The sequence below is a fragment of the Epinephelus lanceolatus genome, chromosome 3 (assembly GCF_041903045.1).
Source record: "Epinephelus lanceolatus isolate andai-2023 chromosome 3, ASM4190304v1, whole genome shotgun sequence".
Lineage (NCBI taxonomy): Eukaryota > Metazoa > Chordata > Actinopteri > Perciformes > Serranidae > Epinephelus > Epinephelus lanceolatus.
In genome coordinates, this window is record NC_135736.1 from 45,549,357 (window position 1) to 45,671,252 (window position 121,896).

Genomic DNA, 121,896 nt, shown 5'->3' on the forward strand with positions numbered 1-121,896 from the left:
ACCTGTCTCCTGTCGTCCTAAATTTGTTTCAAGTGACTAGTGACATAAAAATAATAGTTAGCATGTTAGCCGTTAGCCTAGATACAGCCGGGGCGCATAGTAGCGTCAGACCTGTTAAAACGTAAGTGAACGGGCAACCTTCAAGTGCAAAGTTAGTCCACTAAACAAGCTTTTTTTCCACAAAGACCGCCTCATATCGTTAGGATAAATGTCAGAGAACATATAGAAAACGACATGTAAACGTGTTGTCTTACCTTACCGGTGTGCTGCCATGTTTGTTTACCATTTAGCTCTGCTTTCCAAAGTGCGGCCGAAATATATCTGGCGAGCTCTAGATAAAGCCCAGCTGGATACTACTCCAGGTGGAGGTGTCTCGTCCTCGGTCACATCCAGACCTTGAAAATAAGGCTGCAACCGGTCCCATTCCTTGCAACAGAGGCATTCCTCTTCTGTGGGCACTGGGGCACAGCATTCACAGGTACACCACCAATCTCCAGAGCTACGTAGCCTTGCAGCAGCCATTCCTCCTCTCTCGTCCTCTACCTGTTGCACCTCTCTCTCTCCTCCTCCTCCGTTCTTCAATTTCACGAAGCTCTTCGTCAGTGTATTCTGGCTCAAATAAATAAGGGCGGCCATCAAACTCTGCAAAGTCAAATTCCTCCTCCACAAAGTCAAAGTCTGGCAAAAAGTCAGCCATTATTCTATAAATCTTTAATAAAATAAATGAATGAACTTTTCAGGCTACTGTCCGGTTCTGCCTTCCAGCTGTTGCTGCTTGTTCTCGCAAGATTTCAGGCACGGTATGAGATCGCTGCTTTTTCTCGCGATATTTCGGCCGCACTTTGGAAAGCAGAGCTAAATGGTAAACAAACATGGCAGCACACCGGTAAGGTAAGACAACACGTTTACATGTCGTTTTCTATATGTTCTCTGACATTTATCCTAACGATATGAGGCGGTCTTTGTGGGAAAAAAAGCTTATTTAGTGGACTAACTTTGCACTTGAAAGGTTGCCCGTTCACTTAAGTTTTAACAGGTCTGACGCTACTATGCACCCCGGCTGTATCTAGGCTAACGGCTAACATGCTAACTATTATTTTTATGTCACTATAGTCACTCGAAACAAATTTAGGACGATAGGAGACAGGTTGAAATAAACCAAAATTTCCCTTTAACAGCACCAGTTCTGCAAATCAACACTCCAAACAGAAAGCCAGGGGTTTCAGGCAGTTTTGAGTGATGCCTCCTGAGAGCCGACCCTACAGGGGGGTCCAGGGGGAACTCCCCTCAGGATAAACTCAACAACTAAACCAACCTTTTAAGAGCATTTTTGAAACAAAAATCTTAAAGTTTTAAATACTAAGAGCCATTTTAGAAAGTCAACATATTTAGATCTAGAAACACAATGAGTTTTTTTGACGTATTACACTGTACCATGATAATTTAAATTAGCTTTGTTATGACATACTAACACTTTACAACAACGATATCAATCAACAGTGATGGAATCTATGTAATACTCATATTACATTCTAGTTTGCCACTTTTTAATACATTTAAGAAATAAAATAGAGACAGAACAGTGTCTGACTTTGATTGTACCCACAGCAGTTGAAGAACAGCCTCTGTTGGGGTATGGCAACACCACTCGGACAAACCACAGGCAGAACTGCATAACATATTATTAGAACCAGTAGTGATAATAGTGATAATGATAAAGATTACATTTGCTAATGGTTATTTCAGATGACGGTGCGTGGTTGCCTATTGTAGCATAGCATAACAATCCAATCAATATATTGGGGCGATCCTGATCATAATTGAGCCCCCCCACTGCCTACAACTGACCCTTTAAAATCAGATTCTGGAACACACCAGCAGGCAGTGACCAGAGGCATTGCATTGTTTGTGTGTGTATTCAGTTGGTTTGAAATCATCTTGACAGGAAGTGGATTTCTGTGTGTCTCTGCTATGCGGATGTTAACCTGTACCCATGACACTACCTTGAGTTGTGTGTGAAGGGTGTGTTATATACGTACAGTACATGTGTACCAGTGTGTGTGTGTGTACCTGTATGTGTGTGCCAGGTGTTGTGGGGTCGAGTTTCCTCTGGACTGAACTTGATGCTGTAACTCAGTCCAGTGAATCAGCTAATGAGCGTGTTGGACATGTAATTAGCTTTAGAGACGTGTAATAATGATGGCAGCCCTCCATCTGACACTTCATTAATGCAAGTGTGTGTGTGTGTGTGTCAGGTTTAACGCTATAGATACGCACAGGAAAGACGTCCTTTACTGTCCCGTCCATCCTGGGTTTTGTTTCTTTACCTTAATATTCTTAATGGGGTCACAGTAACAGTTCAGTCCCGACATTTCTTCTCACAGCTTCTTGGTTCCTCTGTGAACACTATGTAAAATAAATTGTGAAATTCAAGTCAATATTTCAATCTAATACAAGAAAAATGTGTTACTAAACAAACTTAGACCTGAGTCACTGAAACAGTTAGCTAAAGCTGCCATGTGACAAACAGGATAAAACAGTGTGTGTTATAATATTTAAGTATTTTTTGATGGGCCCTTGTGCATGCTATTGGGCACATATCGTCTTGTCACATGGTCAAACAGAGACTTAAAGCTGGGTAACATCAGCATATATATTACCCAGGAATCATCACTGCATCTGTATGACAAAAAATACCAAAGAAGATAAGAAGAGGAGGACAAAATCTGTGCAATCCTGGACAGTCCTTCTCACCCTCTGCACAACAAGCTGTGGCTGATGGGCAGCTCATTCAGCCAGTGGATTATCCCGCCCAGGAGCAGAACTGAACGATTCAGGCGCTCTTTTGTGCCCACCGCCATCAGACTGCACAACAGCGGTTTGGCTTAAGCAACATCCAGCTCTGAACTGACTTATTTTGCATCCATCCAACATGACACTTCATCTGCCACCTGTCACTTGATTTCATTCAACACTCTGCCATTTTTAGTCACTTTATTCATCTGATGTAGCAATTTTATTTTATCTTTTATTTATCTATTATTATCTTTAATTTTTACATTTTATTTCTTCTCTTTAATCTTATTCTATTTAATGTCCTTTGATTTTGTCTTGTGCTGCTGTGATACTTGAATTTCCCCCCTGGGGGATCAATAAAGTATATCTTATCTTACCGTATCTTATCTTATCTTATCTTAAGAAATTATTAATTTAATATAATCCTTTTATAGCTTATTTAACATTTATGTAGGATAAGCATATAATTTTGTACAGATGCTGCTGACTATTTTACAACAACAAAAAAACATGACAGATGGTAGCAAATTTCACCTTTTTGAATTTAATTAATGTTCTTCTTTGAATATATTTCTAAGGCAGCAATCACTGATAAGGTCCCATTCTCCCACCAATACATTGTTGGAGGGCCCACTCTCTCTCTATGGGCCCCCCCACCTCACAGGCCCCAGTCCAACCACACTGCCCACACTGTCTGTATTTACGACCCTGGATGTCACCCATTGGTTTGTGGACTCCTGTTTTGAAGCCTGAAGTTTGTCATATTGGCCTCACCACCTTGGATTTTTGGAGCTAGAAGTGACCATATGTGGACCAGAATGTCAAGCTAACCCCGATGCTAGCAGCTAGCTTGGTTGTGCATTCAGAGCTAACATTCTAATACAAATTTTTGCTTGCAAAAATAGGATAAAAACCATTAAAACAAAGTGTATTTACAGGAAAACCTGAACATTCGACTATATAGATGGTCTTATAGTACAATCAAACACTAGCAAGACTTTTTTAGGCGACCAAAATGTTACAGCTGACTTTCAGACACTGACAGCTATGCTCAGACTCTGTGAATCTGGGGTTATGTCATAGTCACGTTACCAAGCCAACATTGTCTCTGTGGTCAGTGGAGGGCACCCACCTGTCACTCAGAGCAGCCACACCCTCAATTATGCATAACTTTAAGCCTTAATGAAAATTTAAAAGGGTGAGTTATGTAACCATGACTCTTTGAGATATTGTTTTGTTTTCATTCAATCATGTGTTGACCATATCTGGATTTAGAAACTGCAGAATATTAATGTTTTAAAAACGTGCGGTATTTGAGAATTCAGTCATGAGAAATGTGATAGGTAAGAGTTTTACATGTATAAATTCACATGCTCTCCTGGAGGCATTATTAGAAGAGGTTCTTTGTGGTCATGCTCCATGTATGTTTAGCATGTTGTGTATGCCGTGTGTGCGTGTATGTGTGTTCATCTGGCGGCAGGTTGTGTATGACCTTGTTGACCTGCGCTGGATTAAGCAGCTAATATATCTGTGGAATGATTTTGCAGGTCTAATCATAGCAGAGGTAAGGTGTCTGCTACACGCACACACACACACAGGAGCTGTATAGTTTGAGGCCTTGACAGGAACCAGTAGTCTTGCAGTGCTGATAGTTTGATTGACATGTTTGCCAGTGTCGAGTGGGCGGGGCTTAATGCACACACACACACACACACACACATATATTCTCCAGTTCTTTACCCACACCCTAAAATAGTCTCTGGCCTAACGGAGAAAGAATAACACACTCACACACACCTCAGCAATGCAAGAGGACGTCATGTACAGGCCTGTCCTCGCTGCTCGCTGTGTGCTTGTGTATATATATGTGTGTGTGTGTGTGTGTGTGTGTGTTGGCTAGCAGATCAGAGAGCTGGAAACATGACATGAAGCTCTCTCTCTCGCTGCATCTGAGCGATGACAGGAATGTCAGGAAGTGTCGGCCGTGTTCTGACGCTGTGATGTGACGGTATGTAGCCGTCCTGAGTCACATTTCATTCTGCCACACAGAGCTGCGTGTCTCTGTCGAAGTTTGCCAGTCGCCTTTCTGCAGGATGGACGCAGCCAAAAATATTAAAAGCTGATGTTTCCTTATTTGCACAGCACAGTACACATGAATGATCGGTATGTCTGCCCGTCAGAGCGGAGGTAACCATGAATCACACTGTTGTCAAATATCAAACAATTCATCATGTGACTCAGCAGTGTGTACGGCCCTCACATGCCTGTATGCACCCATGACAACATGTGGGCATGCTCCTGAGGAGTCGGCGGATGGTGTCATGGGGGATCTCCTCCAAGACCTGGATCTGAGCTTCAGTGAGCCCCTGGACAGTCTGTGGTGGTACTTGATGGTGTCAGATGCACTGATATGTAACGTCCCATAGGTGCTCAATTGGATTTAGGTCAGGGGAGTAAGAGGGCCGGTCAATGGCATCAGTGTCTTCATCATCCAGGAACTGCCTGCATACTCTGGCCACATAAGGCCGGGCATTGCCCTGCACCAGGAGGAACCCAGGGCCCTCTGCACCAGCGTAAGGTCTGACAATCGCTCTGAGGATTTCATCCCGGTACCTAACAGCAGTCAGGGTACTGTTGGCTCTAACATGGAGGTCTGTACGATAGTCCAAGGATATACCTCCTCAGACCATCACTGACCCACCGTCAAACTGGTCATGCTGAATGATGGTACAGGCAGCGGAACAGTCACCACGGCGTCTCCAGACTCTTCTACCCCCGTCACCTGAACCTGCTCTTATCTGTGATGGACCTGCCATTTCTGGTGTTCGCTGGCGACTGCCAATCGAGCTGCACAGTGCTGGGCTGTGAGCATAGGTCCCACTAAAGGGTGTTGGGTCCATGCCACCAAAAACACGCACACGCACATATATATATATATATATATATATATATATATATATATATATATAAAATATTACAAAATTATCATCAGATGTGGCATGTCACATGACTGGCTCAGGCAGCACTATGAATATTTAAGATGGCGACTACCTGCCACATATCAGAAGTCTGAGGAGGAGCCATGTGGCTCGAAACTTTGCTCTGTGTTAAAATCCTTCTTAATGGGAGCTACTTGGTGTGCAGATTTATTAGTCCATTCTCTTCCAATGACAGCCCCAGACTTAAAGGCTGTGTTCAGACCAACTTTAACCCTGCCTGAAAAAATGCATCTTCCTCGTTCATTTCAATGAGGGCAATCCAGTGACAGAGGTGCCAACACATAAGGCCCCAACAAAGAAAAGCAGGGTTGTCTGCCAAAAAAAAGAGATTCAACCTGAGTGTACATGCCTGGCAGATTATTTTGTCATGTGAACATATTTCTACTGTTTACCTTGAAACTGTCGCAGTAAAAGATAAAATAAGTACTGCGTAATAACTTTGCAGGATTGTAAAATCCCATCTCATAGGATTATAAATGGTTTTGCAGTGTTTTGGTGTCTGACAAGCCTTAAAATTCACTTAGTTCATGTCTCACCTGCACCTGGAGCAGCACATCCTCACCAACACAACTGAAGTCCAGTTGGGAGAAACTCAGAAAATATCTTGTTGAGCAGTTTTTTTTCTGTAATTAATTCAGGAAAAGAAAAATGTCCACTTAAAACTCACAATGTCAAAGTGTCTGTGTAACACAGCCTGCAGCAGTGTGAGGAGGGAGGTTGTCCTTCAGCTGCCTGAGACAACATGCATCCACCCTCACTGAGCAAGACACTGAGCTTCTTCCAGCTCCTGGTTTGCTGCGCTGTACCTGACCTTGACCTTTGACCTCCACATGGAGCAAACTCCCCTCATTTGAAATCACTAAAATCTTACACTACATTAAATCAGAGCACAAATTTACATCTCAGAAAAATGTCCCGACACTTCCTGCTCCCCTGGACCGAGCTCAGGCACCTGGGAGCTCAGCTGTCGCAGGATGTGGGAAACCGCAGGACTCCCTCAGGATTTACCAGATACACACACACACACAGAGCCAGCAGGTGTGTAGCAGCCAAGAGGGCTGCAGTGTTGATAGTAGTCGGCATGTTTGTGCTGCTGCTCTTGAGATCAAGCAGGGAATCTAATTTCTGCTGAGGTGTTTTTTTATGGTGCAAAATATTTTGGAACAGAATGCATAAGGTATTGGAAACACAACAAGGGGCAAAGTGTAGGGCTACGAAAGACGTATTCTTTGATTCATCTTTATATTTTCCCTTTTTCTGTCAGTCTTTTTGGTCTTTTTATCAATGACATGTTCAGCTATTAACTGAGGTTTTACGATAATTTTGTTATCAATGCTACTGACTGTTTTACAGAAAAACCAAACAAACAAACAAGGGCATATACAGAAAATGTCACCTTTCTGATTTTAATTAGAGTTTGTTTTTGAACATATTTCTAAGGTAGCAATCACTGATAAGGACCTATTCTCCGCCCAACGCATTGTTGGACCCGCTCTCTCTATGGGCCCCCCACCTCACAGGCCTCAGTACAACCACACTACCTGCATTCAGTATGTTTACATGGACAGTTTAATTCCACTTTTAATTGGAATGAAAGGCCATTCCGATTAAAAGTGGTCATGTAAACGGTCATTCCGATTGAAACTTAAATCCAATTAAAGGGGGTGGTTTATTCCGTTTGTCATTCTGAATGAAATTTTGTGTGCATGTATACACTCATTCCTCTTTAAGTTCATTTCCGGTCTTTCTGCGCATGCTCATTTCCTTGCCCTTCTGGCGCGATGACGTCCATAGTGCGCATAGCAACGGGCTGCATAGGAATGGGCTGAGATAGAGTAGAGCAGTCGGACTCGTTGCACTCACCGGTTTCCATTCGCCACAGCACGGTCCTCTGTCTCCCTTCTTCGACCTTCTACCTCCCTTCTCCTCCTCAACAGATGAAGCATTAGCAGAACAAGGTTGTTGTCGTACTGCTGCTTCAAGAATATAAGCAAAACACGCCCGTAAAAGGCACTAAGAACGGCGTCGTCAAGCATCTTGTTATCCGGAACGAGGACTACAGTGTTTTCTTCCGGTAAATGTAAACACGTAACATCTGCCCCGCCCCCTATCCAATCAGAAACCTTCCCTGCCCCAAACCTTGCGCAGACCTGAATAAAGGCGATTAAACTGATCTCCCATGTGAACCCTCATTCGGAATGAATATTTCCCATGTAAACTACCTGGAAAAACTTTAATTCCGAATGATGTCATTCAGATTTATTTCATTCCGAATGAGAAGCCATCATGTAACCGCAGCCAATGTCTGTAATTACACCCCTGGACGTCACCCACTGGTTTGTGGACTCCTGTTTTGAAGCCTCAGGTTTGGCATTCTTGTGTCGTCACCTTGGATTTTTTGAGCTAGAAGTGATCATATTTGGACAAGAACATAGAGCTAGCCCTGATGCTAGCAGCTAGCTTGGTTGTGCAGTTAGAGCTGCTGTTCATAAGGCAGTTTCCGCTGATATTGAGACAACAGCATTGCAAAAACATAGTGCCCACTCTCAGTTGCCTGCCTTTATTAACACCGTTAGCTCTGTCAGCACTGTTGCCATTGTTAAGCACTTTTTACAGAGTAAGCACCATTAGCTGCTAGCCGCTGACACAACCACCTCCATGTTGAGATCTGTATCAAAACAACTCATACCAGTGGCATATGGTAGTTTGGATGGGCCCCAGTGCAAGATTTAACATGTATCAATCAATTCAATCAATCAATCAAGTTTATTTATAAAGCCCAATATCACAAATCACAATTTGCCTCACAGGGCTTTACAGCATACGACATCCCTCTGTCCTTTGGACCCTCACAGCGGATAAGGAAGAACGCCCCAAAAAAACCTTTAACGGGGGGAAAAAAACGGTAGAAACCTCAGGAAGAGCAACTGAGGAGGGATCCCTCTTCCAGGACGGACAGATATGCAATACATGTCATACAGAACAGATCAACATAATAAATTAACAGTAATCCGTATGACACAATGAGACAGAGAGAGATGCAGGACAGACGGTAATGACAGTAGCCTACAACAACATTAATGAAAGTAATAATATTATAGTTATAGTTCTGGCTACTGTGGTACAATATGTTGAAAGTATATATTAATATCTGGCAGTATACATGTGTGACAATAATCATATGTGTATAATAACAGTAGAAGTGTGACTAATGACTAATGATGGCAGCAGCAGCAGGAGGCATCTGGCAGGACCACGGCAGCAGCACAACCACACATGTCACGCTGTCCAGGCACCGCTGTGATATGAGTTAACCTGAGAGACAGTGGAGCACAAAGGCTCCGGAGAAGAAGCCGAGTTAGTGACATGCAGAATGGCCGAGTTAGCAAGATGCAGTAATAGAATACGAGAGAGAGAGAGAGAGAGAGAGAGAGAGAGAAGGAGAGAAGGTGCCCGGTGTATTATAGGAGGTCCTCCGGCAGACTAGGTCTAAGTCAGCCTAACTAGGGGCTGGTACAAGGCAAGCCTGAGCCAGCCCTAACTATAAGCTTTATCAAAGAGGAAAGTTTTAAGTCTAAACTAGCTACTGCTTGACACTGGACAACATCCACATACAGTACATTTTACCCAGCAATCATCAGCGCAAATCTGTATATGACAAAACTACCAAATAAAATAACAAAGTATTCATTCGGTTAAATATTTTTTATAGTTTATGTAAGGTAAATATATCACTTTATTGTAGAATAGATTGCTACTGAGTCTGCTCTCTCTATAGGCAACGAAACATAAGAACTGTTTAAAAAAACTATTTAGCACAATGCAAGAGAAGAAGACAAACACACAGAAAACTTAAAGATTATATAAAGATAAAAGTAAAACTCAGTCTGGGTGATTTCCACCTGTGGTTTCAGATCAGGCTTTTGAAGGCAGAACAGTGTTTGTGGTGAATCAAGTGTCTTTACAGAGGATGAGTTCAGTTCCCAGTTTGTCACCTTTTATTCCACAAAGAATGTTAATCCCTGATGCACCATCTCTGTCAGTGGATATCTTAATAGAAAATCCACATTGGACCGAGCATAAAGAAAAACACTAAGCTCCGAACTTTATTTACTGGCTGAATATTGTGTGGTAAGCAGAAAAGCAGTGAGGAAATCTGAGGTTTGTTTTGGGACATGATGAATAAATACCAGTGATGTTGACAGACTGAACTATTTAGTGACTTAAAACCATTTGATTTGTTTATGTAGCAACAACATGTTTAATCAGACACTCCTCTATTATATGGTTATCACAACGAAATATTAGGTTGCTTATAAATATAATAATTTATTCAACATGATGAATAAATAATCATCATTGGTCACCAAACGTCAGCTGATTGGCTCTTTATGAAAAGGTTCTGATAATCTCATATAACCATTCACTTCTCTTATTGAGAGAGACCAATAACATTCACTTCAGCAGTTATGGCTCTCCAGGTTTAAAGGTGCACTAATCAGTGTTTTTAACATTAACAGTAGATACACCGTGACCTCCAGCATGCACTGGGGCGGTTTGCAGACGAGTGCGAAATGGTTGTGATAAGAGTCAGCACCTCCAAATCTGAGGTCATGATTCTCTGCCGGAAACCGGTGGTTTGCCCTCTCTGGGTTGGGGGAGGGTTACTGCCTCAAGCAAGGGAGTTCAAGTATCTCAGGGTCTTGTTTCTGAGTGAGGGTAGAATGGAGCGTGAAATGGCTCGGCGGTTTGGTGCAGCTATTGCAGTGATGCAGGCGCTGCGCCGCACAGCCGTGGTGAAGAGGGAGCTGAGCCATAAGGCAAAGCTTTCGATTTACTGGTCCATCTACGTCCCAACCCTCTCCTATGGTCATGAGCTCTGGGTAGTGACTGAAAGAATGAGATCGTGGATACAAGCAGCCGAAATGAGTTTCCTCTGTGGGGTGGTTGGGCTCAGCCTTAGAGATAGGGTGAGGAGCTTGGACATCTGGAGGGAGCTCGGAGTAGAGCCGCTGCTCCTTCGCGTCGAAATGGGTCAGTTGAGGTGGTTCGGGCATCTGATCAGGATGCATCCTCGGCACCTCTTGTTAGAGGTATTTTCAGGCACGTCCCACTGGTAGGAGGCTCCAGGCAGACCCAGAACACACTGGAGGGATTACATATCTCATCTGGCCTGGGAACGCCTCGGGGTCCCCCAGGAGGAGCTGGAAAGCGTTGCTGAGGAGAGGGACGTCTGGGGTGCTTTGCTTGGCCTGCTGCGCAACGACCCGGCCTCGGATAAGCAGATGAAAATGGATGGATGGATGGACTCTGATTGGTTGAATTCATGTCATGCCCAAAACACATTTAGACAGGGCCCAGTAACTCTGGTTCTGTTGCATTGCTTTTCATACTTAAAAAAAAAATCTTTCCTTTAATCCTTTAATGTTGGCTTTATACTTAAGCAGGGTTTGTTGTGACTGTAAGTCATTGCATGAACATCTTCCCCACCTTTATAATGCTGAAATGTTTTTCTGGGTTATTTATCTCAGATATAAATCCCTCTTTCTTCTTTTCTTGTCCAAACAGGTGGTGTCCTGCAGCGTCTCTGCTGGACAAACTCTGTCCGGTCCGGTTTTAAACCTCCCTAATACTCCGTATGTTTACTGCCTCATTGGTATGAATGAAACCAGAAGCTATGTCAAGCGCCCCTGTGACCAGCATCGAGAGGTCAGGGAGGGGTCGCCGCTGTCATCAGCATAGAGATGGGAAACTATTATTGGAGCTATTGTGGAGTAGCTATAACTCATGTGAAAGGAAGTTGTCTTGTTGTGTATATGTGTGTGTATCTGCATGTTCTAATGACAGTACGTTTATACAAATCTATCTATAGACTCCATGTTGTTTTTGATTGATTGTGCTGCAGTGGCACTTTAAAACTCCCATGTATCCTCACTGCTGCGCACTGAAATATACAGAATAATGAGCTGAGACAACCAATGATGATTGATCATTTATATTTCCTTTCTTTTAAGCCTGGTTTACTTGATTAATTCAGAAGGTTAGAAGCTTTAAATCTGTGTTATTTAATGAGAAGCGTTCAACACAAAGCGTGGTGATGAATCTGCATATAGATAATATAAAGTTTTTATGTGAGTGTGTGTCGGTGAATTCGTGTTCGTGTGTGTCCCTGTGCTCTGATGCGGCCTTGTGACCCCGCAGGGAGTAAACAGTGTTTCAGAGGGATGGACTCAGGCTGTTGCTCTCTCCCCCTGTGGCGTCGCCGTCAAAATGACAATCTGTTATTGGGAGAGACCGTGCGGCTCCTCCATCACACGCCAACGCTGTAAATAAAGAGCCGCAGAGCCGAGCTTTGGGCCTGGACGCTGCGTTTTTTTGGACCAGAAAATGCTTTTCTCAAAAATGTTTGGGGACAGTAAACTACACATAAAAATATATGGGGCCAATGTGTCCTACATAAACACACACACATACTGATGGCACTCAGACATTTGCAGCTGCAGCCCTGCCTGCAGATGCAGCACAGCAGGCGCCAAGGTCTCTGAGGCAAAACACAACACTCACCAACAACTGTGGTAAAAAAACTCACACCAGCAGGACACCGTCACTCTCCACATACTGGAACTGGTCCCAGTTTGTGGTGCCCACTTACAGTTTGCCATCTTCATGTGGTTTCTACACAGAAAACACACACACACAGGTTAAGTTTCCCTACTCTATTAATATCACATATTGTGTATCAGCTTGCTCCAGCTCTTCATGAAGCTATTTGATATTCAGATATTCAAGTTCTTTAACCCGTTTATATCCCCCACTCTTTCCAAGGAACATGAAGTTCAATGATTACTGTCATCTGACTTCAACCAAATGCACAAACTTATTGGATCAGATGTCTATGAGCCAATCACAGTGTTCCACATCATCAAAAGTGGACTGCAGTAGAGCCACGCCCCCTTTGGAACAAGCATGGCCGACCATGAGGCAAGGAGGAAGCACATGGTTAACAGTGATGAGCTCTTTACTCTAAAAATGTAATGTACCACTCATTACTTGTTACTCTTTTCAAGAATAATAATAATATTACTTTACTTATTACTCCCTGCCAACATGATAGTACTTTTCTGTTACACCAGTAATTGCATATCTCCCCAAAATTCAGATGTGTGCCTCGATGTGAACGTCAGGGTAATCACCAGTGAGTGTAGCTAAGGCTAGATAGCTTTTTTTTTTACCTGGGGGTTTTCAGTTACCTGTGATCAGTATTTTCTCAAGGCTCTGCGGCCGCGGAGGGCTCACCTTTGGTGGGGTGTATTTCCTGGAGCTTTACATTGTCGTGCTGTCGGTTTTAATAGCCGAGGTGTTTCAGAGCAGAGGTTTGAGTGTTTTTTTTTTTGTTTGTTTTGCAGTGGAAAGAGCTTTAGCACATCTACCTGCAGCAGCAGTGTTCTTGTCATCTTTCCCCCCGGCAAAATCAAAGTAATGGGATTGATTCTAGCCGCTGAGGTAAGAGTTTCCATCTTCAAAACCTGTTTGCTGATTTGTGACATGCCTGTGCAGTGCAACGATTACAAAAATGAGTCCGCTGATGTGATGTTGTATTTTAAATCAGTAGTGATGTCATAACAAAAGTCACCTTTAACAAGTTGTTTGGTTTTGGGATAACTGTAATATTATTAGTTACACTACTTGTCACTGGAAAAAGTAATATTATTACTGTAACGTGCTACAGTAATAATATTACTTTTTACTGCCCAACACAGATGGTTAAAGTTCATTGTTTATTGTTTATTAAATAAATCCCCATTAGCTGAGGCCTTGGTGACCACTAGTCTTCCTGGGGTTCATAAAAGACATAAAACATAACAGACATAAATATAATGGACAAAAACATAATACAAAATACAAACAGACATAAAACTAATACATACAGTCACGTCAAAACCCTGCATGAGTCATGCTATTAAAATTATACATTCATGTATACCTAAACAAGAGTTATACAGTCAAGATAGCAAATTAATTTAATTATGGTATCGATACCAACAATATACATTTATATTTAATCATTTCATTGGAAAGAAGAAGAAAAGATAAAACAGAACAAAAGTCAAATCATTTTAAACTTTGTTTCATAATTTGTGTTTAAGCTGTTTTTAAAGTAAACATGAGCTGTTTTATCACTTATACATGTCAAAGAATCATTTATAGCTCATGAAATTTATAGCTTTTACCCAGGAATTTTCAAAAATATTCATTGGAATGGACGGGATAATGATAAAATGAACTTATAATACCTCCTATTGATGATGTGCACAGAATATTTGTGTCAGGAGGTTTTGAACAACTGTTTTACTGATACTGAAGAAATTAAGGATATTTTGAGTTATGATGACAAATACAATGCAATATATATATATATATATATATATATATATATGTATATATATAAATATGCAATGTGGGTTAAAGCATGACTTTATTCATTGATATGGGTTAGCAAAAAATAAATACATTCATGTTTGTTGTTTTAAAAAAGGTGTGTTAAAATCATTTATTGTCATTTTTACTATTAGGTGATTTCTGCTTTCAGATTATGGTTCCACTGGAATGGACTGAAAAAATAACATAAAATGAAGTATCATAGTTTATTTTGTGAGTAATGTCAATATAAAAGGACATTTAAAACAGTTTAAAACATGTACTGATTCATAGAGTTGTAAAACTATAAATCATAAAATCAAGTAAGATTTTAAAAGAGTTGCAGCCAAGTAGGAATAAAAAGCATAAATAGAAAGAGTTTCAGACCTGTATCGGGAGAGTCAGAGCTAGTTAAAGACTAAACTGAACAGATATGTTTTTAGCTTTCTTTTTAAAATATTTAGCGAGCTAACTTCCCCTGATATCTATCTATAGATAGTGTGTTCCATGGCTTTGGGGCGTCATTGACAAAGGCTGCATCCCCATTATGATATTGTTTTTGTGTTTGGAACATAACTGTGTTTGGAATGAGTTAAAACTGCACTTTTCCATCAAATGAACATATTCCATATTTCTTGTGCATCATTTTATTATAATTATTCCCCCAAAATCAGCTGGAGATGTTTGGTATCTTTGGATATATAGGGATCTAGTTAATCTTTTCTTTCTTATCTTCTGTTTTGAATCTTCTACGTCTTGCCATACATGTCCCCTCTTTTAACATCTGTTTCAGGAATGGTCTAAAATTATTCAGTGACTACATTTAAAAGTTATTCACAAGTTTTGCAAAGGTGATGGGACATAATGTGCAATATCATGGACGTAACTGTGAACACTTACACTCACCTGTACTTTAGATTTGATACTGGACACACATATTTGCAACTCAGCAAGATCCTTACTGTTTTTGGCTTTGCATATATTCTGTATATTTTGGATTTGCACCTTATTGTTATTTTATATTTTTATATTTACACTCTTTATATCTGTTTTAAAAAGTGCTTTATATATATATTTTTTTTTTAAATTATTATTTATATTTGCACCCATCCCTACTTTGCATTGCAACTACATCTTATCTTATGCTTGTTGGAGAGCTGCATGAATTCTTACTTTTCATTTTATTTATTTCTTCACATTTGTTTCATCTTAATTCTTTATTTGTTTATTGTATGTTTGTGTTTTTCTTTCATTGGACAACATATGTATCTCTTTTGTGCTTTAGTGTTCATTATATGCTGATTTAAATTTTACATGAAAAAAATGCTCTGACGTGTGTTATATTGATGACTTGTAATGCTCCTGTGGACTGATGCTGGAGTTGCCCTCTTCCTGCCATGATACAGACTTCACCTGCTGCAGGATTTTATCTGTATCTTCTGCATGAGTAGTGGTAGGAAGGATCATCTTCAGCTTCTGTTCTGTTCTGACTCTTTTTCATACATGTTGAAGTGTCAGAGGATTTTATAGTATGTTCCCCCATGAATGCCTTCTCCTGCTGAGTTTTAAATGGAGACGCCCTCTAGTGGACAGAATCTGCAGAATCCTGTTGACGCTGGTGTTGGATGCTTTTGCAGTGTCTCAGTGTTTCATGCCAAGTTCAGGATAAACATACGCCCACACACACACACACACACACACACACACACACGCGATCCAGTTCCCATCAGCTGCTGGCGAGGCCTTGTCAGTTCCTCCAAGAAAGTGGCCCTGAAGACCCAAAAATAGGAGCTGACTGTTCCCTGAGTCGGGCCACCTTGCAGTCCAGTAACCTTGACAGCAACCGGTTGGGATGGCAACAATGAGGCCATTATTCAGCTGAGTGTTGATGCCGCCCATTGGACAGTTCAGGGATACCAGTCGCTGTGGACGAGTTTTGGCCGTGTGTTCAGTGACTCAAAGACTGGCATCTGGTCTGGCTTCACTGCAGAGATACTGTGACTTCACAGCAAATATTTACTGTTGGCGAAGAATATCACTGTCACTTTAAAAATGCACTTTACGTACTTTAAAGTATTTTAAAGTGCTTGATATTGCTTTTGATATCTTGTTCCTGGTGTTTAAAATCTGACGAAGAACCTGATCAACACTATAGTCCTGTCCTGGTTCAGGATCTTGCTGCCCGCTGCAGAGCTGGAGAGCTTCTTCATGTTTTTGGTGGGAAGCAGGTGGACTGGAGCAGCTCTTAGACAGCAGAGAGGAAGCAGCAGGTAACCCGTACGGCTAATTAGTTAATGGAAAGTGGACAGAATGAGGATGAGAGCTTCCCTGAGCAAACATTCAAAGAGATTATTAAATATGCCTGATTTAAGTATTGTTGTCTGTCAGCAGATTCAAACTGGCATTCTTCAATTAATCACTTCTTTTGCCTCAAACCACCACCACTAGCTTCGCTCTCTGTGCTGTCTTCAAGCGCTCCTCTTCCCGTCTTGTCTCCTCTCTGCTGTCGGGGTGAGCCCTGATGACAGGACAGGCCTCTGGTCAAACAAACAGCAGACATGCTGCTGCTAAAGGCCGTCAGTCAACAGTCCCCTCCCACTTTGACTTCTGACCCTGTCCACCACCTCCTCCTCCTCCTCCTCCTCCTCCACCGCCTCCTCACAGATCCAGGTCCTGTTTGTTGATGTGTACGCAGCGGCACGGATCACTTCCTGTCAGAGATCACCCAGACTCAACACAGACAAGAAGGCAGAGAATGTACTGACACATACAGTACACACAGACACACACACACACACACACACGAGCCACAACCTAAACTTTCAGTAAGGTCTTGATCTCGGCTTAGCAGTGTAAATTACCGTGTTGACAAGTTGTTGTGCGCACACATTTGACAGAGGAGGAAATGAGGCCACTGCTCACTGACAAACCACACGCCATTAACTGTCAATGGCGGCACGTCCACAGAGACACAGAGGCAGTCCAGAGGTAACACCAATGAGGCTTCCAGGGACACTCAGAGGCCCTGTGGAGAGGCTCCCTTTAAAAATAATGTTAGGAAGAGCTTTGTCTCTTTCACTGATGTGTCAGTTAGTATTTTGACTTCAGCAGAGGCTGTTATATAGTTTTTTGTTGATGCTTTTATTGGAGAGTGGACTGTAGAGAGCTGACAGGAAATAAGGGAGGAGAGAGATGGGAAATGCAGTGTCACAGCTGGACCTCAACCAGGAAGAATAAGACTACATAGTCAGTGCTCCCAGCTTGTTTTTAAACCACAGCCAGAGCAGCTCAGATGCCTTTTCAGACTGCCAACTCATACATGGACTTCTACACCAAGTAAGCAGGACTACTTGCCCCAAACCTTTATCCATATTTAACAACGCAAATTAAGCTTGACTAAAAATCTCTTTGTGTAGAAATTGTATGTGATTTTAGCATCGTTAATATTATTTTTATGATGTTAATTTTTCTTTCATAGCAAAATAAGATAATTCTGGTGAAAATTCAGCAGCTGTCAGAGGAACATGTTGGCGTTCTACGTTTCTGCGAGTCATAAATATGTTGTAATTGAACGTTTCATACGTATCATATCAATGTTTTTAAAGTGATGCAGATCATATAACATGTATACAAGCTGAGGAAGAGGGGCAGACAAGACAGCTGCCAAGCTGCTGACCACTGTTCAAGACCAACAAATAGTAAAACCAGTTCATTCAGGAGAGAGAGAGAGAGAGAGAGAGAGAGAGAGAGAGAGAGAAGAATAAAGATAATATTTAATACAGAATATGAGTATACAATTTAATAGATGATTTGTGCTGATTAAGATTTAACAGAAGTCCTTGGTGCTTCGCCACCAGAGCAGTGGTGGAGCCAGAAAATTTTCTGTGGGGTGGCGAGGTTGGTTATGTGATCATTTTGGGGTGGCAATGTCTCACTAGAAAATATAGGGGTATTTAGGGCACCTAAACCACATACCTCCACAATATTAGGAATGCAGGTAATGGTGGAAAAGATCAAATAATATTCAGTGTATCTAACTTTTTTTCTTATTCCTGCAAGTAAAGCAACAAAGATGCTTACACTATACAAATGTAGCACAATATACAGACAACTGTACTGCGTACTGTGCTCCGAGGACTCAGAGATGTTCAGCTCAGCTTGTAGTGATCACTATGAGCTCATTCTCTCGATGTATCATCAGGAATACACAGACATAATTTGAAAAACAGTTGTTTTTATTATAGCCTGATCAAGCTATATACACACACATAAACATATGAATAATGGCCAGCAAAATGGGCCAACATAAGGATCTAACAAGGAACAAATTGAGATTTTTGCCTCATGTAGGTTACTTAACAGTTTAAGGATGACTTCACCGATGCATAAAGAAGTTAGCCAATGCTTACTTTTTGCTATCTTTTCCTGTTAGTTAACATTAGCTTGCTAGCATCGAAACGCTAATCTCCCCACTGATATTATAGCTTACCTGTTATTATCTGTTGTTCGGTCGCGTTTCGACAGCGCCGCCGGTACTCAGTGGTGACTGGCCTATGGGTGTGCTCTGGTAAGGAAAGGTTCCACACGCTAGAAACTAGCGACGGCTGCAATGCAGTGGTTGGGGTCAGGCCAGGGTGGCCAATAGGGTGGCCAGGATTCAGTGTGAGGTGGACACGGCCACCCACTGCCACCCCACACCTCCGCCATTGCACCAAAGGGAGATATTTTGTGATCGAGGCACATCTGAGCGGCAGCAGGATAAATCCCCCCATGGAGTCCAGACACTGGTGGTAGAGGTGGCTGATGACTGCTGAGTCGTATGAGGCTGATGAATCCGTAAAGACAGACAGACAAGCCGAGTGCCATCTAGTTCCATTATACTGGAGAGACAGCAGACATCTCTGCAGCCGATATCTCCAGCAACTCACACCAAAACAATCTAGACTGATAAACAGCAAGTAAAAGGGAAATGAATGTCCATGATGAAAATTGCAGGTCACATAATTACGTACTTTGCCTTGCATATTTCAAGTCTCAAATGCAGGGCTCTGAGGAGAAAATTATTTTTGTTGGATAAATATGTAAAGGGAGTTGAAAAGCTCCAAGAACTTTTTCATTGGAATGAATGGGGCACCATCTTAGTACACATATTTAGTTTGTTATAGTAGTAAAACTAGCAGTGCAGTAGTACAAGTAGTATCCGTTGAATCTGACCATCTGACAGGTGATGTCTCGCCACGCTGATCATTCTCTTCTTTGCTTGTTCGTGTCAGAGTCATTGTAACCTCTCTGTTTGTACTCTACATCTGCTGAGTGTATACATGTGTGTTTTTATGGGCATTTCTGTGTGCATTTGTTACACCGCATATGTTTATATAAAGATGTGTAAATGCATTCCTGTGTGATTCTTCATATGTGTGTCAGAGCTTGTCAGAGTGTGTGTTTGCATGTGTTTTTCTGAGCATGAGCAGGCAGAATCTCCCACTAAGCAGCTGTCAGAGTGGCGCTGGCTATCGTCTCCCCCTGGGGGTCGGCCTGTCAACTCGTCCCACTGACGGCTCTCCTCTCTCAGCCTCGCCGCGGCTGGCCCCGGGGCTGGTTAAGGTGTGTGTGTACGTGTGTGTGTATGTGTGTGACCCATTCCTGCTGGGGCCTTGGCAAATCTGATAATTACTGACCTGACAATGAATCACCCCTGACCCCCCTCTTCCCATCCACCCACTGACACCACTGTGTCCAGACCTCCCCTATAGGTGCTGAATGCTCTCTACAGGTTCAGAGCTTAATACAGACGTACAGAGACTGACGTGTATGAAAGGAAACACCAGATCCCTTCTTTACTTTTCCATATATGAGATAAATACACAAACACAGTGGTGTTTCCATCACAGTACACTGATTTACATTACACTAACCTTACCCTTAACCTAACCTTACCCTTAAGGCTCTGACACACCAAGCCGATGGTTGGCTGTTGGTCAGAGTTGGGGAGTCAGTGAGCATCTGTCGCCCTAGTTAGTGTGGTGTGTCCTGCATCGTTGTCCCTCATTGGTCCCTTAGCTTTATTTTGGCTGATTCAGCGTGTTATATTGGCAACGGCGGAGCTCGTCTGTGAATGAAATCACTCTGATTGGCAGTTGAGCTCAGCACACATGAAGAGAAACAGAAGTGAGGAAAGTAAACAAAAGCTAAAGTCAAGAAGGAGTGAGGTCTAAACAAACTTGTTATATAAGGTAAGATTATTTTTCTTTATCCTTTGAGCTCTTTAGCAGAAACCATGACGGTTTATGTTACATCGGATTGTGTTGCTAATGTGCTAACTGGCTAACTAGCATCAAGACAGTCCCCTTGTTTCCCTTTTTGAATGACGAATATAGACTACCGTCATCTGCTGGAGTGGAGAGTTTTTTCCTCTAATGCAGGCACAGAATATACATGCTAGCTGGTCGTCAGCTGTAGTCTTTGCGGTGTGTTCATGTACAACTTTGTTTGGCTGAGACACAGGCAACATGAGGCAATTCAACAAGTGCCTTTCATTGCCACCAGTTCTTTGAAGTCCATTCGGTGTGTCTGGGCCCAGTGAGTGACGACTTATGCTGTTGGAGCACCAACATACGGTGTCATGTTTTTCCATGACAAAAGGAAATCAAGGTTCCAGAAAAGAAAAGGAAGAAGATAAAAGGGAATGAAAGCAAAATTACTTTATAAAAAAGAAATTTAAAAGGTGCATGAGAGAGACATAGATCAAGATAGGAAGAGCAGGGGGGACCACAGAGAGACTGCTTTATGCATAGAGCCCAGAATTTGGAGCTACATGCCTGTCCCCACAACATGAGGAATACACATCCACACACACACACACACACAGAGTTTTCTCCCCATTCCTCAGATGGTTCACACATGAAACATGGAGAGGAATGAAAACATCTGAAGCTTGAATGTTAGTTTTGGCGGGAGGTGGTGTGTGTGTGTGTGTGTGTGTGTGTGTGTGTGCGCGCGCGTTGGTGTTGGAGGGATGGGAACAGTATGAGAGTCTCTATGCAGGTGCTTTGCCCCCTATATGTCCTTGTCACACACCCACCCACACACACACACTCACACACACACACAGAGGGCCTTGGTGCAGGATAGCAGGTGTTGACTGAGAACAAGCAGCTGTAACAACTGCTGGAGGAAATCAGATTATCTGACCGGTTGCTTTCCACTAATTATTATTATCATTGCCTCGTGTGGATGGTTTTTGGTTTTCAACAACTGCTGCATACCATGATGCATTCATGTACAGTGGGGAATTCTAATGTTCTAGTTGAGGGTAAACCAATTTTTAGTGTTAATGTATCATGTGTGTATCAAAGCTTCATCTGCGTTAACTTGCTGTGTCCACATACAGATTATAGTTAGGATGACTGCTTGAATTCAGGGTGTGATTTCTCCTGTTATAACACTGCGGCAGGTGTTTGTGCTTTGACTAAGAGGACTTCCTCTGTGGGGCTTGTACACTGGGTTGAACTTGGGAGAGAGGGAGTTCATTGAATTGCTGCACACAGGGGTGATGGTGAGTTAAAGGTCCAGTGTGTGTGTGTGATTTAGCAACACATTCTCATTCCGACCTCGTCACATATTGACATTTGGTCATGGACTTTCCACGTCCACACGTGCAAAGTACACTGGTTGTGTTGGTTGTTGACGTTCTGGGACACCGTGTCAAGTTCTGCCTCTTTCAAAATAAACATCGATACAACACTCCAAAGTGACGTTTTTTTTTTTTCCTTCAACATCAAAGACACATGGTTAGGTTTAGGAGAAAAGAACAGGGTTTGGCTTTAGAATCTTACGGGACATGAACACAGCTCTCTTGGTTGAAAGTCACTGTTTGTTGGACCCATACACCACCCATCCAGCCCGCCTCAGTCGGAATTTCACAGCCTTAACTTTCGTCCTTGTCCTGCTGTGTTTCCCTCTGATGCCACTGAGTGCCATTAAACTATAATGGCAACCAGCTGCGAATCATGCCGAGGATAAAGGACGCCTTATTTCATTGGTTTCTGACACCGCAAGTCACTGCCCAGGCGTCTAATTTCGATGACTTCGGAGTGAGACAGGACTGAGCCAGGAGTTGGGTTAATGCACAAAGCCCTTTCAAGATCTACACAGATAAAACCAAACCAAACTGCTGGTTTATTTTTTATGTGGGTGAACCAAACATTTGAAATGTATGCCCTTTGTGTTTCTGAAACAGCTAATGACTCATGGACTCATGTTAACACCATACACTTTCTCAGTAGGTGAATTGTAACTGGCAAAAACAAACTTAACTCAGACTCACATTCTTATCAAATTCACGTTTTCTTATCAATTAAGATTTGGATGTTCCCCTCCACCGCTCACTGAGCAATAACACTGCTGAAAAATATCTGACAAACCTGTCAGCCCTGTAGCCTGCAGTCAGCAGGAGAGCAGGAGCCGAGGCCACAAAACGTCCATCATGTCGACAAATTGACTCAATCAGCTTCATCCAGGAGCATTAGCCCCTCGCCCCTTTGAAATTCAACACTGTTGACGGTTCACCAGAGTGTTTCTGGAGAGGGAAAGGAAAAAGTGGAGGAGAGGAGGAGGTTTCATCATCTCTGGCAATGACAGAGTGAGAGGGGAGCAGGGGGAGAATTGTGTGATGTGTGAAGTACCGTGTGTGTGTGTGTGTGTGTGTGTGTGTGTGTGTGTGTTTCCATGCTGCTGTCCACCTGAAAATCCATTTGGCATTTTAGACAATATTGAAAGGAAAGGTGAGTGTAGTTTGGCCTCAGCTGGGAGAAAATATGTTAGGGTGCCAATTTGAGTAACTGTTTTTACTCACAGGAAATGAGTGTTACGTGTGTGTGTGTGTGTGTGCGTGTGTGTGTGTCAGACAGTCACACTTCACTGACACAAAAACATGCTACTTTAGCTACAGGAGGGCTGAAAGTGGAGGCTATACAGCAGTGAAGCTGAGGCTATTCATCAAACACTTTGGATCAAACATAGAGAGAAACAGAGAGACAGAGAGAGACAGACAGACGGAGAGAGACAGACAGATGGAGAGAGAGGGGAAAAACACACCTGGATGTTTGTACAAAGTTTCCAAACAGTAGAGACACAATAAAGAGGCATTAACCACCTATTGAGTCCACACACAGCTACCTGTATGTGTGTGCAAAGCAGTGGTGGAAAGTAAGGACTTTTATTCAAGCACAAGACCACATTGATACAATTGTTGTAGTTTTCATCAAGCCCATATACTGCTAGAATTCCTGAAATTCAGTTATGGTTTGTGTTTCTGGCGTTCCACCCCAAGATTTCAGTGGCCCTATCTGCCCAACTTTATGAAAAAATTCTGGGGGTGTGCTCGAGTATTTCTACACTGTGGCACAGTGGTGGAAAGTACCAAGTACTGAATGTAAGTATGATTTAAGGTGCATGTACATGCATGTTTTTCTTTTCTTTTTTTAAATACAATTTGTAGGCTGCTTTTACTTCTGTACATTACAAATGCATATTGTACTTTTACTCATATTGTTATTCATATGCAGTGGTGAAAGGAAGTTACAATGGGCGCCTGTGCACACTACAGTGCATATCTTGTCTTGACACTGGACAACATCAACATACATATTACCCAGCAATCATCAATGCATGTCAATGACAATAACATCAAAGAAAGTAAGAAATTTTCTATTTAATTAGGTCTTTTTTTTATAGTTTTTTTTTTATATTATTTATACGTATGTTTATGGATTTTATAGCCTATATAGAAAAACATATAATTGTGTTTTAGATATTTACTGACTATTTAAAAAGAACAACAAAAAAAAAAGAAAACCATGATGCAGATGGGTTTGCCTTTTTTGAGGACATGTATAGATATATATAGGTATGTTTCCAAAGTGTTAATCTGAATCACTTGCAAAGGCCTGGTCTCTCCACGGGCCCCTCCGCCCCAAGGGCCCCAGCGCCATTGCACTTCCTGCGCTGTCTATATTTACGCCCCTGCTTATACATATTGTTACTCTTTACTTTGTAGTATAGTGACCTGCTGAAATGGGCCATCCTGCGTTACAAGAACTTTTACCTCAAAGATTTTAGGTTTGTTCATTCATTATCCCTAACTGTTTATCCTGTTAAGGGTTGCGGGGGTTTGGGGGCACCTTGAGCCTCCTATCCTAGCTGACATTGGGTGAGAGGCAGGGTACACCCTGGACGGGTCACCAGACTAACACAGGGCTGACACATAGAGACAGACAACCATTCACACTCACATTCACACCTACGGACAATTTAGAGTCACCAATTAACCTGCATGTCTTTGGACTGTGGGAGGAAGCTGGAGCACCTGGAGGAAACCCACGCTGACACAGGTAGGTGATGGTGCTGACCCCTGCACCACGGTGACGGCCCTTTTCAATCATTTCTATGAGGCTTTTCTGCTAATATTGCAGATGAACTTAAGTGTTGAACATCTGGCTATTTTTACATTGTAACTGTAATTGTAACATTGTGAACTGGGAGAAAAAGAAAATGATGTAACCTTTTACTTTCTTTCATGCTACAGTTATTTTTAACATGCAGGCAGGGTGTTCTTCAGCACATTCGCAGTATTATATTATAACCTGAAACCTGCCCTATCAAACTGGATAAGGTTAGCTATTGCAGTGTCTTAATATGGTCATATGACTCTGTAAGAAACTGTGAAATGAGGGGGAAATTTATCTTTTTGAAAGTCATGTTGATGAAGCATGTTATCACATATAATCATTCTGACTCTGCACATTCTTCTGCTCGGTCACACTGACCTCTTGTGGCAGATCACAGGAACTGATTTTACACTTTATACCCCTCTCTGATGCTTCTGATAACACACTCACAGGCTTATCTGAAACACCTCCTGCTTATCACACAGTGTTTATGTAAAGCACAGATAAGATCATAAGACCTAAGATTATATAATAAGATCTTATAATCCTCACAGTGTGTACACTGTGTAATCTTATTTACATGTTGTGCATTTTCAGTGATGTTTGTGTTTTGTATATTGTGTATAAGCTACATCTTACCAGTCACTGGGGTTTAAGAGTGAACATGGGCTAAAATATAACTTGTAGGCAGTAATAATCATCTTTATCAAGCTGCTCAAGCATTACACATCACACTTATTGTCTTGATCTTTACGCGACTGCTCGAAATTGTGGGTTCAAGTCTCAGTTACATTTAATGGTTTTTAGCAGGAGTGAGAGGTAAGGTGCACATTTAACTCTCCAACATTTATTTGAAAGTTATATTCACGTGTTACTACTAGCCTACCACTACCACTTTTCGTCTGATACATAAAGTGCATTTTTACTGCCAATACTTTAGCAAATTATAAATGCAGGATTTTAACTTTTAATGGCGTATGTTCAGCGTGTTGCAGTGCTACTGTTACTTAAGTGAAAGTAGCATCAGCACCTAGAGGACAAGGTGAGATCGTCTGTAATGTTTCAGTCACATTCAAAAAACAATTTCCACTCAATCAGGTAAAGTTGAAACAACAGAATGTGGAGATTTTATTGAGCAGTGAAGATACTCAAAAGGTAAAAATGAGTAAAGTAAGTTACATACATACAGTGCATTTTATAGAGCTGTTACATACTTCTATATGTTGTGTAGCTGCAGACCACTGTGGACCTGCTGAGTCTTCATCAAGCTGCACAAGCATTAATAAGGTCATCAAAATCACATCTACTAGAGTCCCTTTGCTCTCCCCACTGCTATTCTCCCTCTAGTCTACACCAACCTTTGCACCGCTTAAGACCCCTCTGTTGCAATTTGCTGATGAGTCTGCGTACAGATGGGAGGTTGTGCAGCTGACCCTCCAGTGTGGTCAGAACAAACTGGAACTGAATAATCTGAAAACTGTGGAGATGACATGGGACTTCAGGAGGAGCCTCCCAAACATTGTTCCTCCTCATCATACTGAACAGCACTGTGTCTGCCATGAAAGCCCTCAGGTTTCTGGGATCCACCAGTCAGGGCCTAAAGTGTATGTTCAACATAGGCCTCAGCAGAGGATGAACTTCCTGCACCAGCTCAGGAAGTTCAACCTGCCTCAGGAGCGGCTGCCACAGCTCTTCTCTGTAATAATCCAGTCTGTTGTCTGCACATCTATCACTGTTTGGATCAGGAACACTCTACAGCAGACAGTCAGGACTGCAATAAAATCATTAATGCCCTCAAAACAGGACTTATACACTTTCAGAGTTGGGAAACATCACTGCTGAACCATCACACCCTAAAAATAACCTGTTTCCACTCCTCCCCTCTGGTAGGCGCTAAGAAACACTGTACGCCAAAACAACCAGAGACAAAGCCTATATTTTATGCTTTGAACAGAGACGACACACACATTTTGTTACATGCACATATCATTATCATTTTAAATATAATCTTAGCATAGTGTATTAACTGTATATAGATGTATACATGCATATTGTATATATCCACCCATTTCATATATAGACTAACCTATAGCATTAATCATTCCATATTCATTTCAGCCCTCTGCACCCTTCTATGATTGTATTCATGTTTAACACTTTGACTTGTATACAGACATTGATTTTCATTGTTGTTGTTTATATATATTCAAATACATATCTATTTTTTCACCTACTGTATTTACATTATAGTTTTATGTTTATGATTCTACCTATCTTTGTTCAGTTTGTTGTCCTTTTTCTGTATTTTTATCTCCCTGGAAATAGCTCTTGGACCTGTGAATCAAATTCTTTAGCCAGTGAAGCTGATTCTGATTTAATATAAGCCACATTCTTTGGTTTGTTGCTTGGTGTTTTTCATTATTCTATTTCTTACTCCCTCTTTTAGAGTGTATATGTGTTGTTTCCCTAATGATTTGTGTGATTATTCCGTGTTGATAAAACTACTTTTGAAAGCATAGCTTTTGCAAGAAAACAATTGCTTCACACTGAAAGAAGCTGAACTACAGCAAAGCAGCCCTTGTGAGAAATATAGTTTGACTGACTAAAGCTACTCAGAAAAAGTTGTTCAACCTACTTTGTAAGAAATTATCATTTCGACAATGTACATGTGATACGAAATTTTAAGGATTTACAATACAAACATGCCAGTCAAAACTGCCTTAATCGAGTTTATCACAAAAGTGCACACTTATTCACAGGTCATACATAAACCAAAACAAATAAAATATCCCACTATCAATGGGAATGTGCAGGAAATGTCAGCTTTGGTTTTGTATTCAGTGTCCACCAGTCAGACACCTGTCTTCAGAAACTAGAGTCCAGCAAATGGAACTGCATGCATTCAAGCATGCAATAACTTCTCCAATCATTTGTTTATAAAAAGCAGTAATTAGTACTTATGACTAACTGTGGTCAGTGGTGAATGAAGTGCCTGAAAGCCACACTTGAGTAAAAGTACAGATATCTTACCAGAAACTGACTTTGGTAGAAGTTAAAGTCATCTATTAGAATATTACTTGAGTGAAAGTCTTAAAGTGTCTGATATTCACTGTACTTAAGTATGAGAAGTAATTTTATGATAAAAAATACACTCAAATATTGAAAGTAAAAGTGCAATCAAAGGCTGGTAATAAAAAGCAAGCAGTTTATTTCTTCTTCACATCTATACCACCTTAAAAAATGAAGCTTGAAGAAAAACTAGGTCTTTTCACAACTCAAAATCCCTTCCTTCCCTATTTTGTAGTGAGTAACCTAGATGCTTAGCCAAAATGTATTCGAGTAAAAGTATACATTTTATTTAGGACTTGTAGTGGATTTCTTTTTTTTAAATAACAGAGAAACAATAGTAAAATTAAAAAAAAAATAATTCCTTTCATTTTATAGCCCACAATTTTGCAGTGATTTTCGGTGGTTAACTAAACAAAAAAAAGGCAAAAAAAGTTATTTAACTACTTGAATCACAATGTAAATATGAATATAGTATATATATTTTTTTAAATTTAAAAGTAAAAAAAAATACATACATATATTTAAATTTAAAAAAATACAAAGAATGATTGAATCTGAATTTATTTTAAATCAATTAAACAAAAAAACAAAAATTAACAAATAATTAATTCATTTCCACAGCTGTGCTCTCATTGGCTATCTCAGGGTAACGTCAGTGTTACGCGCCTTCCTATTGGCTGTCGGATTGACGCCTATATTCGTCTGTCCTGACAGCAGGGTGAAGGTGAACCGGGCCCATCTCGCTCTTCTCTACCCGTCAGTGGAAGCACCTTCTCCCCATCTCCTCCTTCTGCACCGGGATCACCTGCCTAGCCCCGAGCCATGTCCATATTCAGCGATGTCCCGCAGGCTCCTCCGGTGGCGGTCTTCAAACTGACCGCTGACTTCAGGGAGGACAGCCACCCGCAGAAGGTGAATCTGGGAGTTGGAGGTAAGTTGAGCTACTGCTGCTAATGCTAACGCTAAGCTAGCTTGCTGGAAGTGAGTCAGCCCACTAAACGCTGCCGCCACCGGCTGTGTTTGTTAGCTTCATTTAGCTATGTAGCTTTAAACGTCCCCTCGGTGCGGTGCTGGGGGTGCAATGCTATCAAATATTAGCAGCTCTTTGATTTGACCTTCGCTACAAGCTAGCAGCGAAGCTAACGAGCTGGAGCATAAATTAGCTTCATGTTGACAGCTCTCAGCCCAGTATGAATAGGGAAACAGAGCTGACGTTTACACCAAAAGCACGAGACTAGAGCCACGGTGCGAAATATACAGCAGGTGTATTGCTTGTTTCCCTGTCTCGCCTGAGTCCTTGGTGATATATATCTTACAGGTGATATGTGTTGTCTTTATTGATAACCAGCCTGAAAACTTTAACTCAGTGGTCTGGTAATTTCAAAGCAGCTTCATTTTGATCATCTCATCTTGCTCGTCCTGCTAGTTTTGAAGCTGTCACATCACTGTGTACTTGTTGCATTGTGACAGGTGCCAGGGACGATGTCATCTTTAATTAGGGCCTTTGCAGGATACTTGAGAAACAACTGTTATTATTGTTGTTATGGCATGACAGCTTATTTGGTTACCTTGTGAAGGCTGGAGCTGCACAACTGCAACTCAGTGCAGCACGCTGTATCCCCTGATGGGGATTGCAGGTTGCAACCAGCTGAAATGTCTCAGAGTCAGCATTCTATCAGTGTTTCTTGCTCAGGAGGTTTTTACCAGCAGTCGAGTTTCCCCCAAAACAAACAGACCAGGTGATTTTGTCCATCCATTTTCATCCGCTTATCCAGGGCCAGGTCTAGGAATGCTGCGATCCAACTTTTTCACTTTCGATCTGATACCGATACCACAGCCCTACTGCCAATCCGATACCAGCGCATATTTCTGTCTCTCTGTTCTGACCAATAGGTTCATTCTTTCTAGTACTTATTTTTTCTAATGTGGAATAATAGAAAAGGCTTGATCAAGTACTGTTACTCAAAATGAGATTAACATACTTCCCGAGATGAATAGTCCACAACAGTGGGTTATTATGACAAAACTTGAGCCATTTATTAGATATTTAAATTTTTAACATAAAATAGGCAGTAGCATTAAATAAAATAACATTTCTGTAGTGACTCTGAGACAAATTAGAAAAAGCCAATATAAAAAAATCAAACAAATTTAAAAGAAGGCTTTGTTTGACATCGGTTACATAAATAAAAAAGTCATAACTTCCAAAGTCACTTATTTCCACTGCCAGTGGCAGCCTGGTGCTGCTGCTGTGTGTGAAACATAGAACTGCAGGGACCAAAGTTCACCACCCACAGAATATAGGTCGTCCAACTGTTCAAAGTCCAGGGCTCATGACAAAACTTGGAATGGAGTGCTAGTATCGCAGTGCTAGTATCGCACTTTTCCCCTGCAGTGCGATCTGATCCCATCCACGTTTTTTGCCTGGATCGCAGCATATTTTCGATCCGCGATCCGGATCGCAGCGTCCCTAGCCGGGTCACGGGGGCAGCAGGCCAAGCAAAGCACCCCAGACATCCCTCTCCCCAGCTCCTCCTGGGAGAGCCAGCTGATTAAAACCAGTATACATAATGAATAAAAAAGATGCACGTTTCTCAGATGCTCGTTGACACCTGCTAATGTGTGCTCACTTATGATCCAGATGTTCAGGAGGTTTTTACCGTGAGCTGAATTATGTGCTAGGTCGCCTCCTCTCCAAAACAGACCTGGTGTTTTAAACTGATACAAACACTGAATAAAGCTGCTTCACTTTACAAATCAGAGTTTCACTGATGGTGTTTGGTGTATCGGAGACGGGCTGCTAGCTCAGCACCTGCCAGTGTGTGCACACCTTTTATTCTCTGTTAACAACATCCAGACGTTCAGGAGGTTTTTACCGGGAGCTAGATTATTTGCAGAGGTGTCCTTCTCTCCAAAACAAAAGGACCTGGTGATTTAAACTAGTAAAAACACAGAATAAAGCAGTTTAATGTTAAAAAAATCAGTGTTTTTCTGACACTGCTCATTACCGAGGAGCTACTAACTAAAGTGGCTGATTTGAAAATGTGAATGGCCGCATCTAGAGCCAGTGTTTAGTTCGTCCATTTTGGGCTACTGTAGAAACATGGCGGTGCAACATGGCAGACTCCCCCTAAATCCTGCACACTGAACCTTTAATACCACATGGATATTTGTTCCTGTAAGATCTGGGTAGTGAGGTAGTTATTACCTTTTGTAGATTAAACCAATAGATAACCTCACTTCTAGAAAGGAAAAGCTCAAATCATGACTTGTTGGAACCCTTAAAGTGTCTGTTAGCATAGCATAAGTTTAGTATGACTTTGGAGTGACTTGTATCAGTTAATTATTGTATGAGTTTGTTGGTAGTATGTCTCCAATCTATGCATCTGTACTCGATTTACACAAAGCACCACAATTATATTAAATTGCGTGTGCGATGTCATCATTCCCATACAGTCAGCAGAGTTCTTCTTTTACAGTTTAATGACCCCCAGTGAACTTTACAGTAACTGAAGCATTTAAGTTCAAGAAAATACAGCTGCATTTCAACATTACAGGAAACATAATCAAATCTTGATATCAATATTATATTGGTAAATATTCAAACATGAAAAACCTGAAGTTGCTGCCCCTTGCAGGGTTATTTAAGTTTAACTTGTCTTATCATGCAACATGGACTCGGGCTACGATGCACTATTGCACCTCGTTGCCAAAACATACCGGTGTGCACAAAACCAGTTTGGCCTGTAAATAATTGGCAACGGCGAAAGCCTCACCCGTGCAATCAAACCATTAGCCATGGTTTTATCTTTAATAGGACACATGAGTAGCAGTGCACTCTTATTGATTCAGATACTTGTTTGTGTGGGACTGAGAAGAAATCAGTGGGAGCAGCAGCTGACACACGTCACAGATACATCAGTGTTTCTGTCCTCTTTGCCACCCTGTCCACATTTTAAACTCACTGCCATGAGCCGTGGTCAGGTGCAGTTTTGACCCTGAACTCGCCACCGATCCAAAACCAACAAGCTACTTGTTTGACCTTGTGTCGTGAGTCTACAGCTGCGGTGAAGGCCTGATATTTGATACAGCTCTGCACAGGCCGGCATACAATCTGAGGGAACACGAGTTCTTAAGGAGTCAAATATGTGCAACAGACACACACACTTAGACTATTCTGGATATTAATGGTGACCCTCAAAGGGTGTGTGACATTGACAGTGAATCACTCACCTTACCTCTGTGTCTCTTTAGCTTTTATCTCATGTTGAAGGTTATTGCTGTTATTACATTTAGGCTGTATACTTTGAAATAAAACACATTGAAATACATCATTGCTTCAAGAAATCCGACTGTGACTAACCAGAAGGCTTTGTGGCCCGGTGATTAAGTGCTGTGTTGCTTTGTGTCTCCTCCAGCTTACCGTACTGATGACTGCCAGCCCTGGGTGCTGCCGGTGGTGAAGAAGGTGGAGCGGCTGATCGTGGAGGACAACAGCCTGAACCACGAGTACCTGCCCATCCTCGGCCTGCCTGAGTTCCGCTCCGCCTCCTCCAAGGTCGCGCTGGGAGAGGACAGCTCTGCCATCAAGGAGAACAGGGTGAGACGCACACACTGAACACTGTCGCTCTGCACACTGGGTCTGGTGCAGTTATTTTGAAATTGAGCATAACCAGGTTAACATTTTGTTCAGATGAGACTGTTGACCTGAAGCTGTATGTGGACAGCACAGTGTGTGTGTGTGTGTGTGTGTGTGTGTGTGTGTGTGTGTGTGTGTGTGTGTATACTAGGGTTGGGTACCGTTCATAATTGAACCGATACGGTACCGGTACCAAACAGTACCTTATTTCGGTACTTTTTAACCCTATGGGCCCTAGGCCTTTTTGGGGTATTTTTACTGCTTTTACTTTTAAGCTCATATCACAGTCATTATAAAGGCTACATACACATGCTATATCTTGTTTTTTTCAGGACAATCTGGGCTAACCAGATTTGCCATCATTCCATGTGCCTGTATTTTATATTAATTTGAAAAAAATGAAAAAAACAAATCCGTGTGACTAAATTCTTACATTTTTACATGTATCTCACCATAGCAAGTTGGAAAATGACATATTCTACCATATATGAAGAGGGGAGACTCTCTGGAATCTGGCAATATAAGAACCATGATGCTGGAACATTCTGTCACTTCACACCTGTCCAAAACATGTGGTTTGTGCCAGGCTGACACGATTGCCAGTATTTTTTCATTATTGCAAGAAATTCCATTGACTCATTCACAAGTCAAAAATGTGTTTTATCTGAAAGAAACATGCAATATTTACATCTAAGATCATAGAAAAATAGTCAACCAAGTGCAATGATGTCCTCCAAGATAATATTTGTTTTTCAGTTTCAGTTATATATTGGGGAGACATTTTGGGCATTGGTGGGGGGGCACGTGTCCCCCTCAATGTATATGGTGACTACAGCCCTGTCAGCATGCATAATTAGGCTACAGTTGTCTGGGTGCGCAAAGGTGAAGTGGCTGGTCTTGTCATACAAACTTTGATGGAGTGTCAACTGGACAATATGGAGATATTTGCATCTTGAAAGCCGGACTACAAATGTGGATAGACAGGGAGAAACACACGCAAGCCTAAGACGTGGTAAGATACGATATTCCTCACTATATGAAGTGACTGATAACAAGATCTGTATAATGGATTGTAAAGAAATTCGTTAAGGTTTTATTTTGTAGACAATTGATCTGTATTTAGAGCGTGATGGGATGACAGCACAATGATGTGTGTGGTCCTGCGCTTTCATGTGATATGCGTGGCATTTCTGTGCGAGCCTGCGTTCGCGAGTAATCCATCCAAGAGTAATGTGTGTGCAAAGCTGTATGAAAGCTTTGTTATACATCATTTTATTGTAATTTTTCACTGAAAGCTACAATTCTGCTGTTTCCGCTGATATGCGTGGCTTCTCGCTATGACGCATGGTTGGGGAGAAAATCCACAGAGAAGAACCGGTGTGAATTTGGACGCACTATGCGTCGTTCGGGCCCATAGTCTAAACTTCGCAGTTTCAACATTTTATTGAGAACATTTAGGAACAGTGCTGCACGTTAACTTTTGTCTGCACATTGTTTTTGTCGCCATTGTTGCTGAGTCTGAGGTGCGAGTCATGTGCCCTCGTTCCTCCTCCACCTCAACCGAAATTTGGCACCATTTCATTTTAAGTGAATCGGTACTAGGTAGTACCGACGTGAATCGGTACCAAGTACAAAAAGTACCGAGTTTCGGTACCCAACCCTAGTGTATACCCTAAATTACAGTAGTGACATTAAAAAAAATCTTAAAGTAACACTCCAAAATTTGGGAAATGTTCTTGTTTATCTTCTTAACCAGATGAAAAGATGTTGGTATCTACCCTGGAGTTTAGCCTAGTTGAAATGAAAATGTTTGTCAGTGTTTTCATCTGACTCCAGATAATATGACGAACAAGCAAACAAAACAATTTTTCTTTTAAAACAGGTTTTTAGCTTGTCTTTTAGTCTAGATCACAGGCCACACTCAGCCCAGTTTGATGGGCCAGACCAGTAAAACCATTGCATAATAACCTATAAATAACAACCCCTTAATTTTTTTGTGTGTGAAGACCTTCTGAAAACGTTCATCCATTTACAAACAAATGAACAGCCCGTGATATCATAAGACAAATGTGTCCAAATTCAACAATATGACTCAGTTTTTCCACATTCAGTCAGTCTACTACTCACGTTCATTACATGTGCTTTTTTTTTTTTCCATAATTTTCCACTCCCACTAAAGTGGACACTTTTGAAGAAGCAGGTTAGGTCATCCCCTGCCTTACAAGCCATTCACAGTCTGAAGTTTCGTCAGTGCCTCAGCAGCAGGGTTCCACCCAGATTATTTTAAGACATAAGTCTGATACAGATTCTTTTGTACTGAAGTTGCTGGTTGACAATATTTTGCACAATGTTGAATAGTATTATTTCAGAGAGTTGTTTTCTGGTCTGGGTGGTGTTTTACATTGAGTATCTACTTACTGTTTAAATTTCTCCTGAAGCCTGGCACCTCTTAGTCTTCACAAGTGCATCAATATTCCGTGTGTAAAGTCATCTAGTGGGCCGGATTGGACCCTTTCGCGGGCTGGTTCTGGCCTCCTAGTCTTATGTTTAACACCCCTGGTCTAGATAAAGATGTGATATTATTAGTATTAGTGATGCTGGTCTTTTTCATGCTACCTTTAATAATATCCTGACTTCACTGACTAATAATTTACGTCCAAGGAATGTAAGAATAGTCAATAATATTGTTTATTTGCTAGATATTTGTAGTCCGTATAAAACATTATAAGTCTTCTTTTTCTTTTTCACAGGCTTTCGCAGATGCAAAATGTTAACAGTACTATTCAAGGCACATCACTGTAGATGTGGATTCAGACATGACATTTTTTTTTTAACTTTATTGCCTTTAATGCACATTAACAGGCAATTATCATCACAAAAGAAAACAAAAAATCATCTTGAGATTGGGTCTCATCTGTCACGTAGAGCTAGCACTGTATAAAGGTAGAGCACATATACACTTATCTAGTTCTGTATCTCCAAAAAAGGGATATTTAAAACAATAAATAAAATCAATAAATGAATAAAAATAAGTCAAATGATAATAATAACAGTAGTTATTTAAATAAAATTTAAATTTGAGGCATAAGAGTCTTAGGCAAGATAGTCAATAACTGGGGTCCATCTTCTCATAAAAATAGGTACTTTTAGCTGTAACTGGGCAGTCATATATTCCATCATGTAGATATGCTTTACTTTCTGTAACCATTGAGCGATCATAGGAGGGTTAGTTTTCAACCAATTAATAGTAATCATTTTTCTTGCAATCATCAACAAAACATGTAATATATAACATTGTTCTGTGGTAAACAGGTGGTCAGGAAACACATCTAATAAAAATAACAGAGAGTCCACGGGGAGGTCCATTGCCAAATTTTTTTCCAGTTCTTCTTTGACATTTTTCCAAAATATTTGTATTTTCGGGCAGTCCCAAAATATATGAGTATGGTCGCCGACCATACCACAGTTCCTCCAGCATTTGTTGCTGGAATTGTTTTTGGAGACAAAAGTTGTTAACGGTGTCCTGAAGAACCTGATTTTGACCTTCCAGTCAAATTCTTTATAGAGTTGGCTTCCAACCCCCTTGTGGCATCTGGAACGTACGTTTTCCCAAGAGTCATCATCTATTATTGCAGTTCCCATTGTTGCTTGATGTGTAGTGTATTGTCTGACAGATCCAGCCATAGTTTTTTGTACATGTGAGATACTTGTTTTTTTGTTGAGGAACAGTGTTCAAACAGATGTATAAAGTGGCTTTCTATATTTGTAGGTTCCTTTCGTATATTTTCCCAATCTGTATTTTTTGTAACATGTCTGATTTGTAAATATCTATATAGGTCACTTGAAGGCAAGGCAAACTTGTCTCTAAGTTGTGAAAAAGATTTAAATACATTCCCATCCAGGAGTTGATTTATTATTATCAGACCAGCCTCCGCCCATCTTTTATAAGCCCTGTCAGACATGGATGGTAAAAACTCTATGTTCCCTACTATAGGCATGGCCCGTGACAGAGCTACAGCTCCCTTTAGTTGTTTTTGGACTAGATTCCAGACCTTCAATGTGCAGACATGACATTTTGTTGATAAAAAGTTTATTTCATAAATCCCATGAATGTAAATAACAGTTATTTGCAACCTTATTAAAAAGTCAGCTTTACAATCCTGAGGTTTTTTTTTGTTTGTTTTTTAAAGATTATTTTTTGTGGGCTTTTGCCTTTAATGGATAGGACAGTGTGTGAAATGGGGAGACAGAGAGAGAGAATGGGGACTGACACGCAGCAAAGGGTCGCAGGCCGGACTCAATCCCGCGACCACTGCAGCAAGACAATGCCACTGTACATGGGGCACTATCCACTACGCTACCGACGCCCCCTGAGTTTTTTAATTTAATATATGTTTGACCTGGTCTCTTTATTCTTCTCATGTTTCATCCTGTTTCCCTCCTGCTGTGTCCTCTCTCAGGTGGGAGGGGTCCAGGCTCTGGGTGGAACAGGTGCCCTGAGGATCGGGGCGGAGTTCCTGCGCCGCTGGTACAATGGCGTCAACAACACTGCCACACCCGTCTACGTCTCAGCGCCTACCTGGGGTTAGTAGACAGCTTTGAAGCAAGTAATGAGTACAACTGTGATATGGAAAAAGAGTGCTCTAAATTCCCTAAAATTTCCTTGAACTTTTGCCGCTGCACCTTAACGCTACAGTCTCCTTGAACTTTTCATCATGGTGATTGACAAACTTTCTTGATTCTGTTTTAAGGATGAAAGGGAAGTTAGTAATGAGGGTCACTGTCAGTTTGATAGATGAGTTGAGGTTTTAAACACCTGCTCTATGTTCTTGTTCCTTCCAGAGAACCACAATAGTGTGTTTGCTGATGCTGGCTTCAAAGACATCCGGCCCTACCACTACTGGGATGCTGCTAAGAGGGGCCTGGACCTCGCCGGGCTCCTGGATGATCTGGAGGTGAGATGAGTGAGCCCAAGTTGGTTCAGCTGATAAGAAATTAACGTTAGATAAAACTAGGATGGTGGAACTTTAATGTGGAATTTCTGGTAGCTGCTCAGGCTGAAAAAGAAGACAGAAGACACTGTTAAGCAAAATTAAAATGGTAGCCGACAAAGATTGAGCTGTTTGGCTGTATTTGGGCTTTAACCAAGAACAAAAGGGTTAAGTAGTAGATGAAACGGGCTCAAATGCAACTGACGTGCTGTTGTGGATCCCACTGCTTTTCTTGGCAAGTCTTGCCCCACTGTGCTGTGATTGGCTGAGCCTCGACGTGTCTTGAAGATGGTTAGGGTGAGGACAAAGAGGTCATGGTTCAGGCTAGTACCAGCCAATCAGTAGGGTTGGACTTGCTGAGATAACGTGCAGCGTGACTAGACTGTGACATGTGACTGAAATCATCTCCCTGTTGTCACTTGGTCCTGTGACTTGTTGTGTTTCTAATCATGTTTGCGTCTCACATCAAAGTGATGTCACATATTACAGATTTACAACTCTAAACATCTACATAAACACTCATATAACTATAATATAGATGCCGATAATGCACCTTTTTAATTCATGACACGAACCACTTGCAGAGCACATGAGGAAAAAAGTAACACCTGCACACTTAGTCCATGCAGCACAAGTTTAATGAAGACAACATTTCAATCCTACTTGGAACTATAATTATTCACTTTCAACTCACGAGCCACTTGCAGGCAACATCCACTACAAGAATTCAGTCTCCCTCCTGACTGTCATTCTTTGGAAACTGCATTTGGACCATCATCAAACATTAAACATTGTTTTAAATCATGATTTCAGTGCAGTCGTTTTATATGAGCTTCCTCTCTCAACAGAAAGCTCCAGAACATTCCATCTTCGTCCTCCACGCCTGTGCGCACAACCCCACCGGCACCGACCCGACCCCGGACGAGTGGAAAAAGATTGCAGAGATCATGAAGGTAAGATGATGCTGTTGCTGCGGGTTTAAATCATATGCAGATTATGGTGTCTGTCACATGGTGTCACTGTTTCAAGCTCGTTGTGATGCAGCAGGTTTTTTTTTTTACATCTACATCCCAAACTAAATCGCCAAATTATTGATGTCTGCTTAAAAGAGTTTTTAATTCAAACTGTATTCTTGGGCTGCTTTCTCATCTTTTACATCCTTCATATCTTCTTTTTCTCTCTAGAGGAGGAACTTGTTTGTGTTCTTCGACTCAGCCTACCAGGGTTTCGCCTCCGGCAGTCTGGATAAAGATGCCTGGGCCATCCGCTACTTTGTCTCTGAGGGCTTTGAGCTATTTGTGGCTCAGTCCTTCTCCAAAAACTTTGGCCTTTACAGTGAGTACACGATACTTGATTTATTTAGGGGTGATTTAAAGCATAACATACCCCAAGGGCTAGTATTTTAAAATAATCACATACCAAAAATAAGTTTAAACTAACACAGAGTATGGGTATTGTTTATAGAAACATGATCGATTCTTATCGTATGTTCTGTTATCAGATGAGAGAGTTGGCAACCTGACCATAGTTGCCAAGGACAACGAGAACCTGACCCGCATCCTGTCCCAGATGGAGAAGATTGTCAGGACAACTTGGTCCAACCCGCCGTCTCAGGGAGCACGTATCGTCAGCAAGACCCTCAACTGCCCCGAGCTCTTCGCTGAATGGTACGCTCTGAACAGTCAGCGTGTCCCAGAGCTGCTGGTGACGCTTAAGCTTGAGCCAGTTAGTGTTAGCTAGCTCACTTACCATGTTAACTGCATGTATTTGAATGTGTAGCACTAAATATTAGCATGTTAGATTGCCAAGTGTTTTTAGGGCTGCGTCTGGAGTAACTCCATCATCACTGTAGTTTCTTTAAAGTGATTAATAACTTTCGATGGCGACTAAATTGAACCATCGTCGTTTTGTTGCATCACTGACAGGTGCAGTGTTGCCTATCTGTAATTTACACGTCTAGAACACAGATATGCAAAGCGTTTTATTGTGTAAAAATGTGTCAAACATGCTCTACCCTCAGCGAAGTGCACATGAAACTTTTACAGGTTTCTTTTAAAATATTTAAGAAACTGTTGGGGGCTTTGAGAAAGTTGCAGTGAACTCAATTTATCTCAGCTAAGGAGTCGACTCCACTGTTTTTCTCATTTCTTGCCTCGTGTCTTTTTCTTTTTCCCCTCTTCTCCCTCCTCTCCGCTCCCTCCTCTAGGAAAGGTAATGTGAAGACCATGGCAGACCGCGTCCTGCTGATGAGGGATCAGTTGAAGAGCAAGCTGCAGGGTCTGGGCACCCCGGGGACCTGGGACCACATTACCCAGCAAATCGGCATGTTCAGCTTCACCGGCCTCAACCGTGAGTGGAAAAACACACACACACACACACACTCATAGAGGAGCCTCCAGCTGGTGATATCAGGGTTGTTTCGTGAGTAACGACATAATCCTCAGTTTGTGTCAGCAGTTGTCTTCATGTAAAATATTAAGGGAGAGTAATTATTCACACATCACTCAGGTGCAAGGCTATCAAAACAGTGTACATGGGGAAAAAAGTCTGCATACTAACTCCAAGCGTGCTCGGTGTAGTTAGATGACAGCGTCATGGATCACGTTCTCCAGGAAGACCTTCAACACAGCGCAGGTTTCCTCGTAGATCAGGCAGGAGGTACGCGTCACTCCACCACGCTTGAGTCCTTTTCCTCCTTTGCCTCTGCCACTCTTCTTCTCTGATAAGTCACTGTGCTGGGTGTTTCTTCATTTAGCTTATTTTCAAGTTATTTAATCGAGGTGTTTTATTGCTGCTTAAATGTAGTCCACTATATGGCTATGTAACACATACATCCGATAGTTGTTTTATATGGGCGACATTCTGGAATATTAACGGCCATATTGCCTGTCAAAATAAAGTCAGATGTAGTTGAACATTCCAGAAAAATCTAGTCAGAGAATCTTGAGTGTAGTGAAGTGTAACAAAGCATCAGTTCTTCTTCTACACCGTGTGTGACCGTCACTGTGTCGTCATGTGTCTTACAGCCAAACAGGTGGAGTACATGATCAAAGAGAAGCACGTGTATCTGATGGCCAGCGGTCGCATCAACATGTGCGGCCTGACCACCAAGAACATCGACTATGTCGCTCAGTCCATCCACGAGACCGTCACCAAGGTCCAGTAAAGGCTGCTCCTGTCCGCCCACTTCCTGCCTCCTGTACGCCACAGGAAGTAATCGTCTTGTCTGTGCCCTTGTACCCCTCCCCTGCTCATCCTCGCCTCCGATTGGTTAAACTGCAGCAGGGATTTTGCAGTTGAACCAATGAGAGGGGGGATGCTTTACTGTTCTCACATGAAGGTATAAACCTTTGGGAGGTGCAATGATTTTAGGAAGACACTTGAATGCACAAAGTCAGGTCTCACCGTCAGCAGAGCTCCACACCCAAATGTGTAAAATGTCTTTTTAACCAGGTCCCTTCATTTTTAGATTTCCTGTTTTTGTGCTATCCAAATCATTTCTGGTCACAAAAGATCACTCGCTTCCTCAGTCCTTTATAGCACATCAGGGGATTGAATAAGATGTGTCTGTAATATTGAACAAAATGCCACTCAGGTGGGTTAATGTAAATAGATGTAAGCACTGTTAGAGGTCCTAATGTGTCCCGCAGAAGCACTGGAGTCCAACTTCACTTCAGCTCGGAGCCCGTAACAAATCAGAAAGATTATGACTCCTTTTTCCAGCCATCAGATTTTACAATTTCAGAAACTAAATACATTTTTATTTTATGAATAATCATTTCATCTCAGGACTTTTCTTATGCTGAAGTTTTAGGAAGGGCATTATGAGCACAACGGTTATTGTCTCTGTCACGTGACCAGACTGAAAGGTCATTTAAAGGTAAATGCATGTGCCTGATGTTGTTGGTTTTGCCTTTTGTCAGACCTGTGCAGCTACGTAGAAGATCATAATGTTAATAGAACGTCACAAAGTGACTCTGTGCCATCAGCGAACAAAATCACCTCCTTTCTCTCCCTGCTCTTATTTTCTCTCCACCCTGCAGTGCCCTTATTGTGTTGCAGAACGCCTCTGTAAAGCCGGTTGTTGTAATGACCTCAGAGCCTGACACTTGTTGGCCACATAACCACACTCCCATGTGGTGTTGTTTGTAATGGCACACGGCAGTATGTGTGTGTTCATGCTGAAATAAATTATATACAGGAACCAAACTTTCCTTTCTGCCTGTTTTTTTGTTGTTGTTGTTTTTCAAATTTTCAGGCTGTTACAGTTTCTACAATATCTATGTGTTTGAAGTAAAATCTCATATCACAATCATTATTATATATTTTCTTATATTTAACTTTATTGTGTAGTATGGTGATAACAGAACAAGTGAAAACAGGTGAGGAAGAGACATACAATAAAAAAATAAAGACCAATAAAACCCAGCAAAACAAAATAAAACAATACAGAACAAGGTGTAGAGCACAGGCTGAAACTGGTGGGGATACAGGCACAAACTGGTATCCAGCAAAGCAAAGGTAGCAGGCTGGTAGGTCAACCTCATAACACGAGGAGATGCCACAGCAACAGAAAAGCTGGTGTCAAATCAAAGTGAGAAGAGAGACCAGAAACTTCCTCTCTGGTGAGGTGGCGGCTGGTATAAGTTGTGAGAAATCACGCTCACATCACAATTACAATGACCAACATGATCATAGTTATCAGTTTTAAGAGTTACTGTTAAAATGTACTGAAGTGTACCTCACGCTGTAAGGCTGAAATGTCTCCAGACTGCTGTCACTGCCTCCTGCCACGTTTTCACTGATGCAAAATGTCAGGGAGACTGTTGCCAACTTTGGTTGATGTTGGACTGTATTTACTGAATTTTTGAAAGTACAGTATTCATAGTTTTAATGGTAATTAAAAATTTAAATGTTGATACAGACCATCTGGAATTACATCATGAAACCAGTAACGGTTTCATCCCTAGTATAAAGGAAGTCATCCTGAAACTAATAGAAAGACAAGATTTGGACATAAACTTTGTCCCTTGTAAGCTTTCACCTCCAGCTTTTTTTTTTACTGCATCTACTGGAAATACTATTTAAATTTCAATAGTTAATGATAATCCGACAATCTCAATCCCAAACAAATTGGTTCCTACAGAAGAATTTTTTTAAAGTATGTCTCTCAAATATTTATTTTCAACTTTAAAAAAGCTGAATATTTTTTAACGGTTGTAGTTGCATGTAGTTTTAAGCAAATGTTAGCCAAACAGGAGTTAATGGTGCATTTGCTGGACTGTTGTCAGTGGCAAATTAAAACACATCAAGTGCTCGACTGTGTTTTTTTTATAGCAGCAGCTGCTGCAGCTGAGTGTGTTCTTGGTAATGAAGGAACACGTGAGCCACGTGCAACAGAGCTGTGGCTCACTGATGTGTGTTCACAGTTTTTGGACAACAATGGCAGAGTGAAATGTTGCATGCAATTTTTTTTATTAATGACGCAAACACAGTGGGTTGGGCCACATCACTAGATGCAAATCAAACACTTTACTACAGTTTCCAGCACTTGGTCTCACCTGTTCCTATTCCTCGTCAGACAGCCAGTTTAATTACTGCCAATCGTGTGACTGCACAGAAAGAAGCGTGCAGCTACTGCTAGCTCATGTAGCACCACAGAGCTAGCTAACATTACAGCTCAGCCGAGGAGGACGCCACACCTGCTGTTAGGAGCATGAGCTTCCCCTCCATTAGTAGATGCACACTTCCTTCTGTGCGGTGATGAGGTTGGCATTTGGTAGCAGAAAAATGGTTCCTCCATGACTTTTTTCAATGTATTCCTTTGGCGCTTTGAGCACCACAAGCCGAGCGCCATCTAGTTCCATTATATTGGAGAGAAGGCTGACATCTCTACGGCCAAAATCTCCAACACTCTGCAACTCAGACCAAAACAATCCAGATTTATAAACAGTACTACAAGTAAGAGGAAAAAGATGTGTTTTTGATTTTAGGGTGAACCGTCCCTTTAAGAACACATCCTGATAACCAAACATCAAATGCATGTGCAGGAGGAGAATGTGTCCGCTAAACCAACAATCTCATCAAGAAAATCCTGCAGCACAGTCAGTTATTGTCCGTCTTTGACCTCAAAGGATGATGCTGATTGGCTGTGGTCGACGCTCCAATGCAGCAAAGTGACTCAGCAGGTTTGAAATATAGCAGCCAGGAGTGATGCTCCCCCCCCTGCCTGGTACATTAGCCAATGAGCGGAGTTAGAAAGCACCACTCCTTCTTCTTCATCCTCCCCAGTCTGCGATGGATCCATCCGAGGGTTTCAAAGCCAATACTACTGGGACATGCTGCTGAGAGCTGTAGATATTGCCAGGATTTAGGGTCTTTACATTTCATGATTGTCATTTAAGAAAACATCCTGTTTCCTAAGGAAGTTTTTCCTCTTTGAATAGTTTTTGTGGGACATGAGACCTTTAAAACCTCCAGTGAAACACATACAGCTCTTTAAATGCAGGTGACTCGCCAAAATAAAACCATACAAGTGATGTAGCAGGTTAGTTCAGAGAGGAACTTAAATTATATTGATTATTCTGAGTGGCCTTTTCATTAAAAGGCCAGTAACGGCTTCTATGTCAGTGAGATCTGCGACTTCAGACCTCTGTCTGCGGCTCCCTTTTCTTCCTCCTCCTCCTCCTCCTCCTCCTCCTCCTCCTCTGTGCTGCAGTGCCACAAATCTGATCCTGCAAACTCAGTCGGACGGAGCCACGCCCGTCCATCCCGTCCCCTTACACCATGCAGACAAACACCAAATACAGAGCACTGCAGGTTCAGGGACAGAACACTGTGCACAGACAGGGAGAGAACTGAAGGATTGTGGGTTGCAAGAAGACAGCGCTCCAAGCTGCAACCAAAACCTCCACACTGTTATGTCTGAGTACATTTCCTGGGACAAAGAGCCTGATGTTATGTCATATTTGATCAGTGCGGAAAATTATTAGGCTTAAGACACCACACTATAACATCTTACAGGTATCAGTGCCAAATACATTTCCTTTTCTTTATGTTAAGAGAACTGACCATTTCAAATTTGAGCCCATGTAGAGACTGAGGCATTAAATCCACAAAAGCAAGACTTGTTCAATTCCTCTAGGTCGCCATTTCCATGCAACGAGTCCTGTAAGAATTTAAAAAGCAACACATTTTTACATAACAGCAACTGATATAACATAATCAGTTAATAATTTAATTTTCCCCCTTTTATTCCTCAAAAGGTATGTTTCCAGTGTGATTCATTTGGATAAAATAGATGCTACACATAGAAACACTAACCCTACCAGTTTAATATCTTGACATCAGTGTATCTCTGCCAAGTGAGTAAGTTTCCTTTTTCCAACAGAAGATGACAAATCATCACCCAAAGTCCAAATTTCAACAGAGCTTTAGAACAGCAGACATTTTGACTTGTCAAATGTCCCAGTAATCCATGGCGGTGTGACAATGAGCCAACATTCATCGCAGCAGGGTAGTGAAATCAAAGCAGCTAAATGGAATTCAGCCATCTATGATTTTATTCACACCTGTGCTCTTCCAACTGGCAGCCTGATTGCCAGAATAAAATGTTTGCATTGTATGTTTCTGCATATCATAGATAAGTTATGTTTTTATTTTTCCTATGCATCACATCAGCGTTTCTGAAGTGACATAGTTCAGATTACATGGATATGAGTATATGAGCTGAGTTTCTCATCAGGAGGAGGAGGAGATGGTGGATTGCATGACACCTCGGTGAGATGGCTGCTAAGCAGCAGACAGCAACAGTCCACTGTTCAATATCAACTGTTTGTAGCGGGTATTTTTTAACGAGGGATGAGACATTCCAGCAGTGTCTGTTGCGACAAAATCGAATATTTTTTATCATGAGTTTGGACATTTCCAGCCATGTTTGTAGTGGCAAAAGCAGGTATTTTTCACCAAGATGTATGACATTTCCAGCTGTGTTTGCAGTGACAGATGTGGGTATTTTTTAACATGAATTCGAACTTTTCCAGCCATGTTTATAGTGGCAAAAACGGGTATTTTTAACAAGAGTTTGGGAGATTTCCAGCTGTGGTTGTAGCAACAACAGTGAGTATTTTTAACAAGAGTTTGGGACATTTCTTGTTGTGTTTGTAGCTACATAAGTGGGTATTTTTATTACAAGAGTTTGGACTTTTTCAGCTGTGTTTGTAGCTACAAAAGCAGGTATTTTAATGCTAATTCAGGACGTTTCCAGCCGTGTTTTTTAGTGGCAAAAGTGGGTATTTCTTAACAAGAGTTTGGGACATTTCCAGCCATGTGTGAGTGTGTTTGTGGCGACTAGACCAGATATTTTAAGCCAAAACTTCGTTTTCCTAACAATAACCAAGTGGAGTTTTTTCCAAAAACCTAATCACATGTTAACCACAGCACTGCTACAACAAAATTCAAAGTTTAAATGTAAAGAATAGATGAAACCTAAAAAAGGGACATGTCCATAGTTTGGAGAAACATACAATGCCAACATTTATTCTGGTGATTGGGTTGTACTTTGACATGTCTTCAGTAAAAATGACCTGTTGGAGGTCAATTAAAAAAAAACTACCATCACTTATTTCTTTTACCTCATCACATGTGTGATCATTTGTGTAATCGACTGGTGTTTTGGGGTAAAATTTAAAAAGAAAATCCACAGACTCTTGTTCGTGGTTTCTCCTCCACAATCTGCAGAGTTGGTCACATTATGTTTGCATTAAGCATTTTCAGTGTTGCTTTTATACAAAAAGTAGGTAGCAGTTGAGAGTTGCAACAAAAAAGAAAGTGGAGACAAGCTTGGTAAAAACATTTAAACCCAAGTTGAAGCACTACTGCTTCTTTAAGTCATGCCGACGAAGCTTTGCAGTCAACACCTATTTTGCAGTCGAAATGTAAACACATCATATCATCCTTACATTCACACTCGTATCCATCCAGCAGGGAGGCAAAGAACAAATGTATTGGAAAGAATATTAAACAGTTCTGAAAACATTCTTCATCTTAAGATATACTGACATTTTTTGCAGTAGGTTTCAGACATCCTGTTTTTGTTGCCAATGTGGTGATAAAAAGAAATCTGAAATTAAACATGATTTAATCAAACAAACATGAAAAGGCAACATTTACTGGAATAAAATCATTATTGTATGAATGCAGATTAATTCAGTGATGTTAAAGTAAAGGTAGAGTTGATACAGATATTTTAGATATATGTTGATTGGTTGAGCTTGGAAATGATTCAAGACTCTGGTGAATGAAGGTGTACATCAGACTGCAATAGAGCCTTTTTTTGAGATGTGTATTTGGTTTAGATAATGCAGAAGGCGCTGACCTCATGAAATCAATAACATGTAATCTAAGCATTCTGCATAACACAAGGGCACAGAGCCCTCACATCCTGTGTTGTGGTGAACAGTGTCTGCAGCCAGAAGCTCACTTCATTTTCACCTCTCATAAAGAAACACCAGAGAGGACGTGATTCATTTATAATTGAAATGGATCTAATGAAAAGGGCTCCGCTCAAGAGATGATTATTTAAAGAGGTTCAGTGGTCACAAATCGTGTGATGAATAAAACTGCACCGAAATGAAAGGCAGATCCAAGATTTTTAAAAATCTATATGCAGACAGGCAGCTCCAATCTGTCTTTTATCCTCGACTTAGACAAAGTGTGATAGTCCTCTGAAGAAAAAAAGAGATGAAATTTTTATAAGGTATAAAACTGTGATTCAGATCACATACCTTCAAAAGGAAAGGTTCAGATAACAAAACAGAAAAACAAATGAGGAGGAGGATGGTCTCTGGGTAAGTGGAGGCATTATAGGGATGATTTTCACCACAAAGCAGAATAAGCAACCACAGACTGTATAAAGGAAGTGGAGGTAGCTGCGGGGTCGGAAATGTGAAGCCAATGCTGAAATGCCTTAAACCTGCATTCTTTCTAAAGGCCAGCAGGGGGGCGACTCCACTTGTTGGAGTACTGTACATGCCCATACTTAGACTGATTTTTTTTACCTCACTGAACATTATCCCAACTAGTTTATGGTCTCAATCTCTAGTTTCAAGTCTTCTTGAATACAGCATGACGTTCATTTTGTAAATTATGGACACATTTGGAGTAAAACGGACGATAAAGCAGGGTAAGCTTTAGGGCGCGACTACCTTGTGATTGACAAGTCACTTCCAAGGTGACCTGTCAATCAGGATAGAGCTGTAGCAATCGTATCCTCCATAGCTCCACCCTTTTGTCCAAGTATGGTCACTTCTGGCTCCAAAAACCAAGATGGTGACAGCCAAAAACATGTATCTGTAGCCCTGTTTCCACCAAACACTTTCAATATAGTACCTTTGGAACCAAAAGTAACCCATCAGAAATAGCACGTAGACCCTTGGTCCACTTAGCATTTCCACCGCAATGGTACTTTTTCACAGGGGCGGGGTTGTTGTTGTTGGACTGCTCCGTCCAGCACTCACTGGAGAATTGCTTGCTGGGTGCACATGCCACTGAATATGTGCAGTAGTGTTTCTACCACTGGCCCCGCCCGCGAGTCTCCATTTGGTTTTACAAAGATAAAACCTCCTTGAATGAAAAATGTATAAGGGTAACAATAATAACTGACCTTGTTTGCTGTTCCAGGTGTCAACAGTTTTACAGACGTCTTTTTTATAGTAGTGGTCTATCGAGAAAATGCTTTTTGGGCTACAGGGATTTAAATAACTGAGAGTGGCCCCTGGGGAAGAATTGGAAGCAAAGCTGAGCAGTGTTCCTGGAGGCCTGGCCAAAATACCAAACTCGAGGCCTCAGAACGGTAGTCCACAAGCCAAGTGTGACATCACGGTGACTACATCTACATCTTCAAGTCAAACAAATCAAGAAAAAAAAATGAAGAAAATACTTACGAAAAAAGAATGTTGAACAACCATACAAATCCAATCTGCTCATTCTTAACATATGATGAGATACGCCTTTATTAATCCCCAGTGGAAAAGTTGGGTTGTTGCAGAACAGAAATAAATACAGGTAAGTATAGACGGAAACAAATAACAAGCTCCACAAAGGCCGAATTTCCTATCTTGAGAAAATAATTTGTGTATCCACTTCATGATTCAGATCTGCTCCAAAATTTAATAGGTTCTTCCTTGGCCCATGCTGGGTGTCTGCAGGTATCAGACACTTAAATTTAATGCTTTTTAAGACCATTTCAAGATAAATATCTAAACCAAATTTAAGGCTGATTTTTGAACAAATAATCAGTTTCTTATTAAGCATTGTGGGTAAGTATAAATGTAAGTAGAATATAGGTAGTCTCGTGCAGAGGTGGGTTTTATGAAGCAATGTTGGTAACAAAAGTGACTTAGGTTAATCTACATTTTGCCAACAAGAAAGTGCAAGTATGAAATAAAAAGACAATTAAGTTCAGTGGTAGGTTTAAAGATTTAAACATCAAAAATGTGGACTTTTACTCAGAAGAGCTCGACTTATTTTTATAAAAAGGAACTAAAAGATGGATAAATTAATTTAGATAAAAGCTTTGTGGCAGTTAAGACCTCACAAATTCAAACTTCAATGACATTTAAGGCCTAATATTTTCAATTAAATTTAAAGTTCCAGTGTGTAAGATTTAGGGGGATTTAATGGCAGCTAGCTGGAGGTTTGCAGATTGCAACCAGCTGAAACATCTCCCGGTAAGAATTCCTTCAGTGTTCATTGTTCAGGAGGTTTTTACTGGGAGCCGAATTATCCACAGAGGTCTCTTCCTCTCCAAGACAAACAGACCGGGTGATTAAAACTAATAAAAACACTGAATAAAGCAGTTAAATGTCACAAATCAGTGTTTTTCCAATGTTGTTTGGCATGTCGGAGACAGGCTGCTAGCCCAGCACCTCCTAATGTGTGCTCACCCTTTGTCCTCATCTTTAGAAATTTAGAAGGTTCTTACTGCCAGCTAAGTATCCACAGAGGTCTCCTAAGAATAAAGCAGGTTTGTGTTTGAAAAAAAATCAGTGTTTTTCCTACTCTCCCATTGCGGAAGGGCTGCTAACTATGGTGGCTGATGTGAAAATGTTATGTCCCTATCTAGAGCCCATGTTTGGTTTGTCCGCTCTGGGCTACTGTAGAAGCATGGTGGTGCCACAAGGCTGTAGATGAGGACCTGCTCCCTTGGTAGATGTAAACATATGTAAAATTCTTATTTTTAGGTGATTGTACACTAAAGAAAACATGCTTATTATATTATGTTTCTGCCAATATATCCTCCTAAATCCTACACACTGGGCGTTTAAGACATTTTAAGACTTTTTAAGGACCTGCAGACACCCTGGCTACACCCTTTCACCAAGTTTAATGAAAATTGGGCCAGTATTTTTTCCATAATCCTGCTGACAAACAAACAAACAAACTGAAAACATGACCTCTTTGGCAGAGGTAATAAGAACAGATTAAAAACAGAAACTACACAAGAGAATTTGGAGAAAAATTACATGCTGAAATAACAAGGTGTACAATCAGTCAGCTTCTTCAGATCAGCTGTTTGAACATACTGTAATTGGCTGTGATGATGCAGAGCAGGTGTTTAAACCTTTGTTTTATTTCCTGACACCAACATACAAAAACTATAAATGCAAAGTTACACTAAAGTCCAAAATATTGCATGTTGGTGTCTCAACACTTCTGTTCATTGTAAGTAATGAGCCCAAACCAGGAAAAACAGGGCTGTCCATATACTTTTGGCCATATTATGTTAGATGTGTGTCTATTTAAATTTTGGGAAGCAACGAACATTTTTAAAAACTGACATCCAGACACACTCTGGATATAAAACACTTGTTCACAGATAAATAAAAGGCAAAAAGAACAATATGTTTCTACACTAACATGTTAGACTACAGATCTAATTAGCAGGTAAACAAGCGATAATCAAGCAACCTTTCAAATCAAAAGCCTTAACACAAAGCTGCCAGGTAACGTCTGTCCTGTCGAGATGTCCCCTGTGCAGTCTGGCGCAGTATGTACAACAACAGCAACATCTTTGGTGTCTTCCATCCGATTCTTGTGTCCTGTGTCATTCCTTTGAGCTCCGTTGGAGAAGTGATCACATGAGGAGGGTATACAGTGTATAAAAAACTATTATTTTTCCTACAAACATTTTACATCCGCAGTCATTCCTTTATTTACAAGCATCAGCGTGAAAAACCTGTGGCGATGACAAGCTACAGTTTGATGCATATTGCCAAAGCTGCGACCCCCGTTTGTTTTGATGGAATGGTTTCTTCCATCTGTGCGTTCAGTCCCGGTGATGGGTCCTCTTTATAATCTCCTGCAGCGGGGGTGTGTGGAGTGTTTTCAGATAAAACTCTGATAGCTGTAGTAACCACATCGTCTTTACAAACAACTTATAGAACCATCAGATGATGGAGAGTTCGGGTCCGTTTCACTCGCACTCTGCTAGGTTTTCACCAGCGGCTGCTCTGAATTGTCCTCTGGCGTCTTTTCTCCTTCGCGGGATTTTTTCCTCTTCTTGTGGCCTGAAGAGACGAGACATGTCGACAGTTTAGGAACAGTTCAATGAAAATTCTGTTTTTATTCTACGAGGAGCTTATCCATATAACTGTGTCCATTCTGACTTTGGGTCGTGCCAGCTTTACACTCCTCACCTCTGTCGTAAAGATTCGGGAAATCCAGATTCTGATGTGCAGATGAATGAGCAGCTAGTTTGGTTTGCTGGTTGCAGTTAGCTACAAAAGCTAATGCAGGGGCTATGTTTACTTTTGGTGGCCTCAGACACAAGCATCTAAAATAATTACCAGAAAACTTAAGTTTATATGGACAGCTTTATGAGGCTCTCTGGAATCTGATTTTCCCAAATCTCTATGGCCGATGCAGCAAAAGAAGTTCGTATCAACCATAATCAGGCTGACCCTGATTTTAGCCCTTTTTACATTGGACTAGTAAAACCTGGGGACCTCCAGTAATCTTACTATATAATGACGAAAACTCTGTCTGTGTGTGTGTCTGTTCCACGTTTTTCTCCTCACTGACTTGGTCAATCCATGTGAAATTTGGCACAGTGGTAGAGGGTCATGGGAGGATGTGAATGAAGCAATATTACATCAATTGGCCAAAGGGGGGTGCTATAGCCACCGATTGAAATGGCAAACTTTGAATGGGCATATCTCATGCCCCGTATGTCGTAGAGACATGAAACTTTACACAGAGGTGCCTCTTCTCATGAGGAACACATTTGCCTCAAGAACCCATAACTTCCGCTTATATAGATTTTCCGCCATTTTGAATTTTTGGAAAAACACTTCAAATGGATCTCTTCCTAGGAAGTTTGAGCGATCTGCATGAAACTGGGTGAACATAATCTAGGGACCAATATCTAAAGTTCCCTCTTGGCAAAAGTTGGAAAACTTACTAAAACTGAGCTTCTATAAGGCAATGAATATTGCGGAGGGCGTGGCTCATCACATAAAGATGTATAACATCTCAAGGGTTTCACCCATCACCACGCAACTTTGTAGGCATATGACCACACATAATCTGAGGGGACCCCTCCATTATTGACCCCATCAAACAAAATGGGGGCGCTAGAGAGCTCATTTTTTATCTAGGCCTAACCGCCATATGGATTTTTACTAAACTTGGTAGATATGTAGAACAGGACGCCTCAAGGTGACTGGAGAAATTTAACTCTAATTGGCAACTGGGTGGCGCTATAACAACAGAAAAATGCTTAAAAATGGCTAAAATGCGACTGATCGCTGTGGCTCCCCCTGTGGACCAATGTTGGTGTTTTTTCTAATGTTTGGTATGACTAAGTCATGGTATGGTATGCTGTACATAATCACAGAAACTGTCAGTCAGTCATTCTGTCTGTCCCACATTTTTCTACTCACTGACGTGGTCAATCTATGTGAAACTGCACATAGGCATTGAGGATTGGCATAGGTAGAAGGTGACAAAGCTACCGATGGGTATGGACTAGTTTGTAATAATCATGGAGATCATGTGTGATATTAATTCTGTGCAAATATGCCATGTCCCTAATTTGTCAAGTAAAATTCATTCATCGAGAGAATGCCAAGAGTGTGCAAAGCAGTAATCAGAGCAAAGGGTGGCTATTTTGAAGAAACTAGAATATAAAACATGTTTTCAGTTATTTCACCTTTTTTTGTTAAGTACATAACTCCACATGTGTTCATTCATAGTTTTGATGCCTTCAGTGAGAATCTACAATGTAAATAGTCATGAAAATAAAGAAAACGCATTGAATGAGAAGGTGTGTCCAAACTTTTGGCCTGTACTGTATATATATATATAGTATATATATATATTTATTTACGTTTATGTTTGTTAATAATTTCTGTTTATTTAACTATATATTTGTTAATACTATTGTTTAAATTTCTTATATTTTCATGTATCTTTCCTCTCTTGCAAGGAGCACCTGTAACATAAATAATTTCCCCTCGGGGATCAATAAAGTATTTCTGATTCTGATTCTGATAAGATCAAGTCACATCTGCTCCATTACCAACAGTAACATAAGTCACAGTAATAAATCAGACATGAAATCATCTGGGATTTCAAATGAGTTGTAATTCTCTGTGAGGTGTTTTCATACCCAACTGAGATGCATAAAAATGGAGGCCTTCCTGGCAAGTAGAAAATACTTTTTGAAAACTTTATAAACTATTGTTGTTTGTGTCTATTTTTTATCTCTGTATGTAGTTTATGGCTTTTAAGATATGCTTTGCAAATGTGTATGTGTACATAGAGCAACAAAAAAAAGTGTAATGTCCCTTTAAGAATCTTCATGAGAATACAAAGTAGTCCAAGTAACTAATGTATGTTTAAGTAGGAGGCAGGATCTGGAGAGGAAGCTGTCATTGTGAGTGTGTGTCGAGTTTACATGTTAATCAAAGCAGAGCAGGGAGAGAGTGTGAGAGGCATAGAAAAGGTTGGTGAATAAGTGTTCTGTGTGTGTGTGTGTGAGAGAGTGTGTGAGAGAGTGTGTGTGAGAGAGAGAGAGAGAGAGACTGACTGAGTTTGAGCAGGAGTTTCTTGCCCAGTGTGTCCTCTGAGCCGCTCAGGGACAGGCTGCTGATGAAAGGAGACGTGTCCGTTTCTATGGGAACAGAGGCCATGTCTGAGAGAGGGAGAGAGGGAGAGAGGGAGAGAGAGACATAGTTATGACCCCGTCAATGATGAACAGCTTTGGTCTCTGTTGGAGGAGACATTAAAGTCCTGCACGACTCTCAGACAGCTTTGTGTACGAGGTGAGACGAAGGACACATCAGCCGTAGAGATGTTCTCCAATATAATGGAACTAGATGGCTCTCGGCTTGTGGTGCTCAGAGCGCCAGAAACATAGATTTAAAAACCTCAGCAGCAATGTCTCTTTCCAGAAATCATGACCTGGTTACTCAAGATAATCCACAGACCTTGTTGTGAACTATTTTCTTTCTACTGAACTACAGCTACCACACTTCATCACCCTACGTCTTCTGCTACCTGAGGCTCTCTCCGAGCAGGTTATCCCAGGAGGCCATGCTCCTTGTTTCATCCTGAATGGTGGCTCTGACACTCACTAATCCTCAGCCTCCCTCTTTTCACTGCTCGTAGATTCTCAGAGTGGAGCCCTCCGTGCATTATGAGATCCATTATATTCGAGAGAAGGCCGACATCTCTACAGCCGATACCTCCAACACTCAGCAACTCACACTAAAACAATCTAGAGTGATAAACATCTCTATAGAACTCTCCCTTTAAATAATCTATTGTTATTTATGGTTATTATCACTTGACACGTGAGTGGGAAAAGTGATCCCTCAATCAGATTGCTTGTCTGTACACAGCAATGAACAGTAAGACATCATACCAGTGTGTGCCTCAGTCTCAGGCCTGTCCTCCCTGATGTAAGGGATCTCATCCATCCTAAGAAACACTGAATCGCTGGGACTCTTCTGGCCGTCAGACTTGCTGCCTGCAGCAGATACAACACACATAAACACATGCATGCATCAAAACACATGTAATCCTCTTACTATATAATGATGAAAAAAGGGGGGCGCTATAGCCACCGATAGAAATGGCAAACTTTGAATGGGCATATCTCATGCCCCGTATGTCGTAGAGACATGAAACTTTGCACAGAGATGCCTCTCCTCATGAGGAACAAATTTGCCTCAAGAACCCATAACTTCCGCTTATATAGATTTTCCGCCATTTTGAATTTTTGGAAAAACAGTTCAAATGGATCTCTTCCTAGGAAGTTTGAGCGATCTGCATGAAACTGGGTGAACATAATCTAGGGACCAATATCTAAAGTTCCCTCTTGGCAAAAGTTGGAAAACTTACTAAAACTGAGCTTCTATAAGGCAATGAATATTGCGGAGGGCGTGGCTCATCACATAAAGGTGTATAACATCTCAAGGGTTTCACCCATCACCATGCAACTTTGTAGGCATATGACCACACATAATCTGAGGAGACCCCTCCATTATTGACCCCATCAATAATGGAGGGGGCGCTAGAGAGCCTAACCGCCATATGGATTTTTACTAAACTTGGTAGATATGTAGAACAGGAAGCCTCAAGGTGACTGGAGAAATTTAACTCTAATTGGCAACTGGGTGGCGCTATAACAACAGAAAAATGCTTCAAAATGGCTAAAATGCAACCCATCACTGTGGCTCCCCCTGTGGACCAATGTTATTTTTTTTTTTTTTTTCGTTATTTTTTCTAATTTTTGGTATGACTAAGTCATGGTATGGTATGCTGTACTCAATGGGTATGGAATAGTAATATTTATATTTTATAAGGCGATGTCCATCTGTTCATTCCCATTAGTGTAGGTTTTTCATGTGAATTTTGCCATATATGCCATTAAAGTCTTCCCTTGACTGACTGTAATTTCTCTAACCAGGAAACTGTAAAGATAATCAGGTTGCCTTCTATGAGGAACATCATTTGGTGCACCACTCTGAACAAAGTAATTAAGCCGCAGTGCTGCATTAATATTCATGTTTATGATCTCCGTCCCTGCGGTGCATTCAAAGACAGATTACTGACTGAGTTCTCCCTCGCAGTAACAGAAATGCAGCTGTAAAAGTCACTGCAGCAACACATTGGTAAAGACATGAGCATCAGCATAAAGATTTTGTATTTGGGCCCCTGGGCACAGACATGTCAAAGGCCCCACCACCTCTCCTACACAGGACTGGAAACACACACAGACTTTGTGGTGATTTTTACCTCTGTTTTTGTTGTAGTCATTTTGTGTCTGCTTTTCTGACCCTTTCCACCAAAATAAGCATGTGTACGTGGGTCTTTTAAACACAGGTAAGCAGACTAAAAATAGGCAATAGACTCTTCTCCCATTGCCAGTAGACCAGAGCTGTGTACACGGCCCTGCAGCAGACGAGTATGCCTTCTTGTGTGTGTGTTACACTGAACATCATAAACAGGCTAGAATACAGGATAGTAAACAGTAGAAAGCAGCATGCAGGCCTGTGAAAATGTGACAGTGGTTACTTCTTTTTATATGTTTATATATCTCTTATTTATTCAGTCTCTCTTTCAAACTTGGTGCTGACTCATTTGGAAGGATGTTTGAGTACTGCTTGGGCAGAGTCGGACGTGTTTCTGTGGTGGCGGGTCATTGCATCTCGCCAGTTAAGGGGCTAAAATTACCGCATTGACCCAGGTTTTATGTTTCCATCAGTGCCGATCAGAGAGTCGTTAAATACCTGTGACTGTTGCAGAGTCATTTGACCCAGGTGTATATACTGATTGTAACCTTTCCCGTAACATTAAAAAGCCAGATGTTAGCGGGTTTTTTGTGCCTCTTTTTGAATTTTTTGCCCCTTTCTGGAATTGTGTGTCTTTCCGTAGTTGTTTTGTATCTCTTACAGGTAATTTTGTATGTTGTTAAGGTAGCTTTGTGTCTTTTTTGGTAATTTTGCATCTGTTTGTGATATTTTGCATTTCTTTCCCCATCATATACTAGGGTCCCGTTTATACCACAACAATTTCAACTGAAAACAGTAAACTTTAGTTGTGTTTTGGCCGATCGTTTACACGACAGCGGTGTTTTGGGTGCCTGAAAACGCAACGTTTTGAAAACAGGTTCCAGAGTGCAATTTTTTGGAAATGGCACCGTCTCCGTTGTCATGTAAACTTGCAATATGCAGTTCCTCTGAAAACGGAGACTTTTCGCACAGGCGCATTACGCTTCCAGTCACTAGGCATGCGCGAGAAAGTCGACCATCACAACAACAATGGCGGACTCCCGAGCTCTGCTTGTGCTGCTCACCCTGTTGGATTTATCAACGCTTCCCCATCATAGTGTAGATTTACTGTAGCAACTCCACCTCATCGTCCGTCCAGACAAACGTTTTTGCGGTTGCCATTTTGTTTGTTTATACATCACCGCTTTGTAGAAGGAAGCGTAAGTGTCACACTGCCAACTACTGGCCTGGCATGTATACTGCAGCGTTTTTGGTCATTTTGCGGATCCGTGTGCACAGCGATTGTTATCAAAATGTTGCCGTTTAAACGCGAACTTTTTTCAAAACGAAAATGAGAAACGAAAAAATTGATACAGCATAATATCAAGATATTTTTGTGAGGCAATATTGTATCACCAAGTATAGATTTTTTTCATTATATAAATTCTTAATATTACAAATACAAATTAAACTTTAGGTAGCTTACTAGAATAATTCATCGGTTGCTTTTCAGTCCGCTACATGCGTTTTACTGCTGCAAAAACTGCTAAAGTCAGATGAACAGACTGAGAACTTTATCTTTTTAGATAAAACAGATGTTGACAAAGTTTTCCTTTAGGGACATTATTTACAGTTGTAAAAAGATAATAAATCGCAATATATTTTATCGTGTATCCTCTGGTGATTCCATCTCTATTATATACTGTAGTTACTTTGTGTCTCTGCAGTTCCTTTGCATCTCTCTGTGGTCTTGTTGTGTCTCTTCCTGGTCGGTACTTGTTAGTTTGAGTGACATTTTGCAGGTTAAGGCCAGGGGGAGCCCTGATACTTTGGTTGACAATAAAAAGTAACTTTCATTATGTGTCTGCAAATTAGTGTATATGCAATAACAAGTGAGTTTTGGAGAAAATGCCATGTCAACACACAACCAATCGGCTTAAAAACATTTTGATGTGAATAACATCCATAAGGACTTTGTCTGTTCAGATCAGTTGTGGTTTGGAGACAGTGTATAAATCTCAATAAATCTCAGCAGTACAGTATTTATTGTGACTCCTAAAACCCAGAAAAATGTCACTTTCTCCATAATGAAACACTGACAGCTCTCAGAATTGAGGACCAGCAGACAAAAGTCTAAAACTCAAACTGCTTCTCCCTGGGATCCATTAACAGACACAAACAAGCCTCCTGTCTTTTCTTTGTTTTTTATCATCTCATTTATATTCAGTTATTCCTCTGTCCGTCTGTCAGTCTGTTTATCTCTCCTCAGCTGTGCCTCTGTCATTTTTTAAAACATCTCTTTGCAGTTTGGATGAGGTTATTGAACTCAATTCATCCTCAATATTTTGCCTTAATGAATTCCGAGAAACTCATTTGAGGGAACCAGCCTTGTTTGTCTGCCTCTGATGGCTCACGACGTCTCTCATTTATTTCAGCCTGATCTGTAATCCCGCTCCAGGACTGTTATTTCCTGTCTGTCTCTGGAGTCGAGGATACTCACGGACGATGCGGTTCTTCTCATTCAGCAGCGAGGTGCTGTGCGGGACGCTGGACTGCTGCCCTCGGGCTCGGGCCGAACTGGGCCGGCCGATCTCCCTGGGTGGGGGCATGAGGGTGGTTGTGGTGGTGTGGTCCGGGGGCATCAGCGTGGCACCGTGCTCTGCGGCCGGGGGCTCCGGGGTCGGGGAGTTGGCTTCTGCCAGACGGGCGTCAGCATCAGGTGTCTGGGGAGAGCTGTCCATCCGGGTGGCTGTTACAGCATTCTGGTAGTGGCTCCGGGTGATCTGACACACAGGAGCAGAGCATTATGGGTATTATTAAAGGGAAGATCCACCTTCTTTTAGTGTTGATAGTAAATGTAGTCAATTAAACAATACCTTTCTCAGTGCTGCTGAGTTCTCTGACTTACAAAGTCGTGCCTACATGTACCATAATGCATTGCGTGCCAGCTTCTGATACCCATAGCTATTAGTAGCCTCCTAGCCTACTAGCCAAAACATAATGTTGTGGTTAGGCTTAGATATTTTATTGGTTTTAGGTTGAACCAAAATCCAGCGTCTTCCAAATGTCTCATGTCAACGCCATCTTGACGCAGAGTAACAACATTTAGTCGTTAAGTACGGAGATAAAAACCCAACGTCTACAAACTGACACACTACCGTCCACACAATGTGAAATTCTAACGTTGTTAGACATTTAAAATATCATCAACCTGATTTTCATTCCAACCAAAATTTAGCGTCTGTCTGATGTAAGAGTCCAATATCTTTCTGATGTCATACTGACGTACGGTGGAGGTTCTCTCCACTCTTGTCAAACGTCGTCTGAGGACAAAGTCTATGATAAAAGGCAGAAACTGAAAACTCAGAGATCCCTGACGTCATGTGACATTCAGGTGTTACCTTTATGATCTGTAGATGTGTGAGCTGTCTGACAGAGTAATCCGGCAGGTAGGCGTTCCCCCCTCCGTTCAGTTGGCCCATGCTTCCTCCGTACAGCATCGACTCAGAGCGGTCCAAACCACTACTGCGAGAGGGGGATCTGTGGACTGCAGGAGAAAAAAACACAACTTAATTAAGCACTTTTACAGATATGAATAAGACCTAATTAAATCACAGGTGAGCTCAGGGATGCTGCTTCATTTTGCCCCTCTTAATGCGAGGTGGGTTCATCCACTGTGGCTGAAAGCTTCCATTCATTTGAGCCACTTCACTCGGTGACTGCTGCATTCATTTTCTGTCAGTTAAATGACTTGGAAGTGTTCGCATACTTCAAGCTGTTCATGGTGATTTAAATGCAATGAGTGAAGATTCCTGGAGAGTATGAGTGCTGCTGATCAGGTCTCTCACTCCTGATGATTTACAAAACACACGCTGTGTTCAGGCCTGCAGTAACACCACACACAGGTTTCCCTAATGAGCAGTAATTTACTGAAACAAATTGTAGATTCTTTCAGTCTTTTGTTTCTTTTCGTTCTCGTAACTTTTCAACTTTACTTTCCTTGGTAAATAAATCAAGTGTATATTTGTGTATAATACATTTAAAAAGCACTTTATAAAAGTTGAAAATAACTTGAGCTTTAACAATGAGCACATTTTGAGACATGCACTCACTTTATGTGCTAAAATAACATTACGTTTTCAGTTTAAGGTGAAGATTTAATGGACAATAGGTTTATATACTGTATTCAAAGTAAGGAGGTTTGGTCTGGGTGTTAGGGAGCAGTTTGTCACTGAAACAAAATAGAAACAAAACCGTTGTGTACCTGTTGGCATGATGGAAGGAACCCCAAAGTAAGAAAAGGCTCCATTCTCAAACTTCAGTGCTTCTTTACCGAACTCCACCTCAACTCGGCCCTGAAGAGACACACAAACACAATGTGAGCTGACCAGCGTCTGCCTGCGAGGAGAATGTATGTATTGCATTAATAAAGGGTAACTGCGGTATTTTCCATCCTAGACTCTATAGCCCCGTTTCGACAAAACACTTTCGCTATGGTAGCTTTGGAACCAACAGTAACCTTTCAGACATGGTACCTACGCCCTACCTAGCGTTTGCACCGCCAACAGTCCAGCACTCACTGTATTTCCTCCTTGATCAGTCTGCACCTGGTTTATCGTCCACAGAACGAGGCTGCATGCTGACATTTTCAGAACAAAATAGAACAGGCTGCAGTGAGAGTCTCTCTCCATGGGATATTTAAAAATAGCAGCTTTGTGCATTTAGTCCTTCTGAGGCAAGCCCAGGGGTTTAGTGTTGCTGTAGCCCATAGGCATTTCTAGTCCATTTTGGGGGGTGCTGAAGCACCCCTAAATTGAATCCCAGCGCCCCTGAAATTTGAGAAATTTTTAAAAAAAAATTTTTACTGTATGTCCCTTTTTAACAAGCTAGAAAGGTGTCAAAACCATACAGTACTTGGTTGCAACGTAATATTTTAACAACAAAAATACAGCAGCACCCCCCTTGCCTCAAAAATGGTTTGATCCACCCCATCCCTCCCACCTTTCGGCGACTCGCTCTCTGGGCGCTCTATCTGCACAGAGCAATGCGCTGCCTTCCAGAGTGGGTGATATGCAGTAGTGGTGTAAGTACCTGGCTTAAACCAGGATATGTGGCACATTTCCTAACTCCTACCACTCAATACCAACACATTATTATCATTACCAGTCCTCATTTTTGCTACATTTAATCGTAGGTCACTGTTTATGTTGTTAGGTAGGAGTTAGCTGACGTTTTTTCTAGCTAGGAAACGTTACAGGTGGTCAGTACCACTGTCCTCTGTTTGAATTGGAATGAGAGAAGCTAGCTGTTGTGTCATGTGCATGTGTTAATATTAAAGCCAAGGTGCTACTGACTAGCTAACTGACTGGATGCACATTAACATTATAACTCCTATTGTGTGTATTTATTATTATTATTTTGTAGATTTCAAGCACTTTTCTTTTTTGAAGTGTATTTTTATTTATGTATTTGTATTATATAATACAGACAAGAAGGAAAAAGGCAGAGACAAACATTGAAAAAGTCAATTACTGTTAATGTGTTAATGTTACATGTTGTGCATTGCATTTCAAATAAAAGTCCAAAAAATAATCCAAGGTCCATTTTTGGTATTTTTGATACTCACTATGGGGGGCTGGTTTACTCCAGAAACATACATGCTGTTTATGTGTATGTTGAGGAGCTGCTGTATCAAAATGAGTTATCCTTCCCCAGAAATTAGGGTTACGATATGTTTCTTTTATGATTCCAATCCATTCCTCTTTTGCTGTGGCTCAGCATTTAAATAACCTTTATCAGATTTGATGGTTTAGTCACAGACTTTCCCAAAAAGTGTTCTTCTTTCACAAATGTGGGAATGAAATTGAGTTAAAATGTACAAAACAGTGAAATTTATCTTGCCTGGCCGGGCAGCTCTCTGGGTGCTCAGCACCCCTAAACCTCTGATCCTAGAATCGCCCCTGCTGTACCCCACAGGAACGAAGCTCTGTAACGCTTTTTTTTTCGCCAAGTGAGGATTAGAATATATGCAGTTCAAATAACCCGCTAAAAATTAATGAATATTTTTAAATGCTTGAAGATCCAGTCATTACTAAAAGTGTGTGTCATCCAAGAGAGACAATAAAAACTAATTGAATGGTCAAAGTTGTCACAGTGAAACTTAAGGTGTGTTGATGGACTCATGTTGTCAACTCATACATTGAGTAACAGTACAAATAAACATTCCTCCAATAAAATCAAACAATAAAATTACTGTTTATTTAAATGGAGTCTGGTGGGTTTGATGACAACGATTTTGAGGCTGGTTCTGGTTAAAACAGAAAGGATTGTATAACAAAGAGGTTGAGATCCTTCCCATAATGTTGTTAGACACTTTACAATAATCTAAACAGGTCAGTTGACTTCAAGTTGACGTAAACTGACAGAGCGAACACGCCCCGAATGGTTACATTGCAGTCTGTTTCTCCACTGCCAGATACATCGCTCTTGCTCAATACTGGACCAGTTTCAAAAACTGCTGTTCCGATTAGTTGCTTAGACACAAAAACATAGGAATATAGGATCCAGGTTGAAAAGTTACCCTTTAAATTAATACCTGCAGGACCAGGATGAAGTAATCCACCGGTTTGTTGCGCTGGAACAGGAAGTGCTGCTGCGCTCGCTTGTTCCTCTCATCAAACTTGAGTTCCTGAACCACGCTGGGGTGTTTGATCAGCCTCAATAAGATCTTCTCTGAGATGTGAGCTGGTTTGAAAGGCTCCACCTCTGATGGAGAGGAGAGATGAGTTCTGATGGGGCCACAAACAATCAGGAGGGTTTTCCATTCCAATTTCCGTAAACATATTTTCACTCGTAAGTGCTTTATCATAGGCAACTGGACTTGCTTGTGTTTCTTGAAGACGTTTCGCCTCTCATCCAAGAAGCTTCTTCAGTTCTAAATGACTGGTACGAAGTTGCAGGCTATTAACCCTGTGTGGGTGGGAACCCTTGCAGAGTCGTTAGGGTCACATGAGCTCTTAGTTTCACAGTCGTTAAGGTCACAATGTTGTCTTGGATGAGAGGCGGAACGTCTTCAAGGAACACAAGCAAGTCCAGTTGCCTACGCTATAGCACTTATGATTACCATGACCTGGATGACTGAGAATCTTCACCGACATATTTTCACTCATACAGAAATTCATAAGAATCCATTCACTGAAAAAAGCTCATCATCACTCTAGGCTCCAGTAGGGGAGCATCTCTATATTAAAAATGGTCATGATAGAGGCTGCACAACTTTGCCAGAACATTTGACATAAAAGTGTGGACCTACATTTATCTTTAACCCCACCTTTAGCTATAGCTAAATCTTAACATAAGCCAACCCTGAAAGTTGAGGGTTTTGTGGAAAATCAGATGCAATAAAAGCCAAAAATTCAGATTTAAAATTCATGAACTAAGGTATGAATGCTTATTTTTTGGCACTCTCCTCCACACCTACACCTCCTCTCACACTCTACTCCTTTCCTCTCCTCACAGCAGGCTGCGGTCTGTTTTGGACAGAGCCTTCAGCACTCCTCTGGGGCGCCCTCCCTGTCTCAAACAGCAGTGCTGAGTCCATTTCTATGTTTAAATTTAGACTTAAGACACATCTTTTGAACTAAGCCTTTTAATTAATGTTTTTTTTTAGCTTGTTTTTATGTAAAACCTCCAAAATAGCAAGAGATATGAAGCATGAGTTTGTTTTCAGGTCTTGTTGGATGTAAATTGAACCAGCTCAAGATTTCCAGGAGAGTTGTAAGGGTCCATCAGACATGAATAGAGATGCACAGTATTCAATTTTTGCCGATATCTGATATGTCGATATATTGCAACTCATTTCGCCGATAACCGCTGACAGATACAGATTCATCCACTTTTTTCCCCACCTAAGTTTAGTGATCATCAAGTCTCTTCTGTAGTGGAATTAACATCATATTATCCATGCATACTCTTATCGTGATGGCCAACCAGCAGGTGGAGACATGAGATCAATACTTTTCAATGTATGTAATATTCATTGTGCAAATTAGGAAACCGATGATGTACTGATATTATTGTGCATCCCTAGACATGAGAGATCATCACCTCCCCTTGTAAAGATTTTAATCCTCTAACTCTATACAATGATTAAACATTAAACTTAGGCTTTATTGATAAAGAACATTTTTTTCCTTAGAGAACTGAGGCTGGAGAAAATACCCTCAGTTTGAATGATATCCCTGTGAGGAAGTTTTGATCTGCAAACATGAACAAGGACATGCAGCAGCGAGCTGATTGGCGGTTACCTGTTGACAGGAAGCGGTGCGTTGCCAGGAGAAGCTGAGGAGAAATGTTCACTTTCATCTCGTTCTCTGACAGTTTGAAGATGGAAAAGTCCTGCTGCTTCCTCTCGTGATGAGAAACACGACGCTTGGTACGATTATCAGCTGACAGAGCAGACACACACCGACACACACAGATGAAGCGTATTTAAATCACAGAGCTCTTACTGAACACTCTGAACTCCCCAAATATTCTGTCATGAGTCTGTGCGCGCGCATACATACTGTAGAGGTCGGTCTCGTCAAGGATCTCTGACTTGATGATTTCCTCGATGACGTCCTCCAGGGTGACGATGCCCATCACCTCGTAGAAAGGGTCGCCCTCGCCCTCGTTGTTCACCCGCTGCACGATGGCGAGGTGGGACTTTCCTGGATGGAGAGGTCAAGAAGGAGCCTCGAATTAGTATCACTTTGAATCCAGAATTCATTGAACAGAACATTAATAACATCATAAAACTCAGTGTGTGGAGAAACTGTGCATATTACTTGTCAACATAACATGAAACTATGCAGATCTGATTTATGCCAGTGGTGTCATGAAATATTTTTCAATCTCAGCTTCATTCCAGGTAAAACATGAAATAATAAGACAGGGAATTGCTTTTCCCTTTTCAGTTTGCCCATCTGCACTTCTCAAACAAACTTTAGAAACATAAACATTTATGTTATTTTTGCCTCTCAGAGAGCAGTTTATTTTATTTTTTTAAATGATTTTTCATCTTTTCACCTTCACCTTTACTTTGCTGTCCCCGAGAGGAAAGTTTTCTTGCAGCCAGGTGAAACACAAAACACACACAGACTTGAGCATAAAATATAAATAGAAATACATATAAATATAGAATATAAAAAGTGTGAAACAAACCAAACAAGCTCACAGAAAAACAACAGACATCGGTGACAGCATAACATAAAATCTGGTGTGTATTCAGACGTCATAATCCAACCCATAATCAGCAATGATGTACGGCATGTCAGCACTGAAACTAGCTGTGTCCCCAACTAATAATTTACATAGTTGAATCTGATTTGTTAAGGACTGACTGTCGGATCATGTTTTTGTTTTGTCGCTCATTTCTAATTTGCTACGTTAGTTTCCATTTTTACCGCACCAGGAAAAAAAGAGCTGAATCACCAAACTGAACAATTTGTCCTCCTGATTTGGCAGAATGGTTTATTTTATGACAGAATCTGTTCCATTCAGAGCTGTTTATATGTGTTGAGGGTTGTGTTTTTGTGCAGCACTGTACACACAGTACTGAAAGGGAGCTGCGAAGATCGATATACAGACAGAACATGTCACCTAGTTTGGTTTCTGTTTGCTTGTTGTAAACAGAACTTTCGACTTTCTCTTACAGGGAGCTGTAAACAGCTGTTTCTACCCACCTCCACCTCCTGATTTTGACTGAAAATTAGTTTATTTATAAAGCACAGTTTGGCAGCAAGGCAATTTAAAGTGCTTTAAATAACACATCAAAAGCATCTCCTCTCCTCTCCTCTCCTCCTTTTTTAAATAACGTGTTGATGCCAGAAGCAGCTGACCCCTGGGTATTTTCACATAATCTTACTGGCTTTCATTCAAATAAGTTTGGACACTACTGAATTATTGGGAGAAAACAATCATTTCTATGTAAACTCAGACTCTCAGCACCCACATGTAGCCCAAATGGAATGATGTTTTGTTTCATTATCACATTTTCCTGCTATTGCAACTGTTGGCCATAGAATCAGGCTCCTTAAATCAAGTTGTGTCAAATCACGATCACAAGTCATCACAAGTCGTCTATCCAATTCCGGGGTCACCTCTACTTGAAACCAAGCTAATATCCTCCTGAGAGCCTGTGTCTTCATATGAGGACGTCACATTTCGGGTTTACTTGACTTTATACTTCATTCGACTTAGCTCAGACCTGTTGTCTTCAATTGTGGACACTTTTTTGTGCTATCTAGTGGCAGTAAGAGCACAATACACTAATCCATGTAAAAACAAGATGGCAGCCATCTCTGCCAAGTCAGTCTGCAGCCAGTCCTGACACATGAGTGGACAAGATCCAAAACCTGATCACATTTTATGGTTGAAACTTGTTTATTAGTGTTAAGACTGTTTGTAGTTTGATAAGATTTGACCAATTTTAGCAACAGTAACAAGCTGAGACGCTGTTAATTAGGAAGCCGTCAGCCTGCATTAGGTGGAGTTGTGTTGCTACCCCCTCTCCCCTGGGATCTCCGCAAGTGATGTGAGGACTGTAAAACTTCACCTGAGCCTCCCTTGGTATATGGGTGAGTAGATAATGGCTGAATTTTCATTTTTGGGTGCACTATCCCTTTAACATCAATAACTGAAACTGTCTGAAATTAGTTGCTGTAAAATCTTGACAGTAGTGATTAGTTAGTTAATCATCTTAGAAAGGCTCAGACTCACTTCCAATAAATCACTAACATGTGTTTCCTCTGATTGATGAGATGAGCTGGAAAGCAGGGTGCAGTTAGTCAGTAGAATGGCTGCATATTGTCAGATAAACAAGATTTTATATTTTAAATTTCAGATTAGATTTGAGTAATGCTGTCTCCTCTCACATGTGTGCATGACTCACACTGAGTGGGAGCTCTGCAGTCTGATGCTCAGTAAGTGGAGCACCAGCAGGAGCTGAATGGAGTGGGTGTAACAGCGGGGAGGATTCAATACAAAACAAAAACACAATCCATCACAGGAATACACTCCAGAGACGGCACTGTGTTTACCTCCAGGATGATGAGTGTGTGTTTCTGGAGGTAAAATCTTGGGGCATTTCCAAGGATAAATGGAGTAATTAATAATCCGTGCACTGCTGCGTGAAAAAGTTGTTCAGGGGCAGATTTTCTTTTACACAAGGAGGAAATAAAATAAAAAGGCTGGAGGACTCTTAAATGGGATTTAATTTAAGGCGGGTAGATCTGTAAACGAAGCAGGAGGAATAACAAGGAAGGGTTGTTTATGTGTCTGTCCCGATGCCAACGTGTGTCTTAACAGCTAACGAGATACTGCACTGCAGGCAGCAGCAGTCATTTGTTGTGTCACTCGTCCTTGCATAATTCAGAACTTTACTGTCAGATAGACATGTGCACAAATATACAGAAATACACACTCCCGCTGCACACATACAGTAAATGTACACATGCAGAAAACAGAGTGAATCTTTGTTTGTAGCTCCTCCTCGACAGTCTGGCTCCAAATCAAATTCCTTACCGAGATTCTCTCCCTGCTTCTACACTCTCTGCCTGCCAAATACTACCTCTCACACACACACACACACACACACATGCAAATGCACACAATTTTGGCAGAGCTGCATTCAGCTAAATAGGTCAGCCTTACATACAAAATAGTCTGAAAGAGGGAGAAGAGAGAGTATTTGCAGCTAATGTGTTATTATGTTCTTTCTCTCTGTATTCTGCAGATGTAAGAACTTCATCTCTGTTTTCTGTTTCTCCATTAGCGTCATTTCCACACCTCTTTTTTCACTTCCCAACTTTCTTTTATTTCCTCAGTTTTTGTCTGTGCTGACTAAAAGTTATAAACAAAGATTTGGATTGAAAGACTCATTAGATAGCCTGGAACAAAATGTTAGCATTGTAGGTACCTGGAAACCATGGATATGTTACATTTGTACGTTTTAAATGTATTATATAAATGTGTCTAAAGTGAAACAGTTGTGATTATATGCATATGAGCTGACTTTGTCATCAGGAAGTGGATAGTGGATGGCGTGACACCTAGATGAGACACCTGCCAAGCTGCAGACCAGTGTTTGAGACCAGCAAATGACAAAACCAGTTGTTTTCATGGCCGCATATGAGCTTGGCCAGGTGTGTTTGGGAAGTACTGGATGAATGAGACTTTAGTTATACCGCGAGAGTTGTGTGATTTTGTGTTTTGCCCATGTATTTGGAAAGGCTGCAATCATCCAGTGCACTGATGGGACTAAAGAACGAAGCGGTAGATGGGTCACAAAACACAGGACTTTCCTCCAGGACTTTCCCCAGGAGACTGGTGTTCAGAACCGTGAACTTTGAGTTATTTTTCATCACGTTTCTTTTCCTAAACCTAACCACAGTATAACTTTACCAACCTAAACATGTCGACAACTTTACGTAGAGTACCTTACACCTACTGTCCTTGTCCCAGTATGCAAGCATGGGAGAGGCCAAAGTATTGACCAAAGTAAGACCGACTCTGCTACGATAGGTGGCAACATGCCCGCTTTCAGTTTGTCAGTATTGGACCTTTTTCTGGTTGATCTATTACGTCACAGACCAAACAATGGACAAACAAGTTAGCTACAGTTAGTTAGTGGCAACATGGTACCATGGTGGACAACTTTACAGCTCTGTACATTTCGTCTGTCCAAAAATGCACAGCTCTGGATGTAGATTTCATCAAGTTGTTACCAACTTCTTCTTCTGTTATGCATTTAATGCTATTCGAAAAAGCCCATGGTGGACACTTTGGAGCATGTGCCAAGCGCCTGGGCCACTTTGGGTCAGACTGTTTCTATACATACTGGAGTAATTCGACTACCAGTCGCATTATCTGGGTGTGTTAGTCCAATTGGGAAATGTAAATTTTAGTCTGTTTTTAGTCAGACTAACACAATAAATCGATTTTCTCTAATGTCATCTAAACATCCTGACTGATCATCTCATTACAGTGCAATGTTCTGCTGGGAGACCTTTGGTCGTGGCATTCATGTGGATGCCACTTGACATACACCACCCACCCAAACACCATTCCAAATCGAGCACACCCCTTCATGGCAGTGGGCCCCCAGCATGACAATGCCCCATGCCACAGCGCAACACTGCTCATGAATGGCCTGAGGAATGTGACAAAGAATTCAATTTAGCCTCAAATTCCCCAAATCCCAATCCAGTTGAGTATCTGGGGGATGTGCCCCAGAGGTCTTACATCCATGCCTCGACAGGTCAGAGCCAAGTCCAATCCACCATGCGTCCTCTAACCTGTTGAGACAGGACCTCTGGGAGTGTCCTGCTGTGTCTGGCACCAGGGTGTTGATGGTGGATGGGGTACCAGTACATCCCACTGATGCTCGATTGGATTGGGGAATCTTAAAGCCAGATTGATGCCTTGAATTCTTTGTCAGCCATTCCTGAGCAATTGTTTGCAGTGTGGCATGGAGCATTGTAATAATACTATTTGAAAATGGGGCCATGAAAATGGTCAATGGAGCTTTACAAGAGCTCAAAAAGGCTACTTAATACAGAACTCCCTCTAAGAAATGCAGCCTTTGTTCCTGTCCGTTCATACTGTGAGGGACCACCTTTTTCCAGTGACAAGACCTGCAAATGTGTGGACGAGTAGGGTAGACTCAGTAAATTCACTTTGTCGAGTGTCTTTACAGGGTCCTATCCGTAGCTAAACAGCAACCAGTACTAAACAAATGACCAGAGCACAATAGATTTTGATGACTTTTGAAATCATTTCAGGCCACTGAATGGGTGCTTTGAACCAGGAGGGACTTTACACAGCACATTAAAAATGCTTTAGATTACTCTGGATGACTCCAAACAAAGTCAATGACACTGTAGCTACATGCATTTGTGTTGGAGAAGCTAAAATGTGAAAAAAGTAACATGAATAGAGGGAACAGATGGCAGGGAGACGAACTGGAAATACAGCACACTGAATATTTTATGGTCTGCCTCCTGGGAAACTGTACAGCGACAGTGACAGAGAGAGAGGAATGGATTCAGGAGAATATAAAGGGTTGTGGGGTGTGAAAATGGCAGTAAAGGGCAGTGGTGTATCATAAAAATCAATCTGTGTCAATAAAGCCCTACCTCTAGTAAAACAGCTCCTCATTAATAAAGAATAATGGCAAGTTCATTTTTAAATGATCTCAGGTATTTGTCTTCTGTCGTCAATATATACCCACTAACGCTTTGTTAAGTTTGGACTCTGAGATGGAAACATATTTACTTGCTTTTCTTCTTAACTTTCTCAGACAAAAAGAAAGTTTGAGGCCTCACAGCAAATTAAAGTCAGAGCTGTTATTAGGCTACACTGAGCCCGTCCTTATCTTAAAGGGACAGTTCACCCCGATATTACAAAATACACATTTTTACTCTTACCTGTAGTGCTGCTTCTCAGTCTAGATTGTTTTGGTGTGAGATGCAGAGTGTTGGAGATATCAGCTGTAGAGATGTCTGCCTTCTCTCCAATATAATGGAACTTAATGGCACTCAGCTTGTGGTGCTCAAAGCACCAAAAAAGGACATTTGAAAACCTCAGCAGCAATGTCTCTTTCCAGAAATCATGACCTGGTTACTCAAGACAATCCACAGACCTTGTTGGAAGCAGTTTCATGTAGGAACTATTTTTTCTCTATCGAACCACACCAGCCAAAGCGTGCATCTACTACCAATGAGCTAGCTCACATGATAGCTCAGCCTAGGAGGATGCTAGGGCCGTCTCAAATATCAGTTTCTGGGCATCGAAGCTTCAGTGAGAAATATCCAGGATTCATTTCAGCTGATGCACCTAAAGTAACGTTGTAAATGTTAGCTACCTGCATGCTAACAAAGTGGCTTACCGCCACCTTTGTTAGCATGCAGGTAGCTAACATTTGCCATAATAGCTAAAAAAAGATTATCTTGCAAGATGGCTGAGCTGTCACTTACACCGGAATTCCACTGGATGCGTGTCCGTTGCGGAACGGCAGCGCTGGTTATCCGCTGCGTGCTTCGCCGTCCGTCAACACCCACCGGCTGCGTTTGCTGTGCGGGGCGGTGCAGCTCCGCGAGTCACGAGGACGCACGAGATCTCGCGAATTCACGCATAATCGCGCAATATAACAAGATGTAGTTTCTATAAACAGAACCACAAAACCAGAGGAGTAGTAGGAAGACATCTGGGTGCACCTCCATGATTAACATCTCCTCATCCATGGTGTCAACGGGGTGAAATGACGTCTCAAAACCTCTGATCTGTTGACTTCAGGCCTGCCTCCACCCATTATGACGTTTTCAAGGTGTAGTGCAGGGAAATATGATCCACCGTGAACACTGTTTATTTTATTTAGAAAATTAACCGGATGTTTTATTTTGTTTCTGTGCACGACTTCCTGCCCCGCACGATCTGCTCTGTGCTGAATTGCTGCGTTGTGCTCTGGCGTCCGGCAAAAATAGAAGTCCTGCGTATCTGTTGCAGCGGGCTCCAGAACGCCGCAGCTGTGAGGGAGCTGGAACGCAGCACAGTCGCAGCCGGTGGAAGCACACACATTGACTAGAATTGAAATGGATCGGCTCCGCTGCTGTTCTGGAGCGCAGATGCAACCAACACGCATCTGGTGGAATTTGGGGGTTATAGTTTTCAGGCGATTTTGGGGGTCATCTTGGTCAGTTTTGAAACACAAAATTGTTTGACACATTTAACATCTTGCTAGGATACAGTATCTGTAAACCTGGTACATGTGGCCTGTCCCAGTTGCAGTAGGACATATAACAATTAAGGTTAATGTATAATGACTAATGTTGGATTACTGTCTCTTAATTTATGGGCAATTTGGGATTTTTTGTAGCCTGGAAATCCAGACCCAAATCTAGAAAGATATAGGGTCTGGCTATGAGTAATGTAAATGGCCCAACTCAAGGGGTGGCACCAAGCATGCATTTGAAAATACCACTGCACGCAATTGGATAACCCTACGACCAATCAGAACAATACACGGGGAGACGTATCCAGAGCTTAGCTACCAGCGGAGCTAACTGGTAGATTAGACTCTTGCCGTATGCGTTCGGCAAAGGAAAGACTCGAGCGCCATCTTCTGTTCCTCTTTTAGAGAAAAAGCCAAGTCTAACTTGTTCATTGTAGCGGCCAAAGCTGTTTCAAACAACTGGTGTTCATCCGTAGCCATCCTGCAATATTTACTGACTGATTCCGGACTTCGTCGTCGCAGCGCTGTCGTCATCTGTCACCTGTAAAACACCCACAGCATTTGATTACTGATTTGGACGTTAATTACCAACATCCAAATTGTTGATTGGCTAGAGGACGCATTATTGTTTACATCTTACACTGTCATAAGCACAAGCCTCTCGTCCATGAGCAGATGCACTCTTCCTTCTGCCTGTGATATGTATTTTTTGGCACTTTGAGCAAAACAAGCTGAGTGCCATCTAGTTCTGTTATATTCAGGAGAAGGCAGACACCTCTATCTGTAACGCTCACACCAAAACAGTCTAGACTGTTATATGGCACTACAGGTAAGAGGAAAAATCTGTATTTTTGATTTTCACGTGAACTGTCACTTTAATTTTGAAGCTATTCTTATCCTGGACTCTGTTTTGTTCTCAAGCTCCCTCTCAAGTTTGAGTTTTCTGGCAGAGTTTGAAGACTCTCGTCCAGGATTTGTGTGTAATGTTCACCGTTCAGCTTCCCATCTGTCTAACCAAGCTTCCCCTGGCACTGGAAAGGCTCTCCGTACCAGCACGCCATTGCTGTCGTTGTTCACAGCAGGGAAAGGTGTTATTTGGCCACTTTCTTTTGTGCCAGACATACTGCTTAGCATTCAGGCCAAAGAATCCCTTTGTGGTCTCACCAGACCAGCAGGCTCTCTGCAACACCTCTGCAGTGTCTTTATATGTAGTGAGATCAGTGTTTTACTAACTCTTGGCAGGCAAAAATACGATTTGTTTTCCAGATACTGCGTCTTCCATCCAACTCTACTGGTGTCTTCTGCTGCAGCTAATGAACTCTCCCTGCGGACATGGATTTAGTGATTTGCTTCTCAGATATCTAGCTAACATATACAGTCAGTATCGACTTTTTCATCACCATTTAAACCATTTTATTTAGATTTTTGTTTCTCTTTTGTGTATGCATGTACCTTGGCTAGGAAAAAAAATAAATGGGATTAAATGTGGAGAGGGGATGACTAATTTAGGACTTGAAACACAATGTTTGGGACTTGGACTGAGTTTGGGGCTTATTGGACTTGACATAAGACTTAATGTGGAACTTGACAGCCAAATTTGGAAGTTACTGCTTCCCAATCAGAAGCAGATCAGAGAATAACTGCAGATAAACTGGTCTATCTCCAGAAACATGCTGCTGCTGGCTGAGCCTAGTCTCACGCCGAAGTCCTCAAAATGCGGCGCTTGGGCAGTGACTTGCACCGTCAGAAACCGACGAAGAAAGGCGTCCTTTAACGTCCGCATGATACGCAGCCAGTTGCCATGTAGGGTTTAACTGTGCTCAGCGGCATCAGGGGAAAACGCAGCAAGACAAGGACGACAGCAAGGTGGCAAAGTCCGATTGGAGCAGGCGGGAGGGGTGGTGGATGGGTCCAACAAACACAGAATTTCACCCAAAAGAGCGGTGTTTGCGTCCTGTAAGATTCTAAAGCCAAACCCTGTTCTTTTTTTCCTAAACCCAACCATGTGCGTTCATTGTTGAAGTAAAAACAACATCAATTTGCAGTGTTGTACCGACGTAGAACATTTATTTTCAAAGAGACTGTATGTAAACCTGAAATTTCCTTTGAAAATGTTAGTGTATTTTGAAAGAAGACAGTGTCCCAGAGCGTCAACAACCAATGCACCCAGGTACCTTGCACATCGTGTGTGGACGTGGAAAGTCCACGACCAAACATCAATATGTGACTATGTGACTATCTCAACTTTGCAGGATGCATTCAGACCCACAGCAGTGATGCGCTCAAACATCATAACGGGCTGCGTAATTGTGAATATGATGCTACAGGAAACAGGTAAAACAAAAACACACACTAAAGAGTCCAGTCTGATTTACTAAACACTAAGACACCATGCTGCTGTTTGTACTCCATGTTTTTTCCCCCTGAGCTCACTGTGGCAGCATCCACTGCAGCAGGGGTCCCACTGAAATGAATGAGTGAACCTGCATTTTTCTGCCGCAGTGAAAGTGTTGTTAAAGAGAGAGAAAGAGAAGCACAGGAGGAGAAAGAGAGCAACACAGGGGGAGAGACAGAAGGAAAGATGTCGTATTTAATCCTCTAGTCTGTGTAGATTATCTCACACAGATCCCTCTGTGGCATAGTGATACAGGAAGCATGTTTGTGTTCATCCTACAACTCTGATAGCATCTGGCTTCACACAAAATACTCCCAACACATATGGAGGTTAGAGTCAGAGGCAAATACGGGGATCATACTGGACAGCTGCATGCAACCCAAACGCCAGAATAAATGTTGGTATTGCACGTTTCTGCAAACCACGGATATAGTGCATTAAGATTTTTATATTACTATGCAGTGGATACATTGAAACGTAATATTCAAGCAACACTGTGGTTAACGTGGTCAGATTTAGGCACAAAAAACATGTGATTATGTGTAGGAAAAGGTCATGTTTTGGCTTAAAATACCTAGTTTTGGTGGCTAAAAAGCTGCTGGAAATACAGTGATTGCTGGGGGAAAACAACCACGTTTCTTGGCACTGTCCTGGCAGGAAATGCAGCAATGTCTCTATAAAAACAACCACTTTTTGTGGCACTATTCTGGGGGTAATGCTGCAATTTCTGGGTAAAAAAAAACAGCTTTTCGTGGCTCTATTCTGGCAGAAGGTGTAAGGATTCCTGGGTAAAAAGAACAACCACTTTTGTTGACACTATCCTGGCAGGAAGCACAGCAATGTCTTGATAAAAACAACCAGCTTTCTTGGCACTATCCTTACAGGAAATGCAGCAATTTCTGGGTGAAAAAAACAACTGCTTTTCATGGTGCTATCCTGGCAGAAAATGCAGTGATGTCTACATAATAACAACCACTTATCGTGGTGCTATCCTGGCAGGACATGCAGTGATGTCTCCATTAAAAACATCCATTGTTGTTGCACTAGGAAACACAGCAATGGGTTGCTGAAAAACACCTGTGCTTGGTGCTTAAAAAGCTGCTGAAAATACAGCAATGACTCACTGCAAACCAAACAGTCCCCTTCACCACATACTCTACGTCACTTTAGAAATATGATAAGTATGAAACATATAAATGTAAGGTATCTGTGGTTTGCAGAAATATACAATGCCAACGTTTTTTTCTGGAGACATGGCTGCTGGATGATTAGATCACCCTGCAGCTCAAATTTTGGAATCGCATTTTTACGTTTGTAAAACCTCTCCAAAGACATTTCAATGCATTTTCAAAATGTGCTAAGCGCAAAAACAAGATTTATTTTGATAATATGACATAGGTGACACCAGATTTCCACTCAGTGCTTACAAAATAAGCATAAATGTAAATACACGAGCCGTCGCTTGTCTCCTGTAAACAGAGGCAGCCTCGGTCAAAGTGTCCTTCTCTGTTTACCTCCGTCTCTTCCGGTCCTCAACGCAAACCCAGCAGAAAAAAAAAAAAAGAAACAGAAAACGCTGACTATGCAGGGTCTCTGAACATGCAGGAAGGCAGTGACGATCAGCAAGCCCCACGATTGGCTGGCGAGCACCCCACCCATTTTAAACTCAATAAGGGAGACCAGCTGACTTCTGACAGGAGGAACACTGCTCTGCTGCAGCAGCACTGCACACTGGGCTTTACCTCTTTTTTTTATGCAGGGGAGAGCAATGCAGGCAGCAAGCTCTCTTCTAGCTCTAGTTGAAGAGATACACATTCATAACACTTACATATTAGTAACTACTGAGCAGATTTAAAGGAACACAGTTTAAAGAGCACTACTTGAGGGGGGCTCAGCTGATTTTTTTTCAGGCCGGTCCAGGGACTCAAACCTGCAACTTTTAGGTCACATCCTCCTGTGTTCTTTACAAATTGTCTGTCACATTATAATGTCTGGATTTCAGTTAAGAGGGTACAGATGTTCTCCCCAAATTGAGCATCTATACTTAAAATCAAGGAAAATGTAGGCCTATTTCAGGTTAATACAAGAGTGGTCTGACTATAAAAATCCTAACCATGATTATTTGGTCAATACTGACATCACGATTATTTAACACAATTAATCACTGACTTTGGAAACACCATGCATCTACTCAACTTTAAAAAAAAAACCTCATCTTTTTACCAGTAGATTTACTTGAACTTTGACCTTGAATGTTTTTTGCTCTCAGATCTCGCTTGACAAATAGATCTTCATCTCAGTGAGACAGCTTGTGACCCTGTGTCATTCTGAATTTCCTTAAACTCCTTAACTCTTGACTTTCCCCTTAAATTTCGCCTGAACTTTCTTAATCCTGACCGCCTATAAGGCTCTACAAAATATGCAATTTTGAGCTGTCACAGACAGAAGTGACCATTGTAAGAAAGATGTGGTAAAATCAGGAAACTAAAGGAGTTAGACACATTCACAGACAGCCTAAGCCTGCACAATTAATCGAAGAATCGACATCACACTATGGCCAAGTGCAACAACCATATCACAGCAGCTATATAATGGTAAAATGTGTCAAAACATACCATTATAGATGAAGCACCGCGGCCTACAAATCATACTCCAGGTGTAAGGGAACATGCTTGTTTGGTATAGAACCCAGCAAAAATCACATCATCACCAAATTCATATTGTTTTCAGTGAAAATGCAATGCAAAAATGGGCATTCCCAATTAAAGCATGACTCATATCACAATCATAATATCTGTCAAAATGATCACAATAGGATTTTTGTTTGGCATATTGTGCAGCCCTACATGTCTCGAACTTATCTCACTGTATATTGGGGCCTTAGTTATGTGTGCTACCTGGGCGTCATGGTTCTGAGAAGCACACTTGGAAAACATCTACAGACCTATCAAAATGCTTGGCTTGTGTTGCCCTTTACATGAGTTTGACCTCATGCGCAGGAGTTTCATTAGGAGCTCACTTCGACTAATTATCACTGCCAGGTGACAATCTCACATCTCCAGATATATGTACATGTAAACCTTTCAAGAATAAAAAAATGCTTGTTTTATTTCTTTTTCAAATAAACACAAGAAGGTTGTGCTCTAGAGAAAGGATCAGCTTTATCACTTGGTTACTTCTACAAATTTGAAAAGACGTCTTTTTTAAATTAGTCGAAGTAACGAAATTACACTGGACAGCTGAAACAAAACAAGCCTTCCAAGACTCTAGAAAAGAAAGGCTTGTTTTGTATCATTTGGTTCTACAAATTTGAAAAGACGTCTTCTCTCTGTGGGTGGTACAGCTTTCCAAACCACCCACATGAGCATACAAGGAAATCAAACAGATGATGAAGGCGTCCACTTGTCATCTTACGGTGATTACACGTGGATTACATTCTGCTAAACAACATATAAAAAGGCATCAAATGGATCAAGGGCGTAGGTTTTGTTACAACAGTCGGGAGACGCAATTAATTTCCTGCATTCTGGTATTTTATTTAATGTTTATTTGTATAGGGACAAGTATGTAGCATACATATCAGCCACACCACAGCATTTATAGCCTAAGCTAATGTGTAATGCCTGTCTCTAGCTGGGCCTTAACATACAAAAAACTCAGCAAAAAGAACTCAAGTAACAGAGCAAAGTACAAATGATAAATGCACATGCTTTGCCCTCTGCATCCCCCCCTCAGAATCTACACCTATGAAACAGATCGAGATTAACAGGCTGGTCAGCACCATGCACCCTTGCCTAGAGGTTACCATGGTAACTAAACACAGATGCCAATCATACAGTGACACATAAATCATGAGTGTGAGAGGTAAGGAAAGACACTAGTGCACATACAATATTATTACCATGACCAAATCTCACACCTCTGCATACCTGTGTGTACAGTATGACTTGTGAGGTTTTGTATCAGTAATAATATTAATATCACATCATATATTATAATATAACTCTGATCATTTACTTTACTGTATTTATGATTTTGTACTTCTGAGACTGTACTTTCTTTGACCTCAGTGGTGCCACTTGCTGATTTGTCTACACTTCATGTTTTCAGCTATGTCCCAAATACACACACACACACACAGACACACACACACACACTTACTCCCTCTGAGCGCCCTCCTCACCTTTCTTGAACTCCTCCAGCATGGCGTCCAGCTTGGTGTCGTTGAAGACGCAGTGCAGCGGGTGTTTGTAGAACTGGGTGATGGTCTTCAGCGGGGTGCAGTCGTCCGGGTCCACGAACGCGAGGTCCTTCACAAACAGGATGTCCACAATGTTGGACCGCTCGTTCTCAAACACCGGTATCCTCGTATATCCACTCTGCATGATATCCGACATGGTGTTGAAGTCCAGCACGACGTCCGAGGCCAGCATGAAGCAGTCGGTCAGCGGCGTCAGGACGTCCTCCACGGTTTTGGTGCGCAGCTCCAGCGCTCCCTGGATGATGTTGAGCTCCTCTTTGACCAGGTCGTGGTACGGGTCGGTGACGCGCAGCATCTCTAGGAGTTTCTCTCTGGTGTAAAAGTTTGAGATCTCCTGGTTGAGGATGAGGTCCAGGAGTTTGCTGATGGGGTAGGAGATGGGGAAAGAGAGCACCATCAGCAGCCGCGTCACCCAGATGGTTTTGGAGGCGATGGCCAGACCGTGACGCGACGCCACCGAGTGCGGGAGGATCTCCCCGATGAAGAAGATGCCGAAGGCGCAGATGACCGTGGAGAGCCAGGTCATGCCCAGGATCTGGCACATCCACACGGCGAGCGAGGCGTTAATGATCGCGGTCCCCAGCAGTAAAGTGCAGAGCACGTAGTTACCGTGCCGACGCACCGATTCGATTTTCCGCGCGTAGTTCTGCTCCTTGTCGGTGCCGCTGTTCTGGAGGACCTGCAGCTCCACCGGGTCCAGCGCCAGCAGGCTCAGGTTCAGCCCGCTGAACAGAGCTGACAGCCCGAGCAGCAGCACGGACACCAACACCTGCAGCCACAGCTCCGGTACAGCGGAGCGCTCTACCACGGCCACCCAGAAATCCCGTGTCCGGTAGTGTTCCCATTTGGATCCATCAAAGGCGCACATGGAGTAGTATTTGATCGTCTCCCCCCTCCGCAGGTCCTTGGCCAGCAGCTCCACCAGCACCGAGTTCTGACTGGACGCAGACTTGAAAGAACCTAAAACCTCGATGTCGGACGTCCTGGCGTTCTTGTCCATGCACATGTTCCGCTTCGGGTGAACTTGTCCTTCTCGCCCGGGAGTTGGCTCCTCGATGAAGGCGATCCAGGGCGCGGCGTTGTTGGCGCGAGTCGCCGCGGTGCGGTTCAGCCTCTGCGGGGAGGTGGAGTAATACACCCGCAGCATGAAGCGGGTCCCCTCGGTAGCTTTCAGCACCCCGTCCGCCACGGACAGCTCCGCTCCGGTCTCCTCCGGCCGAAAGCCGAGCAAGCCGAGCGCCGGGGCTGGGAGCAGAGAGCAGGCGGACAGGGAGAGCACCAGCAGGCGGGAGGGAGAGAGCGGAGCCCCGCGGAAGAGCAGGGCTCCGGTTCGGGACCGCGCGGCCGCATCCTCCGCAGCCATGATGCGGTGTGAGATTTCTGTTCAGTCCAGAGCTCCCGGGTCACGTGGCTCTGCGTGGTTCCGGTCCATGTGGGAGAAGGAGGGCGGTGATTATGATGTTCTGTTGCACTGAGACAGAGATGCGCGCTGCACTGTGCCGTGACGTAACTTTCCAATAATAGCCTCGAGCTCACCAAGATGAAAAATGACTTCAGTAATTCTGGAGTTTGTTTATTGAGCTCAGTCACTGATTTGTAGTGAATTCTGAGGATTATTTTGTGCCTACAGTGGTGACAGGTTTACACAGTTTTACTTTGATACAATTTCTGATGTGTGTAGGCTACACAGTCATCATAGTAATAGTAATTACATCACTAAGATAATAATAGTAATAATAATATTGCACTGGTGACATTAATTGTTCTTTATATAGGCTAAGTTTTGAAATTGAATCATCAGTGTATAATTCCTCCTGTATTCCTAAAATGAACTCCACCCTCCCAGTGTTTGCATGCTCTGGACTCTGTGTACCATGGCTCATTGAGATTTATTACCAGCTATGAGCCACTAACTCATCACTGTATCCTGTGTGTCTGGGTTGGCTGGCGCTCCTTACAATTTTGTAGACTTTTTCATTGGCATTCTTTTGCCCACAAAGCAATTCTTGGCCTACTTCCAGCATACTTGTGTGTGTACAAGCAAAAAAACTGAAAATGGCTCTGCTCTCTGTTCTCAGATGCAGCTCCTTATATGTGGAATCTTCTGCAGACAGACTTAAAGTTGCTCTCATTGGTTCCTCTCGGCCGTTTCAAAACACTGATGCAGGATTTTTGTACACAATCTCCTATATGCCAGCGTCACAGTGTGTCTTGGCTGGTCTTTGTGATCATGTGTAGTTGCCTTTTTGCATTTTTATGGTTCATTTCAAGCATATATTAACAATCTTTTTGGTTTTTCTATGCAGTCATCTTATTTGAAGGCTTTTCTGGCTAAATATTAAGCCAGCTCTGACAGTGCTGTTTGGTAATTCAGTCATATATATCTGGGCAAGACTTGGGCCTGTTTTGTCATTTGGTTGGCAATATTGCAGCCCAGTGATTGCAGTGTCAGCAGCCAGAATCAGGCTAGTTTATCTGGCCCGATTATCGAGCATCATTCATATTGAATCTCAGCCGAGTCAGGCAACCAGATATGGCCAGACTTACAGTACAGGCCAAAAGTTTGGACACACCTTCTCATTCAATGCGTTTTCTTTATTTTCATGACTATTTACATTGTAGATTCTCACTGAAGGCATCAAAACTATGAATGAACACATGTGGAGTTATGTACTTAACAAAAAAAGGTGAAATAACTGAAAACATGTTTTATATTCTAGTTTCTTCAAAATAGCCACCCTTTGCTCAGATTACTGCTTTGCACACTCTTGGCATTCTCTCGATGAGCTTCAAGAGGTAGTCACCTGAAATGGTTTCCACTTCACAGGTGTGCCTTATCAGGGTTAATTAGTGGAATTTCTTGCTTTATCAATGGGGTTGGGACCATCAGTTGTGTTGTGCAGAAGTCAGGTTAATACACAGCCGACAGCCCTATTGGACAACTGTTAAAATTCATATTATGGCAAGAACCAATCAGCTAACTAAAGAAAAACGAGTGGCCATCATTACTTTAAGAAATGAAGGTCAGTCAGTCCGGAAAATTGCAAAAACTTTAAATGTGTCCCCAAGTGGAGTCGCAAAAACCATCAAGCGCTACAACGAAACTGGCACACATGAGGACCGACCCAGGAAAGGAAGACCAAGAGTCACCTCTGCTTCTGAGGATAAGTTCATCCGAGTCACCAGCCTCAGAAATGGCAAGTTAACAGCAGCTCAGATCAGAGACCAGATGAATGCCACACAGAGTTCTAGCAGCAGACCCATCTCTAGAACAACTGTTAAGAGGAGACTGCGCCAATCAGGCCTTCATGGTCAAATAGCTGCTAGGAAACCACTGCTAAGGAGAGGCAACAAGCAGAAGAGATTTGTTTGGGCCAAGAAACACAAGGAATGGACATTAGACCAGTGGAAATCTGTGCTTTGGTCTGATGAGTCCAAATTTGAGATCTTTGGTTCCAACCGCCGTGTCTTTGTGAGACGCAGAAAAGGTGAACGGATGGATTCCACATGCCTGGTTCCCACTGTGAAGCATGGAGGAGGAGGTGTGATGGTGTGGGGGTGTTTTGCTGGTGACACTGTTGGGGATTTATTCAAAATTGAAGGCACACTGAACCAGCATGGCTACCACAGCATCCTGCAGCGACATGCCATCCCATCCGGTTTGCGTTTAGTTGGACGATCATTTATTTTTCAACAGGACAATGACCCCAAACACACCTCCAGGCTGTGTAAGGGCTATTTGACCAAGAAGGAGAGTGATGGAGTGCTGCGGCAGATGACCTGGCCTCCACAGTCACCGGACCTGAACCCAATCGAGATGGTTTGGGGTGAGCTGGACCGCAGAGTGAAGGCAAAGGGGCCAACAAGTGCTAAACACCTCTGGGAACTCCTTCAAGACTGTTGGAAAACCGTTTCAGGTGACTACCTCTTGAAGCTCATCGAGAGAATGCCAAGACTGTGCAAAGCAGTAATCAGAGCAAAGGGTGGCTATTTTGAAGAAACTAGAATATAAAACATGTTTTCAGTTATTTCACCTTTTTTTGTTAAGTACATAACTCCACATGTGTTCATTCATAGTTTTGATGCCTTCAGTGAGAATCTACAATGTAAATAGTCATGAAAATAAAGAAAACGCATTGAATGAGAAGGTGTGTCCAAACTTTTGGCCTGTACTGTATATCTTCCAACGTGCCAAGTTTGGGTCGATGCTGCAGGTCATTTTTGATAACAGAACAATGATGGCAGCGTCAGCAGCCGGAAACAGGCCATCTGATTTGGCCTGATTCATGGCAAGTCTTAGCTGAGTTGGCCAACCGGACGCCGCCCGGCTAATTTAATCCAACTTGCCCAGATCAGGCAGATGCTGGGCTAGGTCATTTTTGATGACATCATACACAACAAGGACCTGGAGGAGCTGGAAGAGTTCATACTTGGGCAGTGTTGTGGACACCGATGGAGGGACAGAGGCCAAGAGAAAGAGCAGAATCAAGAAGGCTAGGGTGCTGTTTAACACTTTCAGGAAGATCTGGAGCTCAAAATCTAATTAATCAACACCAAAATACACATGTTTGATTCCATTGTGAAGCAGGTGTTGCTGTATGGATCAGAGACACGGTGAACAACAAAACACTCAACAAACAGGCTGCAAACATTCAAGAACACATGTCTCAGGAGAAAACTCAACATCTGGTGGAGAGACAAAGTAAGCAATGCAGACCTGTGGAAAAGAACAAACCAGGATCCTACTGACTCACAAATTCTAAAGAGAAAGTGGAGTTGGATTGGACACACCCTTAACAAACCTGCCACAAATATCAAGCCCTGAAATGGAACCCACAAGGACCTAGGGAAAAAGGTCACCCCAAGAACAGCTGGCAGAGAGGTGTCCAGAAATGTGTAGGAGTGGGATCAGCTTGGGAGATCTACAGCGAACTGCCAACAGCTGAGTGAAATGGCCAATACTCCCTAGAGGAGCAAAGGGCTTAAGTAAGTAAGTAAGTAAGAGGTCTACAACTGCCTTAAGTGGTTTAAGGTGTAAGGTAATGTGGAACAGCAGTACACTGCTTAACTTCCATGCCAGTAGATTTGGTTTCTGAAAGACGCTAGCAAAGCAACACAGTACATGAAATAAGCACAGAAGAAAGGTCAGATAGGTCGGCCCGCCGTGTTTAACTATACATCTTTAAACGTTTCAATTAATGACAGTGTCAACAGAAATAAACAAGTTGGCCAGTTTCACATATCTCCTCACATCAAATCAGTTGCCAATTTTCAACATGGAAGAGATTATTGTTGTTAGCATGACGTCACAGTGATTTGGTCTATACTCAGGACATTCCCCCGGCTGCTCACAGTCTCATCTATAACATGTTTACCACTTCACTGTGAGTGGCACAGTTCCAGATTTTAAACTCGATGACATCATTAGTTTGAGTTTTAGCACTCTAGTTTTTGGATTTGGGAGTGAGTTGTTCATGTTTATGTAGGGCAGCTGCATGTCTTAGCCAGTAGGACGCGCTGTTGTGTTGTCTATAACGCAGCAAATGTGGAAGTTTGCATTGTTTGTCCCTGGCAGGACACCATAGCTTTGAGATTTGCTCTATTCAGGAAGCCATGTTTTTCAAAGTTATGTTTTTCTATTCAAGGTTGATGATTTTGTGGAGGCTGTGATGCCAGCAGCCACTGTGACAGCCATCAGCAGAGATGTTACTGTATGTTACTGTGAAATAAAACGCAGTCAAGGTCTCACCCACAATCCTGAATCCTGTGTCTTGTGCCTCTATCTCTCTCTGCACGACACTGCCCCTATCAAGAAAACATCCCAACGCAGTCCAGGGGAGGAGTAGAGAGTCTGGCAACAGGTGTGCAGAGGCAGTGGGTTACATTTACTAATATTTTTGGACTGAATTAGACCATAGGAATAACATTTTTGAATTTTGAAAATGTTCATAGTGCCCCTTTAAATGCGTCGAATGAGACCAGCTGCAGATTCAGGTTATTTTATAACTGATTCCAAGCTAATGTTTTATAGACCAGTGAGGCTGTCAGTCAGTGATAAAGAGACTTTCTGGTTTGCCATTTAGTGCAAAATCCTTTTGACTGGTGTTTATCCTCCAACATTTCACCTGCCCTTATCAGGGTTAGACCCCTCCAACTATTTGATCAAATACCTCCTGGAAAAATGCCAAAATGACTTTTCACAGCCTGGCAACCCAAAGGTTTGTCTGTTAAAGGTTCAGTGTGTAAGATTCACAAGATGAACAGATGTGATTTAAACCAGTAAAAACTCAGAATAAAGCAGTTTTCAGTGATTTTCTGATGCTCTTGTCACGGAGGAGCTGCTAACTGTGCTGGCCGAAGCAAAAAATGAGAAAATCTGAATGTTCTATCTAAAGCCAGTGTTTGGTTTGTCCATTTTGGGCTACTGTAGAAACATGACAGTACAACATGGCAATCATTTTAGATGAGGACCTGCTAACCGTGTAGATATAAAAGGCTCATTCTAAGGTACAAAAACACAATTCTTATTTTCCTGTCATTACACACTAAAGAAAACATATGATATTATATTCAATTTTTGGACCTTTAACTGATCCATAAGGTGCCAGTAAAATATTCATATCTCCATTCTATTCTACAAACATTTTTTACAGTGATAAACTATCATTTTTGTGACTTGAAGTGGCTGTTAATATTTCATATCTGCTGTGATATTTGTCCAGGATGCCTCTTAAACAGTGGTTCTGAGCTTGTTTTGGCTTGAAATAAAGTGAATGTGAGCTCCCTCTATGGTCGTAGTGTGGAGCTGTACACAGTTCAACCAAAGAGTAATTTCCCTTCCTGAAATGGTTTCATTAGAAGGATTTATTCAGTGTGTCACAAAAAAACCTCAAAAATGAGAGAAAATCGGACAAGATGAACAAAATCCGTGAACCATTGCTCTAAGATAGTTTTGGTGTTCTTCCCTTTTTAAATGAAAGCCCTAACAGCAGTGAGGTGAGAAATGTAGCTCCAAAAACATCAGTGAAAAACTGTTTACTGAAGTCTCACACTTGTTCAGTCCTAGCTAAGGTGTTATTATAACTAAACCCTCCGGTCTGATAACAGCAGCTCATCCCACCCTGATGTTATTGTCTAAACAAAGTTGCCTGAACACAAGGAGTCTGACCTTGAACATCAGACTGTGATGAGAAAGACATGAGGAACAATGTAGATCCTTTTTCTTCTTCACTTTAAATTTGTGTTTCATTTATTGGCATGAATCAAGAATCGTGTGGTCAAAAGCATTTTGCCACTGGATACAAGTACAAAGCAAACTATGAAATCAAGAGTGTGGACACCTGGACATAACACTCATATGTAACTGTTGAAATTCTCGTTCCAGACTTTCAACCTGAAAACAAGCAAAACTGTAAAATCAACAATCTCATCCCTGGCTCTGTCCTGGGGTTGGAGCTTGATTCTTCAGTGGTGGTGTCAGAGAGGAGGATGCTGCTCAAGCTGCAGAGCATCATGGACTCACCCTCTTCATTATGTGCTGCTCACACACAGGAGCACCTTCAGCTACAGACTGATACCTCCACACTGCACCACAGAACGCCACAGGAAGTCCTTTCTTACAGTGGCATCAGACTTTATAACACATCTACCTCACACTGAGGTAGCTCCACCCTCCTTTCTGCTTTCAGCTCTGTTTGGATTGCACATTGTCATCACTCTGTTATCTACAGCCATTACTGCCAACTGTTTACTTTTTTTGGCACATTAATATTTCTAATATTGCACCTTACGGTTAATCAGTAATATTTATGACACCCTCTGTTATCCTCTTTACCTGTTTACATTCATGTCATTGTGTACATTTGTTTTTTTTTTTTGCATTTTTTATCATTTATATTTTGTTATACTATTTTGTATTGTAACTGCTTTGGGAAAAATAATGCTTTATCTTTCCTTTCCTTTCCTTTCCTTTCCTTTCCTTTCCTAACCTAACCTATCCCAACCCAACCCAACCTACCCTAACCCAACTCAACCCAACCCAACCCATCCCATCCCATCCCATCCCATCCCAACCTACCCTAACCCAACCCAACCCAACCCAACCCAACCCATCCCATCCCATCCCATCCCAACCCAACCCATCCCATCCCATCCCAACCCAACCCAACCCAACCCATCCCATCCCAACCCAACCCAACCCAACCCAACCCAACCCATCCCATCCCCTCCCCTCCCCTCCCCTCCCCTCCCCTCCCCACCCAACCCAACCCAACCCAACCCAACCCAACCCATCCCATCCCATCCCAACCCAACCCAACCCATCCCATCCCATCCCATCCCAACCTAACCTAACCTAACCTAACCTATCCTAAGAGGAAGACAGTTTCTTTATGGGCCTGGCTTTGTGCACAGGGAGCATTATAATTTAAAAATAGAAAAAGGATCCTTCGACAAACTTGTCATAAAGCTTGAATGACACTAGTGTCTAAAATACCATTACATACTGTAGCAGTAAGATATTAATTGGAAATAAGGGTCCTAGCCCAACCTGTGAAAATCAGCTTCAGACCAAAAATCATGTGTAGGGGTGTCCACATACTTTAGTGCCACATTAATCAACTTATGGATAGGGAAACGAGGGAGCCAGAGTGTTTCATTTTAATTTTAAGAGAGGAAACAGTCACAGTTGTCAGATCTCAATCCAGTTGAGCACCTATGGGAGATTTTGGACTGTTGTGTCAGATGTTGACACCTCCTGGAAATTATGTTTTCTGTGCATTTGTTGTAACAGTGCAAAATGCTTCTCAGCATTCATAATAGGCTTAGGTTAAAAAAAGAGAGAGATAAACTCTTTTTTTTTTTTAATTTAGTAGCATTGTCAGTAAGATGGTGCAGCAATTTGTGCAAAGTCAGTGCAATTAAACATTTGGCCACATGGTGGCAGTCGTGTAAAGGCTATGAGAGGTTGTGGAGGCTCATCACATCATTAAACTGTCACTTGTCTGGTTTGTTAAGTAATTTTCACGAATCTACTTATCTATATGTTATTGTAATATAATAGTTATAGCCTCAGTTTCTGTTACAGACTGTGTAATCAGCCTTTCTTTACAATTTTATTATTTTCTGTCTGTGTTCATCTTGTTAAGTTTAGTTTTGTTTAGTTTAGTTTTAGTTAGTTAGTAGCAGTTTATTTAATTATTTAAGTCTTCTTGTGTTAATTCTTATTTGTGTAGTCACGAGGGGGCTGCTTTAAGAGTTACATAACTTAAAATGAGTTCTTCTTATTATTATTATTATTACAACATGATGAATAACTAACCTTAAACTTGTGTAATTTTTTAATGTATCAATTTTCAGTTTAAGAAGTCGAAAACCTACAACTACCAGAATGCTCTGCGGCTTCCGCTGTTAGATGACGTATTGTGAGTTTTGCCCGGTTTTTCCACAGGAACAAGATGGCGGTTGGCAGTTAAACAGTTCTGGAGTATCAGTTTAACTGTATGGTAAGCTAAAATATGTTCCTGTTAACTTTAAAGGCGATAAATAAGCCACACAATAACTGAATATTGGTTTATATTTGATCAGCGCTGCTTAGTTTTATTTTTAATCTCATTATTTTTAGCTCATTGGTAAAATACAGGAAACAGTATGGCGCCCACTTCTTGCTAGCAAATTCTGGTATTACAAAACAGATACGTTTCTGAAGACATTGTAGGCGAGAAATAACCAACACTGTGTGGCTCAGTAATGCAGTTAATTACCTGCTTATCTAGAAAGGAGTAACTTAGTCCCATCATATTTTTATGGGGATCTTAAAAAATGACTGGGCGGAAATGCCCCCCTATCTTATTACATTAATGTTACCTGCTTACATTCAGCATTGGGTTATTTTACTCTTTAGTTTCAACTATTTTTAATCACTGAGTTGTTTTTGTAGAGTTTGAAAATGGTTATCCCATTCTCAAATAATACTGAAATGAATACTGAAACCATTTTCAGTAGTGTAGCCTATTATAAGTTTGTCTGTAGAGCTTCAGCATCCCATCTCTCAATATTTGGTCAATATTTCTGTGTTTTTTAAGTCTTAAAAGTCATATTTGGAGCATGTACGAGCATCTACAGTAAATGTTAGCAGACACTACTGACAGCAGGATTAGATTAGTGTTCAACCCTGCCACACTCTGCAGTCCTGGGACATGCTTGTGTTTGATGAGCCCTAGCTGCTCCTGGGCGGAGCTTTGGAGCTTATGAAGCACACTTTTACTAACGTGGCGAGGGAATAGTCGTTGTTTCTAATCGCCTGATATATCTCAAATAGGTGACAGCTGCTATGAGGGTAATCGCGTAACATCAGCAGGCAAAGGCGCCTCGTAACAAACTGTCTCTTACGCACCAGAGCAAAAGGTTGCAGATTAAAACCTGCTTCTGCATGATCGGAGTCGTTTCAAGTGAAGCGTTGAGAGAGTCTCAAAGTTGCCCAGAAATCACAATTTCTGGTCAATATTTACAAAAGCGGGTTAGTGATTAACTGTCCGCAGTTGCAGCAGCTGCACACAGTCCCAGCACACAGACCGCGAGCAGCTCGGCTCTTGTGTCCGCTTCACAATGCTGTGCGCCCGCGTATGGAGATCTGTGAGTCCCCTCTGCAGAGGAGGTCACTTGTCAGTATGGAAACGACCCCAGAGCCACGCAGCAGCTGTCAGGCTGGACCTCGGGGGGATTTATCCACCCATTGCCACTCCGTTTACCGCCAAGGAGGACGTGGACTACCAGAAACTGGAGGAAAACCTACAGAAATATAACAAGATACCATTCAGAGGTCAGGCCTGAGGCACAGAGCGAAAACTAACGAACAAAGCTCAGGTTTCTGGAAGTGTAGAAAGTTTGTCAAAGTAGAGCCCGAGTGCAGGGGTCGTTGATATGGAGACAGATGGTGCAAAGTAAGAAAAGCTCATTTAATTTCAAAGCCATGTTACACTGGCAGTAATTTACACAGAGGAACATGAAGTATATGGAAGCAGTAATCAGGAGCATGTGTGACACTCAGGTGAAGATCCTTTCAGAAAACACGAAATTAAAGGATAGTCTGCAGCTGTCCTGGTTAACCTTTAAAATATTTGGGACACCAGCCACACCTGGACTCTTACAAAACCTGCAGAGAGGTTCATGGGTTGCCAGTCACCAGTTTTGGCTCAGGGACCTGACAGAGAGGACAAAGTTCAGTATGGAGCAAAAACGCAAAATCACCTGGGGTTTGCAGCTGTTTGTCGCCCTCTGGTGGTTTTGTATAACTACAACAGATATAATGTTTACAGCATCTAATTATTATTATTACACTGACCATCAATTCTACAAAACTACTGCTATGGCCACTACAAGTTCTACCTCTGTTTCTACTGCTGCTACTTCTATACTGTCAGTTCCTGTCCATCCACTACTACGATTACTAATCTGTATGTGGAGAAAATCAAATATCACAATTGCAATAATGTTGCAGGGTTGACTGTTGGTGCTTTCACAATTATCAAAGATGTAGATATAATGACCAAGTGAGTAAAGGCAAATAGAAGAACAGCTAACCATTTTGTAAGTTTAGAAATCACTTAACTACTGTAATGCAGTCTTTAAAACCCGGAAAAGACAACACTTATGGTGTTACGATATTTAGAATTGAAGACATCCAGTCTCATATCATGATATCAGTATCGATAAATTGCCCAGCCCTGCTTGTGTATACTTAAACACTTTGTACACATTCTTTTAAACTGTCTAATTGTATACTTTTTTAACATTATGTATTTTTTATTACTGATTTTTGCCTGTGTGATTTCTTGTTGAGGGTTTTCCTCTCTGTCTATCTTTTGTCACTAGTGGTAGCCTTCAGCTGTTATTACTGCTTTTAATGCAGCTGCCATAACTACATCTGCTATCTGTTATTATTTCAACACTTCTACTACTACTGGTTCAATTATTCTGATGGTGTTACCGTTGTTACCATAATTACTCCTCTTACCACTTCCGGTACTATCACAGCCACAATATTATTGATGACAGGTATTTTACAAGGCGAGAAAAGAAGAACGTAACTGGCCTCATGTCCTCAGATGGGCTGCAAGTTCACAGTCAGTGTTGTTGGTAGATGACAGAATATTTTTGTCTAATAATGGCACAACAAAGATGTATTAATAATTGTGTAAAGCCTTTCATGCCACTACTTTAAGGGGTACAGTTGGTTAGTCGCAAACAGATAAGGGGATATCTTTAGATTAAAAAAAGAATAATAATGATAAAGTGTTTTGTGTTGCAGGTCTGGTGGTTCAGGGCTCCAATGGAGAATATCCGTACCTGACAGAGGAGGAGCGGGTGGAGGTGGTGAGGATGGTCAGGCGATCACTGCCGACAGACAAACTGCTGATGGCTGGATCAGGCTGTGAATGTAGGTTTCATTGTGTACGTGTGTGTGTGTAGTGCTAAAGAAGTATTTCACTGGTGGAAAGACGGTATCTTCATAAAACTATGCTGTCTATGCAGTAGAATGATGCTAATACTTTTGAAGTTGGTTCCACATGACCAGAGAAAAACAGAGAAATGGGACTGTGGCATATGCTTTTTGCTCAAGGGGTCGAAAACCTACAACTACCAGAATGCACTGCACCACACAGGACCAATAAACGCTCCTGCTGGTGGGTGACGCAATGCAAACTCGTCTGTTTGACACAATGGCGGCTGGCCGGTAACAAAGAATCTTGTGTTGCATTTAAACAATAAAACTGAAATATGTTTCTAAAAACATTTAAGGCGTGAAATACACAACACAGTAACAAAGTCTTGGTTTCTGTTTTATTAGCATTACTTAGTTTACCCTTTGATCTCAGAATTTTCAGCCTCTGTTTTTACAATTCAGGAAACAGTGTAGCTCGACTGGAATTTCTAACTTCTAAACCTTGAAAAATATTAATATTCCACACCATTTTTGTTAAACAGAACAAAGCAATAGCATGACCACCAGCAGCAGAGTGACTGTAATAAACATTAACAATAAGAGAGCGCAAAAAAGCGCAGCTAGCACCAAAACAACATCAAAAATTAGTATTGAAACCGTTTCAAATATTCAGAATCGATCTGACAACACTATTACCACTATGAAAAGCTGTTTTTTTCCATACATTTAAGTCTTAGTGATGAATAATATAAAGAAATTACAACAATTAGTGAGCTTTATGCAGGCAATCATGCAAAGTTTTGACATTTTAATAATAATCATTATCCAAAAATTGATGCTGTCAAAACTGCAGAGCCCCTGAGGTCCTTAAAGGTTTTTTTTTTTTTTAAATATCTTGTGCACAAAAGTTAATTATGTTGTGTGCACAAGTTGATTCTCTTGTGGGAACAAGTTATTGTGCACAAAAGAAGAGATTATGTTGTGCTCGCAAGACAGTTATCTTGTAGCAACAAGTTAGCTTGTGCATACAAGTTAATTATTTTGTTGGAACAAGTTATTATCTTGTGAGTAAAAGTTAATTACCCCATGGGAGCAAGTTTTCATTTTGTGTGCACAAGTTAAGTTAATTAACTTGTTCCTAAAAGATAATTAACCTGTGTGCACAAGTTAAAAAAAAAAATCCACGCTTCAGGACTTTGGGGCTCCGTACAAAATGATCACTGACACTGAAATAAAACTCATTCTGAGGAAAAACATCTGGTTCCAGTTCTTCCAAAAGGTCAGTTGCAAAAATTTGATATTGTAGTGTTGTAGAATAAAGGCTATCTAAAGATTTTTAACTTCTACTTGTCGCAGCGCTGTAAGATCAGTTTAATCAGACTGAGCACAGATTTTTAACGGCACAAAAGGCTGAAAATAAAAACTTTGAGACCTGTTTCGGTTTTCTGAGGCTGCCTTAATTTAAATCTTCGTTTATTCAGAGCTACAAAGATTTGCATTTTAAAAGATTAGTTTAAATTGCGGGTTTCGTCGGCAGTTGAGACTCCTGCGTGTGGAGTGCTGAGAGCTGAAATTGACTCTACATGTGTTTCCGATACAGATCTCACCAACCTTGATTTTGAGCTCATTATGAGCTGGTGGTGTCATTAATTCTTATGGGCTGATAATTGAAGTCAAATGGAGTCAGTAACAGTTTTATTACCTGTTCAGCCCTATAATGATCATTAAGAGAGAGAAGAGAGATGTGCATTAACTCACTCTATAGTTCCTCCGCTTCCTTTTTCTTCCCCCATTCACTGATGATAGAAAAACCTCCCGGGCTCTCACCTCATCAGTTATTCCATAGATGTTGATTCAATAAATATTCCAGGGACACATTCGCAACATAAAATGTCTGGTTCCTGTTTGGGCCCTCTTCACTGAACTGCTGCTCATGGATGAAATGATTATAAATCCAGGGTCAGTTTGACATTTCTCTTCATTTTTCCTCATTTCAGGGATATTCAATCTTTCTGTCTGTTGTTCCTCCATCCTCCTCTTTATTGTATAAACACTGTAAGAAAACTGAGGCCACGGTTGTTGTATTTAGTTTCTTAAGTAGGAGAAAGAAAACGCATATAGAGGTGACAGGGGATGAATGGAGGCCTTGTATGTGAGGGTACACATACATGCAAGGCGTTCAATGCATTGTGTGTACATACAGTGTAGAGGGTGTAATAAAATAGATATATTCTTATAAAAATGTATTGGACAGAGTGAACAAAGCCACAACAAGTGCAAAAATGAAAAATTATAAAACCATATGTGTCCCTGAGTTACTCCATGACTTCCCTTCTATAGCCCTTTAACTCTCCTTCTTAAGAAAATGTTGTTGACAGACGTGCAGTTAAAAAAGAGTGCAGATTAAAACTGAGTACCTGTTTCGTCTCCTCAGCCACAAGAGCCACAGTCCAGCTCACAGAGAAGATGGCAGCAGCCGGAGCTGATGTCGTCCTTGTGGTAACGCCCTGCTTCTATAAAGGCAAGATGGACAGCCGCGCTCTGATCCAGCACTTTACAAAGGTCAGCTCACATTCAAACACACAACAGTATCACACATATTTGTAGGAGCCCTAATTGACACAGTGCATTCTCCCATCCTTACACTAACTAACCTTAACCTGGACCTGATTCAAACCTCTACCCTAAAGCCCAAAGCCAAGGCTTAATCCCCGCGTCTGCTCTAAGAAGAAATGACGACTGGCCCAAAAGTTGTCGCTGCTCAGAAATGTTAAATTAAGGCGCCCGTTATCTCACCTGGTAGAGCAGCCGCACTATGTACAAAGGCTGTGTCCTTGCTACAGTGGCTGCATGTCATCCCCCCTCTCTCTGCCCCTTTCACGCTGCATCTGTCCTGTCAAATAACGGCAAAATAAGCCCCCATAAATATATTTTAAAAAAGCAAAAGGAAAGGTGAAATCAATCTTTATAAAGATGACGTACAAGAGCACACACACGCAAAGAAGTTTTTTTCTGGTTCCATTTGTTTGTCTGTTTGTCAGCAAGATTACAGAAAATCTACCGGCCTGACTGTCATGAAACTTTGAGGACGGGTGTAGCATGGGCCGAGGAAGAAACCTTTAAGTTTTGAAGCAGATCCGAATCACAGGACGAATACACACAGTATTTTTCATTTTCTTTAACATTTTGAGATTTGGCATTTGGCCTTGGCGGAGGTCTGCATTCTCCAGGTGCTTTCTAGAATTACTTTTGGTTATGATTAATTTTTTTAACTCCAATGATAAATGAATGATTGCAACGTTATATTGAGTGGACAGACTTTGTTCAATTCACAGAAATTTAAGAATCTAAAGGTTTTTAACATGTACCAAAAATGTACATATGGCTAAATTGTGGGGAAATGTGTATTAAAGGATGCACAACATCTAGAACAGTGGTTCCCAAAGTGGTTGCTTTCTGAGAATGGGTCAGAGGTGCCACAGGATTTATTTTACATTTTTATGCTCCTCCCCCGGCAATAGCTGTGGCCAAAAGCATTATGTTTTCAGGTTGCCTGTCCATCCGTACGTCTGTATGTAAGCCCCTCCATCCCATTCTCATGAACACAATAGCTCAAGAATGGCCTCTAGGAAATGAATTTCTTCAATTTGGCAAAAGCGTGCAGTTGGACTCAACGATAAACTGATTAGATATTGGTGGTCAAGGGTCAATATCAGTGTGACTTCACAAAACATGTTTTTGGCCATAGCTTCAGAATTCGTACACTGATTAAGGCAGTATTTCACACAAATGTGTAACTGGATAAAATGATGAGGTGTTGACAAAAGGTCAAAGATGTCACAGCCTCACTCTGACAACATAATGTTTTCTGGCTATTATTCAGTGCCATATCTCAGCAACAGACGGGCAGTCATTTGGTCAGATACTGAATAGGTGACACTAATCTTGGGTGCTCACCTTGAAACTGTGCTGATTGTATAGATCTTTTGTGCTGTTAGGTTAAAGATGTGTGTGAGGCATCCATGTTTTTACACACATGGATTTACCTGCAACTTGTGGAGGCATAAAACTGTGAGGCGGTAATTCTAGTGAGCAATATTTCATCACATAATAGACAAGTGACATTTACATTTTCCGCATTTTCATATTACATTTTTAAAAGTAATAAAACAACAGCATAAGCATCCAAATCACTGTGTAAAACCATGTTTAATATGCAGTTATACATGGAGGGGTGCTATAGAAAATTTCACCATAAAGGGGTGCTGTGGCTTCAAAAAGTTTGACGGAAGAGGGAAACCTTAACATCTTTTGGGTTTGAGTATTTCAGTATAAGATTAATTTGTATTTTCATGTGTTAAAAAATGTGTTAAATATAAGAGGTTTAATTTAAAGGCAGGATTAATTGGATGATTAAATGAGAAAAGCTAGAAAAAAATGTACATTTGTTTGACTCAGGAATCAAACTTGAGTTGTTAAATGTATTGTAAATTAAGAGTACTTAAGGGATCATCTCTCTGTGTCTCTGCTGCAGGTGGCAGACAGCAGCCCAGTGCCAGTGGTTCTGTACAGTGTGCCAGCCAACACAGGACTGGAGCTGCCGCTGGATGCTGTCGTGCAGCTGTCTCAGCACCCAAACATCCTGGGCCTTAAAGACAGCGGAGGAGACGTAAGCAACACTTCCACAACATCTTTTTATTTCTCTGTGTAATCTGTGAGTCATGAAGAAATCTTGATCAGGTGTCACAGCGCTGCAGGTAGAGAGACATTATCTCTGTGTGTTTTAGGTAGCCACGCTGATGCTTAGTTGACTTGACAGAGCTACAGGTTTCAATGTAATGTATCGGGCTTGGTTATCATTTAGTAAGCTGTGTGATATTTATCAGACAAATTTGAGCGACATCTCATGAGGTCAGTGTTTGCTCAGACAAGTTTGAAAAACACTGCTCTGAGCCAGAATATTTTCCAACCCTGTAAGCAACCTAGTATTTAGAGACTCTTAAAATAACAAGCAAGATGTTAAGAAAACAAAACAAACCATGATTTTACAAGTTAATATTTCTCTCTTGTTTAGGATAAAGTTTATGTTTCCACACGAAACACCATGTTTTCCACATGGGAAGTCTGAAGTGAAGCCTATTGACAGGTCAGCAGGCAGTCCAGTTAGGTGTAGGAAGGGGTCGTTCATGTCTGAGTCTACTGCACAGTCTCTTAAAATGTCACCTGTTTTATTACCTTAATGCACGACCACAATGACTAGGGATGCACCGAATATTTGGTAACCGAATATATTCGTCCAAATATTGCAAAAAAACACACATTCGGTATTCGGTGGAATAAGTTAAAAGCAAGGATGAATAATAGTGGCGTGTTTTGATAACGCAATCAAACAGCGTGCCGTGACGGGCCGAGTAAAATGTTGGCAGTGTGGCGATCCGCCCGTCACCACACTCGCATTTGCGACTAAAAATAGTTTTGAGCGAGCAAAATAGGCTTAAATCATTCAGCACGCTGTGCAAGCAGCCTACAGATTTCAACCACCAGCAGAAACGAAAGGCAAATCCCACCGATTGTGGGTTGAACGGGGGTTAGGGTTACAGACAGACAGTAATGTATTCCTGTCAAATACGGCGGCCATCGGCTTACTGGCGATGGATAGGTCGGCTCCCATAATATCCTCTTCTTGGTGTGTGGACTGCCCAGAAGTACCTTAACAGCCGAGCCAGCCAAACACAGGTATGTGACGTGTCAGAGGAGAAACTAGCCGTTCACGGCCCACAAACCTCACCGCACTTTAGGGACTGTTCTTCACTTATGAAGGGGAGGAGGGTGGCTGGTTGATTTTTAATTTATTTATTTATTTTATTTTGACCCCCCCCTATGTTCATCACTTATTGATGCTGTTTTTGAAGCATGAATAAGTCAGTAAGTAATTTATTCCATTGAAATATCATTGATGTATTGTAGAAAAGTGATTTATCTTTTTATAAATGACAAAAGGCACATCTGCCTCATTTTTGCTGTGGTATCGTGATACTACTCAGAACCATGATATTTTCATTGGTATCATACAGTGGGATCCAATTTTGGTACCGTGAAAACACTAATCTGGAATCTGAATGTAATTTATGGTAATGGTGTTAGTTTGCGGTGAGATCGACCCCACAACTGGATCTGCTGGTAGCAAATCCTGGCGTGTGTTTAGCATTGGAGCTAACTAGCCAACAGGGAGAGCAGATATTATTATGGCTGTTTTGTGTTATTACCATCAACTGGGAGGAAACTGCAGCTACCTCACCAGTAGGAGGTTGATCCATTGCTGCATGCCCAGTCTTTGAGCCCATGCTGGTAAGTCTCGTTCCCAGTAGGACTTCCTTTGTGTAATGCTGCAAGACTACCTTCTGCTGTGGACCTGGTTGCTGAGCCCTCTCGAGTAAGTCTGTCTGCAGCTGTGCAGAAATACTGGGTTTAAACAAAACGAATAGACATGCACACAAAAAAAACCCCAGCTGCACAGCATATTTGTATGTCAGTATTATGAATGAAGCTTCAAACTATTCAGTACAGCCCTACTTATTTGGCAGCAGTGAAATAATGCATTGCAATGCTGCACATTCAGTAGGAACAGGACTGTATTCCTGTGTTCTTTTATGCAGTGGATTTTCAGTAAACTAGCTGCTGTAGAGAAAAGACTGGTGACTGTTGAAGAACCTAAAACCAAAGTGTGTGTACTTTTTATCCTTCAGGGTTGATTGCAGGGTTACTTGTTGGGAAAAAAAGAACAGTTTGCTCTTGTCGAGCCCTTAATACCTTTTTCGTCTGTGTGGGAAGTGTTCGCAAGAAGTTACAAATGGATTTCTGATTTGGGAAATAACATGTTTGTCCACTTGCTGGGAGACAGGAGCGTGGGCGTAGTTCAAGCACAGAGCGGCCCTGCTCAATAGTAGGCGTGAAGAGGCCAAACACAGAAAACAAGGGGTGATGGGTCAATTTGAGGAAGGCAGACAAGTTGCAGAAAGATTATACAGAAAGGAGTGGAAAACACAGATTTCCTCACATCAGCCAGCTCCTGCTATTTGACGGATTACTTAATCGAAAAATGTCTCACATTTTCAGCGTGTATGATTCTAGCTGGAATTGAATCTTGTCATGTTTTGGCCAAAGTAGATTTGAAAGAGGTTTGCAGGCACAAGAGTGACATATTTTCAACTCAGGTGTGGGAAGGCTCTCACAGCAGCCTCTCACTGCATGATCATCTGTAATTGATCTGAAATAGGATGTGATTGGTTGTGCAGCCATGTGGAAAAGCTTCTTTATTGTTTTTCCCTTTTCACTGCTTGTGTATCTGTGTACATGAAAGCAGGCACCCGTTGTTCATGCCACTTTGTTGTACGTGACTAAATGAGCCTAAATGAGCTCTAACTGTAGCCCACCAGCAAGATCCTCAGATTCACCCAGCTGCTTTCGAAACAAGCTAACGATATGAAGACGCAACAGGCAGAAATAGATTTGTTTGTGGTTCCATGTGTTTCCCTTTTTGGCACAAAAGACTTGTCAGTCTGTGTTTTGATTATACATCTCAACTCAACTGAGCTTTATTTATAAAGCGCTTTAAAACAACCATAGCTGAAATAAAGTGCTGTACATAGGAGCTCATAAAAACAACAAAACATTGAGATAATAAAAAGCAGTTAAAACAAAAAAAACAAACAAACAATAAAAACAGCAACAAACAAATAAAAACAGAACAAGGTCTCATGCTGGGTTAAAAGCCAGTGAGTAAAAGTGGGTTTTAAGGTTGGTTTTAAAGACAGACAGTGAGGAGGCCTGTCTGATGTGCAGAGGTAGATTGTTCCACATTTTTGGAGCAGCAACGCAGAATGCATGGTCTCCTCTAAGTGTTCGCTTGGACCTTGGTACCTCAAGGAGCAGCTGATCAGCTGACCTGAGGCACCGGGCAGGGGCGCAGGGGTGAAGAAGCACAGAGAGGTAGGGCGGGGCGAGGCCATTTAAAGATTTAGATCTGGCAATAGCTTGGTCATAGGCATGTTTTCAGGTTGTCAGTCTGTCCATCCGTCTGTCCCATTCTTGTGAACACTCAGGAACACCAGGGGAAATTTTCGCCCACCAAAACTCAAGGATAAATTGATAATTGATAATGATAATTTGGTGGTCAAAGGTTAAGGTCACTGTGACCTCACAAAACACGTTTCTAGCGGAGACTGTCCTCAACCAATTACAACCAATTAGGGTGTTTTCACACCCAAAAATTACAACCCATATTTACATTTATTAAGGGTTCTGCAGATCCTTAAAAAGTCTTAAAAGCCATTGAATTCCTTTACTTAAAAATAAGGCCTTAATTGGTCTTAAAAATGTCTTAAATCAATTTTTCAAAGGTCTTAAAAATGTTAAGACATAGGAAGTATGATTTGATAGTTTGTTTAATCAGATGTTGCATTTTAATTCTCAAAATAATAACATCTGTTTTCTTAGACAAAACCAAGTCCAGTTGCGTTCGATTCAATTGCCTTGAGATATCTATTTTCGTAAATAATTTACAGAATGTGTCTTGGATTAAAGGGATAGTGCACCCAAAAATGAAAATTCAGCCATTATCTACTCACCCATATGGCGATGGAGGCCCTGGTGAAGTTTTAGAGTCCTCACATCCCTTGCGGAGATCGGCCAGGGGGAGCGGCTAGCACACCTAATGGCAGACGGCGCCCCAGACTAACATCCAAGAGCACAAAATTGAAACCACAAAATATCTCCATACTGCTCATCCGTAGTGATCCAAGTGTGCTGAAGCCCCGACATAAAAAGTTGTTTGGAAAAACGTCATATGAACTCTGTTTTTAGCCTCACTGTAGCCTGTAGCTCTTACTGCTTCTCTGTGCTCCTGTGCTCCACGTCTCGTCAGTACTGATGTCCAGATTCTCAAGTGCAGGCATCGCCAATTCCCAGTCTGAGCAGCAAAGACTTTCCTCATCCGTTGGCATTGCTTTGCATTTGAAACAACTACACCACCAGGTTTCCAGTGCTCGACTCCGGTATTCTGCGGCTGGCTAAGGCTCATGAGCTGCAGCGGCTGCTTCATCCAGTAGCCTGAGTGCTGTCTGTATACTCTGGCTCAAACAAATACGGCTCAACAAAGAAATGCTGTTCCTCCTCAATTTCAAAGTCTTCAGACATGTTGGGCTGTCCTTTGCTAAAAGACCGTAGTGCAAATGATCTTTAAGCTACTGTGGTTACTGTTGTCTCTCCCTGCGGTGCACGTGTCACGTGATGTAAACACGGGTGAGCAAAGCTCATGCTTTCACTGGTCTCGCGCAGGCGCGCACACGTGAGCGCAGAGCACAGAGAAGCAGCCAGAGCTACAGGCTACAGTGAGGCTAAAAACAGAGTTCATATGACGTTTTTCCAAACAACTTTTTATGTCGCGGCTGCAGCACACTTGGATCACTACGGATGAGCAGTATGGAGATACTTTGTGGATTCAATTTTGTGTTCTTGGACGTTAGTCTGGGGCGCCGTCTGCCATTAGGTATGCTAGCCGCTCCCCCCGCCGATCTCCGCAAGGGATGTGAGGACTCTAAAACTTCACCAGGGCCTCCATCGGCATATGGGTGAGTAGATAATGGCTGAATTTTCATTTTTGGGTGCACTTACCTTTAATGTCACACAGATCAGGATATCAGGACCAAACACACTCATATTTACAGCGGGGATGCTCAGAACAGAGGATCCACTGTCTGCTAGCCAGCTTTCACTGTACCCTGGACAACATGGGAAAGTGCAAATCCAACGAAAATTGGCTATTTAACTAAGATCTTGCAGCATGGCTGAAACTGGTACAAGGCAATGCCTATTAGGCTCAGTAATTTTATGCAAAAAGTTTTTCAAACTCAGGAAGATGGGAATCAAGGCAGTGGAGTCCCACATGCAGAGTGAGAAACACAAAACCAGCAATTCATGTTTTGTTTTCACAAACACTGGGAACAATTGTCCCTAACCCTAAGTGAGTTTTGTTTTTTGGCTGTAGTCTTAAATTTTATACTGATTAGCATTACAAAAGCCTTAAAAAGTATTTAGTATAATTTGCCATAATCAGCAGTACCCTGTTATTGTGAAGTGGTGATCTAGTGGCTGTGGTTATTGTCACAGGAGCAAATGAAGAAATCAGGCAATGTAATATAAAGAGCTAGATAGTCTGCTTAGGTTGGGAGGGAGGAGAGGTCAAACAAGCACCAGACTGTCACGTGTCAGATGTGATACTCGTGTCTTGTGTGAAGTCTTAAGACTAATAGGTGACTAATCAACTATATAATTGGGGACTATTCTAGTAGTCGACTAATCGGTTTGAGTCATTTTTCATTGGAAAGTACTATAAAAGTGCCACATAATACTCTTATTGCAGCTTCTTATGTTCAAATATTGGCAGCTTTACACACTCTCCCATGACGGTGAACTAAAACTCTTTGGCGTGAGTATGAAACAAGGCATTAGATGACATAGTTTTGGGGTTTGGGAGAGACAGACTGACATTTTTCAACATTTTAACACATTTTTTCGATAAAATGATTAGTCGACTAATCAAAGAAATAATCCACAGATTAGTCGACAATGAAAGTAATCGTTAGTTGCAGCCCTACCGTCACGGTAATGCATTGATCTGGACAGACATGGATGTAAACTATAACTTGAATGGTTGGTGAAGGCATATAACCGCAAAGTAGTAATTCTAATTTTAGGTGTTCAGCAACAATATATTGAGATATTGACTGTCATAAGAGACACTGCAGTCACTTCTGACACACAGGTCATTTGTAAATAAATTAATCAGACATACTGAGGGTGAAAACAAGGTTTGTCAGCCTCCACTGAACTCTCTAAAAGACAAAAAGATGCAGAAAAATTGTTTTAGAAAGGCACTCTGCTTATCTGTAGAGCCTTTAATGTTCTTGTCATATGCCTGATATATTTGCTGCTTTAACAATTCCCCTCCCAAGGATCATTAAAGTTTCACCTCATCTTCTTTAATCTGATTCTTCCTGCCCACGCTGTTGCGCACACATCTTGTGTTTTTACTTGAAGTCTGTGCACCTCCAGCATGTGCCAGACGTGTGAATCCATGGAGCGTTATGTCGAGGCATCATCGCCTTTCCACACCAACCAAAATCAGCCTGTCTGTTCAATACAAACAGTTATCGTCTCTTAAGTGAAATAATTACAACGCCTACTATCCTTCATCCCTGCAAAGGAGGCGGGTGATGAACACCTAAAATGTGACATGAGACTCAAAATAACGCTGATAAATTTTTTTGTCACAAAAACATTCAGTGTTGATTAAGATGACAAGCTTAAGGACTTTAATGATTTAGTCTCCACATTGACATTTTGTTCTGTCAGACTAATAAGTCTGATATCTAAACTTTGTTTTTACATTTAATACGAAACAATGAAGTGCTTCAACATTGAAGTTTTTATAGGCACAGAAGCTCTGCATTTCATTTTGAACAAAACTAAAGCGTTTACATGAAATACAATATATAAAAATGTTATAAATATTTTCCTTTTTATAAAATTCTGATAATAAAACATTTGAATATTTTATTTGGAGTTGAAGTGGGTATTATGGGAATCCCGGAATAATATGGGAAGTAGAGATACATTTTATTTTTTCTATATATTCCTAAACAGTGATTTTCCATTGTTGGCTCAAGGCAACTTTGTGCACTAACATCAGGCTGCTTGTTAGAGCAATAACATGCTCAACAATGGAGATGTAACATGGTACTGATGATGACCCTGACCTTGCTATCTACTGACACGGAGAGGCAATAATAGACACGTTTATAGGTGTGAAAGGAACACAATCGGGGGGTTTGGTTCATTCTCATCTGATAATGAGGACAGTGGCATTGAGGGACAATTCACCAGTTCAGAAGCAATTAACAGAAATCACACAATCTTTATAGAATTAAAACAAAAAAGATCCATGTTTGCCATTAGTTATAGTTCAACATTCACCATGTTACACAGGGTAAAAGTAAAGGACAAGAGAGAATAACAAGAAGCCATAATTATGTATGTTATTTCTTATGGTAAGGCAAGGTGCAGAATACTTGATATCCATTAGTTTCATGAAGAAAATGCTTTCTGAAGTTCCACATAGAGTGGGCGAAAATGAAGACTTTTATAACATGTATTTGAACAATGCTGAGAGTCTACAGTTCTCATTCATAGCATTTGTTTCAGTGTCTTCCTATGGGAAATGCCTCAGAAGCATTTATCTCATTACGCCAATCCTGATTGGCTGGTGATTGCGACATCAGCGTCGGGTGGAACCACCTACCATTAATTAGCTTGCGCAACAATGCACCATCATTCAGTCACCTCTTCCCGTTTCGGAGCATATCTCAATCTGTAACATAGGCTAGCTAGCTTAACTGTCCACTGAGCAGAGCCACATAGCTAATATCTCTGTCGCTGGGCACTAACTAACAATAGTGGGTCGTAGCTCAGGCTGTCTAAGTTAGAATTTTACCACTATTGGTTCCTTTTTCTCAAAGTCGATGGGTTTGTTAAAAATAGGTTTTCTGTTAGATGCCTGAAATAAGTTCTGTGGTTAAGACAAGCTTAAGAGACTTTAATGTTTTGTTCTCAGACATAAGACATGTCAGTCAATACCCCACTCATGAACTTTGAAGCTTCTATGTGTCTTAAAAACGGTGGTTGCTAACAAGTGGCTAAATGAGACTACAGAGCATCATCACACCGAGCCGCGCAGAACACGGCTTTACATTCTCGTTATGGTGATAACGTTAGGTCATGCGACAGTCGTGTAGTACGTTTGTAGCCCAACATTAGCTTTTTACTTCTGGGGATTGCTTCACTGATGATGAAAATGGTGTTCATTTGCGACGATTATCATGCTGAGTGAAACGTGTAAGCATCATACAATACAACATTTGTTTGCCACAGAGCTTATTTTAGGCAATGATCCAAAATCCAATTGAGAAATCTCAACGGCTTTTTGACGAGGGAACCAGTGCGGCGCTACCTTCCATGTCGGCCCACAGAAAAACGTCATCCTTGGATCACTCTATGGGAAAGCAGTCTATCACTTATTTTTAACTGGTTTTCCTACATTTAAAAAAGTGAAAAAAACCAATTCATCCTCTGGGGATCATGAACGTCTGAACCAGATTTCATGGCAGTCCATTTAATTGTTGTTGAGATATTCCAGGCCCAGACAAGCTTAAGAGGTGAAGTGAAGGACCAACTGCCAGACAGACCATCATTACTGTCCATAAAGCCATGCTAGCAGCATGCCTGCTAATTCATTACTCCATAAGTTATACCTGTGCCAATGCAAATAATGCATATATGCATATCTAATGTGTGTGCTGCTTGTCATTACCTAATAAATCAGAAATGAGATTATCTGAAATCAGTTTTTTCTTGGTGTTTCATACACAGATTGCTCATTGTTGCCCCGAGGCACCAACAATATCTTATCATAAGACCCTAATCTTCTGTTAAGGGTTAAATTCCCCAAGTTGCACACTGCAGGCTAATGACAATAATGAGACTTAAAAACTAAAAGCTAATGAGTGTTTTTCTGTCACTGGGGCAGACAGTACTCTTGCTGTTATTTTCCCGCTGGGGAGCTGTATCGAAATAGCCAGAGTGCTCAAGCTTTCAGGAGACCAGCAGGAGCTCCTATAACCTGATTGACTGACTGATCAATTACAGCCCTGCGTGTTTGAAATGACTGATATGGGGAAGCTGATTGACACCCGGCGGTTAAAAATAGACCCTCACCGGTAACGGTGATGGAGACTTAAACCGGAGGCTGCAGGTTTTCCCTGCGGAGTTTTCAGTTTCATGTGCAGAGCAGCCGCGGAGTCGTCTTACGCTCCCTTTGAACATTTCAGGTTTATTTGGATTCTGCGCTTCATATCCGGATTGACAAAAGAGAATTAAAAGAGGCAAAACAAAATAGAGAGTGTATCAATTATTCATGAGCCTTTCCCATCCTACTCCTCTTTTGAAGTTGATTCCTTTTTTTTTCCCTCACTTGGGACTTGTCTGTTTTTTCTCTCGTTCTCCTCCTCCTCCTCCTTCTACTCCTGTTCAGGATCTTGAACGATCCCCTCCTCCCAAAACCGCCAGCATGTTAAGAGTTGATGCTCGTCTCAATTTGAGCGATTTGTTTACATTGTGAGATGTTGGATTTGTCATCGTCCCTAGTGACAGCATCTCCAGGGATTTAAAAAAAGAAACTACAGCAGATATTAGTGCTGACAGCAGGGAGGAGTGATGACGATGAAACAATCCATATTTTTTACTTTCTTCTCTCTGTTTCTCTTTGACTTGTTCCTCAGATCTCACGGATTGGCCTGATTGTTCACAAAACCAAAACGCAGGATTTCCAGGTGTTGGCGGGCTCAGCAGGGTTTCTCATGGCCGCCTATTGTGTTGGTAAGAAGCTCTTAAACAGGACTAACTGTGCCGCTGTTCTTCACGGGGAGCGGTTGGTAGCCTTCACATCTCTCAGGCTGCGATCTCCTGTACTCTTTGTTTTCTTTTTATCTCCAACCAAAGTGGACAAGTTGACTTTGTTTTCTTTTTGTATATCTTTCATTTCTGGTCCTCAATTACAAGCATAAAGAAACACATAAATAACAAATAACTTTTTGATGGCTATGCGTGATAACCTCTGCCTCTTTCTACCCATAAACCTTTGCATTTGGGGGTCACTTCCTGTTGTTTCAGATTTCGCCCACTCTCCAGATGAACAGCAGCTCCCTGAAGGGATCGTGTGACACTGTCTACTGAATGTGCAGAATTTTAGGGACATCATTCTGATATTGAATTGCACAGGCTACATGTCCTACACATGTCCTCAACTTTAGATTGATTTCCTACTTAAGCAACTCTTACGTATGTGTTACGCAGATTACGTAAACTCTAATTATTTTTGCTTAAGTTATTTAAACTCTCTCTGGTGGTGCAGTTGAGGAGATTGAAGACTTGGATAATGAATTCTTGGGTTATGTGGCAAACGTATTTAGAAGACAATAATAAACAAATATTGACCTTGTTGAAAGGAAACTGTGAATTTGGGCAGGTTTTGGAGCTGCACACGTCTTAGTTAATGCACCATCAGTGAAGAGGTTTCAAAACAGTCCTTGCTTGCAATTTTATACCACAACAAGATAGACACTTTTTATGAAAACAAAGTGAGAAATGTTGGATGAGCCCAGATTTTACTGTCTTGTGCCAGATAGTCTCTCTTCTGCCATTTGTAATATCTCATGAAAGATTTATATTGTGATACTCACAATATTTCAACTTGTTGACATATTGACGTCATACAGCAGTGTTTCCCATTAATTAACGAAACTATGGCGGCCCGCCATAGTTTAATTTGACCCGCCATAGTTTCTAAATAAAAGATTTAGGCTGCCGAAAGTATTGACTTCTCATGATATAAATAATATCTCTAACGCCGTAGCGTTTTGTGCCGATGCGCTCAGGCTGCCAGATCCAGCGCGCGACAGTGGGAGCGTTTCACTCCACTAAAAATACGTGTGTGCGAACTGTAAAAAATATTTAGGGGCACATGTGCGCATAAAAAAAATCAGCCGAAGCAGCCTATATTTTTGTCAATAAAAAAATATGATAATCTAACCGCAAATGTTGGAGGAACGCCACCTTCCCTCTTCCCTCTTCCCCGTGTGACACGGTTATGGGCGGTTTTCCAAGCCACTGTCGGCACAATGAATCTAAGTCCCACTGTCGGCTGGGTGGAAATAAGTCAAAGGGCTCTAGTTTCTCGGCGCGGCGCAGGGTGGCGCAGGGTGGCGAACCCCGCGCAGAGCTAGTTTCGAGCAGCCCAACCCGAGGCGCGCTCAGTTTGGTAGTTTGGCAGACCGAGGTGCGCTGAGATGGGTGTGGTGGCGCAGCAGGGGGAGGTGTTGACAGATCCAGCTTGACGCAGTGACAGTTTCGTGCCAAAAGGCTTCGCCAAAGGTGCGCTAAAAGCTCGCCATCTGAAACCAGGTCTACTGTCAGCGCAGGCGGAGCGAGGCCGGTGTAAGCCGAAGTTTGGCTGACCGGCGGACAGTGCGCACACGTCACCAAAACCTCACAGGCAGGTTTCCAGAATATCAGGCACATTAACAGTGCAATAAATACCCAAAAACCACTATTCAATGCAGCTATCTGCAATCAGCACATAAATGTATCTCTATACCGACTGTCCCGTCACATCTGATGTCAGATCAAAGGGGATTGGCACCGTTTGGCACGCGTAATGGAAACCCTACCTGATTTGATTAAACAGCTGCAAACTAGTGAGTTCACATCCCTCTCAGCCAACCACAAACAGCCACAGCATCAGATAGGGAGTATATATTCAGCATCTGCCATCTTAGAAAAGTCAAAAGAAAAGAAACAGAGTGAGACTGCGAGAGAGAAAGAGAGAGTGCGCGCACGAGAGAAACGCAACATTGATTTACAATTGTGGTGACCTCCTCCCAGGCTACCTTTGCATCATCAGCCCGTGGAGGTCTGCTCGCAGTTCCGTATATTCGGACACTGCGAGATTGGACCTCCCGGACCAAAACATCAGTTTCCTCCTGGGAGAAGTTTGGCCGTCTGACGCTGCTGTTCTCTTCTGCCATGGTAAATTGAGTAAACTCTCATTATGCCGTCGTGCGGCACATTTAAGGGCGAGGAGAGGGGCTCATTTGATTGGTGTGATGTGTGTAAAACCCACTCCACGCCTTCTCTCTTCCCTCTTTCTGACTTGCGCAGGTAGGAGGGACAGAGGTGGGAAAGAGGAGTAGCTGCACCAGCGCGCATGTTGCGCCAAACTTGCAAAATCCGCCTGGCCACACCCAGTTGGCGAAGCGCAGGTGCGCTGCGCCCCCGCCTCCGCTGGTCTGCAAAACTAGAGCCCAAAGTGTGGAGAAGAGGGACCAGGAAAAGTGGCGGACCTCCGGGGAAGCCTGCTCCATTCTCCCCGCAGTTAGGGGCCGTTCGCCACAGTACTGCTGCTGGGCAGGGTGGAAATAAGTCCTGCAGAGTTTCAGAGGACCTGGAGAATGTTTTAGGATAGTAATAACATTATATAAGATAATCATATTACAAAGATAATATAAGATTTAATAACATCAAAGACAAAATTAAATTGCAATACTTTTTCAAAACTTGGTGATTTTACCTTTCTGTACATTTTGTATACAAATCCCCCCCGCGGTTCCAAAAATACGAGCAGCTTCAGTAGTGTGGAATAAACTGTGGTGTCCTGAATGTTATACTTCCGGCGGGGGCTTGATGCACGTTGACGTGCTGCGCCACGGCACTTTACGCTATTGTCCTATTTTTCCAGCGTCGCCGCCCTTGAAAAAGCGCTATTTTGTACTTCCCAGCCTAACGGACTGGAGCGTGCAATAGAAATCCGGTTGACGCCCCGCAGCGCGACGCTTTTTGTGTGTGTTAGGGGCGGCACTTGACTCGTGTCAATGACGCCGCCGTCACATGACACCACCAGTGTGTTTTGGCCTTTAGTGACTTAACGCTCAGAGGGAACTCATTCAGCAGCTCCTCTGGCAGCAGCACAGTGTCTCTCCCTCTCATCTCTCGCCGTGCGCACACGGGAGTCGGTGTCGTCGAGTGATATTTTCATAAACCTTTGGTAATGTAAACCTACGTGAAAAAACTCCATATGTGAATGTATGATAGTTGTGGTATCATAACAGCCTGTCACAGGTTACAGCGTGATGATTAGAGGAGAAATGGCAGAGCATAAAAGTCCAGGTGGGAAAAAAAAATCCAACTTAATCATGTAGGATTTTGCTAAAAGAAGGAAATCACCTGTTGATTTATATATATATATTGATCTGAATCTCACTCTGAGTTACTGCTTACAAGTAGGTCTCGGTCCAGTTGTTTTGGTGTGCACCTGAGTGTGATTACGGTGTTCACACCTGCCCAAACAAACCGCACTGAGGGGGAAAGCAAACTTGAGTTTGATTGAACCAAACCAAACAGGGCAGGTGTGAAAGCACCCAGCGACTTTGAAAAACGCCTTTTTCCCTGGTCTCCTGCAGACAGAGGGGAGCAGAGTCTTGGAACACACAAGGCTCATTTCAGAAGGGGGGTTGTCGGGGATTGGCTGCTGTCGAGACGTCACTGCTACCCACTTGAGGGCCCAGCTTTTGGACCAACTCCGGAGAAGGTCTATCTCTGGTGTGGCTCAGCATGGCACTGTGCATCTAAACTGATAATGTAAAAACAAATCCACGTGGCATGGCTTGACTCGGCGTGGCCAAAAGTGGTATAATTTCTCATCTTGCGGGGAAGCATGTGGTCTTTCATTAAAAGTTGAATCAAAAAAAGATCAGTAATCTTTCACTGCAGCGTTATGAAGTGAAGTCTTCTATCTTCTTGGTATGTCAGCCACGTACAGTGTACTGTGAGGCTGGATTAGATAACACGTTAGGGTATAGGCATCAATATGATGCTCAAGAACCTAATGAGTCATGTTCTCCCACTGCCAGGCCTGCCTAACACATATACATGCACACACACACACACACACACACACACACACACACACACACCCTTCCACAGCTCTCTGATCTTTGCTCCCTGACATGTTCACATCTCCATAACTGAAATATGGGAGTAATTGGCTGTGTGTGTGTGTGTGTGTGTGTGAGAGACACAGCTAATGCAGAGCAAGGTAATGCTGAGTGATTGATATGATAATTTGTTCATGCTGTGAGTGTGTATTCAAGTTTTGATGTCCGAATTCATGCTCTCAGTGCCCCCACAGTAATGCTGAAAGGGCCCAGCCGTATACCTGTCAGTCAGAACCTGTTATAACCGCATGACAAAGAGCTCTGATAGTAAAGTTAGGATCGTTCACTCACATTGACTTCTATTCTCATTAAAGTCTCGAAATCTGCAGACTTAGCTTGCTTGTGTTTTGCAAGGTTGTCAAAGGGAAGGTCAGACATTGGAGCCAAAATATGTGGTGTCAAGATTTTCCTGTTTCTCTGACAGAGATAGGGTGAAGCCCAAAGTGTTATCCAGATTTTGATATCATTATTATGCAAGGACATTTATTAAAAATTGTGAAATTGTTCTTTGTTTAGAGGTTTTGCACATTATTCCATCTGCATGTTGTGGGACTGCTGGTGATGTCGGCATCTTAACTACAGTTTATTTACACTGTGAAACTTGTGTTTATTTATTTGCTTTTATCATGTTAATGTTATGTTAATCAGTAGGGCTGTACTCAACTCAGAATGATGTCAGTAGATTCAGATTAGGCTGTTTATTACGAATATGTGACAATTCATTTTCTTTTTTCCATATACATTTTTAAAGTGTGTACTGGGTTCAGCGGAGCGTTAACGAAGGTGCAAACAGAGGATCAGAAATGTGCAACAACATTTTTTGCCAGCGCTAGATATCAATCAAAAGCCAGAGACTGTGTCGTATTAAGTATCTGTGAACTGCAAATTCATCACAAACAAGCAGAAGACAGAGAATAATGTTTATCTTGGAGCCTTACAGTGGAAGGTTTCTCCTCCTTTGTGTCGCTGCATCATGTCCACAGCGGTCTATACCAAAGAGTAGACTGATTTCAAATAGCCTGTAGCTTGTCTCTCTGAGTATACTGTAAGTAGCCTGCCACACAGTACTTGTTAATCAATGGCAGCACTATCATACAGCGCAGGTGGAACTAATGTGGTTAACAAGTTGGTGGTGACAGTAGACAAACAAACTAACGGTTACCAAGCAACGGACATTTCTTGCTAGGTAACAGACATGGCCACAGCAAAGAGGCATAAAGCTGACATCGAGGGTCGCCACTAGGAGCGGTGGAAGGTTGAATACTTTCTTACTGAAAAAGTTACGTTTCTCTCATATGTTGCGAGAAGCACCTGGCCTCCAGGTATTTTACATCATCTAATCTGGCCCCCATTCACAAACATTTAGACACTATGCTAAGCTAATTGCCTTCGTGCATTATATGTGTAACACAACATGAGATCGGTTTCAGTTTTCTCATGCAACTCTTGGCAAGAAAGCGCATCTTCAGCTGTTCCCTTAAAGGGATAGTGCACCCAAAAATGAAAATTCAGCCATTATCTACTCACCCTCATGCCGAGGGAGGCTCAGGTGAAGTTTTAGAGTCCTCACATCCCTTGCGGAGATCCCAGGGGAGAGGGGGTAGCAACACAACTCCACCTAATGCAGGCTGGGTGCCCCAGATTCAAACGTCCAAAAAACACATAATTGAAACCACAAAATATCTCCATACTGCTCGTCCGTAGTGATCCCAGTGTCCTGAAGCCCCGACATAAGAAGTTGTTTGGAAACACGTCATTTGAACTCTGTTTTTAGTCTCATTGTAGCCTGCAGCTCTAACTGCTTCTGGGTACACCAAGCTCACATGTGCGCGCGAGACCAGCAAAAGCACGTGATCACACATGAAGGCGGTGCCCATGTCTCATGGTCTCACCGAAGCGCACACACGTGAGCACGGTCCACAGAGAGGCAGTTAAGCCTGATTTATGGTCCTGCGTTAAATCAACGATATCGCTACATCGTAGGGTACGTGGCTATGCAGAAGGCTCGCCGTAGCCCCCGGCGTAGCCTGACGTGCACCTCCCCAAAAATGTAACTACACGTCGAGACGACGCAGACCCAGCGCAGACCCAGAGGGCTGTGTTTGGTTTGCTTGGTAGCAAAGCATTTCCGGTTCAGTATTTCCAGATTGCGCCATCCCCGCCATCTTTAAACATCTTCTGTTGCGATATAGATGTTGCAGTATTAAGGCCCATTTATGCGCAACGTTCAATACGGATACGGATACGGATACGGACGGAGCCATCAGTCCGTGCTCCGTGTTCATTTCTCTGTGACCGGAAAAGCCGAAAGCTAAACAAAGAATCAACTAGAGACGACAATAACCATTCAGGAAAGGAACGCAGCCTCCTACCGCTCTGGCGGTGAATTGCACCGCGACGAAATGGAGTGACAGAGAAGTTCGAAGGGTTCACGACAGCATCATGGCAATGACGTAGGTACGTTGTAGGTACGCCGCAGGACCATAAATCAGGCTTTAGAGCTACAGACTACAATGAGATTATTGTCGCAGAATTCCAAAAAAAAGTTGTCATGGGAAAAAATATTTGCCCCGTTTCTCTGTATTAATGAGATTATTATCTCAGAATTATATAAAGAGATTATAATCTTGTTAGTTCAGAAAAACTAGAATTTACACAACAGTCTTTTTGATTCAGGAAAACAATAGCAACATTTATTTTCATGAATACCTCTCTTAGAATACTGAGATAAAGATGTCATTAATTAAAAAAACAGCATTTTTTTCATGCAAACATTACTCGTAATTCTGAAATAATTACCTTCTTAACTCAGAAAAACTTTTTTTTTTTCATGAAAAGTTTATTCGAGATGATAAGCTCATTAATTCAGTATAGCAAGCATATTTTTCCATGAAAACCTTTCTCATAATTCTGAGAGGATTATCTTAATTAATTCAGGAAAAACAAGAGCAGAACTTAATTACATGAAAACTGTTTTCACAACTCTGAGAAACGTTTTCATGGGGAAAAAATGTTTGCCCCGTTTCTCTGCATTAACAAATGTATTATCTCAGAATTACATAAAGAGATCATAATCTCTTAAAGCTATAGTTGGTAATCCTGTTCAGAAACACTTCTTGTTATACTGGGTGAAATGGTCCTTCCATCCTGAGAGTAGTCAATACATAATGTGTTCAGAAAAAGGAACGAAAAACATCTGACCTCTGTGGCAGCTGCAGGCCTGTAAAAACTCTGACCAATCCCTGCCTTTCGGTGCGAATGGAAAGAGCCAATCAGTTGCCTTCATGTCTCGTCCTGCCCGAGCCCCCCTCCGTCCCTCCCTCCCTCCCTCCTCCCTGCGTGCACTCATCACGTGTCACCGTTGCCGGAAATATTCAGCACACTCCTCAGCAGAAATACCGAGTTAGCAGGAGTTTGCTGAACAATGGCAGAGAAAATGCAGCCAAAAGTACTACTTCCAGCGTTACTTGTAACGGCTCGCCCCGCTAAACAGGCTGAGAAAAGAAAGTCGGAGGCAGAAAAGGCTGCGACGAAAAAGGCTTTGAATAAAGTGAGAGGACAAACCAGACATCAACATCGGTGCAGCTTTTGAACGGTGGAGACAACTGAGGGAGCTGAAGGGCCTGAAAAGTGATGCCTGTCTTTCTGTTGGACAGGTAATTATTTGTTTGCTTCGGGGGGATTTGTTATTTTACTCGGCTCTCCTCTGCCCTGCTGACTCCTACTGCAGGATGCGCGTTCAAGTTTGTGTGGGGCCGTGGCTTTGGACGGAGCACTGACGGGAGGGAGAGGAGGGGGTGGAGCTTAGAGGAGGTGCTGCTTTCAAATCTTGCTAGCTCTCCAACATTACCAACTATAGCTTTAAATTCAGCAAAGCTTAAATTTACAGGGCAATCATGTCTTCTACTTTTCTCAAAATTCTGAGATAATGATCTCATTAATCCAGTAAAAAAAAAAATAGTTTTTTTCCATGAAAACCTTTCTCATAATTCTGAGATCATAATTTTGTTAATTCACTTTTTTTTAACAAATGCATTACACCTCTATAAAATGTATTGCAAGGATCTATCAGTCAAAAGTAGTCAGTATATTTTTATTTTCATGGCATTAATTGTGAAAGAGTTAATTGATTATGACAATTATTTAGTCAGTGTGAATGTGTGTTTGTGTGTTGTTGGTAGAGATCTGTTTCAGTTGCTTCTGTCCTACAAACCTCGCCTCACTGTTCTCCCACTTCTCCTGGACATTTTGAATCGTCTGTCTTAGTCCAGCCTTACTGTCTCTGTTCACGAGCTGTCACTCGCAGCACAGCTCGCCTGTCAGTCAGCGGCATTAGGTAAGCTGCTGTCAGCTGTGTGATCTGCGCGGTGGCGGGCCACAGAAACATAAATCAGACAGAAAATCCGCCCATCAGCAGCCGCCGGCTCGTCTATCCACAACAACAACAACAACAACTCCAAGGCCGCGGACGGAGGCTGACTCCCTGCTTTTCTCCTCCACCAGACACAGACAATGAGATGTCACACTGAAAGGCCATGGTATCTTATTGCCTTGGAAAATGTGTGTGTATATAGCTCAGTAAATAAAAAAACAGACATCATATGAAGCTACTGCCTGATCTGTCAGGAAATAAAAAGAACAGGATAGAAGGCTGAAACGCTGGACTTGTATCTCAAACGATGGCTGTTGTCAATGAATCATTTACGTCTGTGTGTTGACAGCAAAACTGTGAAACAAGGAGATTGATGGATGGCTTTATTTAAGAGGAATATATATTCGTCTTAACATCAGGTAGAAAATGTACCTCAGTCTTTTCTGCTCTGTTTCATCTTAACACTGAATTCAGTCCACACGTCAGGTGAAAACTCCAGCTGAAGGTTTACATGCTTCTCTGCTGGTTGCGGAAATTCTCCGACCTCTTGGGCAACTCAAGTGCTTCTTGTACCTCGCTGCAATGCATGCTAATGTTTTAGCGCACCGTGCATGATTGGTGGATGGAACATTTAATATTCTAAACATGGTGTGAGTTAAGTGATTGCACACAGTGAACTGATCAAACGTGATTTATCAGGTCACCTCCTTCAACTTAACATGAATATGAAACCACATTTTAACACCTGCTTGTGAATAAGAGTAGAGGCTTTGAAAGCTGGAGCAGGTTAGTGTGCAGAAATATGACCTTCGTTACCCATGAATCCTGTGAGATGGCTTTAGGTCACTGTGTAGCAAAATCTGATGTTTTATAGCAAAAAAAAAAAACAAACTAAAGAGATGTATTGTTGGTGAGTCCAGTTTTCTTCACTGTCATTTCTGTTTCCTTGCTGGTGACCACCCCAGAAAATTGAGGCAAATTTGAAGGGTGCAAAGGTGAATTTCAGGTGTAAGCAAAGATGAGAACTACTTAGTTTAGGTAGATAAAACACATACAGATCTTTTGCTGTGTGCGTTTTTAAGTTTCCATTTCTGTATTTCTATTAAAGGTGCAGTGTGTCAGATTTAGGGACATTTAGCGGTGTGGTTGCAGAACTGAAAGTTTTCGTGTGTACCAAGCATGTAGGAGAACTCCAATGGCTGATGGAAAACTAGTACAGCCCAATCAAAGATACCGTAACAAAAGATAAGGTATTACAAGCTGCGCCAGTGGTATGAAATGGTATACATGTCCAGTCTCTTTATTGGCCGTGGTCTCCTCTCGCTCACCAGCCCCAGCTTAACCTTTAAGTCGTGGTTGGACATTTAAGTCTATTTAAATTTCCGGCACCAACAGAGAGAAGAGATTCTTTGTTGCCAGATCTCGCGAGAGTGTGTTGCTAATATAGAGACAGGACTCTAAGAAGGTTAATTTTTCTCGTGATTTGTGTTCTGATAGTGTAAGAATGCTCTGAAGATGTGTAGCTTGTGGAAACTGGGTCCAGTTTTCACTTTGAGAGGTGTGGGGCATGAATAGACTCAGGACTGCGGCTAGTGTTCTAAACATGTGGGGCAACACGTGGTGAAACCAGCCAAGGTGACACAGATGCAGAAAAATACTCAAACGTCAGTCAGCTTGACTTAGCAATGGCCTCTGGCCCTATCTAGAGCCAATGTTTGTCTAAAGTAGGAAAGCATGGCGGACTCTGTGGAAGAGGACCTGCTCAGTACGTAGATACAAACAGCTCATTTTAAGGTTACGAAAACAAAGATTCTTATTTTCTGGTGGTTATGAACTAATGAAAACATGGTTATGAGTATTATATACCATTACTGTAAATAGATGTCCCTAAATCCTACACAGTTGACCTTTAACATATTTTCTTTGTCAGCCGCATGATTCTACAGATGGCAGTGTCAGTCAGTCTGTCCATCCCTTTGCTCCAGAATGAAGTATCTCAGCTACTATTGGATCAATTGCATTTAAATCTTGTGTAGACATGCATGGTTTCCTGAGGATGGACCCCAATGATTTTGGTGATCCCCTAGTGGCAGCAACTGGTCAACGTATTCACCTACTCTGGGAAATATCTCAACATTTATTAGATAGATTGGTAGAAAATTTGGCGCAGACCTCATGACTGTGGTGATCCCCTGACTTCTCTAGCGCCACCACGAGGCTGACGAGTGGTTTCAAGTGAAATATCTTAATAACTGATCCCTTCATTTTCCATCCAACACAATCATCAGATCTAAATTCAAATTTGTACTGTTATACTGTAAATTCCTGCAATTCCTGACATTCCCATCAGCCTCAACTGTACTTTGTGTTTCCTGCTAATTAGTGAATGTTAACATGCTAACATCCTGGTGGTCATGATTAACTATATACAGTACAGGCCAAAAGTTTGGACACACCTTCTCATTCAATGCGTTTTCTTTATTTTCATGACTATTTACATTGTAGATTCTCACTGAAGGCATCAAAACTATGAATGAACATGTGGAGTTATGTACTTAACAAAAACAGGTGAAATAACTGAAAACATGTTTTATATTCTAGTTTCTTCAAAATAGCCACCCTTTGCTCTGATTACTGCTTTGCACACTCTTGGCATTCTCTCCATGAGCTTCAAGAGGTAGTCACCTGAAATGGTTTCCACTTCACAGGTGTGCCTTATCAGGGTTAATTAGTGGAATTTCTTGCTTTATCAATGGGGTTGGGACCATCAGTTGTGTTGTGCAGAAGTCAGGTTAATACACAGCCGACAGCCCTATTGGACAACTGTTAAAATTCATATTATGGCAAGAACCAATCAGCTAACTAAAGAAAAACGAGTGGCCATCATTACTTTAAGAAATGAAGGTCAGTCAGTCTGGAAAATTGCAAAAACTTTAAATGTGTCCCCAAGTGGAGTCGCAAAAACCATCAAGCGCTACAACAAAACTGGCACACATGAGGACCGACCCAGGAAAGGAAGACCAAGAGTCACCTCTGCTTCTGAGGATAAGTTCATCCGAGTCACCAGCCTCAGAAATGGCAAGTTAACAGCAGCTCAGATCAGAGACCAGATGAATGCCACACAGAGTTCTAGCAGCAGACCCATCTCTAGAACAACTGTTAAGAGGAGACTGCGCCAATCAGGCCTTCATGGTCAAATAGCTGCTAGGAAACCACTGCTAAGGAGAGGCAACAAGCAGAAGAGATTTGTTTGGGTCAAGAAACACAAGGAATGGACATTAGACCAGTGGAAATCTGTGCTTTGGTCTGATGAGTCCAAATTTGAGATCTTTGGTTCCAACCGCCGTGTCTCTGTGAGACGCAGAAAAGGTGAACGGATGGATTCCACATGCCTGGTTCCCACTGTGAAGCATGGAGGAGGAGGTGTGATGGTGTGGGGGTGTTTTGCTGGTGACACTGTTGGGGATTTATTCAAAATTGAAGGCACACTGAACCAGCGTGGCTACCACAGCATCCTGCAGCGACATGCCATCCCATCCGGTTTGCGTTTAGTTGGACGATCATTTATTTTTCAACAGGACAGTGACCCCAAACACACCTCCAGGCTGTGTAAGGGCTATTTGACCAAGAAGGAGAGTGATGGAGTGCTGCGGCAGATGACCTGGCCTCCACAGTCACCGGACCTGAACCCAATCCAGATGGTTTGGGGTGAGCTGGACCGCAGAGTGAAGGCAAAGGGGCCAACAAGTGCTAAACACCTCTGGGAACTCCTTCAAGACTGTTGGAAAACCATTTCAGGTGACTACCTCTTGAAGCTCATGGAGAGAATGCCAAGAGTGTGCAAAGCAGTAATCAGAGCAAAGGGTGGCTATTTTGAAGAAACTAGAATATAAAACATGTTTTCAGTTATTTCAGCTTTTTTTGTTAAGTACATAACTCCACATGTGTTCATTCATAGTTTTGATGCCTTCAGTGAGAATCTACAATGTAAATAGTCATGAAAATAAAGAAAATGCATTGAATGAGAAGGTGTGTCCAAACTTTTGGCCTGTACTGTACATGCTAAAAATCAGCATGATAGCATTGTGAACATGTTGGCATGTCGATGTTCACAGCACCACTGTGCACAGTGTGTGTACGGCCTCACAGAGCCGTTAGTGTGGCTCTAGTCTTGTTTACTCTTTTATTCCTTTTTATTAAGACAAATTCTGTTACAAGGAAAAGACGTTGAGGTTTGAAGGGTCAAGAACATATGTCACTGTATAACAATATATTATTGTATAACGACAGAAAACTAAAAGGAAGGAGGAAAAGGAAAAAAATTCTTTATCTTAATCCTTCAACTCTCTCAATTGTGATCTGTGTGTCTAGGTGCGGTTGGCGGAGTGTGTGCGCTGGCTAACGTGCTGGGCCAGGAGCTGTGTGAGTTGGAGCGTCTGTGTGTGTCTGGTCGCTGGGAGGAAGCCAGAGTCCTGCAGCAGCGTCTCATCGAGCCCAACGCTGCTGTGAGTACCATCTGCTGCACAGTGGACGCTTTTATCTGCCGAGCCGCAGAACAAACTCCCACAAATAGTGACAGACTGAAGGTTTAGTCACATTTCTAGAACTGATCTGGAGCCCGAAATAACCTCACTGGTTGCATTAAACTGTACGAGGCGAAGACAAACGACAGCTGTTTTGAGGCTAAACATTGCTGCTTTGTAGGCTTGTAGGATTCTTTGCTATCAAGACTTGCATTCTTAAAAAAAAAGTTAATTTGCTGAATTTGATGTTTCAAAAATCTTAAATGTCTTAAATGCCTCTGCCAAATCTATTTATAAAGTCCAGTACCCAGAAAAAAAGACAACTTCCCTCTGGTGTGCATATGACATTTCCACATACTGTGATCCAGACAAAGTAAAACTAGTCCAAATTACAATTAAAACCACCCTCATCAATGTAAATATAACACAAGATGGGACTTCGTCCTTTACATGAAGGGTAATTTTGGTATTTTTTCCCATGTTTTTGTCTCTAAGTGATGAATGGGAACAAAACATTTTGACACTGGTTCAGTATGGAGTGAGAGCACTGCAACTGGCAGCGGTAAAGCAAGCTGCAGTGTGACTACTTCAGGCATTTGTGCACCATGTACAGTACGTCTGCTAAAAGTGCTTGTTTTTGCCAGTGACAGACTCAGATTATTATTCTAAGTCTCTGGCAACATTGTGGAAAGTATCCCCACAGAGATAGACTTTTTTGTCAGAGAGTTAGATCCTTTATGTTTAACTGGAAACAGCCTGAAATTGCTATCACCAAAAACCACCACACTCCATTTAAATAATCAGTAATTTTATCTTAACAAAACACGTTTTATTCATAGCGGACAGAAACAAAATAAAACTCACAAAAGTTGTTTTTGTTCGTCTTTTCACAGTTCCAACAATCACCAACTCTAGTTTAGTTGAAATGAACCCTTAACTCACCCAGTTAGATGTGAAAATAGGCTGGATCTGTACACGCTAAAATGACTGTTTATTTAAATGGAGTCTGGTGGGTCTGACGATAACTATATTGAGGCTGTTTTTGGTTAAACATAAAGGATCTTACTCTTTAACAGAAAGGTCTGTCTCAGTAGGGATCCTTTCCATTATGTTGTCAGACACTTGGAAAAATAATCTGAGCCGGGTTTGGGCAAAAACAAACACTTTTAGTGGATGTAAAGGGATGTTGCACAAATGCTGGTTTTGTCACTGCTGGCTGTGGCACTCTCACTTAATACTAGACCCGTTTCAAAAACTGTTGCTCCCATTAGTCACTTAGACACAAACCACTGGGAAAAAAAGTCCAAGGTTGAACAGTAGCAAAGTTCCCCTTTAAGTTGACTTTTTAGTGTTTTATTCAAGTACTCCTGGAAAGAACTACAAACAAAATAACACAATTTAAAACTTAAAATCAAAAAAATATTTCTGCAATTTGAAAAATATATATCCTCCAAGACAGTATGATAGATAACACAATATTAAATACCTACCATGGTCATTTTTAAAGAAGAGTTGTTTGGTGAACTCTTTCTAAACCGAATTGTTTTAACATTAAACACCAGATATTTTAGAGTGACAGAACACACAAGTAAAAACAGTTTACTTCAAGACAAAGTTGTGTGTTCTGTTGTTGAGACCTTAGTTAACTTCCACACCACATGATACTGAATGACAATGAGACCACAGCAGGCACTTAACAACAGCTCCAAGTTAAATGTGAGAGTTGTGCGCTGTGTGTTCTCAGAGCCGTGAGATGTGTGAGGAAACAGCTCTGAATAATTTGCTCCAGGCTACAAATGTGCCTGTTAAGGTGTGTTAAATGTCGCTGCCCTAACAGCATCAATCTACCACGCAAACACCTCCACATGCTGCATCATGAAAATCCAGCTTCACTCGAATATCAAGTGGCACGCCGTCTGGATGGAGCTCCGCAGCCAAATATCGATCGATCAATAGTAAACATGTCTGATTTTAAAGTGTCGTTATTGATAAAGCTTTGAAACCACACTGCAGTTTTCTGTTGGGGGTGTGTGGAGGCTGATTGGTGCTCTGTGTTGCTAGGTGACCAGGAAGTTGGGTGTTCCCGCCCTCAAGCAGGCGATGGAGTGGTTTGGTTTCCACGGCGGCGCCTGTCGATCACCTCTTCAGCCGCTCACAGAGGCCGAGGCTCAGCAGCTGAGGCGGGACTTCTCCTCAGACGGCTGGCTGTGAGGTGACACGGGCAGGGTGCGTGTGTGTGTCTGTGTCTGTGTGTGTCTTCACTTAAACTGGAAACCTTTTAGCTGTTCAGTCGTCAGACCTGTCAGTGTGATGTGGCACAGAGGGGGAACGCAACAAGAAAATAAATCTGTTGCCACCTCACATAAAAATACCAAAAACCAAATCAAAGAGGATCATATAGAGTTCATTATACACTGTAGGTCTGTTTCAAAATCACTTACATCTACAGTTTTGTGTCACAAAAAAAGCCTGAATCAAAAATGTTTACAAATTACTACAACTTCAGAGTTCTTTCTCAGGGAACAACTGTAATTTAGATCCTTGTTTTACTACAAAATAAATAAATGAATAAAACCTTCAACAGACGGGATGATGAATCGATCAGTGTGTGTCACTACACATCCATGAGGGTCATATCAAGGTCACACTTTGTACCCAACTGTTTAAAACTACGAAATCTTATTTTTAAATGACCTTTTAAATAATTGTGTTTACACTGAAAGAAATCACTGTCATACCATCAAGTTGCTTCACTGCTGCACCTCACTGGCACAGATATAAAAATTCAGTAAACTGAAAAGTTAACAAAATGTTGTTTCTGTACTTGTTTCAACAATAAAATTGCATTTCACTTAAATAATATATGTTTTCCTTTCATTTGAACCGTGAAGAAAAACAATGGGCCTCATTCACAAACAGTGCGTACGCACAAATCTGTGCTTAAACTGTGCGTACGATCGTTTGACGCACAAATCCGGGATTCATCAATATTTTCTTACCCGAATTTGTTCTTACTCTGCGAACAAATTTAGAACTGCCTCAGACCATGCATACGCGCAAATGAGGAAGGCCGAACTGACTTAGAAAATGCAAACATACCTTTTAAGTACATGCAGAGTCTATAAAACCACATTCATGAAAAAGAGATTTAATTAACATTTTTTAAAATAATTAATTTACTAATATATTGGCCAAATGGATTAAATTACCATGAAATTGACACACGTTCATCCTCATCATTGTGACAATTAAAATATTAACAATAACATGAACAGAAAAACTATTACTCCATCAGCGTGCAGATGATCTGTAATGCCGACTGCCATATCCTTAAGGCTGTGGCCCGCTGGCCAGGAGGCACCTACGACTCATTCATTTTGCAAAACAGTACAGTGGGAATGCGTTTGGAGGCAGGGGCTGTGAGAAGTGGATGGCTTGTTGGTGAGCATCTTTTGTTCTAGTCTTTTATTTCAATTGTTTTAAGTTAGTATTTTCAGTAAGTCTCTATTCCGTTAATGTTAAAATGTTATATTGTTTGGGTGACCTGGCATGTGGCCTTAAAACATGGCTGATGACACCATACGCAAACCCTGAAACCCCTCAAGAGGTACGCTATAATAACATATATGCCCACACACGCGCCGTAGAGCGCACTTTTGGCGTGCTTAAGGGCCGTTGATGTGTTTGGATCAGATACGGCCGGTGGCAAACTACTTTATACCCCTGAGAAGGTGTGCAAGATCACCCTGGCATGCTGTGTCCTCCACAATCTTACAATGACCCATGGCATTCCTGTAAGACCCAGCGCCATCGCTTCTAACAAACTGTGAA

General features: G+C 41.7%; 3 protein-coding genes across 3 annotated transcripts; 2 read left to right on the plus strand and 1 right to left on the minus strand.

The window, feature by feature from the left end:
• The first annotated feature begins 28,444 nt into the window (after positions 1-28,444).
• Positions 28,445-41,569, plus strand: LOC117255221 (aspartate aminotransferase, cytoplasmic-like). Its single transcript, XM_033623906.2, has 9 exons — positions 28,445-28,661; positions 32,149-32,330; positions 36,830-36,953; positions 37,212-37,324; positions 38,209-38,313; positions 38,545-38,695; positions 38,862-39,027; positions 39,567-39,709; positions 40,387-41,569. Exons 1-9 carry the CDS (start codon positions 28,553-28,555, stop codon positions 40,524-40,526), a joined length of 1,233 nt encoding a protein of 410 aa, XP_033479797.1. The 5' UTR covers positions 28,445-28,552; the 3' UTR covers positions 40,527-41,569.
• An 8,161-nt stretch (positions 41,570-49,730) lies between these two features.
• On the minus strand, positions 49,731-79,556 carry LOC117255212 (metal transporter CNNM1-like). Its single transcript, XM_033623878.2, has 10 exons — positions 77,989-79,556; positions 64,206-64,349; positions 63,945-64,085; positions 62,234-62,403; positions 59,903-59,993; positions 59,040-59,185; positions 58,139-58,421; positions 54,288-54,392; positions 53,451-53,555; positions 49,731-50,928 (listed from the first exon to the last, which is right to left on the minus strand). The coding sequence occupies exons 1-10, from the start codon at positions 79,427-79,429 to the stop codon at positions 50,849-50,851; spliced, it is 2,706 nt and encodes a 901-aa protein (XP_033479769.2). The 5' UTR covers positions 79,430-79,556; the 3' UTR covers positions 49,731-50,848.
• Positions 79,557-88,527: 8,971 nt separating this feature from the next.
• On the plus strand, positions 88,528-120,922 carry hoga1 (4-hydroxy-2-oxoglutarate aldolase 1). Its single transcript, XM_033623909.2, has 7 exons — positions 88,528-88,885; positions 90,374-90,502; positions 92,943-93,070; positions 95,043-95,177; positions 104,902-104,998; positions 117,914-118,047; positions 120,127-120,922. Exons 1-7 carry the CDS (start codon positions 88,672-88,674, stop codon positions 120,274-120,276), a joined length of 987 nt encoding a protein of 328 aa, XP_033479800.1. The 5' UTR covers positions 88,528-88,671; the 3' UTR covers positions 120,277-120,922.
• The last annotated feature ends 974 nt before the right edge of the window (positions 120,923-121,896 follow it).

Bases quoted from the DNA above. Each gene is read 5' to 3' on its own strand.
- LOC117255221 (XM_033623906.2), top strand. From the start codon at position 28,553: ATGTCCATATTCAGCGATGTCCCGCAGGCTCCTCCGGTGGCGGTCTTC. The intron at 38,314-38,544 runs GTAAGATGATGC...TTTTCTCTCTAG, and splicing joins AGATTGCAGAGATCATGAAG to AGGAGGAACTTGTTTGTGTT. The intron at 39,710-40,386 runs GTGAGTGGAAAA...TGTGTCTTACAG, and splicing joins CAGCTTCACCGGCCTCAACC to CCAAACAGGTGGAGTACATG.
- LOC117255212 (XM_033623878.2), bottom strand. From the start codon at position 79,429: ATGGCTGCGGAGGATGCGGCCGCGCGGTCCCGAACCGGAGCCCTGCTC. The intron at 64,086-64,205 runs GTATGTATGCGC...CTGCTCTGTCAG, and splicing joins TGACGAGACCGACCTCTACA to CTGATAATCGTACCAAGCGT. The intron at 59,186-59,902 runs GTACACAACGGT...TTTCTCCTGCAG, and splicing joins TCCTTCCATCATGCCAACAG to TCCACAGATCCCCCTCTCGC.
- hoga1 (XM_033623909.2), top strand. From the start codon at position 88,672: ATGCTGTGCGCCCGCGTATGGAGATCTGTGAGTCCCCTCTGCAGAGGA. The intron at 88,886-90,373 runs GTCAGGCCTGAG...TTTGTGTTGCAG, and splicing joins TAACAAGATACCATTCAGAG to GTCTGGTGGTTCAGGGCTCC. The intron at 95,178-104,901 runs GTAAGCAACACT...CTTGTTCCTCAG, and splicing joins TTAAAGACAGCGGAGGAGAC to ATCTCACGGATTGGCCTGAT.